The sequence below is a fragment of the Bufo bufo genome, chromosome 4 (genome assembly GCF_905171765.1).
Source record: "Bufo bufo chromosome 4, aBufBuf1.1, whole genome shotgun sequence".
NCBI classification, from domain to species: Eukaryota; Metazoa; Chordata; class Amphibia; order Anura; family Bufonidae; genus Bufo; species Bufo bufo.
The window spans coordinates 310505592-310649770 of NC_053392.1; positions in this window are offsets into that span (position 1 = coordinate 310505592).

The window sequence follows — 144179 nt, forward strand, 5'->3', positions numbered from 1 at the left end:
AGCCCTAACAGGGTGTGAATTAACACCCAGGAGAAAAGGTGACTTTTTATTGTTTATGGACTTTCCTTGTGTGTGAACAAACACCAAGCCACCTGCGTTTTGTGATACACCTTATCTGCATTTTGTTACACACTAATGTATAAATAAACACCGCTGTTTGATTCAAGAACTGTGTACTTTGCCTCTAAACTGCATCCGTTAATCCTAACTACCAGAGCGAATCCCCACAATTTATATGCGGTGTAGCGGGATTAGCTCACGGGACCGCCGTCTCCTGGGATAGACGGGCGCTATAGGCACATAAAACACAGTCCAGTCCAAGCAAGTATGGTGCAACTGGCCTCAGCCAGTTTTATTGACTTTTGCAGAAAAATAATTAAACAAAACAGTTCAAAACAAATGAAATACCTGGCCGTCTGGCCACTACTTCTAGACAGGCAGTAGTCCCTAACTACATGAAACTGAGCCTTGTGCCCAGCTCCATCAACAAAACACACTGTTGTTTTTACTCACACAACAGGGTTCTTCCCAGGAGCAGAGAGATCAGCTAGTGAGCTGTTTGCCCTTTTATAGCACACTCAGGTTCCAAGGTGATTAGCCACAGTTACCCTGAATATCTGGAGTGGCTAATTGGAGCAGGGACCCACCCAACTCTCCCTGCTCCAAGCAGCCAGGCCCTTCTAACCAGGTTTTTTAACAAAACCCTTGCAAAGAGAAAACCTAGTTTTCCTTGCTGTCAATTCCCTGGCTGCTTTTTAGAACGTATAGGACAGGAACCTAGGTGAAATGTAGACTCCTTCTACCACTTTCCCCCTGGTCCTGTCACATATCCTCCCCCCCTGTTTCGACCTTGGGGTAGGAACACTCTGTGCCCTTAAACAGTACATCCTGGACAGGGCATCTGCATTTCCAAGCTGACGCCCGGGCCTATGTTCAACTGTAAAACTATAATCTTGAAGAGACATGAACCATCGGGTCACTCGCCTGTTTTTCTCACGGTTTTGGCACATCCATTTAAGGGGGGCATGGTCAGTTACCAGTTTGAATGTTCTCCCTACCAAATAATACCTGAGAGCTTCTATGGCCCACTTAACTGCCAAACACTCCTTTTCTACAATGGAGTATTTCTTTTCATGTTCATTTAACTTTTTACTCAGGTATACTACAGGATGCTCTTCCCCAGCCCTTACTTGCGACAACACAGCCCCTATACCAACATCCGAGGCATCTGTTTGCACAATGAAGTCCTTTTTAAAATCTGGTGTGACTAACACTGGGTGGGCACATAGAGCCTGCTTCAGGTTCTGAAAGGCCTGTTCCGCTTCCATGGTCCATTTGACCATGGTTGAATCCTTCCTTTTTGTAAGGTCTGTTAAAGGGCTAGCAATGCTGGCAAAATTTTCAATAAAACGCCTATAATAACCAGTTAAACCTAGGAATGCTCTGACTTGTTTTTTGTTCAAAGGCCTTGGCCAGCTCTGTATGGCTTCCACTTTGTTTATTTGAGGTTTTATAACTCCTCGTCCAATCATGTACCCCAAGTACTTTGCCTCTTCTTGCCCAATGGCACATTTTTTTGGATTCGCTGTTAACCCTGCTTCCCTAATAGAATTCAGGACGGCTTCTACCCTGGGTAGATGACTTTCCCAATCCGTGCTATGGATTATCACATCATCTAAATAGGCAGCTGCATATCTACGATGTGGTCTTAAAATTTTGTCCATCATTCTCTGAAATGTGGCCGGGGCCCCATGCAAACCAAAGGGAAGGACTACATACTGAAAATGGCCATCAGGGACACTAAAAGCATTTTTTTCTTTGGCCCCCTCAGTCAACGGTACTTGCCAGTAACCTTTTGTAAGATCTAATGTGGTAAAGAACCTAGCATTACCAAGCCTATCAATCAGCTCATCCACTCGAGGCATTGGGTAAGCATCAAACTTTGAGACAGTGTTCAGTTTCCTGAAGTCATTACAGAAACGTATGGTGCCATCAGGTTTGGGAACCAAGACTATAGGACTAGACCAGTCACTATGGGACTCCTCTATAACCCCTAACTGAAGCATTGTTTGGACTTCTTGGGAGACAGCTTTACGTCTAGCCTCAGGTATTCTATAAGGCTTTTGGTTGACTCTGACCCCTGGTTCGGTTACAATATCATGTTTAATTATATCTGTTCGACCAGGTAGCTCAGAAAATACATCTTTATTTTTCTGTACAAACTCCTTTGCCTCTTGGGTTTGAGATCCCGACAAAGTGTTTGCAATTTTTACCTCTGGTATCTCAACGCTACATTCCTTTTTCCCACTGCTGTAAACTGCTAACACCTCTCGGTCCTTCCAGGGTTTGATTAGGTTCACATGATAAATTTGGTAGGGCTTACGTCTACCTGGTTGGTGAACCCGGTAATTCACCTCTCCGACCTTCTCAACTATTTCATAAGGTCCTTGCCATTTGGCCAAAAATTTACTTTCTACTGTGGGGACAAGGATTAATACCCTATCCCCAGGGTTGAAGTTTCTTACTTTAGCCGACCTGTTGTAAACCCGGGACGGGCTCTCCTGGGCCTGCAGCAAGTGTTCTTTTACAATGGGCATTACTTTTCCAATCCTTTCCTACATTTGGGACAAGTGTTCAATCACACTTTTGTAGGGTGTAGCCTCACTCTCCCAGGTCTCTTTGGCAATATCCAAAAGACCCCGAGGGTGCCGACCATACACTAGCTCGAACGGAGAAAATCCGGTAGACGCTTGAGGCACCTCCCGTACAGAAAACATAAGATATGGTAAAAGACAATCCCAGTCTTTCCCATCCTGTGCCACCACTTTTCTGAGCATCCCTTTTAAGGTTTTGTTGAACCTTTCAACTAATCCATCCGTTTGGGGGTGATAAACTGAGGTACGCAAGTGAGTTATTTTCAACAGTTTACACAACTCTTTTGTAACCTTTGACATAAAGGGCGTCCCCTGGTCAGTGAGTACTTCTTTAGGTATGCCCACTCTAGTAAACATCTGGAACAACTTGGCTATCACTTTTGCAGAGGTTTTCCTTAGAGGTATTGCTTCAGGATAGCGGGTAGCATAATCAAGGACAACCAAAATGTATTGGTGACCTCTGGCAGACTTAACAAGAGGTCCCACCAAATCCATTGCAATCCTCTCAAAGGGAGTTTCAATAATCGGGAGTGGTACTAACGGACTCCTAAAGGTCGCTACCGGGTTGTGTAATTGACACTCTGGGCATGAATCACAGTATTCTTTTATCTCTTTATGTACCCCGGGCCAATAAAACCTCTGCAAAATCCGGTATTTGGTTTTTTCATAAGCCAAGTGCCCTCCTAGCACATGTGAATGGGCTAGATCCATCACCTTTTGGCGATGCGATTTTGGGACCACAAGTTGCTCCACAACTTGTCCATTTTGCTCATCAACTCTATATAAGAGTTCATTCTCTATAGAAAAATGGGGAAATATTTTCTCTACCCCAGTATCTTGAGGTACCCCATTGACTACTTTCACACTTTGCCATGCGTGGGGTATCACCTGCAAGCACTGCTAAGCGAAAATTCTCGGTTTCACTCTGGGTCACCCCTACTGTTTGCACATTTTCAGTCTCAGCCAGGGGAATGGGATCTACAGCAGACCCACTTAAACACTTATCAAGCATATTCCACATTTTCCAAAACAGAGGAAAATTACACCCCACAATGACAGTATGCAACAGACTGTTTACAACCCCCACTTCATGGGTTACTTTCCCGCACAGGGTTTCAAAAGAGACTATAGCAGTGGGGTACTCTTTTGTATCCCCATGTATGCAGATGACCCCAATCTGCCTCTTTTGCAGCTTCCTAGTATCCACCAGGCTGCCATGCACAAGAGTCACTAGACTACCAGAGTCCAACAGAGCTTGAACTGAGTGTCCTTCAATCACCAAGCTGCAAGTTTGTCGCTCCATATCTGGGGTCGGCAAGGCAGAGTAGGCAGGTCCCGCAAACAATGACCTCCTCCGCCCACTGTCACACTCCATAGGCTCATCAGCCAAAGGACAGTTGGCAGCCACGTGGCCCAGTCCTTGACATCGCCAGCAAACAATGTTTTTGAACGCCCAAGGTTGTCTAAGGCTAACTGGCTTAAGAGGTCTGGCTAATAGGTCAGTCTCAGTTCCTACTTTACGGCCCTCCCTCGCCCCCTTTAGATTAGGAACAGTCTTACCGCGATCAGTAGACTTCTGGCTCCCTGGGGCCGGCCAAGTAGGAGAGAGGTCTCCTCGGTGTTCAGATACCGCTCCACTAGGACGACGAGCTGATCCACATCCCTGGGGTCCGCTTGTCCCACACAGCGCTGTAGCCGAACTGGTAGAGCACGAACAAACCGGTCCAGGACCACTCTTTCCACCACCTGAGTGGCTGTAGATACCTCTGGCTGTAGCCATTTTTTAGCCAGGTGAAAAAGATCATACATTTGCGACCTCGCTGGTTTATCCAATTGGAAAGTCCAGTTGTGCACTCGCTGGGCTCTGACCGCAGATGTTACACCCAAGCGAGCGAGAATTTCTGCTTTCAGTTTTGGGTACTGTCTGGCATCCTGCTCACTCAAATCATAGTAGGCTTTCTGTGGCTCCCAACTCAGAAATGGAGCAAGGGTGTCTACCCACTGTTTGGCTGGGAGTTTCTCTCTTTCAGCGGCTCTTTCAAAAATGGTGAGGTAGGTCTCCACATCATCCCCTGCTACCATTTTTTGAAGGGAAGCTTGCACTCTCCTCCCCACAGAGATGGATACCTCCTGGACATGGGGCCTTTCAGCCAGCACCGCTATCTGCTCCACCAGACTTTTATTACGCGATTGCTGTTCTCTGAAACCAGCTTGCGTAGTCTCCATGAACAACCGATTGGTTTCCTGCTGGTTAGCATTCGCCTTTTGGAGCTGTACGTTAGCCTGGATCAGCTGTTTCAGCACTTCCTCCATATCTGCACTGTTTGTTTTTTTCAGAACAGCAGACTTAACCCAGGACATAAAACTTGCTGGATTTTTGTGCCAGCGCAGCCTCCACCATATGTAGCGGGATTAGCTCACGGGACCGCCGTCTCCTGGGATAGACGGGCGCTATAGGCACATAAAACACAGTCCAGTCCAAGCAAGTATGGTGCAACTGGCCTCAGCCAGTTTTATTGACTTTTGCAGAAAAATAATTAAACAAAACAGTTCAAAACAAATAAAATACCTGGCCGTCTGGCCACTACTTCTAGACACGCAGTAGTCCCTAACTACATGAAACTGAGCCTTGTGCCCAGCTCCATCAACAAAACACACTGTTGTTTTTACTCACACAGCAGGGTTCTTCCCAGGAGCAGAGAGATCAGCTAGTGAGCTGTTTGCCCTTTTATAGAACACTCAGGTTCCAAGGTGATTAGCCACAGTTACTGTACCCTGAATATCTGGAGTGGCTAATTGGAGCAGGGACCCACCCAACTCTCCCTGCTCCAAGCAGCCAGGCCCTTCTAACCAGGTTTTTTAACAAAACCCTTGCAAAGAGAAAACCTAGTTTTCCTTGCTGTCAATTCCCTGGCTGCTTTTTAGAACGTATAGGACAGGAACCTAGGTGAAATGTAGACTCCTTCTACCACTTTCCCCCTGGTCCTGTCACAGCGGTAAAATCTTTAGTGATATATTTCGTTCGAAAAACAAAATTTAGTCAGCCTTCACTGTTGCCGTTACATGTGATAAAAACTTTAGTGACGCTTTTTGGTCGGAAAAACTAAATTTATTCAGCGTTCAACGCTGTTGTTATATGCGGTAAAATCTTTAGTGACGTATTTCGATTGAAAAACTAAATTTATTCAGCGTTCAGCGCTGTAGTTATATGCGGTAAAATCTCCATGATGTCTCCATGATAAATCTACACACTTTCAAAATAACCCATCAGCGGGGCAAATAGATGCCGGATGACCGGGACGCTCCATTACCTTCCCGGGAGCTGCTGAGACGTTTGTATAGTGCGGGGGTAATCCGAAGACCCTCTCCATCTCCGTGCACCACAGGATGTCCTTCTTCCCATCGACGATGACTAGGAACTTGTGATGTTTTGCCTGACGAAAAGACTGGTAGTTATAGTTTCAATCTTGATGAACTTCGCGACTCTTCCGGGCTCCAAGCTATCTTGAAGCTTTGTCTTCTCATTGTCTGTATCTACTAGAGGCCTATTCATGCCAGACAGGTTCCCCCAGAAGTATCTGGCTCGATGAGCAGCCGGATCAGCACTTGCATCAATCTGGACAGGATTTGGCTCCACGTGAAGAGAAATTGTTTTTGGAATGCTTTCTCCATCGCAACTACGTCGTTGAATAAACAGAAGACTGGCGGATTCTCTCCTGTCTTAGGCAACACTTAATTTTTATTATTAAATTGAACCAAAACTTGATTAAAATTATAAGAAAGTAAACTAAAATTTGCCAATATATTATCCAACTCTTCAAGGGAAATTCACGGACAATCAATTTGCCAAGCCTTTTGTATTATTAAATCGTCTTTTAAGCAGCACATTATAAAGTTGAGAAATTTTAACCTTCTGCTCTGTCCAGTATTCACGATAAATGAATAGACCAAGCGGCCACTCTGTGGCCTTCTCATGCTGCTGCCACCTCTGCAATCTCTCGTCGTCATGCCACTCTGTTGCCTCCTCATGCTGTGGCCTCTTCATGCTGCTGCCTCCTCCACACTATGTCACCTTGCCACTCTGTGGCCTCCTGATGCAGCTGCCACCTCCACACCATGTCACCTTGCCATTCTGTGGCCTCCTGATGCTGTTGCCTCATCAACACTATGTCACCTTGCAACTCTGTGGTCTCCTGCTGCTGCAGCCACCTTCAGACTCTGTCATTGTGCCACTCGGTGGCCTTCTCCTGATACTGCTGCTGCCGCCACCTCCAGACTCTGTCATTGTGCCACTCTGTGGCCTCCTCATGCTGCCGCCACCTCCAGGCTCTGCCATTGTACCACTCTGTGGCCTTCTCATGCTGCTGCCACCTCCAGACTCTGTCATTGTGCCACTCGGTGGCCTTCTCCTGATGATGCTGCTACTGCTGCTGCTGCCACCTCCAGACTGTCATTGTGCCACTTGGTGGCCTCCTTATACTGCTGCCACCTCCATACTCGGTCATTGTGCCACTCGGTGGCCTCCTTATACTGTTTCCACCTCCATACTCTGTCATTGTGCCACTCGGTGGCCTCCTCCTGATGCTGCTGCTGCCACCACCTCCAGCCTCTGTCATTGTGCCACTCTGTGGCCTCCTCATGCTTCTGCCACCTCCAGACTCTGTCATTGTGCCACTCTGTGGCCTCCTCATGCTGTCGTCACCTCCAGACTCTGTCATTGTGCCACTCTGTGGCCTCCTCATGCTTCCGCCACCTCCAGACTCTGTCATTGTGCCACTCTGTGGCCTCCTCATGCTGCCGCCACCTCCAGACTCTGTCATTGTGTCACTCTGTGGCCTCCTCATGCTTCCGCCACCTCCAGACTCTGTCATTGTGCCACTCTGTGGCCTCCTCATGCTTCCGCCACCTCCAGACTCTGTCATTGTGCCACTCTGTGGCCTCCTCATGCTTCCGCCACCTCCAGACTCTGTCATTGTGCCACTCTGTGGCCTCCTCATGCTGTGGCCTCTTCATGCTACTGCCTCCTCCACACCATGTCACCTTGCCATTCTGTGGCCTCCTCATGCTGTTGCCACAACAACACTATGTCACCTTGCCACTCTGTGGTCTCCTGCTGCTGCTGCCACCTTCAGACTCTGTCATTGTGCCACTCTGTGGCCTCCTCATGCTTCCGCCACCTCCAGACTCTGTCATTGTGCCACTCTGTGTCCTCCTCATGCTGCCGCCACCTCCAGACTCTGTCATTGTGCCACTCTGTGGCCTCCTCATGCTTCCGCCACCTCCAGACTCTGTCATTGTGCCACTTGGTGGCCTTCTCCTGATGCTGCTACCGCCACTTCCAGACTCTGTCATTGTGCCACTCTGTGACTTCCTCATACTGCTGCCACCTCCACACTCTGTCATTGTGCCACTCGGTGGCCTCCTCATACTGCTGCAAACTCCAGACTATCATTGTGCCACTCTGTGGTCTCCTCATTCTGACACCACCTCCAGACTTTGTCATTGTGCCTATGTGGCCTCCTGATGCTGCTGCCACCTCCACACTCTCTCATTGGGCCTCTATGTTGTCTACTCATGATGTTCCCACCCTCCCCACTTCATGACTGGGCCACTATTTTGCCTTTCGGCCTGGCTGACATCATCATTTGTTTGACCCTTCTTCTGATCTGTCAGAAGGAAGGAAAAATGAGACGCACAACGGATCCTGTCTGTGCAGCAGCTATAAGGCCTGTATGGCCTTTGATTTGGTAGGTAAAAGCAGGAGTAGGTACAAAACACAAAAGACATGCAAATATTCCATTCACGTGTCATCTCTGTTTTAAAACCACTCCTGTTTTTTTTTTTGCATTAGCAATACTGGATTATTGAGCAAATGCTGATCGAGTGAAGGTGTATGCTCCACAGACAGGATGCGTTTTTTGTGGGTTATTTGTCAACACAAACTTACTGCTGACACCCTCTCCACTCTGTTGAGGGGGCTCTACTTGTATAAGCGTTTAATAGAACAGGTTCTGTTTACATCTATGTGGAATCATCTGGCGACGGTGTAAAAGGAGTGCGCTTCTTCTTGACGCTAACATCGACCTGTAAGGCTAAGTTCATACTTGATTTATTTTGTCGGTTTTGGCCCCGTGACTGCCCAAATAAATGAAGTTTGTAGTAATTCTAAGAGCGACGCCTGTCATCTGCATGTTATACTGACTCACAGTATTATTTCACTATCACAGCACACTCCCTATGTGTGTTACTGCAAGGCACAGTGTTCTACACCTCTATAAAGGCTCTCTGCAGCCCAGAAATAGCCATTTTTACCATGATTTGCCGCGAATAAATTTGGATCGAAGCAAATCTTTTCGGAAAATTCGGTGAACCGGCCGAATCAAATTTTTTTGAAATTCGCTCATCTCTAATTGTGACCAATCTTTCAAAAATATTAATAAAAAAAATATAAAAAATAGTTCTGTAAATATTACTGTTGATAAGGCACTTTTCAATTTGGAATTTTAAACTTAGTAGTAAAAATAAATATTTGTAATGATCACCCATATGGTATTCAAATTTCTATAATACTGGTATGACCTAACCTACCTGCTGTGCTTTAAGCAGATGGCAGCCACTGATGACAATTACTGAGAGTTAGCACTGTTAGCTCTGGCAGTCTGTTCCAGCAAAGGAGCAGATTAACTGAGTTATCATATGTTGCTGGGCACTACCAGAACGCCATTCTCTATAATGGTATCTGCCTATGCCAGATACATTAACTCCTGTGTCAGAACAGACTACCATATTTACCTAATGGAGATGTGAACAAAGCCTAAGTAGTAGGGCCATATTTACAAGGTACATGAGGGCACTTGTCTAGGGAGTCAGGAAGGGGGGAAACACTTCAAGGTGAAAATAAATGATTAATGGTCATTCTTTCAACTTAGTGTGGCTTCTCATATCTCTGATTCTCTAAATCACTAAATTTGTTTTTTGTACCAACAAGTCAGGAACCTTGACCCTCACACTGCTTACCTACAACTAATGTAGTCCCTTTTGAAATGCAGTGTAATGGTCAAATTCTCTGACTTGGTGCTGCAGTTAATAAAAGTAAGTGATAAGGAGACATCAGAGCTGTCAGATGCAGAAAAAGGTGAAGCCAGTATATGACCCATATCTAAGTTGCCAGCTAGTAGAAAGGATTTCTCTGCCTGACACACAGCAGCTCATTCTATAATATATACCGTATTTTTCGCTTTATAAGATGCAACTGATGATAAGACGCACCTAGACGCACCTTTTTGAGGAGGAAAATAAGAAAAAATATATTTTGAACCAAAAGGTGTGCTTTTGGTGGGTTTTGAACTAATGGTGGTCTGTGGATGATGCACTGTTATGGGGGGACCTGTGGATGACGCACTGTTATGGGGGACCTGTGGATGACACTCTGTTATGGGGGATCTGTGGATGATACACTGTTATGGGGGACCTGTGGATGACACTGTTATGGGGGGACCTGTGGATGATGCACTGTTTTGGGGGGACCTGTGGATAACACTGTTATGGGGGGACCTGTGGATGACGCACTGTTATGGGGACCTGTGGATGACGCCCTGTTTGGGGGGACCTGTGGATGACACTGTTATGGGGGGACCTGTGGATGACGCACTGTTTTGGGGGGACCTGTGAATGACACTGTTATGGGGGGACCTGTGGATGACGCACTGTTATGGGGGATCTGTGGATGATGCACTGTTATGAGAGGGATGTGTGGATGATACACTACTACGGGGCATGTGTGGATGAGACACATATAGCATCTTATGTAATGGGGGTCACTATTCACAATGGGACAATATACTGTGACACATATGATGCTGGTCACAGTATCATATGTGTCACAGTATATTGTCCCTGTGCGAATAGTGACCCCCATTACACCACAGGGGACACAGTAGACTTTATATGTAAAATCTTTTAATGGCTCTGCTTTCTTCTATAACAGTACTCACTATAAAAGCAGCAGTCCGGCCAGCATGTGACGTCACTCACTCAGTCAGTCATGCTCCTGCCAGCTTAATTAATGAAGTGGGAGGAGCATTACTGAGTGAGTGACGTCACGCGCCGGCTGGACCGCTGCTTTCATAGTGAGTACTGTTATAGAAGAAATCAGAGTGTAATGAAGCAGTTTTCATATGTAAAGTCTATAATCTTCAAGCAGTGTCTGTGCTTTAAACTAGAGCAATTCTCTGTAGCAGTGCAACTCACTATGAAAGCGGCAGGCAGGGCGGCAGCGTAACCTTGCGATGCTCACTCCTTTATGAATGAAGTGGGAGGAGCGTGAATGAGTAAGAATCGCGAGGTTACGCTGCCGCCCTGCCTGCCACTTTCATAGTGAGTTGTACTATTACAGAGAATTGCCCTAGTTTAAAGCAGAGACTCTGCTTGAAGATTATAGACTTTACATATGAAAATTGCTGTGAGCGGGGCCCGATGTATTACAGTACAGTGACTGCATCGGGCTCCGCCGCGAGTGTTGCCAGCCTCTGTCCCCTCCTTCCACCCCTCTGATACATCGCAGGCCGCAATGTATCAGCGTCACCAAAGTAAACATGGCAGTGTTCGCTTTATAAGACGCACTTCCATTTCCATCTTATAAAGCGAAAAATACGGTATACACTGAGACCAAAGTAGTAAAGTAGTAAAGCTCTACAGTAGAGATGAGCGCAGAGAGAACCTAGTCTAAAAATGTGTGTTCCTCAAAAATATATATGTGTTTTCTTAAGTGGTACTCTTTCTCAGTATATAAAGCCCCTAGTATTCCAGGTATGTGTACTCAATGCTAGAGATGGCCTTGCGGTTCACCCGGCGGTCAGTTCGCGGCGAACTTTACACATTTGCAGTTCGCCGAACATGTGAAAATATGGCGATATTCGCCAGCACCATATTTTTTTACATTGGGAGAACTTTGACCCATGACACATCCATCAGGTGGTACAGGACAGCCAATTGAGACATTTCAGCACATGGACATACCCCCTACCTTATAAATAGACCTGATCTGGCCACCATTTTACATTCTGTCTTTTGTCAGTGTAGGGAGAGGTTGCTGTGTGGAGCAGTGACAGACTGTTAGAGTGTTAATAGTGACACAAATCGCTAGCTAATAGGTCCACAAAAGTCCTTTTAAGGACTGGTTGTCACGGCTCAGGGTGGGGAAAACCCTCAGCCGTGCGTTGTCAATAATAAAGGGTAGCTGATGGGCCAGGACAGGAAACAGGGAGCAGGTCACCTCCTATAACGTCCCTAAATCTGACCCTGACTCCTAGCTGTATGAGCCAACCTTGATGGTAGGAGGGCTCATACTCCGGAACCTAAGGTCCCTACTAGCCCTCAGGATAGCCCTGGAACTAAGAGCAGGGTAAGACGACCTGTTCCTCCTAGGCAAGGATGAACAGGAGTCTCACTGGCCAAGCTGCAAGGAATGGGGAACACATACAGCAGATGGCAGTGGCAGGTAGTGAAACTGGTACAACACCTACCTGCCACAGAGACACAGACTGGAACCCATGCAGAAGTGCTAATGTTCACACCAAACACAAAAGGACACAGGAACCCAGAAACCATAAGCTGCAATAAACATAGAGACACCACTAGACATATAGTAAGATAAGAACATCTATGTCTAAACATAACATGACCACAAGGGTGGCCCTTACTGGACAGATGGTATATGAGACCAGGAGGATGACTCCAGCTTACAGCAAGGCTGGAGTACCCCTCAGCTACTGGCATCCAGCAGGAGCTAAATAGCCCAAGTAGCCACACCCACACACGACACACCCAGTGTTCACTAACTAGGAAGGGAATTAACCCTTCCAACACCAGGCAAGGAAAAAAGGCACTTAAAGGGGAAGTGTGCACACAAACATCACACTCCACCTGTTACCGCCGGCAACGGCATGCAAGGCAACCATGTCCTGGGAAACAGCCACAAGGCCGAGACACTGCCACCACATGCACACAACACTACACGTTGCCACGGGCAACCGCAAGTGAAGGAAAGTGTCACAAAACACACCATAGGCCGTGACACCGGTATAGGTGTGCTATTGATTGGTGTGCAGTATATAGGAGTGTAATAAACTTATAATATACTTTCTAATATAGAAAGCATAATATAGTGGATTTGTATAGTGCAGCATTGTGACTGGTGATCGGTTCTGCAGCGATACTACAACTACAAAGAATGACAAACGCAATTAGAAAAAAGTATTAGAACTGGTGTGATAGACCAGTGGCCCCCAAAACGACATATTGAAGCGGGATGTTATCTAAAAATATACTACTCAAATAGTGTATTTGGGTGCTGCAGAAATTTAACTGCTTTCACTGCGTTACCTCTGCTACACACAGTGAGAAAATTTAAAGGAAAACATATTTATAACTGGTGTGATAGACCAGTGGCCCCCAAAACAACATATAGAAGCTATATGGCCACATTCAGCGGCAAGTGAATGTATCTCTGGCACACAGTGTTGGTGCTAAGATACATCTGACCACAGACACGTGGTCTAGCAAACACGGGCAGGGAAGTTATATAACTTTCACTGCCCACTGGGTGAACCTTCTGAAGGCTGTCAAGCATGTAACCCGTGGCACCCCGTGTGGATTTGGTTTTACCGCCACGGATTGCATGCAGGCCTGCCTCTTCTTCTCATCCTCCTACTCCATCCTCCCTCTCTTCCTTGGCTGACTCCTCCTTTTCTGCTGCTACCGTCTCTTCCGCTGCGCCGGCCAAGATCCCCAGAACCTATTCGACATGCCAAGTGAGACGTTGCCATGTCTGTTGTGCCTGGAAGCCAAGAGCCACACTGGTCCTGCACTCCTTTCAGCTTTGCGTTCACAGGCAGATCAGTGGCTAACACGGCTTAATTTGACAGTTGGTAAAGTGGTGTGCGACAACGGTGCCAATCTGCTGAGCACGTTGAAACAGGGCAAAATGACCCACGTGCCGTGCATGGCACACGTCCTTAACTTGGTCATCCAGTGATTCGTTGTAAAATACCCCGGGGTCCAGGACGTCTTGCGGCAGGCCAGGAAAATCTCGAGCCATTTCAGAAGCTCTTACACGGCCATGGCTCGCCTTGCTGACATTCAGCGGCGACACAACCTGCCTGTCAGATGTCTTGATTGTGACTGCCCGACGCGATGGAACTCAACCTTGTATATGCTCAATAGGCTGCTCCAGCAGAAAGGTGCAGTTAACGACTACCGGTACGAACTCTGCGGCAGGACAGGTTCTGGGGAGCTTGGTTTTTTTTCACTGCGCCAGCGGCTGCTCATGCGCAACGCATGCAGACTTCTGCGGCCATTTGATGAGATCACCAAACTGGTCAGTCGGAGCCAGGGCGCCATCAGTGACATCATACCTTTTTCCTTCTTTCTGGAGTGTGCATTGCGTCGTGTCATTGATCAAGCCGTCGAGGAGCAGGAGCAGGAAGATGAGGAAGTCGCAATGCTGGATGATTTCCCAGGGGGAGCTACTCCATCTGAGACAAGTCAACAACAGCAGTCATAAGAGGAGTCAGAGGAAGATGGTGCCGGGGAGGAGGAGGAGGAGGAGCAAGAAGAGCATGCTTTAAACCTTTCTAGGATCCCTAATGTTGTCCGTGGATGGGGGGAGGAGAACGAGGACGACATTATCCTGGATGAGGATCAGGAGCCAGGCCACTACACCGCTTCCAGTTTAGTGAAAATGGGGGCCTTCATGTTCCAGTGTTTTAAGAGGGACCCCCGTATAAAAAGCATCAAGGGCAAGGACCAGTACTGGGTGGCAACGTACTTAGACCCCCGGTAAAAACAAAAAATGGCAGAAATGTTACCACCATCACAGAGGGCTGTCAGAATGCAGCACTTCCAGGCCTTGCTTAGAGAAATGCTCGATTCTGCTTTTTTGGGCGCTGTCAGATGAATTTCCACTCTCAGAGAAACAGTTACCAATCCAACTGTGCCTGCAAGAAGAGGGCGGTTTGAAGATGTGTTGGTCACTTCTGATATGAGAACATTCTTCCAGCCGACCCATCGACAGCTGTCCTCCGGATCCAGCCCCAGTGTCCAACTACATCGGTTTAATGGCCGATTTGGACGCTCTGAAAAGTGATGAACCCCTGAACTACTGGGTGGGCAGGCTTGACCTCTGGCCAGAGCTTGCACAATTTGCAATGGAACTGTTGGCCTGCCCCTCGTCAAGTGTCTTGTCCGAAAGGACATTCAGGGTAGCAGGGGGGATCGTGACTGATAAGGGCCCTTGCCTAGCTCACGACAGTGTTGACTACCTCACATTTCTAAAAATGAATGAGGCATGGATCTCGGAGGAATTCAACACATAGTAGACCAGGTTTGATTCAAATTCCTCATGACAGCCCATATCCGCCACCACCCATAACAATTTATGGTCCCTGTCTTCGGTAAATACAGCGGCATAAAAGGCCTTTTATGTCTGTTAAATGCCTAATTTTTAGGGCCTGTAAAGGCCGACACTTGCTTCAGTATCCTGTGAATGCCTAATGTAACACCAGCCACAGAATACAAATGTGTTTGCTGTCAGGTGAACGCCTGTCGGCTGATTTCTGGGGCCTGTAAAGGCCGACACTTACTTCAGTATCCTGTGAATGCCTAATGTACCACCAGTGACAGAATACTAATTTATTTGCTGTCAGGGGAAAGCCTGTTGGCTAATTTTTGGGGCCTGTAATGGCCGACACGTACTTCTGTATCCTGTGAATGCCTAATGTACCACCAGCCACAGAATACAAATTTATGTGCTGTCAGGGGAACCATGTCGGCTAATTTTTGTGGCCTGTAATGGCCGACACTTACTTCTGTATCCTGTGAATGCCTAATTTTTCATACTAGAATTGAAAATCAATGGGTCTGTAAACGTTCCTCTCAATTGTGGAACGGATGCGGACACATTTTACAGACGTGTGAATGGACCCTATATGTATTTGACATGTATTTACCGGCTACTGTCAGTTCTGGCTGATTTAGGCTGATCTATTACACTAAAACCGAGCAATATTATACACGTTATAACTGTATAAACGATTTATATAACTTATTAGAAAAAATATATAAAAATGATGGCAACTTTTCCAAAAGTAGGATTATCTCCTGCACCCCCTTCATGGTCTGGCGTTGCCTCTCCTCCATGGCCTTCAAGCGCTCTTGAATGGCCCGCATATCCTGGCAGTGCTCCCTTTGCATTTTGGCTAATTTTGCCTTCAATGTCTTCATTCCTGTTTGAAAAAATATATATGAACATTATTTGCAACTCTTATTAAACCTTTAAACCTTTATTTTGTGGAGTTTTAAATTTTAGTATAAAAAGGTGTCCACCTGAAGGGTTATTTGGTATGATATTTTTAGATAGCTGGTTGTTACAGATGCGGCCAGACCAAATATTTTTCCTTATTTTTTAGTTATTTCTATTTTAGACAATAAAAGCATTGTTGAACCAAAAACAATTCTTATTTTACTTTCTCCATATTTTGAGAGCCATATTATTATTTTTATTTGGCTATTATCTAATGGTAGGGTCTCATTTTTTGCAGAATGAACTGACCGATTGTTACTATTTTGGGGGGAATATGCCCCTTTTGAAAGCTTGGTGTTGCACTTTTAGTGATGTTAGGTTGAATAAATTAATATTTTCTTTAAATTATTATTATTTTTTTATGTTTAAAGTGTTCACCGGAGGGGTTAAATCATCAGATATTTTTATTGAGACGGTCAATATGTACACGGCGGTACAAAATATGTCTGTTTTTTTTATTTTAATTGAAAGTCTTTATACACATTAACGATTTAAATCTCAATACGTTACGTTAGTTAGTGATATTGACGATATTTATATAGTTTATTAGTTAGTGATATTTCAGTACAGTATAATTCTATTTTATTTATTAGTTATTGATAGTTCTATTAAGTTTAATATTATTTATTTGTTAAGTTAATGGTTTTAATGTAGATTAAAGAGTTATTGCCCTGTGTTCTTTTTTTGTATTACTATAGTGTATGTTGTCACCTTAATCTTTATGTACGTGTTATGGATACATAATCATAATGCTATGTGCGCATATTTACCCTCCTTGCGGGGGCTGGTGATCACCTCCTCTTCCTCTGAGTCCTGAGATGGGGTGGTGCTGGAGGGTGATCACCTCCTTCACTTCTCCCACATCTGGTGGGGGTTGCTCAATAGGCTGGAAGGGTCCGGCCTCCTCCTCCTCTTCCGCCTCTACCTCCACTACCTCCACTGATCGCCTTCTCCGAATGGAGGGAATAGGAACTTCTGTGATCACAGAATGTTCAGATTTTCTATAAACAACTCCAAAATCTTAAGAACATTTGATATAAAGAAGTTCCAATATGGAGAGATCTATATATAATTGCAGTGGCTGCCAGCTTTATGACGCATAACTCAATAAAAAAATTAACAGTATGAAAAAAGACATCCCCTCCTCAGTTTGTCATAGGATGATCTACTTCTCTACACCAGAGTCGGCTAGTTCTAAATCCCATCACTAACACAATAGAACAAAGGGAAAAATAAACCAACACATTTATTGGGAGTCTCAGAGCAGAGTTAACCCTTATTGCGTTTATGGATTCACACCATGCTACTTTTTTTTTTTAAACCAAATTTTATTCATTTAGTTTGACAAACATCAGTTGTGGATACAATATACATACATCCAATGTTTACAATATCATTTTTCATAGGTACATTGACAGATGGCACAATTAAATATCAATCGGAGGATGTCGCATCACAGTGACAATCTAAAATTAATGTAACTGACATAGTAGCTGTAACATATTCAAAATCCCTCCCCTCCCCCCTAGCCTCAAGAAGGTCAAATTATTATCCATCACTAACGCTCTTCTGATTCCCCAAGATTCCTCGGCAACTGACACTAAACTAGGGTCATTAGAGGTCCTACTGTTCCAGCTTACCCAAAGAACCCTTCATCTGTTCCAGTAAATACCAACACCATGCTACTTTAATGGGGAATAGGAAAGATGTGGGCTTTAAACTCAACCAAAAATTCATGGTTTGTAGTTCCCTCTAAACCAAATAGGTCAGAGTGGGGGTCTCCATAGTCCTGGGTCCATAGCCCGTAGCAAGGAGGCTAGGCCTCAGGCTTCTACTGCAGACCCAGTGATGGTTCAGTCCGTCACTTGTCTGGCACAAAGCCAACACATCACATCACCCAAAGAACATCATCCCCACAGTGAAACATGGTGGTGGCAGCATCATGCTGTGGGGATGTTTTTCAGCAGCCGGGACTGGTAAACTGGTCAGAGCTGAGGGAAAGATGGACAGGGATATTCTTGAGCAAAACCTGTCCCACTCTGTGCATGATCTGAGGCTAGGACTGAGGTTCACCTTCCAGCAGGACAATGACCCCATACACACTGCTACAGCAACACTTGAGTGGTTTAAGGGTAAACATAAAAAATGTGTTGGAATGGCCTAGTCACAGCCCAGATCTCAATCCAATAGAAAATATGTGGTCAGGCTTAAAGATTGCTGTTCACAAGCACAAACCATCTAATTGGAAGGAGCAGAATCAATATTGCAAGGAGTAATGGGCAAAAACGCCTGTGGTAAGATGTAGCAACTGCTCATAGAGACTTATCCAAAGCGACTTGGAGCTGTGATTGCCGCAAAAGGTGGCTCTACTAAGTATTGACTTTAGGGGGTGAATAGTTATGCACATTGACCTTTTCTGTTATTTTGTCCTATTAGTTGTATGCTTTACAATTAACCAATTTAAAAGAAGGTCTAAGTTGTGGGCATGTTCTACAAATTACATGATGGAAATCCTCAAACAATCTATGTTAATTCCAGGGGGTGAGTCAACAAAAAAAAAGAATGAAGTCAAGGGGGGTGAATGAATACTTTTGCTTAGCACTGTATACATTACAGAGTGTTGGCAAAACATACAAAAGTTATTTACGTATGTACCTGGGCATTTTTCGTCCCAGATTCTTTTAATGGAACGTGGCTGCCTTCGCTTCATGTCTGACCATTTCTTTATAATGGCCAGATAGTGGTGTTTGCGACCCATTTGGCGCCACATTTCGTAGGCCAACTCCCGCACTATCCTCTGTTTCTCGGCGTGGGACCGGGTGCAGTCGTAGCCCCTACCCAACATCCGCTGCAAGAGAAAAATGCAAGCATATAATCCCCATTTTTAACAATAATAGTATTGAAAATAATTTACTCAAGTAAACTGCTAAAAGTATTTAATGCTTTGAGGTGGAAATATTAGATTTAGGCTGCCTGCACCACCAGTATTTGCTGGTTCATTTAGAGTTACCCAGGGTGCACCCCGGGGAGACAAACCAGCTGTACACCCCATACCGTACCGTCACTTCGCTAGACAGGTACATCTCTGCTTAGCTGGACAGTATCTGAAAGCTCAGACCCCACCCACATACAGTCATAATACAATCCCATCTTCTAACCGTAACAGTAAGGCCGAATGCACACGGGCGATTTTTTCTAAACAACAGAACATACAAACCCATCCTGCAGAGTGGACAAGCGCACGGCGTCATTGGTTGCTATGTCGACGTGCGCTTCCAGGCCACCACCGCTGTACTGTGATACACTTGTATGATCTATACAAGTGTATTACTGTACAGTGGTGGCGGCAAGAAGCGCACAGCGTTATAGCGAGTTAGCATTAGCAACCAATAACGCCGTGCGCTCGGCCACTCTGCAGGGTAACCTAACATAGTGGGTGTGATGTCACAGGAATACTTAGTGCAAAAATCAATAATATCTAGTGAGACCTTATAAAATGTGAAGTTTGGTGCACTTAAGAAAAATTAGAATCGCAGAAGGTCGCACTGGCGATTTTTTTTATAACACTCTTTATACATAAAAAGCTATTGTTCAGACATGCAGGTGAAATGTAATCAAATACACTACTTTAATGTAAGATTACTTACAGTCACCAGGAGTTCTTCCTCTTCCTCGTTGAACTTCGCTCCAACCATCGCATCCATCTATTTGCTAGTTGGTGTAAACCAGTTGCTGTAGGCCACGCCTTTAGAACGCATGTGCTCTTGTGGTTAATATTTTGCCGAAATTTCGCAGATGAAAAAATAATGCTTGTAGATCGCAGATTCGCTTAATACTTCTGGTATGTCAGTGTCCATGTTGTGGGACTATGTGTGCGCATTTACTAAGTATTTTGTGGCTGCAAATATGACCTGGAGGTTTCTCATGTTCGCATGCCATTAAAATTAATGGGACCCAATTTGAGCGAGTTCGAGCGATCGCGTTCGCGAACCGTCCCATCAGATGTTCATCCATCACTACTCAATACTTTATACCAGGTGATGCCCCTCTAGGTTTCTGGGAAACATATTCAAATTAGCTTTCCTAAACCCATCTGAGGCCAGCAGATGTTAGACATCATAATTTGCATATATATTTTCCAGAAACCCAGAGGGGTATCATCGGGCCTACAATACTACACATACTCGGCATATAGGGGTCCTCCATAATGAGAAAGAGTACCACTTAGGCTACTTTCACACCTGCGTTCAGGTGTCCACTCGTGAGCTCCGTTTGAAGGGGCTCACAAGCGGCCCTGAACGCATCCGTACTGCCCTAATGCATTCTGATAGGATGCGGATCTGCTCAGAATGCATCAGTCTGGCAGCGTTCAGCCTCCGCTCCGCTCAGCAAGCGGACACCCGAACGCTGCTTGCAGCGTTCGGGTGTCCGCCTGCCTATGCGGAGGCAAACGGATCCGTCCAGACTTACAATGTAAGTCAATGGGGACGGATCCGTTTGAAGATGACACAATATGGCTCAATTTTCAAACGGATCCGTCCCCATTGACTTTCAATGTAAAGTCTGGACGGATCCGTCTGAACTACTTTCACACTTAGAAATTTTTCTAAACTATAATGCAGACGGATCCGTTCTGAACGGATCCAAACGTCTGCATTATAGGAGCGGATCCGTCTGAGCAGACACCAGACGGATCCACTCTGAACGCAAGTGTGAAAGTAGCCTAAGACAACACATATATGTTGTTGATAAATACACATTTGAGTAATAGTCTTTTCTCTCTCTATCTCTTTCTCCCAAGTTTGCTCGTCCTTACTTCTCAGTATGAGGCCATAGAATAAAGGTTGCCATAACCTAGAAGGAATTAGGGATAATTCAGATAAGTAATGTTAGACTAGTTTTTGCTCCAGCCTGTGATCATGGACACATTTTTATATGGACTACTTACAGATGATGCTTGTGTCCTGTGTTTTTTTTTTTCAGACCCACTCACTTGAATTAACCCCTTAGTGACCACCCATACGTGTTTTTACGGCGGTCACTAAGGGGCCTTAGGCTGGGCCGCCGCGTTTTTACGGCGGCCCAGTCTAAGCGCTGCACGGCTCCCCCGTGCAGCAGGGAGCGCGGACCTGGCTCTCACATGAGAGCCGGGTCTCTGCTCTAACAGCCCGGACCGGCAGGAGTGCCGATCCGGGCTGTTTAACCCTTTACATGCCGAGCGCAATGGCGCCCGCTGCATGTAAAGTGGTGACAGAGGGAGCGGACTCCCTCTGTCTCCCATCAGCACCTGAGAAAAAATGCGATCGTGGGGTGCTGATGTGTTGGGAAGCTTACCTTGCTTCCGATCAGGGCCCCGAGCCTGTCTTCCGTTACCTCCAGCAGGCTGTGCCTCTCTGGTGCAGCCTGCTGGTCAATGTTTGAATAGCATTGCTATTGAAATGCAATGCATTATAGAGATAATGCATTACATTTTAAAAGCAATCAAAATACTGTATATTATAGTCCCCTTGTGGGACTATTAAGTAGTAAAAAAAATAGAAAAAAAATACACATTTATTAAATTCAAAAAATTCCATAAAATAAAAAAATATGCTTTTTTTTCCATTGAAAATACACTTTTCAATGAAAAAAATTGCAAAAAGAAAATATCCCCCATATGTTTGGTATTGCCGCGTCCATAACGACCGGGACTACATAAATATTACATAAATTAACGCCGTAAAAAAAAAAAAAAAAAAAAATATGAATTTCGAATTTATTCTTAGTTTCCACCGAAAAAAACGTAATAACAAGCGATCAAAAAGCGGCATTTACTCCAAAATCATACCAATGAAAAATACAAGTCTTCTTTCAAAAATGAAGCCCTCACACAATTCCATATAAAAAAAGAAAAAAGTTATGGGTCTTGTGAAGTGGCAATGCAAAATCATTTTTTTGGTTAATAAAAGGGGTTTTATTGCAAAAAAAGTAGTAAAACGTAAACAAAATTATAAGTATTTAGTATCACTGTAATCGTACTGACCCAGAGAATAAAGATATTATGTTATTTGTACCGAAAAATTAACGCCATAAAATTTATAATGTAAAAACTCAGTTTTTCCCCATCTCCCTCCCAGAAAGAGTTAATAAAAGTTAATCAGAAACTTATGTGTACCCCAAAATGGCACCATTAAAAACTACAACTTGTCCCGTAAAAAACAAGCCCTCATAAAGCTATATAGACGAAAAAATAAAAAAGTTATAGCTCTTGGAACGAGACCATGAAAAAAAGAATAAAAACGCTTGGTCATAAAGGCCCAAACAGGCTTGGTCACTAAGGGGTTAATCAATCTCAAAGGAAAATCAGAGCTTGATGGTGCATGTTCTGATTATTCCAAATGTAGCATTCACCAACCATGCCTTCAGACTTGTGCCTTTTGTTCATATTTTAATGGCAGCTGTGTAAAGTATATTTAGATGAGATGATTTTAACCTCACAGTCAAAATTACATTAAAATAGCCTATCACAGTAAACCAAGTGTGTTTTCAAGTGTCAAAATCATTTTATGTACTGTAGCTAGTTGTATACCCTCAAGTCAATAGACTGCTTTAGCCTAATAGGAGGTGTGACTACTTGTTATTCTATATATATTTTTTCATTAAATAATAAATTTTTAATCAGCACAGTGGAACTTCTTTATTCTGTTCCCATTAGCAAGGAATTTGAAGAGGATATTACACTTTTTCATATACATATGTTTTACTCTAGTTATTCATTTACACTCAAGCCGCAGCATTGCAAATTAGTATATTAGCAGAGTCAACCTTTACTAGAATAAGCTAAATATTATAAAGAACATTTTATACCTCAATAATTATAGTAAAGAGCATACTGTTCAAATATTATCTCCCTTTACATAAATTTTTTTGCACCCAATGGGGTTTATTTACTAAAGACTGGAATTTCAAATGCATAGTGAAAAATCTGTCCTAGTAAGATGTGGCTAACACAATATATGTGCTCACACAATACATCAGCCACCTCTATTTGTTTAGAAGGGTAGCCCATAAATTTTGCTTTTGTGTTTTATATTTATTGCGTTCTCCATGTGGTATACTATAAATAATAACTTTATTTTAGAATTATAGCAACAAATAACAAATGTATACAATTTTATGTTTTACTACTGTTGAGCAATAAAAACAAATGTTTAAATAAATCAGTTTTTTTTGTTGCTGCATATGAAATGCCATAGCTTTTTTATTTTCTGATTCACGTAACTTTATGAGGGCTTACTTTTGAGTTGTAGGCACCATTTTGGGGAACATATGACTTGTTCATTCACTTTTATACTATTTTTTGGGAGGGGGCATTAACAAAAATATTATTGCACTATTATAATTCAATCAAACTAAGATTGATATGAAATTATATCACTTTTATTGTTACTTTATTGTTAATACTGTAGATAACTTATGGGAGGAGTTGTTATTTGGTCTCTGTTTCTTTTCACCAATATTAACTACGGTAGCTTGAAAACAGACACCAACTGAAATCAAATACTGCTTAATTGGCTGATATATAGAATGAAATATTGAAGTGCAATTATTGCAATAGTGAGGATTGGGCTTTGAGGAACAATAAACTGCGGTTACATTGCTCAATAAAACAATTAATGCAATTTGATCAAAGATTTGTCTCGTCTTGTAAACCATGGGGTAATTAACTTTAACAATGTCATTGCATTTCATTTATTGTGTTAGACTGAATAAAACCCTCGTTCACTGCTGTATGGAAGTAGGTTTTACTTATAAATTGTCTAGACTACAGAATGTAAGAAAAGCAATGTTAGAGGGAAGAGGACAGAAAAGCAGATTTTGTAGTAAATAAAAATTAGGAAATTGTGACAGTGAAAATAAATTTAACAAACTCCTTAATTTTTAAGCCAAATTTGCAAAATTACACCAGCCAATTGATTAGTGTACTGAGAGTATCTTGGCCAAAATATTGTCTCATAATTTGTGACTTCTCACTTTTCAGACCACTTTTCAAAACTGACGAGGAAAGTGCTGTGGCTTACCGGAGGGTGTGTGTGTGTGTGTGTGGGGGGGGGGGGGGGGGTAAAGTGGAGGGGGTGGGGGGCGACTGGATCCTGCAGCACAATATATATACACCAGAAACAGAATTTTAGAATTTCTGGCACACAGACTTCCTGGAGATGCACATACCAAATGTATAAGGAGACCTGTGCCTCTTAATAAATCTGCATTCTGCGTCAACAAACTATATACTAGGAATGCCATTTGAAATGCACAAAACATCGATTAGCAAAATAGGGACCATGGTATAGTAATTTTCCAACTTTGGTCTATACGACTACTTGAATCAATTTTCCCATTGTTTATTCATTACTGTTAATCAGCCTACCAAGCAAAAGAAAATGTAATGTTTCATATGTGTAAAAATAATCAACTTATTTTTGTGTTAGCAGACCAAACATGGATTGAGATATTTTAATCAATGCTTCTAACATGTTGGCACTGATTTATCATGCCTTCACTCCAGAATGCTGGCTTCGAAAAGTTCCGCAATGGGGCTTTTGTGACTTTTTAAGGTCACTTGACCAAAAATGTTACAACTTTTTGCATTATTATAGCACTCACTCCAGTTTTGAAATATGGCTGGAAAAATTGGGTGTGATAACCTATGTTAATGAGTTTCACTCTAGATTTCTCTTTAAAAGTCACAAAAAAAGTTGCTGTCTCACTCCAGTAGGAGTATCGAGTAGGAAACTGGAGTAGCTTTTGTAGTCAAAAGTGTTAGGTTTAAGGATGAGACAAATTTATTAAACAAGCAACATTTAATAAATGTGGTATAATGTCTGCCAACACAGACAAAAAAATCTAAACTAACTATACAGACATGTAGAGCGGCGCCCAGGGATCCCCCTTCACTTACTATTATCCCTGGGCGCCGCTCCGTTCGCCCGGTATAGCCTCCGGTATCTTCACATGTTGGACTCCACCCAGTGGAACCTGCCGGCGTCTCCTTCTCCCATGCTGTAGCGCTGGCCAATCGTAGCGAACAGCTCATAGCCTGAGAGGTTTTTTTTCCTCTCAGGCTATGAGCTGAGCGCAGCGATTGGCCAGCGCTACAGCATGGGAGAAAGATACGCCGGCACGTTCCACTGGGTGGAGCCTAACATATGAAGATACCGGAGGCTATACCGGGCGAACGGAGCGGCGCCCAGGTATAACAGTAAGTGCAGGGAGATCCCTGGGCGCCGCTCTACATGTCTGTATAGTTAGTTTCGATTTTTTTATCTAGTGAATGGTCCTCTTTAAGCAAAACTGACTTCAAATTAAATTCCCCCATTTTAAATTCCCCTATGTCTTAGACATCATATTTTTACTAAAGGTGCATTGCTATCTTCTAATGTTATGGTATGTCTCTAGATCATATCATACCATTAGGATTAAAGGAGGTTCAACCACTGGAACCTCCGCTGATCATAGCATTGAAGAGACTCCGTTTTAATTCTGTAGAGAGACACTTCTGTTGGTCAAGGAACCACAGCATATCACCGTTTATGTGAATACATAGCAGGCAGTTGGGGACTTCTCTGTGCAGGAAACAACTGTGAAGTACGTGCACTTAGAGGAAATGTGTCATCAGAACAGGACCTATTGTTCAAATCACGTTATATTTTACCTATTTTTAAGAATTTTTGTTTTTTTTAATTTTCCATGTCAATATCTATATTTAAACAAATAACACACAATCCTGCAGTTCTCGCACTGGCCACTAACACAAATTATAGGCACCATTTCTTGGTCTGGACAGATCACTTTACTGCAGTTAGCTGCTTATCTATACACACATGTGATATCATTACAGCAGGATTAAAATGACAGAGAAGAGGATCCACCATTCACAATAGGTGGTTGTCGGAGCTTATCTATTGTTTCCTTGTACAATGACCTCTGCACAGGTCACAGAGCATGCCTAGAAAACTCCATAGATGTCAATAAGGTCCCCTACAGTCCATTGTGTCTATGGACCATGGGGCAGCCATAAAGCAATTTTCTTAATGCTTTCTAAATGCTGTTAGGAACAGATCAGGCAAGATGGCCACCCCCTCATCATGTTCCAGAAAAAGAATACCATAAATAGTTTTGTAATTAGAAAATGAAAAGATATTAGAAAAAAGGTTATGTGTTAACATCTTGTTTTAACTGGCAGAAAAAAATGATGACACATTTCCTTTAACTAAGTGACTATATTGTTCTAAGGATGGGTAGGGACTTCTGGTAATTGTCTCCTCCCCACAGATTAGGAAGTGTTGGCATATCCTAGCATTGCCCTATCATAAAAAATGATTGGAAAACCATTTAAGTTAAAATAGATATTTCAGAAACAACCATATGAGCAAAAATGTGTGTGTGGGATGAGTCCTCAATGTTGGACGTTTTTACAAATTTTCTTTCTGAATTCAAAATAAAGGTTATTGCACAAGTTATTACTTTAGATCCTGTTCATTCAGTTATAGCCTTTGCAGAATGGGAGTCAAAGTGAATATGTTATTTACTGGCGAACTTTGCTTCTTTGTGACTTCCACTTCCTTTATCAGTAAGCTATAGAGAAAGCTGCCCTATGGTTATCCATTTCATGAGCTAAGCTATAGCTATGACCATGTAAAAAATATTAGCTACGAGGCCACTCGCACAACTTTGCCTCTGAGCAATATAAATGACAGCCTAGAAAGGCGTGCTGATGGCGTAGTAGCAATGAAATATCTATGACTAATAGTTTGGCAAACTTGTTCTTCGACTTATTTCTGTAGCGTGTTTATATTGTTCGATTCAGAAATTATTTTGAAACCCTTTTTCTATTTGTGTATAAAATTGAAAGAAATACAGACTTTTTTAAAAAGTAATGTACAGCTTAATGTTCGCCTCAGTAAGAAAGCCTATAATGAGCTAATTTTATACTGCATTAATAGAACCAACTGTAGCAGGCACCTGTGTTTTTTACAGATATTTTTTTTTCCAGATGTAATGTTTCAGTTTTGTAATCATTTATATATTAGATTTTCAGGATAAAATTCCTAATGGAGTCGCAGGCCCCTGTATGCCATTTCCACAATGGGTAGCATTTTATAATTAAACAATTTGTTTTTGCACAGGAGCCAGCCATTACTTTCTGCTAGGCAGCTGTTAAAGTTATATTTTTTCCAGGTCTCATTTGAAAGACCTTTTGCACTCTATCCTGTTAAATATTGGATTAGCACAAAATATTCAACTCAATGCAGCAGATTAGAATGTTGTATAATTCCACTGTGTGTAGGTTTGCAACATTTAGTCTTTTCTTTAAATTAAACATTCATGGCATATTTAGGAAGTGCCTGCATTTGGAAAACAACAATAAAACTCAGACCTCCATGGAGGTCATTTGCAGAGGACAAATATAATAGGACAAAATTAATGTATTCAGGGCTTTTTCTCAATGCAGTAAGAGGAAAATCATAGAAATGAACATAAAAGTTTCTTTTTCATCCACAGTAATTGCCACTACCAGGTCTCTTCTGAAAATCACATTTACTCTATCTCATATCTATCTATCTATCTATCTATCTATCTATCTATCTATCTATCTATCTATCTATCTATCTATCTATCTATCTATCTATCTATCTATCTATCTATCTATCTATCCCACTTACCACAAAGCTGATCATATTGGATCTATATGGAGACTACTAATTCCTGAAGTGGTGAGATATTTGGTTGGAAATTGCTAATTTTAGGTGCTGCCTCTTTTTAAAGCAATATGTAAAGTATTTTTTTCCCCATGCTTTTTTCCCCGTGGTTTTCTGTGCTGATATCTCTGTTTTCAGGGTACTGTATATTCACATGTGAGAATTGTTGTAGAAACGATTGTTCCAGGGGCGTAGCTATAGGGGGTGCAGAGGTAGCAGTCGCGACTGGGCCCAGGAGCCTGAAGCGGCCCAAAGACCCTTGTGCTGCATAAGAAGACACCAGCATTATTAAAAGTGCATGCTGGTCAAGTTACACCTCTGGCTGGAAGGAAGGGGTTAGGTCAAGAATTTGGCATGGGGGGGGGGGGGTGCTGGTTTGTGCTTCCCTGCCCCTGGCCAAAAAGGGGGGGGGCCCAAGCTGAACTCTTGCACTAGGGCCCATGAGCCTTTAGCTACGAACCTGGATTGTTCTATACATTAGAATAGGATTTGCAAAAAGTAATGCATTTGTTGCAGAAATTTTTTTATTCACAATAACAGATATAGCAAGTGGCATGTTAACCACTGCAGGACATTTGCGTAGAAAGCTGAATGCTCATATGGTGCTTGTAATTGTAACGTCTGTATAGCTAGGAATTTCAGTTGCAGAAATCTCTACCATGCATACATATCTCATTAGGCTACCTGCACACGTTGCAGATTACACATGGTTTTCTGTGCTGATTCTCGTGCGGAAAAACTGCAGTGCAATACAGTACCAGCAAAGTATATGAAATTAGACCAATCTCATGTACACTTTGCTTTCTTCTTCCATGCGGAAATTATGGCATGTTAATTCTTTGTGCAATGCAAGGGTAAAATCTGCGGCAAAACCACATCAAATACGCACCAAAAACTGCAAGTAACACATGAAATGCACAGAAATCTGTGTGGATTTTTTCCTTGTTAATCTGCAGCAATGTGTGGGTAGCCTTATAGTGTTAACAACCTTATTGAAGGTTTGTTTTATACAGTGCAATAATAGGGTCTGCACAGAAATGCATAAACCTTCAACTCTACCTCTATATGCCTATGATTTCAAAGGCATACTTTGTAGTATGTTCTATATGGAGCTTTTCCCTCCTTGAAAGGATGTGCTGCAATACAGACCATGTACTGCCTGCGTAGGGCCGAAAAATTACCCCTTCGGGTACTTTCACACTTGCGTTAAATTTTTCCGGTATTGAGTTCCGTCCTAGGGGCTCAATACCGGAAAAAATCTGATCAGTTTTATCCTAATACATTCTGAATGGAGAGCAATCCGTTCAGTATGCATCAGAATGTCTTCAGTTCAGTCACTGTAGGGTTTTTGGACGGAGAAAATACCACAACATGCCGGATCCAGCATTATTTTACATTGAAATGCATTAATGCTGGATACGGCCCCAAGTGCATGCGCAGACCTTTAAAAATGTGAAAAAGATAAATACCGGATCCGTTTTTCCGGATGACAACCGGAGAGACGGATCCGGTATTGCAATGCATTTGTGAGATGGAACCGCATCCGGATCCATCTACAAATGGTATCCGTTTGCATACAGATTGCCGGATCGACAACGAAACTGCCTGCCAGAATCCAGCAAAGCAAGTGTGAAAGTACCCTTACTTTACTTTTAGTCTTTCTATGATTTTTTCATTCCTTGTATTCCAATTGTTGTACAGTATATATGGCAATGTTATTTGCTTTTCCTGGGTGCATATCAATAACTAATAATAAATTGTAACCAACATTTTATGGATCAGACTGCATTTTTAAAAAAATTTATTCTCTTTTTATTATAAGAAAAAGAATGAGTATAACAATAAAACAAGGACATACAAAAATTAGCGTGTACAATACCCATACAATCTTCGGGAGAATATTAAGGCAAAACAGTCATATCCAAGAGGAGCACAAGATTTTAGTAAAGTCTCTAGAATCACCTGTTTATGAAAAGTCTCTCTAAGCAATTCAGAGGAAAATATATCATCATTTTAATCACCCCCAAGAACCGCAGGGGCATCTCTGAGTTAGATAGTGTCCATCATAAATAAAAAATATAAACATGAACAATTCACATAAACCAAGAGCCTACGGCAATCTAACTGTGAAGAAAGGAGGAGGACGCAGGCGGTGCTGGGCTCCTTCACAGGGGGGGGCGTGGCTGTGCACGAAGAAGGTCAGTACAGCCCTTGGGCACCTTACCAGGCTCATTTACATATCTCTAAAATAATTTTTTAAACACAATAAAAGGACACCGCTTTATGGGACATGTATATTGCAGACATGGTAGCGGCGATCTAGCTGTGCATGTCCGCAGCTCTATAAGCTAAAACGAGGTGACAGAATCCCTTTAATGTAGTATTTGTCATATAGTTTTGTTGTCATATACTTTTGTTAATATTATTAAGGGTAGGTGGGTAAGTCTCAGCCCTCCCTGCCTACTTAACTCTGCAAATCTCTCCTTTGGCTGCCACACCTTGAGATATCCTATTCTATTATTATTTCCCCATCCATCCAATTCCTCCATTCTGTTGACTTGGTTCATTTTCATTTTTCTGCATATCTAGGAAAGAGGCAGAAGTATCTCTCCATTTAGTTGGAATAAGTAGTTTTGCTGCAGCTATCATCTGTGTAGGCAGATCATGTTTAGAGGGTTTGAAGGCCTGGAGAGGCAACCACAAGAGGACCAATTCCGCGGTTAATGTGATAGAGGTGGAGCAAATAGAGTTTATATTACTCTCAATATCTTTCCAGTATTTGGTAATATTTGGACAAGTCCACCATTTATGGAGCATAATGTCCCTTTCTCCATTGCATTTCCAACATTTGTCACTAGGTGACAAGCCGAAGGAGAAAAGAAAAACTGGTGTTTTGTACCATCTGGTGATAGTTTTGTATGAATTTTCCTGGAAGCGAATGCATCTAGAGAATCCACAAGCATTAGCTATTATATATAGTGCATCAGCCTCTGTGAAGCTCCTCTCCAGCTCCCTCTCCCATTGCATTAAATAATAGGGTTTGGTAGATGCTTGGTTATTCAGCAAGTTAGTATAGATCATAGATATCGTTTTTTTAGGCGGTTCTGGAAGTAGCGTAAGATTTTCCAACCAGGATGGCTTTGGGAGGGGTGTTGACATCTGTCTACGGAATCTTTCACAGGTATGTATATAATCTAGGCAGTTGATTCACTTTTTTGATGGCTTCTGGTAATGACAGAATGGTATCAAATTTAATTCCCTCTACTATTTTCATATTGCCCAACTTGTGCCACCAACTCGTCACCTTCAACAACCCACAGTGAAAAAAATTATGTATGATACTTATAGGTGCTAATTTGGAGACATTACCTCCAGAATGTGGCAATATATTAGTGTGAAGGCAAACTTTGATCATCCCCTTGGTCATGTCACTCAGCACAATCTGTGAGCTGGGTACTGGGTGTCTCAACCAATGGAGATGGTGTAAATAACGACCCATCAGACTTCGTTCTATATCTAGATATGGGGTGTCAAGGTTAGCATTGGCCAGTGACGACCATCTTACCAAGTGAATAGCTTTATGGTAAAGAGCCAAGTCAGGGAGAGAAATTCCTCCATTTCTTTTTTTTGGGGTAAGTAACGAGTATGCTTGCCTAGGTCTTCTTCCTCTCCACAATAAGGAGATGAAAAGGCTTCTAAATTGAGAGAAGTAGATGGAAGGTACATATATCGGTAATGATGACATTACATACAGGATTTGTGGAAGGACATAAGTGGACAATAATAATTTTCTACCAAACCATGACATGAATGGGACATTGATATTGTTTAGATAAGACTAAATCTTTGACATGAAAGGGGTATAATTTAAGCTAAACAGGTGTGTTGGATCTGCAGGTATTTGGAGGCCTAAGTATTTTAAGGCCGTGGATGGCCACTTGAAGGGTGAGAGGGACTCAAGGTCAGTTAGGAGGTGTGGAGCTAGGGATATGTTCAATGCTTCGGACTTAGTGAAGTTAATTTTAAAATTGGAAGCACTTCTGTATTGTCCCACAATCTTCATGATCACCGGAAAGGCCTCTACTGGGTTTGAAACTAGTAGCAAGAGCTCATCTGCGAAAGCAGCTGTTTTATGCATGTATTGGCCTATGGAAAACCCTGTATCTCCTCCGTCTGTCTAATCTTAAGTAAGAGCATCTCTATACATAATATAAATAAAGAGTGTAAAAGGGGGCACCCCTGCCTAGCCCCATTCTTGCAAGTGTGTAGAAAAAAGATTGCTAATAACCCCAACAGCCGGTTGTTGAAAGGAAGGGGTAAGAGTTAGGCTAAGTTCACACGAACGTGTGTGACCCGTGGCCGTATTGCGGCCCGCAAATCGCAGGCCGCAAAACACGGCCACAGTTCCGTGTGAATTCCGCATCACGGATGCGGACCCATTCACTTCAATGGGTCCGCTAATCGGGAATCGCGGAACGGCCGCACGGGATGGGACCCCTCGGAAGCACTACGGAGTGCCTCCTGGGGTTACGTCCCATTGTTCCGTTCCGCAAAAAGATAGAACAAGTCCTATCTTTTCGCGGAACGGCCGGATCGCGGACCCATTAAAGTGAATGGGTCTGCGATCCGATGCGGCTGACCTACGGCCGGCGAACAAGCATTGCGGCCCGCTATTTGCGGACCGCTTCACAGGCACGGGTCACACACGTTCGTGTGAACCCGGCCTTAGCGGGGGGCGCCAAGGTGCGATCAAGCTATAGTAGTGTGGTGATGAGTCCCACACTAGTTGATAAGAGTGATTGCCATTACTGTCATAAAGTTAAAATTAAAATTAAAATTAAATTAAATACAGAAGACAAAAGATATATTGATATCAAATTAAAATCCAATTGAAAATTGGAAAAGGAGTCTCAGTTAGAAACTTACTTCACTAGGGAGGGAGGTATAGGATAAGCACATAACACCTATACCTTCTCCTCCCCCGCCGAGGTCGCTTATCAGGTGGTCAGACTTTACTTCCACGTCCCCAAAGAATAGTAGCCAGGGTTTCAAAGGTGGAGAAGTCCTTTCTTTATTTAAAAAGAGCTCAACGCGTTTCGGGGTAGAGTCCCCTTTATCAAGAGCAAAATAAAATATGTTTTTTATTTTGCTCTTGATAAAGGGGACTCTACCCCGAAACGTGATGAGCTCTTTTTAAATAAAGAAAGGACTTCTCCACCTTTGAAACCCTGGCTACTATTCTTTGGGGACGTGGAAGTAAAGTCTGACCACCTGATAAGCGACCTCGGCGGGGGAGGAGAAGGTATAGGTGTTATGTGCTTATCCTATACCTCCCTCCCTAGTGAAGTAAGTTTCTAACTGAGACTCCTTTTCCAATTTTCAATTGGATTTTAATTTGATATCAATATATCTTTTGTCTTCTGTATTTAATTAAATTTTAATTTTAATCTTAACTATGACAGTAATGGCAATCACTCTTATCAACTAGTGTGGGACTCATCACCACACTACTATAGCTTGATCGCACCTTGTCACCCCCCGCTAACTCTTACCCCTTCCTTTCAACAACACGCTGTTGGGGTTATTAGCAATCCTTTTTCCACACACTTGCAACCTTAGCAGTGTATTCCTGTACACTGCCCAATTTAGGGTGCAGCCTCGGAATACGGTCATTCATCACACCCCTCTTTTTCCTGCTATCCACTTAATATCTCCCTTGGCGCTCCTCAATCCATATTGCTCATTTTGCTCTTTTTTTCTCTCCTTGACCACTAGTCCCATTCTTAATAGGGAACTCCTCTGAAAGAGAGCCATTTACCAAGACTTGTACTGTGGGCTGAGAGTATAGTGAGAGTACAGCTGCGATAAACTGTTGGGAGAAGTTAAGTTTCAGCATAGTTTCAGTCATAAATTCCCAACTTACTCTGTCAAAGGCCTTCTCGGTGTCAGTGCCGAGAAGCATAAGATGTGATTTCTTCTGCTTCGCAGGGGGTAGTATATGTACCATCCTCCATACGTTATGTTTGCCTTCTCTTCCTGGCACGAATCCCACCTGTTCCGGGTCTATAAGTTTATGCAGAAGAGGGGCTATTTTGTGTGCTAGTAATTTTGACCACCATTTAAGGTCACAGTTTAGTAGTGATATTGGTCTATAGCTCCCACAATCTTCTGGATCCTTGCCTTCGTTATGGAGGATTGTGATATGTTTTTTATAGTATACAATTGGTAGCCCATCTGGGCCTGGACTTTTTCCTGATGGGATAGAGCTAAGCACTTTTTCCAGTTCTGGAAGTGTGAAGGGTGTTGTGTCCTTCCTGTTCTGTAGGGGTTAAGTTGGGGGACTTGATAGAGTGTAGGAAGGAGGTAATTGTTGGTGTTTGTGGTTCATTGTGTTCGCTGCCGATGGTCTCAGATGTTGTTGAAAGGTCATATATTTTGGCATAATAGGTCTGAAAAGCCTTTGCTATGGCTGTGGTGGTGCTGAGCCTGTGGGAGTCAGTGTTTTGATAGCAGACACAAAGGTTTTCGCTCTCCTCTTTTTTATAAGATGGGACATTATTTTATTCCCTTTATCACAGTGGACGTATAATTAATATTTTAAGAGTTGCAAGGATTTAGCGGCTTTGATATTGAGTAGGTCTTTTACTTTTTGTCTAAGTAAGGTTAATGTAGTTAGATAAGTTTCTGATTCTGAGTCTTTATGGAGTTTCTCCAATGTCTGAATCTGGGCCATAAGGGAGTTGAGCTCCATTGTACGTTGCTTTTTAATATGAGTACCCAGCGCTATTAGTTCTCCTCTAATGTATGCTTTATGTGCCTCCTGGGTCATAAGCCTCGAGACTTCTGGGCTAACGTTGAGACGAAAATATTCATCTAGTTTCGTGCCCAGATTTTGCACATGTGTCAGGGATTCCAATAGAGTGTTATTAAGTCTCCATGACCATGCTGTGAGTGGCTGACATTTAAGGGATAAGGACATCAGAACTGGAGCGTGCTCTGAAATGACTATAGTTCCTATGTCTACTTTCCTCATGGACTGTATGTGAGGCTCTGACAAAAAGAGATAATCTGTACAGTGATGTGTTTTATGTACAGTGGAGAAATATGTATAATCCTTCTCAGAGGGATGTGTGAGCCTCCACAAATCAAACAAGTGGGCATTTGTCTTTTAGAAAATCTATCCTTTCCACTCCCCATCAGGTCCATTGAGACATTAAGATCTCCGCCTACTATGGGGGGAGTGGAACCAGTGTGTGTAAGCCGTTGAGGGAAGTTTTGGAATGTAATTGTGGCGAAAGTGTGTCTCCTGCCTGCCAGAGTACAATATCTGCATTTTGTTTGTATAGTAAGCTGAGCACCTGTCTATGTTTTTGTGGGGAATTCAAACCATTTATGTTGCGAGACCAGATATGCAATTCAGAAATTATACATCTGTGTGTTACAGAATGGTATAGTGTCACCACAGGCTCTGAAAAACATTAACAAATATACATAGAAACAACTTTCAAATATTCTGCATTGTATTATTGATGATGTGATAAATACATACAGTATGTCCGTCTCCCAGGGCAAGCACCCCGGACGAGCCCCAACACTTGATGTTGATTTAGGCCCAAGGAGCGCTGGCCTGGGGAGACAGCCCACACCTGGCGGGGTGGGGTGGGGGGAGAACCATTATCGGCATGAAAGAAAACTGCCTTTTCAAAAGTGTATCACAGGTGTGTCTCGTGACCAGGTGTGTATTGAGGTAAATAATGTATAACAAGCTATTATAAGAACAAATCAATCTAAAGGTAGCCCAAATAACTAATTTGGAGCTGTAAATCAGTGCAATCCTTATAATAAGAGGAATGCATGGCGACCACCCAATGCTAATAGCGCATCATGGGGTGGCCACGCTGGATGCATGAGTACAAACGGTAACACCTCAAAGGATATATGAGTTGGAGTTTTCAAGTCTCTCTGTATCCCTTGTAGCAATACAGACTATTTTCTTCCAAAGGGTTCTGAGAGTCAGGTAACGGTTTCATCATGTTGGATCTTTTTGACCTTTGGTGACTTGAATTTTCGGACCACTTGCCAAGATAGTGCTTTAGGGAGGTCTGGCAGCTGTGAATCCGCTGGTAATGGTAGCCATGAGGGTACTTCCACTGGACTAATGGCCAATTTTTCCCATGCTTCTGCCAGGTCTTGTGGTGTTCTGATGATGATTTGGTGACCATCTTTAGCTGTAGCTAACCTGAAGGGGAATAGCCACCTCACTGGGAGCTTATGTGACCTGAGGTTATCTGTTATTGGCTTTTACGGTGTGCCGCTTGGCTCGGGTGCTTGGGGCTAAGTCCTGAAATATTTGAATTGTAGCACCATTGTATGTCATATCTCTTTTGTCCCTGGCAGCTTGTAACAAGGCCGCTGTATCTAGGTAGTTTAGCAGACCACAGGTGACGTCTCTTAGAGGCCCTCCGGATGGTGCGCGTGACCTCAGAGCTCTATGGGCCCTTTCCACTACTATTGAGGAAGATTTCTCACCTCCTACCAAGGAGGCAAAGTGGTAGACCCTCGGCAGTAACCTCTTCCGGTATGTCCCTTATACAAATGTTTTCCTCCTGCTTCTATTCTCCTGGTCTTCTATTTGCAAAAGCGCTGCATTTAAATGTGATTGATAAGAATGCAATAAAGATTGTACAGACTCACTGTGTTGGAAGATAGCCGCCTGTGTTTCCTCTAGCACTTCCACTCTATTGCCGATTTGTTTAATGTCGGTCTTGATGTCTGCAATGTCTCTTTGTAGTGGAGGCTTGTATTAAACTTTTTTGAGGAAGGATCTGGAGAGAGGAAGGTCCTCAGTGTCTCCAGCGCACTCTGACATGGCACATGAGGTCTCACCGTCTGAATCCTCCTGAGCAGTGGCAGATCTGGCGCTTCCCGGCACCATCTTGCTTCTGCACGCCGGTGAAGTTCCTCGCCTCTTAAGAAATCTCAGCTCTAGGTGTGCCTTGTTTGGTCTCTGACCATTCCCGAGCAGTTTTCACCATGTTGCTGAAGTGTGGGCTCGTTATTCTGGAATAGGCAGCAGCTTCAGTTAGGAGCTCTGCAATTAGGCATCTATCACAACTTGTGGCTAGCTCTGCCCCCCAGACTGCAGTTTTTTTCAGGGAAGTTTCTAAAATTTGCCACAATTATGCTGAGAACATCTTTTTTCTTTCTGCATTTTCTTCCTGCAGGCACCACAAGGGTAAGATTAAGAGATGACTGCGTACAGAATTATTCCTAAATTCACTGAATTCTGTGTCAAGTCCATCTTTGGTAAGCACCTCCTAACTGTGATTGGGTGCTTGAATTTAATATGGTAATTAATAAATAGATGAAAAAATTCACTTTAGCCCAGTTCGAATATATATGGGATTAAGGCTACTTTCAAATCAGCGTCTTTTATTAAGGTTTGGAGATCCGGCACAGAGTCTCAAAACCTGAATAAAATGCTTCCGTTTCATTTAATGCATCCATTTTCTTAGGATCCGGTTGTATTAAATAGAAACTGATTCGGCATTAAACTCATTGTCAATTGGTGCCGGAGAGTTTTTTTTTTTTTTTTACAGACACAAACCGAATCTGGCATGAAATTCAATGCATCCTGATCTAGTTTGTTCTGTTTTGTCCCCATTGGCAATGAATGGGGACAAAATGGAAGCGTTTTGCCCCAGTTTTGAAATCCTCTGCTGGATCTCAAAACCGGTATGCAAAATGAAAAATGTGACAGTAGCCTTACATTGTTTTTATATTCACTATCAGAAATTTTGCTGAATGAAAATATATAGCAAATTAGCTAGCTCCAAACTTAAAGGGGTTATCCCATGAATTAAAAAATAAATAATATTTGGAGTAATTCAGACCATTATTTGAACTATATCAATGCTAAAAATGCTGTTCAGCAGTGTACATATTCATCCTGTTTGTTTTTTGCTTAACACTTTACATTTTACAGGTGGGCACCACCTTGTCCTGTATGACCATCAAGTAGATGCCTGTCCTAGGCTCCTGCTAACCCCTTTCTCTAATACACAAAAAATAATCCCTCACACACAGAGACAGTCTCAGAGATTGCACTAAGTAATAATACTATGGTATGTAATGCCTCTCCTCCACCTGGTGCACATGTTAGGACATGGAGCAAAGAACTCTTGGAACGAGGGATCACCCACAATGCCACGCATGCAGCCAAACAGCAGACAGCCAGCCCCTGTTATCTCACAGCCCTATAAATAGCCTCAGCCATCTTGGATTCAGCCATTTTCCAGTGTACTTAGTGCAAGGAGAGACTTCAGCAGGTGCTAGGGACAATGCTAGGAAAGACTTTAAAACTTTTACTTTGCTGAATAGAAGTTCAGGGAAAGATTATTAAAAGTGTAGGGAAAGCATAGGGAGGAATTATTCCACACTATGAAAGCAGAACAGGGTCCAATAGTCGAGTGCACAGCCTGGGTAATAGGAACAATCCTATTACACATTGCTGCACTGACTGGAGATCTAAATTGCCATTATACTGCTGCTTTCAGGTTTGCAATAGATGATACCTCTGTAATTCCAGAAAACCGCTCTTTTAATTGGGGTGCAAGTAGCAATTCACAGGGTGTATTACTAGAAAATATTCTTATTAGCCCTTGCGGGGTGCAGTTATATGTTCTAAAGCCTTTTTTGGTGTGTATAAGTGGGAAAACAAAGGGCTTATTTTAGTAGACATTGTGTGGTGAAGTGAGAAAATTACAGCCCTTTTTGGGGTGTATTAGTGGCAAAAAAAAAGCATTATTTGCCGTTCAGCCGTGCAGTTATATGATCTACAGCTTTTTTGGCCGTTCAGCGGTGCAGTTATATGTTCTAAAGCTTTTTTGCCGTCTATTAGTGGGATAAAAGGGCTTATTAGCCATTGTGTGGTGAAGTGAGAAAATTACAGCCCTTTTTGGCATGTATTAGTGGCAAAAAAAAAAGTATTATTTGATGTTCAAAGGTGCAGCTATATGTTCTAAAGCCTTTTTTTTGGCGTGTATTAGTGGCAAAAAAAGCATCATTTGCCCTTCAGCGGTGCAGTTATATGTTCTAAAGCCTTTTTTGTTGTGTATTAGTAGGAAAAAAGGGCTTATTAGCCATTGTGTGGTGAAGTGAGAAAATTACAGCCCTTTTTGGCATGTATTAGTGGCAAAAAAAAGTATTATTTGCTGTTCAGAGATGTAGTTATATGTTCTAAAGCCTTCTTTGGTGTGTATTAGTGGCAGTTGTGTGGTGAAGTGACAAAATTACAGCCTATTTTGGGGTGTATTAATTTCCTTTTATTTACTTATTTGATCTAACAATATGTCAGACAGAGAAGTGACAGGCCCTGCACAGGTGAGAGGCAGAGGCCTAAATGTTTCTGGTGCAGGCACAGGTTGCAGCAGAGTAAGGGGGTGTGGCAGAAGGGGTCACTTCCAGAGGCCTGAGCAACCAGTGTCAGCTAGCAGTCGTGTCTTGACCAGCAACCCAGAAGTTCTTGAATGGTTGACTTGGTCATCCACTTCGTCCCAACTGACATCAGACACCCCCAGCCAAGAGTTGGTGGGTTCGTCAGACAACACCCTTAGTTGGCATGGCCCGGGAGCAGGTCCTGTGCACTCACCTGTCCTCAACCTGACTCTGTCCTTTTCTGTTCCCTCAGCCAGAGAAGTATTATATGCTGTTGGCTCAGGTCTACTATACAGTGAGGACAAGCTACTAGAGGACAGTCAGCAGCTAATGCCCATCCAAGATCTGAAGGAGACGTCCGCTGCTTCCTCCTGTAGGTGGGCAAGTAGTGATGAGGAGAGTGGTGTGGGAGCTGGTGTTGCGAGCAGTCAGGCTCCTGGTTCAGAGACGGTTGAGGAGGACATAAGTGACGTGCATACAGAACTCGATGATGATGTAGCTGATCGCAATTGGGAGTCGGGTGATGAAGGGGCTTGATCATCATCAGGAGAAGAGGGTGACAGCTTGCGCATGAGGCAGCGGCGGAGCCAGCAAGCATGGCTGGGAGTCATCAGGGTGGTAGCAGTGGGAGGTCGGGAGCAAAACATGCCACCAGACTTCACAGGAGCCTACCTGCCCAGAAAGTAGTGGTGCAGGGGTTCACGGAGGCAGCGGCGGTAGCAGTCAGTCAGTGCATAGTGTTGGGGTTAAAATCACCTACTCGGCGGTGTGGCAGTTTTTTGTTAAGCCACCGGAGGAGGTGAACATGGCCATTTGCCGAATCTGTAGGCAGAAGATGAAGCATGGCCAGGGTGCCAATGTTGGCACCACGGCCCTGCGTCAACATATGCAGCATCACCATAAAGTGGCCTGGGATATCCATGGCTCTGATGTGGTGGTCTACTCTCCCGCAGCAACCGCTGCATCACCCAGTGGCACGCACTCGATTTAAGGCAGTCAAGGCTCCACCACCTCAGCCGAAGGAAGCTGTCTGTCCTTCGCATTAGCTACTGGTCCTGATGCTGCTGCTTCTTGCCCTCCTACTCCGCATCAGTCATTCCATCAGCAATCGATCACCGAAGCAATTTCCAAGAGACAACAGTATGCGTGCACTCATTCAACGGCGCAGAAGCTGAACGTGCTCCTGTCCAAGTTGCTGGTGCAGCAGTCCTTCCCTTTCCAAGTTGTGGACTCTGCACCATTCAGAGAACTAATGGCTTGTGCCGAGCCGAGGTGGAGAGTCCCAAGCTGTCATTTCTTTGCCAAAAAGGCAGTAACAGCCCTGCACAAATATGTAGAACAGAAGGTGGACCTTAAGCCTATTGGTGTCTGCCTAAGTGCATGGCAGCGCCGACATGTGGAGCTGTAACTACGGTCAAGGACAATACATGTCCTTTATGGCCTACTGGGTAAATGTGGTTCCTGCCCAGCCAAACCAGTAACTTGGCCAGGTGACGCCACTTCGGCCTCCACGTTCTTATGCTGTTGGTCCTGCGACATTGTCTGCCTCTGCCTCCTCATCCTCCACCGTGTCCTCAACCTCCACTGCAGGGAAAATTCACAGTGCTCCTCCAGCATACCACATGTGCAGGGCATGGCGGTGTCATGCTGTTCTACACCACGTTTGCCTGGGTGAACGGAGTCACACAGGGGAGGAACTGCTCCGTGTCCTTCATCAAGAAATCGCATCCTGGCTTTCTCCGTGATAGCTCAAAATCTGAACCATGGTGACCGACAATGGGAAGAACATGATTGTTCTTTGGTGCTGCGTCAAGGAGGGCGCACATGTTCAATCTGGTTGTCAAGAAGTTTCTGAAGTATTCCACCCATCTGCAATGCATCTTAAAAATGGCCAGTAAACTTTGCACGCACTTCAGCCACTTGTACACCCCCAAGCACACCCTCCTTGAGCTGCAGCGGCAGAATGAGGTCCCCCACACAGGCTGATATGCGATGTTTCCACCAGTTGGAATTCCACCTTCCAAATGTTTGACCGACTATACGAACAGAGAAAGGCCATAAATGATTTCTTGATGATCCAAGTGGACAAGAGTAATCCCCTGTGTAACTCTGATGTCAGCCAATGACAGCTCATGCGTGACACCTGCCATTTGCTAAGGTCCTTTGAGGATGCCACGTTATTTATCAGGACTACAGGATGAACAACGTCATTCCACTGATTTATATCCTGGAACAGATGCTGGTAAATCTGGCTGGTCAGGGGACTGGAGATGTGGCGCCTACATCTCAAGGCCATATGAGCCCTGTGGGGGCTGAACTGGAGGAAGAGGACATTGGAGCACAAGCAATGTGTAGAAAAATGGGTGGTTTTTCAACACAGGTGACAGGAGAGGAGGAGGAGGAGCAGTTGCAGCCGGAAAAGCAAGAGGGAGATGAAGACGAGGCAGATGACCCAGGCACACTGTTGCAGTATGCAGTGGAGATGGAGGCAGGGAGTCCCTCCTAGTCACTTGCGCAAATGGCCCGCTGCATGCTTACTTGCTTGGGTAGTGACAGCCGAATTGTGACCATTCAGCAGAGGGATGACATCTGGATCTCCAAGCCAGTAGTGTGGCATCAGGGCGGGTGTTTAGTGTGGCGGGGGCCATAGTTACCCCAAGAATAACTCCTGTCCACCCAAAATGTGGAGAGTCTGACCTTTGTCAAGATGAATCAGGTGTGAATTAGTGATGAGCGGCAGGGGCAATATTCGAATTCGCGATATTTCGCAAATATTTTGTAGAATATTCATCATATTTTCATGAATTCGCAAATTCAAGATTATATTCTTGATTGCAAAAATCGGCAATGTATTATTTGCGTAATGCGCGCAAAATATCGGCGTGGGGTAGGCAACTTTTCTATTGGTTGCTAGGGATGTTGCTAAGTTGTGACAAAGCTTTCTCATTGGCCCACAAGCTAGAAGAAGGGAGGGATGATCACCTGAAATGTACTGTGTTAAAAAAAAATAATAATAATATTCGTCATTGCGAATATATAGCACTATATTCTAAATATTCGCGAATTCTCGAAGTGCCGATATTCAGCCAGGATTTCCTCCCACCAATACCTGATTTATCAGATTAGATCATTCACGCTGCCTCACCCAAACCTTGACAAAAGAGACCGGTTTCTTCTGGCTACCTGCCTCATCTGCTATTCTGATGCTGCCACCCCCCTGATGCCACACATCTGATGCCAAGTGCTCCTTCTTACACCCACCATGGTCAGCCAGTACTGTTATTGCCACCCTCCTCCCCACTCTGTCACCGTGTCACTCTGTAGTCTCCTGATGCTGCTGCCCCCTCACCACTCAGGTCTCCTCATGCTGCTGCTGCTGCCACTCCACCCTATGTCACCTTGCAACTCTGTGGTCTCCTCATGCTGATGCTAAATCAACACTATGTCACTGGGTCACTCTGTGGCCCTCTCATGCTGCTGCCGCCTCTACACTATGTCACCTTGCCACTCTGTGGTCTCCTCATGCTGCTGCCAACTCACAACTCTCTCTCTCTGGGCCACTCTGTGGTCTCCTCATGCAGCTGCCACCTCCACATTCTGTCATTGTGACACTCTGTGGCCTCCTCATGCTTCTGCTGCCACCTCCACACTTTGTCACCTTGCCACTCTGTGATCTCCTCATGCTGCTGCTAAATAAACACTGTGCCACTGGGCTACTCTGTGGCCTCCTAATGCTGCTGCTACCACCTCCACACTATTTCACCTTGCCAGTCTGTGGCCTCCTGATGCTGCTGCTTCCAACTCCACACTATGTCACCTTGCTACTATGTGGTCTCCTTATGCTGCTGCTAAATCATCACCACGTCACTGGGCCACTATGTGACATCCTCATGCTGCTGCTGCTGCCACCTCTACGCTATGTTACCTTGCAACTCTGTGGCCTCTTCCTGCTGCTGCCACCTCCACACTATGTCACCCTTGCCACTCTGTGTCCTCCTCATGTTGCTGCTGCCACCTCAACACTATGTCACCTTGCAACTCTGTGGCCTCCTCATGCTGCTACTAAATCAAGACTATGTCACTGGGTCATTGTGCCACTCTGTGGCATCCTCATGCTGCTGCCACCTCCACACTACTTCACCTCTCCACTCTGTGGTCTCCTCATGCTGCTGCCAACTCGCAACTATGTCTATGGGAACCTCTGTGGTCTCCTCATGCTTCTGCCACCTCCACATTTTGTCATTGTGCCACTCTGTGGCCTCCTCATGCTGCTGCTTCCACCTCCACACTATGTCACCTTGCCACTCTGTGGTCTCTTCATGCTGCTGCTAAATCACCCCTATGTCACTGGGCCACTCTGTGGCCTCCTAATGCATCTGCCACCTCCACATTCTGTCATTGTGTAACTCTGTGGCCTCCTCATGCTGCTGTTGCCACCTCCACACTATGTCACCTTGCCACTCTGTGGCCTCCTCATGCTGCTGCTAGCTCAACACTATGTCACTGGGCCACTGTGTGGTCTCCTCATGCTGCTGCCACCTCCACATTATGTCACTGGGCCACTATTTGGCTTTCTCATGCTGCTGCCACCTCAACACTCTGTAAATGGGCCACTCTGTGGTCTCCTCATGCTGCTGCTGCTAAGGATGTAGCAGGCTTAACACACATGCTTTATGAGACATGTTATCTAAACTAAATGCAACTAAATGCGTTAAGCAATTGCTTTTCAATGGCTTTTGTTTCAAAATAACGCGATCAGTTAAGAAATTTGAGTTAAGAATGTGTGAGTTACCCCTGCTACATCTGTACCTCCCCACTATGTAACTGGGCCACTCTGTGGACTTCTCAAGCTGTTCTCCCACCCTCCCAACTCCATGACTGGGCCACTATTTTGCCTTTTTGGCCTGGTTGACATCATCATTTATTCGACCCTTCTTCTGATCTGTCAGAAGGAAGGAAAAATGAGATGCACAACGGATCCTGTCTGTGTAGCAGCTGTAAGGCCTGTATGGTCTTATTAGAATTGACTTATGATTTGGTAGCCAAAAGCAGGAGTGGGTACAAAACACAGAAGACATGCAAATATTCCATTCATAAGTCATCTCTGTTTTGGATCCACTCCTGGTTTTTTTTTGGGGCTATAGCAATACTGATGGATTACTGACCAAATGCTGACTGAGTGAAGGCGGATGCTCAACAAACAGGATCTGTTTTTTGGGGGGTTATTGTTCTGACGGATCATAGGAAGGGCAAAATAATCAGTGACGTCAACACAAACTTACTGCTGACACCCTCTCCACTCTGTCAGGGGGGCTCTACTTGTATAAGCGTTTGTTGGCTACTGGTATTACAGTGATTGGCTGGCCAGAACGAGTCATCGAGTGCTTGGCTCAGTCTTAGTCAGGGAGAGCTGAGCATAGGAAGGGAAAGACAGTGTAGGGAGTGTTATTGCAAGATTTTATTACAAAAACTTCTCAGAGACCCAAATGTCCTTTTAAGGACTATTGTGTGTGACAGCAGCAATATATGTTTGTAGCGCATCTTGCGCTAAATAGCGTCTAATAGGCCGCTGCGGACAGTTAAATTATCCACGCCACATATCCTGTGTAAAGTGTGCGCATCCCTAAAATATCAGTGGCATCCAGTGTAATTTTTCATTAGACAGTGTCCGCTACTGACAGTGAGATTAGCTGCACCACATCTCCAGTGCAAAGTGTGCGCATCTAAAAAATATCTGTAACATCCAGTGTACTTTTTCAATAGACGGTGTCCGCTGCGGACAGTGACATTACCAGTGCCACATCTCCAGTGTAAAGTGTGTGCAATCCAAAAAAATATCCATGACGTCCAGTGTACTTTTTCAATAGACTGTATCTGCTGCGGACAGTGAGATTAGCTGAGTCACATCTCTTGTGTAAAGTGTGCGCATCCCTAAAATATCAGTGACATCCAGTGTACTTTTTCTGTAGATGGTGTCCGCTGCGGACAGTTAAATTATCCGTGCCACATCTCCTGTATAAAGTGTGTGCATTCCTAAAATATCAGTGACATCCAGTGTACTTTTTCTGTAGACGGTGTCCGCTGCGGACAGTTAAATTATTCACGTAACAAAAAAGTGTGCGCATCCATAAAATATCAGTGACTTGAGATGGCCTTGCGGTTTGCCCGGCGGTCAGTTCGCGGCGAACTTTGCGTGTTCGCAATGCGCCGAACATATGGCGATATTCGCACCCGCCATATTCTTTTATATTGTGAAGAACATTGACCCATGACACATTCATCAGGTGGTACAGGACAGCCAATTGAAAAGTTTCAGCACATGGACACGCACCCTACCATATAAATAGACCTGATCTGGCCGCCATTTTACATTCTGTCTTTTGTCAGTGTAGGGAGAGGTTGCTGTGTGGAGCAGGGACAGACTGTTAGGGACACAAATCACTTGCTAATAGGTACACAAAAGTTCTTTTTGTGCAGTACAGAAGGGTGTAATACACTTATAAAATACTTTCTAACATAGAAAGCATATTATAGTGGATTTGTATTGTGCAGCAGTGGTGGTGACTGGTGAGCGGCTCTGCAGCGATACTGCAGCTACACAGAGTGACAAACCCAATTACAAAAAAATATTATAACTGGTGTGATATACCAGTGGCCCCCCAAAACGACTGATTAAAGCGGGATGTTATATACCAATATACACACAGTGACAAACGGTACTGGAAAAAATAATTATAACTGGTGTGATATACCAGTTGCCCCCAAAAACAGCTGATAGAAGCAGGGTGTAATATACCAATATACTTTCTTTATAGTGTATTTGGGTACTGCAGCAATTGTTTGCTGTTTTGCTGCGTTTCCTCTGCTACACACAGTGACAAACGGTACTGGAAAAATCAATTATAACTGGTGTGATATACCAGTGGCCCCCCAAAACGACTGATTGAAGCGGGATGTTATATATCAATATACTTTCTTTATAGTGTATTTGTGTACTGCAGCATTTCTTTGCTGTTTTGCTGCGTTCCCTCTGCTACACACAGTGACAAACAGTACTGGAAAAAATTATTATAACTGGTGTGATATACCAGTTGCCCCCAAAAACAGCTGATAGAAGCAGGGTGTTATATGCCAATATACTTTCTTTATAGTATATTTGGGTACTGCAGCATTTGTTTGCTGTTTAGCTGCGTTCCCTCTGGTACACACAGTGACAAACGGTACTGGAAAAAATTATTAGAACTGGTGTGATATACCAGTCGCCCCCCAAAAACAGCTGGTAGAAGCGGGGTGTTATATACCTTCTTCCACAAATACTGCGCTTCTATAGCGACTTTTGTCACAGGGTCATTTAAAAAATGACAGGCAGAGAAAGAGGCAGGCCCTTCCGCAGGCGTGGTAGGGGTCAGGCATGAGCACCAGGCCAGAGCGTAAGTGGGAAGTTGCAGAAGGTGCGTGCAATTACGTCAAAGGACGCACCAGACTTGGTTAAGTGGCTTACTCAGCCTTCCACTTCTGCACCATCCTCATCCTCTCTATCTGCACCGTCTTCACTCTCTGCTGTGTCCACCCCCAAAGACACCACCACTAACACTATATCCCCTCCACTGGAGTCACAGGAATTATTTTCCGATCCATTACAAGACATTTCCGATGTGTAGCCATTCTTGGCATCGGATCAGGAAGAGGAGGTAGCAACGGCCGCCACTCAGCAGTCTGACGACAGTACCCAGATCAGCCCAAGCAGGTTGGCCCCTGCTGTTGCTACTTACTCTGAGATCTCTAATGTTAGTGGTGGGGAAGGTGACGTCAATGATGACGTGTCGATGGACATCACATGAGTGCCCACAAGAGAGGAAAAGGAGGGGAGTTCAGAGGGAGAGACGTAACAGCAGATAGGGAGGAGAAGCAGGCAGAACTTACATTGCACAAGAGGCAAAAAGCAAACTGCAAATGTATCAGGAGCGAGCCATCTACCATGCACGGTCACATCTGGCGCTCCCAGGACGCCAGCACATGGCTCCGCAGTGTGGGCTTTTTTTAACGTGTCCGCTGCTGACAATAGTGTTGCCATCTGCAGCCTTTGCTGTCAATGCATAAGCCAAACACTTACCTAGGGATGACTGCCTTGAGAAGGCACCTGGCCTCCCATCACTGTGCCCAGTGGGAGCAACACCGTCAGCACCAAGTTAACAACAGGAGTCTGAAGAGGAGTCAGAGGAGGATGGTGCCGGGGCGGAGGAGGAGCAAGAAGAGCATGGAGAACGAGGACGACATTATCCTGGATGATGAGCAGGAGCCAGGCCACTCCACCGCTTCCATTTTAGTGCAAATGGGGGCCTTCGTGCTCCAGTGTTTCTAACTTTTCTAAAAATGAATGAGGCATGGATCTCGGAGGAATTCAATACATGTGACGAGTCGACCATGTTTGATTGAAATTCCTCATGACAGCCCACAAAGATCCGTCACCACCCAGAACAAATCATGTTTCCTGTCTTAGGTAAATACAGCAGCATAAAATGCCTTTTAAGTCCGTTGAATGCCTAATTCTTGGGGTCTGTACTGGCCGACAGTTAAATTTTTATCATATGACCTCCTAATGTACCTCCAGCCACAGAATCCAAAGTTCTTTGCTGTCAGGTGAACGCCTATTGGCTAATTTTTGGGGCCTGTACTGGCCTACCGTATCCTGTGAACGCCTAATATACCTCCAGCCACAGAACCCCAAATTCTTTGCTGTCAGGTGAATGCTTATTGGCAAATTTTTGGGGCCTGTACTGGCCGACAGTTACATATTTATCCTATGACCGCCTAATGTACCTCCAGCCACAGAATCCAAAGTTCTTTGCTGTCAGGTTAACGCCTATTGACTAATTTTTGGGGCCTGTACTGGAGTGGCAAGTTCTCACAACAATAATTAGTGCACCAATCAAAAAAAAATCGCATCATTAGGGATTTTCGCAATGGCGCTTTTTTTAAACACTCGATCTGCATATACAGCGATTGTTATAACATGCATGTGAAATGTAATCAAATACACTGCTTTAATGTCAAATTACTTACAGTGATCAGAAATTCTTCCTCAAAGTCGCAAAAATTGTTGCCAACCATCTTTTCTGATCGCATCCAACTTTGGTCTGGTGGAAACCCAGTTGCTGTAGTAGGCCGCGCATATTTTGCGCATGCGCATAGGCGATAATTACATTGCCGATATTTCACATTGAAAAAAATAATAAATGAAGATTGCAAATTCGAATAATACATCTGGTATGACACTGACATTAGCTGAGTGTCGATGGACGTCACATGAGTGCCCACAAGAGAGGAAGAGGAGGGGAGTTCAGAGGGAGACGGAACAGCAGATAGGGAGGAGAAGCAGGCAGAACTTACATTGCACAAGAGGCAAAAAGCAAACTGCAAATGTATCAGGAGCGAGCCATCTACCATGCACGGTCACATCTGGCGCTCCCGGGACGCCAGCACATGGCTCCACAGTGTGGGCTTTTTTTAACATGTCCGCTGCTGACAATAGTGTTGCCATCTGCAGCCTTTGCTGTCAATGCATAAGCCAAACACTTACCTAGGGACGACTGCCTTAAGAAGGCACCTGGCCTCCCATCACTGTGCCCAGTGGGAGCAACACCGTCAGCACCCACAAAACCACACTCCTGGCGCTCCACGTCCTGCCTCTTCTCCTTCTCCTCTCTCCTCCCAATTTTCCTCCACTCCACCTTCCACCGTGTTGTCCTCACGATTATCTGGCAAAAAGCAGGCTTCCGTGGCCCAAATGTTCGAGCGTAAAAAGATGATGACGCCGGATAACCGTCTTGCCCAACGGTTGACCGCTGGCTTGTCGGAAATGCTAGCCCGCCAACTACTGTCATATAAACTGGTGGACTCGGAGGCCTTTAGAAAATTTGTGGCCATTGGAACACCGCAATGGAAGGTCCCAAGAAGGAAATATTTCTCCCAGAAGGGCATCCCAATGCTATATGGCCACGTTCAGCGGGAAGTGAATGTATCTCTGGTACACAGTGTCGGTGCCAAGATACATCTGACCACAGACAAGTGGTCTAGCAAACACGGGCAGGGAAGGTACATAACTTTTACTGCCCACTGGGTGAACCTTCTGATGGCCGTCAAGCATGCAACCTGTGGCACCCGTGTAGATTTGGTGCTACTGCCACGGATTGCATGCAGGCCTGCCTTTTCTCCTCCTCCTACTCCATCCTCCCTCTCCTCCTTTGCTGACTCCTCCTTTTCCACTGCTACCGTCTCTTCCGCTGCGCCCCCCAAGATCCCCAGAACCTTTTCGACTTGCCAGGTGAGACGTTGCCATGCTGTGCTGCGTCTGTTGTGCCTGGAAGCCAAGAGCCACACGGGTCCTGCACTCCTTTCAGCTTTGCGTTCACAGGCAGATCAGGGGCTAACCCCGCTCAAGGGGCAGGAGCTGGAAGATGAGGAAGTCACAATGCTGGATTAATTCCCAGGGGGACTACTCCATCTGAGACAAGTTAACAACAGGAGTCTGAAGAGGAGTCAGAGGAGGATGGTGCCGGGACGGAGGAGGAGCAAGAAGAGCATGGAGAACGAGGACAACATTATCCTGGATGATGAGCAGGAGCCAGGCCACTCCACCGCTTCCATTTTAGTGCAAATGGGGGCCTTCGTGCTCCAGTGTTTCTAACTTTTCTAAAAATGAATGAGGCATGGATCTCGGAGGAATTCAATACATGTGACGAGTCGACCATGTTTGATTGAAATTCCTCATGACAGCCCACAAAGATCCGTCACCACCCAGAACAAATCATGTTTCCTGTCTTAGGTAAATACAGCAGCATAAAATGCCTTTTACGTCCGTTGAATGCCTAATTCTTGGGGTCTGTACTGGCCGACAGTTACATTTTTATCCTATGACCGCCTAATGTACCTCCAGCCACAGAATCCAAAGTTCTTTGCTGTCAGGTGAATGCCTATTGGCTAATTTTTGGGGCCTGTACTGGCCGAAAGTTACATATGTATCCTGTGAACGCCTAATGTACCTCCAGCCACAGAATCCAAAGTTCTTTGCTGTCAGGTGAACGCCTATTGGCTAATTTTTGGGGCCTGTACTGGAGTGTCAAGTTCTCACAACAATACTTAGTGCACCAATCAAAAAATAAATCGCATCATTAGGGATTTTCGCAATGGCGCTTTTTCGATCTGCATATACAGCGATTGTTATAACATGCATGTGAAATGTAATCAAATACACTGCTTTAATGTCAAATTACTTACAGTGATCAGAAATTCTTCCTCAAAGTCGCAAAAATTGTTGCCAACCATCTTTTCTGATCGCATCCAACTTTGGTCTGGTGGAAACCCAGTTGCTGTAGTAGGCCGCGCATATTTTGCGCATAGGCGATAATTACATTGCCGATATTTCACATTGAAAAAAATAATGAATGAAGATTGCAAATTCGAATAAAACATCTGGAATGACACTGACATTAGCTGCGCCACATCTCCAGTTTAAAGTGTGCGCATCCAAAAAATATCTGTGACATCCAGTGTATTTTTTCTTAATAAATGGTGTCCGCTCCGGACAGTGACATTACCAGTGCCACATCTCCAGTGTAAAGTGTGCGCATCCAAAAAACATCCATGACATCCAGTGTACTTTTTCAATAGACGGTATCTGCTGCGGACAGTGAGATTAGCTGCGCCACAAATCCAGTGTAAAGTGTGAGCATCCCTAAAATATCAGTGAAATCCAGTGTACTTTTTCCGTAGACGTGTCCGCTGCGGATAGTTAAATTATCTGTGCCACATCTCCTGTGTAAAGTGCGTGCATCCCTAAAATATCAGTGACATCCAGTGTACTTTTTTCGTAGACGGTGTCTGCTGCGGACAGTTAAATTATCCGTGCCACATCTCCAATTTAAAGTGTGCACATCCCAAAAATATCTGTGACATCCAGTGTATTTTGTCAATAAATGGTGTCCATTACGGACAGTGAGATTAGCTGCGCCACATCTCCAGTGTAAAGTGTGCGCATCCAAAAAATATCTGTGACATCCAGTGTACTTTTATAATAGACGGTGTGCGCTTAGGACAGTGACATTAGCTGCGCCACATCTCCAGTGTAGACGCTTTGGACAGTGACATTACCGGTGGTACCTCTCCTTTATAACGTTTCCTCATCCCAAATACCTGTGACATTCCCTGTAATTTTGTATTTGCCGCTGGTGACAGCATTGACATTATCTTCGAGATATCTCCTGTGTGACGTTTCCACATCTTAAATACCTTTTTAAATTTTTTTGTGCATACACTTCAAAATCCTATGCTACTGTACATGTGACATACTTTCAAGTATATATCACATTTAAAATGAAGAAGCCGAGCAGTAAGGGACGGGGAAGTGGCCATGATGCTGATGGTGCACACAGAGGCCATTTCCCTGGGTGCTTTGAAACTGTGCCTGCTGCCATTGCAAAACGGTGCAGTACCAGAAGATCCTTGTTGAAAAATTGCTCCAAAAATTTCCATCTGACAACGCTGGCAGCAGAGTACGTATTTCCTTGGCCAACCGAGAAAGGGAGACAAGGTGAACACATAGCAGTTCCAACAGAGGCAGGGCAACACTCTCCAAAGCCTGGGACAGTTTCATGACACCCAGCACCCTCACCCTGATGCGTGGTCTAGTGAGTTTGGAAGATGGTGAAGGAGTACATAGCAGCGTCCTCAATGATCCCTCAGTGCCTTACAACTACTGGGTGTCCAAGCTGGACACGTGGCACAAACTGGCGCTTTACGCCTTGGAGGTGCTGGCCTGCCCTGCCATCAGCGTTTTGTCTGAGTGTGTATTTAGTGTTGCTGGTGGCATTATAACAGATAAGCGTATCCGCCTGTCAACTGAAAATGCTGACAGGTTGACTCTTATAAAAATGAACAAGGCCTGGATTGACCATGACTTCTCTACTCCCCCAGAGGTAAGCGGCTGAATATAAAGGTACTTTAAATGTGGCTTTTATAGTGTATGGAATACACTGTATCCCCATGCACCCCTTCCACCACAAACAAGGGTTATATGGTTGAATCTTCCTTTTCTCATCATCCTCCTCCTCTTCCATCATATCAACATGCTTATTCGTCACATATAATGCCCTCGCATATATGCCTTTCACATATAATGTTTTACAGGGTCAGCTCACCTGTAGGCCCTCGCATATAATGTTTTAGAGGGTCAGCTCACCAGAAGGCCCTCGCCTACAATCTTTTACAGGGTCAGCTCACGAGCAGGCTCTCATCTACAATCTTTTATAGGGTCAGCTCACCTGCAGGCCCTCACCTAATTATACCTAATAGGTCATTTGCACACATGCTGCCTTGCTTGGATGTGGTAGCCGTAGCTGTTTCTCAGGCTCCCTCTCCGGAATCAAACCCTGATTCCCCATTACCTATGGCCACCGTGGTTCGCTCTGAAAATAACATCTAAAGTTGATAGGGCAGACATCCAAATGGATCGTCGCCGTCACGGGGACGTGCAATCTGGTCCAAGTTATCTAGAGTCACCACAGTGGCAGCAGGCCCTTCCCCAAATGTTTTTGATGGTTACCAGCAGGCCCCCCCCAACTGCGCTCACTGCAGGCTCAGCTTGGGGCAGAGGCGGTCCGGCCCCCCCCCTTCCCGAGTTCTCACTGGCTCTGTGCGATTCCTAGTACCCAACCTGGCTGCGCGCTCCCTCAGCTCGTGCACCTGCACAGCTTCACACAATGGGCCAATGAGCATTAGGAGTGTGCAAAGATCCTGCTGCTGATTGGCCCAGTGTTTTGCTGGCAGGCAGCAGGCGCGCACCCAGCTTGGAAGAAGTTGAGAGTGACTTGTGCTGCCTGCCTCGCCAGCCAAACAGTAATCCCGCAGCCAGTCCGGACCTGTGCCACTGCCAGTCCACCCACACAGTAAGACTGCCCCAGCCTCCAGTCATTATCTTTCCAACCCTAACCCAGATCATTAAGTTTCACTGGCGTAATTAGAAATGACTGGGCCCCACAGGAAATTTTTGAACGGGCCCCACAGCAAATTTTTGAATGGGCCCCCCAGTTGTTAAGGAACCTCTGACCGACCCTTGACTTCTTCCCTAATATAGTCCAATTATCGTCCAATAGACAATAGACAGTGTTAAAATATCACATTACAGTATACATATATTTCCATGACTTGTCTATTGGACAATAATTGGACTGTATTAGGGAAGAAATCAAGGGTCTCTGCCGGTCAGGGGTGGGGGGGCCCATTAAAAAATTTGCTGTGGGGCCCAGTCATTTCTAATTACGCCAGTGTCCCTAACGTTTTCAGTAAGTCATGTATACATTTCTTTATTAGAAAATGGTAGTGTGGCAGAGGAGGAGCCAGGGCAGGAGGTGGGATTTGCCAGGGTAGTGGGTGGGGTTAGGGGGCCTAATTCAGATTCTTGCTATGGGGCCCAATGATTTCTATGTACACCGCTGAGCCAGACATCCTCCCTATGCTGTTCCCGAACCATTTCAGTGGTGTTTCCATCAAATTCTGACCTTTTCCTATGAACAAAGAACCCTCCCCTCTTCAGAACAGGGGTGCCAGGTTTAATGCTGGGGTTCTCCCATTGACTTCCATTATACTCGGGTGCTTGGTAGAGCACCCGAGCACTATGGTGCTCGATCAACACTAGCGAGCATGCTTGGCCGAACACTAGTTCGGCTCGAGCATCGCGATGCTCAGCACACCGCGATGTGCTCGGGCGCGATGCTCGAGACTCCTACCCGCATGTTTGTTGGCTGCTGTGCAGCTGATAAACGTGCAGGTAAGTACTGCCATTCACTGTAATGCTGTAGCCACGTTGGCTGCTGGCATTACAGTGATTGGCTGGCCGTAACGCTTAATCGGGTGCTATATAGTACCCGATGACACGTGTTAGTATTAGTCAGGGAAAGCTGGAGAGCAGAAGGGAGAGATAGTGTAGTGATTGAAATAGCAATATTTTAGTTTTTATACTTGTTATAGACCCAAAAGTCCTATTAAGGACTATTGTGTGTGGCAGCAATATATATTTTTAGTGCAACGTGTACTAAATCGCTAAAACTTGTTAGAGACCCAAAAGTCCTTTTAAGGACTATAGTTGTAGCTGGCCGCAATATATATTTTTAGCGCAACCTGCGCTAAATAGTTTGCAATTGTTTGGCTGATGCAGACAGCGACATTATCTGTGCTACATCTCCTGTCTAACTTGTCCACAGCCTAAAAATATCCGTGACACCCAGTGTACTTTATCCGTAGACGGTGTCCGCTGCGGACAGTTACATTACGTGCACTACATCTCCAGTATTACGTTTGTGTATCCGAAATATCTGTGACATTTAGTGAAATTTTTTTGGAAATTACCTGCGCTACATCTCCAGTATAATGTTAGCGCATCTGAAATATCAGTGACATTCAGTGTAATTCTTTTCGCTGTTGGTGACAGCGACATTATCTGCGCTACATCTCCTGTGTAACGTGTGCGCAGCTTAAAAATATCTGTGACTTCCAGGGTACTTATTCCGTAGACGGTGTCCACTGTGGACAGTTACATTACCTGCGCTACATCTCCTGTATAAAGTTTGCGTATCCGAAATATCAGTGACATTCAGTAAAAAATTTTTGCTGCTGGTGGCAGCAACATTACCTGCGCTACATTTCCTGTATAACGTTTGCCCATCCGAAATATCAGTGACATTAATTCAGTGTAATTTTTTATTAGCCGCTGGTGACAGCGACATTACTTGCGCTATACATCCTGTTTAACGTATGCGCATCCTAAATATCAGTGACATTCATTCAGTGTAATTTTCAATTAGGCGGTGGTGACAGCGACATTACTTGCGCTATACCTCCTGTTTAACGTGTGCGCATCCTAAATATCAGTGACATTCATACAGTGTAATTTTTTATTAGGCGGTGGTGACAGCGACATTACTTGCGCTATACCTCCTGTTTAACGTGTGCGCATCCTAAATATTAGTGACATTTAGTGTCATTTTCTATTAGGCGGTGGTGACAGCGACATTACTTGGGCTATACCTCCTGTTTAACGTGTGCGCATCCTAAATATCAGTGACATTCATTCAGTGTAATTTTCTTTTAGGCGGTGGTGACAGCGACATTACTTGCGCTATACCTCCTGTTTAATGTGTGCGCATCCTAAATATCAGTGACATTCATTCAGTGTAATTTTCAATTAGGCAGTGGTGACAGCGACATTACTTGCCCTATACCTCCTGTTTAACGTGTGCGCATCCTAAATATCAGTGACATTCATTCAGTGTCATTTTTTTATTAGGCGGTGGTGACAGCGACATTACTTGCGCTATACCTCCTGTTTAACGTGTGCGCATCCTAAATATTAGTGACATTTACTGTAATTTTCTATTAGGCGGTGGTGACAGCGACATTACTTGCGCTATACCTCCTGTTTAACGTATGCGCATCCTAAATATCAGTGACATTCATTCAGTGTCATTTTTTATTAGGCGGTGGTAACAGCGACATTACTTGCGTTATACCTCCTGTTTAATCTGTGCGCATCCTAAATATCAGTGATATTCATTCAGTGTAATTTTTTATTAGGCAGTGGTGACAGCGACATTACTTGCGCTATACCTCCTGTTTAACGCGTGCGCATCCTAAAAATATCTGTGACATTCTGTGTAATTTATTTGCGCATACAATTACAAAACCTGCGCTACTGTACGTGTGACATACTTGCAAGCATATATACCATTTATTGTGCGCAGGGCGAGCAGTAAGAGACGTGGAAGTGGCCATGCTGCTGATGGTACACGCAGAGGCTGTCACCCTGGGCGCGGTGAAACTGTGCCTGCTGCCAGAGCACAAGAAACACAATCATCCACGATACCTAGCTTCATGTCCCAGTTTGCACGGCGGCGCAGGACACCACTCTCGAAGTCAGACCAGTGCGAACAGGTGGTCGGTTGGATTGTAGCAGATAATGCTTCCAGTCGGTTAAGCACCACCCGTCTTCCACAAAGTCCAGTCTCAGTAGCCAAGAGTCTTGTCAAAAGAATCCTCACTCTGATACTCCTTCCACCTACCATGGAGAGTCTTGGTAAACAAGTGATCCCACACTCGGATATTCCGAGGAGCTGTTTTCATCTCCATTCCTTAATTTGGGCCTCTCGCCAAACCCGCTTGAAGAGGGACATGAGGAGATCTTGTGCCCTGATTCCAAAACTCTGGAGCATCCACAGTCAGAAGAAGATGACGGTGGGGAATGGCAATTAGTGTTTCACAAGGTGGATGATGATAATGAGACATAGTTGCCAATAAGTCAACTGCAATTAGTGTCTCAAGAGGTTCATGATGAGGATGAGACACAGTTGTCAATAACTGAGGTTGTTGTTAGGTCAACAAGTCAGAAGGATGACCAGAGTGAGGAAGTGGCATCTGCGGGTCACACCACTGCCTCCTCTTTCCCTGTGTTACGTGCTGGCCAATCCCCTGTCCAAGATGCAGGCCTGCATGGCTTCCGCCATGCACCTGTACCTTCAAAAGCACCATCAGCTAGCACATCCACTTCTGTGTCCCAGTGCAGTGTACAGATGTCTATACCCCAGGCCTTTGAACGAAAGCGCAAATACCCAGCGACCCAACCACAGACCATAGCACTAAATGTGCAGCTTTCCAAATTGGTGTCCCTGGAAATGTTGCAATTTAGGCTTCTGGACACAGGCTGTCCTCAGTCTGATGGTGGCGGCTGTGCCATGGTACTCTGTACCCAGCCACCAATATTTTTCACGGTATGCAGTCCCAGCCTTACACCAGCATGTGCCCCGTAACATCACCCGTGCCCTGATCAACGCAGATATTGGGAAGGTCCACTTAACGACTGACACATGGACAAGTACATTTCCCTGACGGCACACTGGGTGAACGTTGTGGAGGCCGGGAGCGAGTCATTCCCTGGGATGGCACAGGTGCTACCGACGCCAAGGATTGCGGGCCCTACTTCCATCAGGTGCGGCAATGTAGTGAAGATATTAAAAGACGTGCGGCACTCACCAGAGTTGCAAATGTGTATCTTCTTTATTGTTCCTTCATCGGAAAAAGTTACAAGCGGGATGCAGGAGCGGACACTTTGTTGCAGATGGTAGCGGCTACGGCAGTTTAGCGCGTACTCTCATGCTTCTTCGGGCCGCTGCTACTTCCATCAGGGTTTCCGTCACCACCTCCTCCTAAACTTCCACCTCTGAATTATCATCTTGCAGCACCAGTCAGACATCAGTCAGTAGCTGGAAGAAGTGTAGCACTGAAGTGCGGAAGTGGCAACAGGCCGTGCTTAAACTGATCTGCTTAGGTGACAAACAGCACACTGCCGCAGAGCTGTGGCAGGAGATAAGGGAACAGACTGAGCTGTGGCTCTCCCCACTCAACCTAGAACCAGGCATGGTTGTGTATGATAAAGGCCGTAACTTGGTGGCGGCTTTTGAGCTCGGCAAGCTCACACACATACCATGCCTATCCAACATGTTCAACCTAGTGTTCAGCGGTTTCTCAAAACCTACCCCAATTAGCCTGAGCTACTGGTGAAGGTGCGCCGTGTGTGTGCCCATTTCCGCAAGTCATCGACAGCTTCCGCGGGTCTGGCAATGTTGCTGCGGCGCTTGCAATTGCCAGCTCACAGACTGTTGTGTGACGTGCGCACATGCTGGAACTCCACGTTCCACATTTTGGCCAGGTTTGTGAGCAGCAGAGGGCAAAAGTGGAATACCAGCTGCAACACGGTCGTCGCCTTTCCAGTCAGCTTCTGCTCTTCACAATGGACGAGTGAGCTTTGATGTCTGACCTCTGTGAGGTTTCAAGAAACTTTGAGGAATCAACATAGATGGTGAGCGTCCATAATGCTATTATCAGCGTAACCATCCCACTTCTGTGTCTACTCAAACGCTCGTTGCTCACAATTAAGGCGGACGCTTTGCATGTGGAAATGGAGGAAGAAAGTACACAGGGTGATAGCCAGACCACCCTCAATTCGTCTTCTTAGCGAGAATTGAATGATGATGATGAGGAGGAGCTGGAGACGGTTGCCTCTGCTACAGAGGGTAGTACCCATGGAAGTTTTATTCCATCTGTTCAGCGTGGATGCGTAGAAGAGGAAGAGGATGAGGAGATTGAGAGTCATCCTCCTGATGAGGATAGCGAAGTCTTGTCTGTTGGAACTCTGGCACGGATGGCTGACTTTATGTTAGGCTGCCTTTCCCATGACCCTCGCGTTGTATGCATTTTGGCCAACACCGATTACTGGTTGTTCACCCTTCTTGACCCCTGCTACAAAGAGAACTTCTCATCTCTCATTCCTGTGGTGGAGAGGACGAGCAAAACGGTGCAATACCAGAAGGTCCGTGTGGAAAAATTGGTCAAAATATTTCCAGCTGACAACGCTGGCAGCAGAGTACAGAGTTCCTTGGCCAACCAAGGAAGGGAGATGAGGGCAACACTCTCTAAGGCCTGGGACAGTTTTATGACACCCCGCCAGCACCCTTAACCTGATGCGCGGCCTAGTGTCACAAGGAGGGAAAAATTTAGAAAGATGGTGAAGGAGTACGTAGCAGACCATGTCAGCCTCCTCAGTGATCCCTTTGTGCCTTACAACTAGTGTTGATCACGAATATTCGAATTTCGAATTTTTATTGCGAATATAGGTACTTCGAAAATTCGCGAATATTTTGAATAGTTATATATATTCGTAATTTCGAATATTCTTTTTTTTTTTTTGATTTTTTTGATTTTTTGTTTTTGATTGATTTTTTTTTATCAGTACACATGATCCCTCACTGCTTCTAGCTTGTGGGCCAATAAGTAGGCTGCAATATACTTGACTTTAGGAGTAGTAGTGTTTGCGAATTTTGCTCTATATTAGTTTTTTTTTTAATATTCGCTATATTGCTAAATATTCTTGTTTTAGGATATTACGAATATTCGAAAAAACAAAGTTATAGCAATATAGAGAATATGCGAAAAAAATTGAAAATAGAGCAATTTAGCTAATATAGTGCTATAATCTTCTTTGTCTAATAGTTGTAAGTTGAAAAATTTGCAATAAAAAATTCGAATCCGAAAATTCGAATTCCAAAAATTTGCATATTACACAACCATTACCTTTCCGAATTTTTGAGGAAATATCGCGAATTCGAATATGACCCCTGCCGCTCATCACTACTTACAACAATTGGGTGTCCAAGCTGGACACATGGCAGGAACTGGCGCTTTACGCCTTGGAGGTGCTTGCCTGCTCCGCCACCAGCATTTTGTCAGAGCGTGTATTTAGTGCTGCTGGGGGCATAATAACTAATAAGCGCATCCGCCTGTCAACTGAAAATGCTGACCGGTTGACTCTTATCAAAATGAACAAGGCTTGGATTGCCCCTGACTTCTCTACTTCACCAGAGTAAAGTGGCTGAACATAAAGGTAGAGATGGCCTTGCGGTTCGCCTGGCAGTCATTTCGCGGCAAACTTGGCTCGTTCGCGATTCGCCGAACATGTGAACATATGGCAATGTTCGCATGCTCCATATTCTTTTGCATTGCGCTGAACTTTGACACATCCATCAGGTGGGACAGGAAAGCTAATTGAGAAGTTTCAGCACATGGACACACACCTACCCTATAACAGAACCCGATCTGGCAGCCATTTTACATTCTGTGTTTTACCAGTGTAGGGAGAGGTTGCTTTGTGGAGCAGGGACAGACTGTTAGTGACACCAAACGCTAGCTAATAGGTCCACAAAAGTTCTTTTAAGGACTAGTATAGGTGTGCTATCGATATGTGTGATATACTGAGGAGTGTGATATACTTATAATATACTTTCTAACTTAGAAAGTATATTATAGTGCATTTGTATTGTGCAGCAGTTGTGTGCAGTTCTGCTGCGATACCACAGATATATAGGGGGACAAACGCTATTGGAATAACTAATTGCAACTGATGTGATATACCTGTTGCCCTATCATAACTGATTGAGGGGTGTAATATACCTATAATATTCTTTGTAACATATAAAGTATATTATAGTGCATTTGTATTATGCAGCAGTTGTGTGCGGTTCTGCTGCGATACCGCAGGTATATAGAGGGACAAGCGTTATTTGAACAACTATTTGCAATGGGTGTGATATACCTGTTGCCCCCAAAGAAATTATTGAGGGGAATGATATATCTGCTTCCACAAAATACTGATTAAGGGGTTTGATATACCTGATTACACAAAATATTGATTAAGGGGTGCGAGATACCTGCCTCCACCAAATTTTGATTCAGGGGTTCTATATACCTGTTCTCACAAAATACTGATTGAGGGGTGGGATTTACCTGCTTCTGCAAAATACTGATTAAGGGGTTCTATATACCTCCTTCCACAAAATACTGATTGAGGGGTGCAATATAACTGCTTCCACCAAATATTGATTGAGGCCTGTGATATACCTTCTTCCATAAATACTGCTCTTCTCTAGGGACTTTAGCACAGGGTAATTTTGAAAATGACAGACAGAGGAAGAGGCAGGCCGTTCCGCAGGGGTGGTAGGGGTCGGGCAGGTGCACCAGGCCAGAGCCTAAGTTTGAAGCTGGAGAATGTCCGTGCGATTACGTCAAACGACGCAGCAGAGTTGGTTGAGTGGCTCACTCAGCCTTCCACTTCTGCACCCTCCTCATCCTCTGTATCTGCACCCTCCTCAATCTCTGCTGTGTGCACCCCCAAAGACACCACCACCATAGCCCCTCCACTCTAGTCAGAGGAATTATTTTCCCATCCATTCCCAGACCTTACCGATGTGCAGCCATTCTTGGCATCGGATGAGGAAGAGGAGGTAACAACGGTCTCCACCCAGCGGTCTGACGACAGTACCCAGATCAGCCCAAGAAAAGTGGTCCCTGCTGTTGCTGCCTACTCCGAGATCTGTAACGTCTGCCCATAATTTTACCATCCATACACAGGGAAATCTTACAGGATCAGGGATTACTACACTATACATCTAATGTGATATACCTGATTAAATGCCCTTGCGGTTTTCTATACATAGAAGAGACCATGCAGACCATTAGAAACCGGATTTGTAAGTCAACAATTTGCAAGAAAAATCTACTGCTACCGATACCCTTCCACTTTGAGAATTACAGGCATTCTATTTCACAGTTAAAATACCAGGTGATAGAGCAGGTTTGCCCTCAACGGAGAGGAGGTGATATAAAAAAACTTTTATTAAGGAGGGAAGCATTCTGGACCAACACTTTAGATACACTGCAGCTCAGAGGTCTAAATAGGGATTATGAAGTTATGGCGTTTTAAGGTTCTTTTATGGATTTAATATTTACTGTGATGTATTTTCTTCACAGGCCGCAACATTACGATAATGGAATGATGTTTCAATATGAAATTAGAGTTCAGGTGAAATGATTTGGTCATGTGATGTTTCACGCCAGGTTGAATTTATTCAATTGATTGGTCATTTGATGATGTCATAAGCATGTGATGTGATTGGATACCTATAAAATAGAATGTATTGTCATTAGTGATATTGCTGAGGAAGGCTATATGTGCCAAAATGCGTTCCGTTAGAGGACTATTTTTTGATAACAAAGATATAAGATTCAAGCATGCAAGGCAGCTGGGAATATTTGATTTGGATTTCGTGGTGGGGATCCCTTCCCTTTCCCGTGCAGCCGAGACAGGACCGTGAGCTGTTGATTTAGATTACTGTAGACGTCTGATTTGTGACAGCCCGACGAGCTGGAACTCCACCTTGTATATGCTTGATAGGCTGCTCCAGCAGCAAAGTGCCGTTAACGACTACTTGTACAAACTCTGCAGCAGGATAGGTTCTGGGGAGATTGGTTTCTTTCCACCGCGCCAGTGGCTGCTCATGCGCGCCAGACTTTTGCGACCATTTGATGAGATCACCAAACTGGTTAGTCGCAGCCAGGGCACCATCAGTGACATTGTACCTTATGCCTTCTATCTGGAGCGTGCATTGCGTCGTGTCATTGATCAAGCCATCGAGATGCAGGAGCTGGAAGATGAGGAAGTCGCAATGCTAAATGAATTCCCAGGGGGGGCTACTCCATCTGAGACAAGTCAGCAGGAGTCTGAAGAGGAATCAGAGAAGGATGGTGGATGGGGGGGGGGGAGGAGGAGCAAGAAGATCAGGCTTTGAGGGGGACTTTAAACTTTTCGGGGATCCCTGGTGTTGTCCATTGCTGGGGGGGGGACCGAGGACGACATTTTCCGGGGTTATGAGCAGGAGCCAGGGCGCTCCACCGCTTCCAATTTAGTGAAAATGGGGGCCTTCATGCTCAAGTGTTTGAAGAGGGATCCCCGTATAAAAAAACATAAAGGGCAAGAACCAGTACTGGGTAGCAACGTATTTAGACCCCCGGTATAAACACAAAATGGCTGACATGTTGTCAGCATCTCAGAGGGCTGTCAGAATGCAGCATTTTCAGGCCTTGCTGCGAGAGACTCTGCATTCTGCTGTTGCGGGTGCTGGCAGAGGAATTTCCACCCACAGCGAAACAGGTGCGGGTACCAATCCTACTGCGCCTGCAAGAAGAGGGTTTGAAGATGTGTTGATCACTTCGGATATGAGATCATTCTTGCAGCCTACTGGGTCTGCAGGCTTGACCTGTGGCCAGAGCTGGCACAATTTGCCATGGAACTCTTGGCTTGCCCCTCGTCCAGTGTCCTGTCCAAAAGAACGTTCAGCGCAGCAGGGGGGATCATGACCAATAAGCGCACTCGCCTCGCTCACGACAGTGTGGACTACCTCACATTTCTAAGAATAAATGAAGCATGGATCTCAGAGGAATTCAAGACCTGTGAAGACCACGTGTAATTGAATTTCCTCATGCCAGGAAATGGTCCTTGTCTTATGTATATATAGTGGCATAAAAGGCGTTTTCTGTCAGGTGAATGCCTAATTTTTGGGGCCTCTACTCTAGTGGCCTACAGTAAAAATTTTATCCAGTGACCGTCTAATGTACCTCCAGACACATCATCACTAGTTATTTTCTGTCAGGTAAATGCCTAATGTTTGGGGCCTGTATTGGCCTACAGTAACATTTTTATCCGGTGACCGCCTATTGTACCTCCAGCCACATCATCACAAGTTATTTTCTGTCAGGTAAATGCCTAATTTTTGGGGCCTGTACTGGCCTAGAGTAAAATTGTTTTCCACTGACCGTCTAATATACCTCCAGCCACATAATCTCTTGTTCTTTTCTGTCAGGTGAATGCCAAATTTTTGGGGACTCTACTCCAGTGGCCTACAGTAAAAATTTTATCCAGTGACCGTCTAATGTACCTCCAGACACATCATCACTAGTTATTTTCTGTCAGGTAAATGCCTAATGTTTGGGGCCTGTATTGGCCTACAGTAACATTTTTAGCCGGTGACCGCCTATTGTACCTCCAGCCACATCATCACAAGTTATTTTCTGTCAGGTGAATGCCTAATTTTTGGGGCCTGTACTGGCCTAGAGTAAAATTGTTTTCCACTGACCGTCTAATATACCTCCAGCCACATAATCTCTTGTTCTTTTCTGTCAGGTAAATGCCTAATGTTTGGGGCCTGTATTGGCCTACAGTAACATTTTTAGCCGGTGACCGCCTATTGTACCTCCAGCCACATCATCACAAGTTATTTTCTGTCAGGTGAATGCCTAATATTTGGGGCCTGTACTGGCCTAGAGTAAAATTGTTTTCCACTGACCGTCTAATATACCTCCAGCCACATAATCACTTGTTCTTTTCTGTTAGGTGAATGCCCAAATTTTGGGGCCTGTACTCCCGTGGCCTAAAATAATTTTTTTCTAGGCTCTAGCAGGGCACATCTTTAAGATTTTCACTTTAAGACGCAAAAAAATGGACCCTGATTAAAATACATATTTTTTGTGGGAATTTTTGCCATTGATCTCCCTGTACATGTTGTGGGACTATTTGTGCACTTCTAGTAAGTATTTGGTGTTTACAAATATGACCTGTAGGTTTTTCAGGTTTGCCTGCCATTAAAGTGAATGGGGCCGGCCGTGAACGCACGGTTCGCGAACATTTGATCGTGAACGTGCATTTGCGAAACGTCCCGGCCGATGTTCGTCCATTACTACATAAAGGCACTCTAAATGTACCTTTTATGGAGTATTGAATACACTGCATTCCCATGCACCCTTTCCACCAATAAAAAGGGTATATGGTTCAATCTCCCTTTTCTCGTCCTCCTCCTCCATCATATCAACATTCTTATTAGGCTGCCCTCGCTCCTAATGTTTTAGACGGTCAGCTCAGCAGCGGGCCCTCACCCATAATGTTTTATAGGGTCACCAGCAGGCTCTCACCCATAATGTTTTTGAGGGTCACCAGCAGGCCTTCAACCATAATGTTTTAGAGGGTCAGCTCAGCAGCAGACCCTCGCCCATAATGTTTTAGATGGTCAGGTTGGTAGCAGGCCCTTGCCGATAATGTTTTAGATGGTCAGCTTTGCAGCAGGCCCTCGCCCACAACATTTTTTAGATGGTCGGCTCGGCAGCAGGCCCTCGCCCATAATGTTTTAGATGGTGAGTTCGGCAGCAGGCCCTAGCCCACAAACTATTTTATATGGTTAGCTCGGCAGCAGGCGCTCGACCACAATTTTTTTTATATGGTCAGCTCAGCAGCAGGCCCTCGCCCACAAACTTTTTTAGATGGTCAGCTCGGCAGCAGGCCCTTGTCCACAAATTTTTTTAGATGGTCAGCCCGGCAGCAGGCCCTCGCCCATAATGTTTTAGATGGTCAGCTCGGCAGCAGGCCCTCGCCCATAATGTTTTAGATGGTCAGCTCGGCAGCAGACCCTCATCCCTAAATTTTTAGATGGTCAGCTTGGCAGAAGGCCCTTGTCCACAAATTTTTTTAGATGGTCAGCTTGGCAGCAGGCCCTCGCCCACAAAACTTTTTAGATGGTCAGCTAGGCAGAAGGCCCTCGCCCACAACATTTTTTAGATGGTCAGCTCGGCAGTAGGCCCTCGCCCACAAATTTTTTTAGATGGTCAGCTCGGCAGCAGGCCCTCGCCCATAATGTTTTAGATGGTCAGCTCAGCAGCAGACCCTCACACCTAATGTTTTAGATGGTTAGATCAGTAGCAGGCCCTCACCCCTAATGTGTATGATGCACCCCCTTTATGATGCCCTCCTTTAAAAGGTGTATTGGAGTGCCGGTTGCTTGTAATTTTTGGCAGCCCTTTCCCTTAGTGCATAGGTTTTAAGAGTGTAGGAGTCCCACTACCTGAACAATTGTACCACAGTGTGAATGAGGCCCTCCTTTATGTTATATACAGGTTGTATCGGAGTGCCTCTTCCTTGAAATTTTTAGCAGCACTTGCACTTTATATGCAAGTAAATATACAGGAAAGAATGTTTCCTAACAATTTTTCCTCTAAAATAGATTTTCTCTTTGGTTTGGTGCGTATTGCCGCTTTTATGAATGGAGAAGGGCGCTCCAAGGACTATGTCATCCTTGATTGGTTAGGAGGTATATTAGAGAAGGAAGGTGGATAGGAGTAATGTGGTCATGTGTTAAGTGACGGAGAGGGAGTAGAATGAATGAAATTGGTTGTCAAGTGATACGTGTGGTCTAACATCGCCATAGAAGCTTACGTACTGATGTATGGTAGATCAATGTGAAATGTCCCTGTTTTATGTATTTTTTATGGATTTACAATTTTTATGTATTTGATATGGTATTGATGGATATGTATTTATATTACTGGATGTTTTGATTATGTAATTTTATAATGAATTGGATCATGTGTGAGTGGGTGGGTGGGTGTGAACCAACCTGACCCTTTATAAGACCGCCCTGGAAGGGGCGGGATGAATACCCCTGACGAAGCTCGACTGAGCGAAACCCGGGTCGGGTGATTGATCCATTGTACATTGCTCATTTATACTTGTACATTGTGAGTATAATAAAACCATTTTTTACTCCAATTTGCATGACGGTACTTCACTATTGGCTGCAATTTTTGGTGTTCCATAGAAGCTTGGAAGGGAGAGGAGGAAAGGCTTCAATTGGTCTGTTTGCTTTCCCATGTCCGCGATTATTTGACTGGCTTCGAATGTGGATTTCCTGTGACTTCTGAGGCAGCGTGGTCCAACATAACAGGGGATCAAGCAAACTTATAGTCAGTAATAGAGCCAAAGTTAAGGCAGAAGTTGTACGAATCCATGAAACCGGTCTGAGGTCAGGGCTGGCAGCAGAGGGTCAGTACAGTAATCCGGGAAACAGAGATGGCCTGGCAGCCATGCTTACTTAGAGAATGGCAGCAGGAAGTGGGTGTGGTCTGTTGGGTAAGGAGAGCTAGCAGCCACTGCTGTAGTAACTACCATCACCTGCCCTCCATGCTTTCCAACTCTGCTCAAATGTTGCCCAGGTGGCTCAAGATTGGAGGCGCTAAGTCTTATCTATGTAGCTACAATTGAGGACATGCAGCATGGGAGCTAGTTTTTCCTGGGGAGGAGAACTTCTCAAGTGTCAGACCAGGATGAGTAACTGTAATCTGCACCTGTATAAAAGTGCAATACAAGCATGGGTGTAGCTATAATTCAAAGGGCACCATTACAAAATAGGATGGGGTAAAATTAAAACAGCAACATAAGTAGCAATAATTAAAGGTATGAATAACAGCACCATATATCAGAAAACCCACATTATAGCAAAAAGCCACTATATTGATATTCCCCACAAAAAGGTCTTCTTGTACCCAATTTCCCTCTCTAACCTCTTGTCCCCATAGTAAATGCTATGGCTGCTGTGGCTATAGTTACACCCCTCAATATACTGTAAGAAATATTGACTTGAGAACACTGGCTTCATCAATGCACCATGTTTTGTGCCATTGAAAGCTGATTAGGAAGGAAAAATAACATGTCATATATGTCTTTGAGAGCTAAAAAATAAATTCTCTTTGCCCTCAAAGATTAAATTATGCAATTTCTAGTTTACAGGGCCTATATTATCAGATTTCCTTTTCTTAGAGCTTATATACTTTAGAGCTTATATCTACTATTATGTGTATATATTTTTGGTGGAGGGTTAATACCATTATTAATCAATTTTAAGCTTCTAATGTTGCCTTTTTATTCGCAGTTTATTTTAATCCTTTTAAGTCTTTAATGCAGTTTCAACACTGTCAGCCAGTATTTAAAGCAAGTATTCCAATGTTTTTTCCAAAGCTTTCCTACTCAATCCTATGCATTCACTTTTATTTCTACAATTCTTGTGATCTTACAAGACACAAAATTGATGTAGAACATCTGAAAATACCCACTTTAGTTAAGTATCTTCATTTGCTTGTGCACTGAATCTAATGGTCCCTTTACACGGGATGACGATCTAACAGATTGTCAGGAAGGAAGCATTCCTTACCAACAATCTGCTGATCACTAGCGGAGTCCAATACATTTACATACACCGATCTCCAGAGTATGGAGAGGAGCGATTGTTAATGCCATCGCTCTTCCCCATACTGTCTCATTGTTTCCTGGCAGCAGATCGTGTTTACACAGCACAATCTACCACTGGAAAACAATGATCTTTTGTACTGCACAAAAGATACAGCTACCTGATGAATGAGCATTTTGCAATTGGTGGTGCATTTACACCACAAGATCATCGCTAACCAGCTGTTAAACGATGATCGTTTCAATTATTGGCCTGTGTAAAGGGCCCATAAGAAGCTAAGGGTCGTAATAGATTGACTAGCAGAGATTTAACAAGTCATTTGCATTCAATTACACAAAATAATTTCTAAATATTATTTGCTGTGCTCAATTTTTCGATTATTCCACGTTCACCCCCTAGAACATTTACACTGCTAAAGACTGGTAGATTTCTAGTTAGATGAAAAAATGTGGTACTAGTGTTGAGTGAATCAAAGCCAAATGAATTGACTTTGATCCAAATTTCATGAAAAATTTGATTTGCCACAAAGCCGAATTTCCTTGTGCCTTGTGGTAACAAATCAATTTCCCCTGAAATGGCTGGGGAAAAAAAACATACTCACCTCATCCATTTGAATACGAAGAAGCTGCCGCGGTCATCTTGATTGAAGATACAGCGCAAAATCTTGTATGCGGTGATATATGATGTCACCATGCTGGCCAGCGTGATGATGTCATAAAGTCACCACGCAAAATTTCACGTGGTGTCTTCAATGAAGATCACCGCAGTGGCCTCTACGTGATCAAATGGATAAGGTGAGTATTTTTTTTTTTACCATATTAAGCCCTGAAAGCCCTTAATGTTCATCTCAGATGTCGTGATCAGCCATGAACTTGGCATCTCAGGGGTTTAATGACAGTGAGCGCCACGAACGCCGTTCCCCATCATTGTGCCCACTACATACAAAGAAATGTGCTTTGTGATGGAGTAATTTGTCATAAAGCTAAATTCTTTGTGAAATTTGGTGAAGCAGCCAAATCAAATTTTTGTAAACGTTGCTCCACACTAGTGGTAACAACTAATGATAAACTATCAGTAAGGCAGAGGTGTCCAATCCATGGAATACAAGCAATTTATTGTTTGTGGTTCAATTGCTGCACACTATTACATATGATGATAATTTCTGCCATTCAAGCAATCATGTAAAATTTGTCTAATAGTCCTTAAGCATTCTTTTGGTAGTGACACAGTATGGACACCTAAAGCCTGTGCTAATAACAGGCTTAGAAGATACTATCTGTAAAATAGCATTACATATGGTTGGTTTATCTACAAGCTCCAGTGTAAATGGTTCTATTAGATTTTAGGGCCTTACCCCCGCCATAAAATTAAGAAATTTATATTTATAAATTCAGATAGTTATTTACTATTATAATGATGGCTGTGTGTTGTATAGCATTTGTTCCAATGTAATTCATACATACTGTAATAGCACATTGGCAATACTTTGCACTTTTCCGTGTAAAAGTTGGAGGAAAGAAAAGCATTGTTATACTCTTTGCATTTATTAAACAGAAATGCTCAATTTCAAATTGTAAATGTTTGCTAACCAGAAAAATGTTGAGAGCAAGCTTGCAGGGCACTGAACAATTTTCATACAGATTTACAAATGAAAGACTAGTTATTTTTTTACGTTATAGCTTGACCTTCAAACAGTTTTCACTCTTCCATTTAAAAAAAGAAAATATTCATTTACTTTGAACCATTTTGTCAATGTATCTTTTTCTCTAAAAGCAGGTTGCCATTACAACGTACAAAAGAATAGTTTTTTTTATACTCCTGATGAATTGGCTCTAGATTGTGCACTAAAATAGTTCAGAAAGATGTATTTTTAGGCAGACTTTTACACATTCTATAGAGTTTTGCTGATAAGTTCTCTTCTTCTTGCAGAGAAAGAGAGAAAGAGAGAGAAAGAGAAAGATCCACAACTTTTCAGAGTGATTGATCCAGAACTTTTCAGGGTGATTGTAGAAATTTTGATTCTAGTCAAATTAATTCAGGTCAGAATCTAATCCGACCCAAAACGCGTTTCCAGACATTTGTTCATCGCTAGTAACTTACAATGCTCAGTTAAATGTGTCATAGAATATCTAAATAAACATTAACACTTAACGCCCAATAAATAGTACCACAATAGTGCCCAGATAAACACAGTCATGCACAATATATATGCACTACTCACAAAACGTTAGGGATATTTGGCTGTCGGGTGAAATTTATGGAAAACGTAAAAAGTTCACTCTACAGTGATTGTTGAAGGACAGCCCTTAGGTCGTTGAGGATCTGTGGTACAGAGTTACAAGCCTCTACACAGCAAAATATCCTATAGGTTTTCAATGGTATTCAGGTCTGGAGAAAGTGCAAGCCACTCTATTTGAGGTACCCCAGTCTCCAGTAGCCGTTCCCTATTGATGCTACCTAGATGGGCTGACGCATTGTCATCCATGAAGATGAAATTAGGCCTGTGTTGTTCATGCAGAGGCACAACGACTGGCTTAATTATGTTATTCAAGTAGCATGAGCTTGTCAATGTACCATTCCCAAAGTGTAGGGCAGTTCTGTATTGACTAGACACACCTGCCCACACTGTAACACTACCATTACCAAAGGCTTATCTGGTGACAACAGTGGCTGATGCATAGCGCTCTCCTTGATGTCTCCAACATCATTGGCCATCATTTCTGCTCAGCATGAATCGTCCAGCGTAGATGCTGCCTGGCCCATGCAAGGCGATGATGCCTGTGGTCAGGTAACCTTGCAGGTCATCTAGCACGCAGACCCCACTGATGTAAATGGTTTTGAATGGTCTGACGTGACATTTGGGTGCCTCTCATCTCCCATAAATGTGCCTGGAGTTGTGTGGCATTCATCATCTGGTTCCGCAGGGCATTGTTCAGAATTAAGTGGTCATCAGTGTGGGATGTGGCAAAAGGACCTCCACTTCTATGCCTTTCTGTGACTCCTCTAGTCTCTCTGTATCTCTGTTGCAACCTGCTGATGACACTATGTGACACTCTAAGCTTAGTGGCCACTTCCGTCTGAGAACAACCTACTTGAAGCCAGTAAGGTACTGTTGATCAATTGTTAGGTGTCGTCTTGGTCTCATGATGGCAAGACGACACCTAACAGCAAGACGACACATGAACAGCATGATGACGAGGACTGTTTAAATTCTAATTTTAATTGTACCTGGAAATTTATTGGGTGATTCATGGATCAAACACCTGTTGTGAATTTTGGCGTTAAGCTCCTTGTTAGAGAACAGAAAGTTGTGCAAAAAGTACTGAAACAATGAACAGGTAGACATGTGCATTCAAAAGCTTAGAGACGGTCACATTAAGTTCACATGTATAAGTAAATTTTAGGTTCATAATGAAATTTCACCAACAAGCCAAATATCCCAAACTTTTTGTGAGATATATATATATATATATATATATATATATATATATATATAGATCCATGAAAAAGGTCTGGCAGCACTCCGTTGTATCTTTAGAGGTGCAGGGTGCCCGCGGTAATCCCTCGATTCAGGACGGTAAATAGATAACGAAAGTCCGCAGCACTCCTTAAAAGATAAAATGTGCTCTTTATTCACACATGTCAAGTGACAACGTTTCGGTTCTCTCACAGAACCTTTCTCAAGTCAGGTGAAACATAAAGTGCAATAGTGGCAGTATAAATACATAGTAAGGTTGTTACCAATTAATTAATTAACCAATACAAAAGCGTGCACTCCCCTTTATAGGGATGTTACAATTCATAGATTTACACCACATATCAAAGTGAATAGGGACTACAAGACGTCCAAACATATATGCTATAACATTATAGCTGTGATATTGATTACAAACATTCCATAGTCATAGTGCATGTAAGAAAGTGCATGGTGCATTAAAACCAAACATACAACTGTACCTTGCTGGGGGATTATGGAGTAAACCAGGAGGATGGCGTCTTAGCTCGCGGAGATACACGCTGGTTCTGCGTGTTTGTGCCTCGCCACTGTGCATGTGTCAACCCTTACCCCTCCTATTAGGCGGTACATAACTGCTGTACGTCACCAAGGGCGGAGACCAAATCACTGCACCGTCTGGTATCAATGCAGCGTCGGCACGCTCAGCGCGCATCACGTGCACGCGAGCCTGTCGTCACTGCTACCAACAATGCTTCACTTGCCTTTTCCACCATTTTACATAAGGGCATTCTTTTGGGCAATGTATATGTCTGTCAACCTCCTTGTTTCCCCCACTTTCTATACAACCAATCTCCAGACCAGCAGGGCAAATTGCTAATTATTCGCTTAAATCATACAACAATACATAAAATCACATTGTGGCATAATTAATCCGTGTAACTTCCACTGGATCCACCTAATACAGCATTCTGGACACATAGAGACATGAGCAATAGAGGAAGGGGCACTAACCCGCCATCCCCCCAGTTACCCTAAACTCAACATTTAGACCTTTAGGTTTCAATGAATCTAAACGAAAAATCCATCTGAGCTCATTTTTCTTTAGTATAGTTAACCTATCACCCCCTCTTTCTAACGGTTTTACATGATCTAAAATCATGAATCTCAACTCATTTTCTTTATGATTTTTTTCCACAAAGTGTTTTGACACCGGCAAGTCTTTTCTTTTGTTTCTAATAGATTGTCTGTGATTGTTTAACCTGGTTTTCAGGTCACATGTAGTTTCCCCTACATAAAGCATATGGCATGGACACCAAAGTACATATATTACCCATGCTGAATCGCATGTAAGGTAATATTTGATATTAAAAGTTTCTCCTATGTCCGGATGCGTGAATACCGATCCCTTGTGCATCAGTTTACAATTCACACATCCCAAACATGGGAAACACCCTGTATGCCTCGTTTTCAAAAATGTTTGCCTCAACTGGCCTTTTTCAGGCAATCTTGAATGCACCACTTTATCTCTAACATTCCCTGCTCTTTTATACGCCATCATAGGAGGGTCTCTAAAGGCCGCTATTGTAGGGTGGCCACTACTCAGTAGCCCCCAATGCCGCCTCACTATACGTTCTATACTTGGACTCAACTCATTGTAAGATGGCACAAAAGGTAACCTTTCACTTGCCTGCTTCTGCTTTGTAACTAACAGTTCATCTCTAGACATTTTTCTTACTTTGTCAGCATGTCTTTTGACCAAATTTCTAGGATAGCCTCTGCTCACAAATGACTGCTCCATGTTTCCTAGAGCCTGATTCATATTATCCTCCTTGTCCACTATCCTCCTCACTCTAAGCATTTGACTGAATGGTAGAGAATTTACCATCCTCCTTGGATGTCCACTTTCAAAATGCAATAATGTGTTCTTATCAGTTGGCTTGATATTCAAATCCATATGTATTTGTTCATCCTCTATGTATACCTGGGTAGCTAAATACTGCACCCTCTCTTCTGATGCTGTTAATGTAAATTGGATCTCCTTACCAATGGAGTTCAAAAATACATGAAAGTCCATCAGTGCCTCTATGGTGCCTGTCCATATGAGGAAAATATCATCTATGTATCTCCACCACGTCAAAACCTGGTTGAAGTGGGGAGATACATAGACAAGACGCTCCTCAAATGACCGTACAAATATATTTGCATAGGTGGGCGCGGCGTTGGATCCCATCGCCGCACCCACCATCTGCAAATAGAACTGTCCCTGGAACACAAAGTAATTGTTCCTAAGTGATAGCTCTAATAGTGTCAAAATGAACTGACGGGTTGGAGAGGGAAAATCCGAGCCCTGTAGCATCCCCGCCACCGCCAGCAAGCCATTTTCATGATTGATCGAAGTGTATAGTAATACAATATCAAAAGATGCCAGAATCGCCCCTTTCGGGATTCGTATCCCTCTAATTTTGCTAATGAAGTCTCCAGTGTCCCTAATATACGATTTTGCACCTATGGCATATTCTCTCAATATTTTATCCAGAAAGATATTAATATTTGAGAAAATAGAATTCCTGCCTGATATTATAGGCCGTCCCGGGGGTCTATCAGCCTTTTGTGTATCTTGGGTTATGTATATATAGTTGGGGTAACTGGAGACTTCACTACCAAAAACTCTTTAAGTTGTTTGTTTATAATACCCTTTTTCTCTATTTTCTCAAATATTAATATCTTTCTGGATAAAATATTGAGAGAATATGCCTTAGGTGCAAAATCGTATATTAGGGACACTGGAGACTTCATTAGCAAAATTAGAGGGATACGGTGACCTGCAAAGAAACGCATGCAGCCATCATTGCGTTGCATAAAAATGGCTTTACAGGCAAGGATATTGTGGCTACTAAGATTTCACCTCAATCAACAATTTATAGGATCATCAAGAACTTCAAGGAAAGAGGTTCATATCTTGTTAAGAGGGCTTCAGGGCGTCCAAGAAAGTCCAGCAAGCGCCAGCATCGTCTCCTAAAGAGGATTCAGCTGTGGGATCGGAGTGCCACCAGTGCAGAGCTTGCTCAGGAATGGCAGCAGGCAGGTGTGAGCGCATCTGCACGCACAGTGAGGCAAAGACTTTTGGAAGATGGCCTGGTGTCAAGAAGGCCAGCAAAGAAGCCACTTCTCTCCAAAAAAAAATATCAGGGACAGATTGATCTTCTGCAGAAAGTATGGTGAATGGACTGCTGAGGACTGGGGCAAAGTCATATTCTCCGATGAAGCCTCTATCCGATTGTTTGGGGCATCTGGAAGAAAAGGTGAGCGCTACCATCAGTCCTGTGTCATGCCAACAGTAAAGGATCCTGAGACCATTCATGTGTGGGGTTGCTTCTCATCCAAGGGAGTGGGCTCACTCACAATTTTGCCCAAAAATACAGCCATGAATAAAGAATGGTACCAAAACACCCTCCAACAGCAACTTCTTCCAACAATCCAACAACAGTTTGGTGAAGAGCAATGCATTTTCCAGCACGATGGAGCACCGTGCCAAAAGGCAAAAGTGGCTCGGGGACCAAAGCATTGACATTTTGGGTCCATGGCCTGGAAACTCCCCAGATCTTAATCCCATTGAGAACTTGTGGTCAATCCTCAAGAGGCGGGTGGACAAGCAAAAACCCACTAATTCTGACAAACTCCAAGAAGTGATTATGAAAGAATGGTTTGCTATCAGTCAGGAATTGGCCCAGAAGTTGATTGAGAGCATGCCCAGTTGAATTGCAGAGGTCCTGAAAAAGAAGGGCCAACACTGCAAATACTGACTCTTTGCATAATTGTCATGTAATTGTCAATAAAAGCCTTTGAAACGTATGTAGTGCGTGTAATTATATTTCACTGCATCACAGAAACAACTGAAACAAAGATCTAAAAGCAGATTAGCAGCAAACTTTGTGAAAACTAATATTCTTGTCATTCTCAAAACTTTTGGCCACGACTATACAGTTCTGACACAGTAAAGGGAGTTGTATGGGGAAGCAGGTATTTTCCTCCCAATGTGTGCTGCCGGACCGATTATCGGCCAGGTCGGGTCAAACACCGGACTGGGTCTCATGTGCCGGTCCAGGTTTTGGCAACACCTAGATGCCTTTAAAAGACAGCTGGGTTCAGCAGAAAAGATCTTTGTATTGGGATCTGTGGCTTGTGCCGGGCTTGGAGGGCTGAGACCAGTGTGAGGGGAAACAGGCTGCCTAAAGCCTGTTCATGGACTCTTTGAGGCAGAACTGCCAGCAGGGGGTGAACTAACACCAAAACCACAAGGTGACTTTTTGTGTTGAATGTGACTTTTTGTTTATGAACTTGCCAATAGTGTAAATAAACACTGAACTGTTTGACTTAAGAACTGGTTGGTGCCTCTATACCAGGGGTGCACAACCTTTTTTGGTCTGAGGGCCGCATTGTCACATTGCTCTATTTCAAGGGGCCGCAATGTACACAGGCCGATGTAAAGTGACTGGGGAGGCATGATCGCTATCACAATCATTCCTCCTTCATTTAGTAACATTAACTATCAGTAGCACATCCCTGATCACACAGAGAGATGTGCAGCACGATTATGCCGCCAGTTATCATGAGTGAGTGTCCCTATGAAGACGTGTTTCCAGTAATTGACCTGAATATCTCGCTGCTGACCCTGGAAAAATACTAACAGTGGCCCCATTTTGTAGTCGGCTGCAAATTGATGGGAGTCTGGGTCAGCAACAGGGGCAGACATACCGCCTGTGCAGCCGGTTCAGCTGCACAGGGGCCCAGCGTGGGAGGGGGCCCTCCACAGGACGCACAGACAGCTGATTCTAATGGTGAAGCAGAGAGCCGCCCGCTCCCATCTTCACCATTGATAACTCCATCCAGCATGTAGAAGGGGCCCCCATGGCAATCTACAGCTCACTGTCTTGAGTCTGAGGACGTGCTGTGCCATCCACAGCTCTGAGCAGCAGGGCCTGGGCGGCCTGTCCTGAGCTGTATCTGTGATCGCCCTGCCTCCTTACAGCCGAGTCCTGCTGTGTGGGGGGCACTGGGGCAGCCATGAATAGTTTAAAATGAGCTCTGCCAGGTCTGTGCTGAGCCACTTCACGGTGTTGGTAGCTCCAACCCCGTCTAGTGATGACGGTAGCTCCGCCCCATCTAGTGATGATGGTAGCCCCGCCCCCATCTAGTGATTACGGTAGCCCCGCCCCCATCTAGTGATGACGTTAGCTCCGCCCCATCTAGTGATGGTGGTAGCCCCCATCGGTAGCTTCACCCACATCTGGTCCTCTCCTAGCTTTTCAGCACCTCGCAGTTGGTGCTTAATGTGTGAGGCCTGCAGCAAACCAACAACTCAGGAGAAAGTGAGTAAGGACTGGAGGTGGCCCCTGTGCCCACTGTTCCTGCCAGACACCGAACTTGACACTTGGTATGTTATTTTTTTTAGTTAATGGGTAAGACGGAGGTTCAGCTTCCAGCAGGACAATGACCCCAAACACACTGCTGAAGCAATGTGCGTGCATTTACTAAGTATTTTGTGGCTGCAAATACGACCTGGAGGTTTCTCATGTTCGCATGCCATTAAAATGAATAGGAACCGCCCTGATTCTGTAGTTTACAGAAATGTCCCATATGTGGTCGTAAACTGCTGTATGGCCACATAGCAGGGCGTAGAAGGAAAGGAACGCCATATGGTTTTTGGAAGGCAGTTTTTGCTGGACTGGTTTTTTGACACCATGTCCCATTTGAAGCCCCCCCTGATGCACCCCTAGAGTAGAAACTCCAAAAAGTGACCCCATTTAAGAAACTACACCCCTCAAGGTATTCAAAACTGATTTTACAAACATTGTTAACACTTTAAGTGTTCCACAAGAGTTGATGGCAAATGGAGATGGAATTTCAGAATTTCTATTTTTTGTTACTTTGCCTCACAAAAAGTGTAATATAGAGCAACCAAAAATCATATGTACCCTAAAATAGTACCAACAAAACTGCCACCTTATCCCGTAGTTTCCAAAATGGGGTCACTTTTTTGGAGTTTCTACTCTAGGGGTGCATCTGGGGGCTTCAAATGGGACATGGTGTCTAAAAACCAATCCAGCAAAATCTGACGTTCCTTTCCTTCTGCGCCCTGCTGTGTGCACGTACAGCAGTTCATGACCACATATGCTTTGTTACTGGAAAAAAATTATTAAAATGGAAAATCTTCCAAAAAAGTGAAATTCTGAAATTTTATCTCAATTTTCCAAATAAAATCAGTTTTGAATACTTTGAGGGGTGTATTTTCTTAGATGTGGTCACTTTTATGGAATTTCTACTCTAGGGGTGCATCAGGGGTTCTTCAAATGGGACATGGTGTGAAAAAAAAGCCATCAAAATCTGCCTTCCAGAAACCATATGGCATTCCTTTCCTTGTGCGCCCTGCCGTTTGGTCATACAGCAGTTTACGACCACATATGGGGTGTTTCTGTAAGCTACAGAATCAGGGCAATAAATATAGCTTTTTGTTTGGCTGTTAACCCTTGCTTTGTTACTGGAAGAAATGGATTAAAATGGAAAATTTGCCAAAAACTCTTGTGGAACACCTAAAGGGTTAACACAGTTTGTAAAATCAGTTTTGAATACCTTGAGGGGTGTAGTTTCCAAAATGGGGTCATTTTTGGGTGGTTTCTATTATGTAAGCTTCCCAAAGTTACTTCAGACCTGAACTGGTCCTTAAAAAGTGGGTTTTGGAAAATTTCGGAAAAATTTTAAGATTTGCTTCTAAACTTCTAAGCCTTGTAACGTCCCCAAAAAATAAAAAGGCATTCCCAAAATGATCTAAACATGAAGTAGACATATGGGGAATGTAAAGTAATATCTATTTTTGGAGGTATTACTATGTATTATAGAAGTAGAGAAATTGAAACTTGGAAATTTGCAAATTTTTCTAAATTGTTGGTAAATTTGGTATTTTTTTAATAAATAAAAAAGATTTTTTTTTTTTTACTCCATTTTACCAGTGTCATGAAGTACAATATGTGACAAAAAAGCAATCTCAGAATGGCCTGGATAAGTAAAAGTGTTTTGAAGTTATTCACACATAAAGTGACACTGGTCAGATTTGCAAAAAAATGGCCTGGTCCTTAAGGTGAAAATGAGCTCTATCCATAAGGGTTTAATAGGGTTAATTCTGGTGCAGAAACCCTTTAAAAATACAGGTTGCACTCAGAACAGGCCTTGCCATGGTCGACCAAAATAGTTGAGTGCACATGCTTAGCATCATATCCAGAGGTTGTCTTTTCAAAATAGACGTATGAATATTGCTGCAGAGGTTAAATATAGGTTTAAAATGTATTAACGCAATAGGTCTGAAATGTTTAGACAAAGTCTAGGTGCAATCCCATTATTTAAATTGCTCCATTGTTTTAGCATATCAAGGCCAACTAGATTTGTCCTTAGCTCACATTATGTGTGGAGTAAGTTAAAATAACATTAGTTCCTGTAGCTACCAAAATAAGACCTTTCCCATGGAGTGTTACCATATGGCAATTAATAATTCTGTTAAAAATTCTAGTTGTGTCAAAAATGCTAAATGCACACTAGGAGCCATGAAATTGTAACTTTTTACCCTTGCAGTCACATTGATATTGGAGCAAATCTGCTATTAACCTCAATTTTGGATTGAGAAGATCAAAAGGAAAATTATTCTGGTTTTTGCTTGGCAGAAAATAGCTGGTATGGACCATCAATGTCTGCTTCCCTTTACATAAATGACAATGATTCGTGAAACTTTTTAATGAAAACATCATGTTCCAGTGATGTTTGCCTTACAAAGCATTTTCCAGTGTTAAAATTTTAATGAAACTCTCGAAGTCTTTTATTGTTTTTCTTTGAAGTAATATTGCTGAACAGACCAAGGACACATGTTGAAGTTATGAGAGACATTATATTACTCTTCCCTTAAAGGCTTTCTCCCCTTAATTTCTTTGATTTGTTTTAAGTAGCATCTTAGAAATCTGTCCTCTCAGATGTATAGATAGCTCTAAATGGTGTAAAAGTTTGCACTCATTGACAACAAACTAGGTCACATACCTACAGAATGAAAAAGGTCAATTAGGGTTTATCTGAATTTGATATGAGGACTCACATACATTCACGTAGAACTACTTCCAATTATTCTGCGCCACTTATTGTGCTTGAAATAAAAATGAAAACTTGAGAGATTTAAATCACTTGTTCGGGAATGCAAGATTTTGTAGCATAATGACCCAATTTATTAGCTAAATAGAAGAAAATAAATCCATTAGCTGGGAACAGAAAAGTTATTCATGGTGAAAACTTCACACTCGCCTTTGTTTTCCCTTTTCTAGTTATTATGCAATTGGGGGCAAACAAAGGCCTAGCTGATGTGTTTGTATTATACCTTAAATTACATTGCTTGCAGAGATTGAGTGGATGGGAGGAAAGAAATAGAGATTTTTCATTATTCAGAGACAGAAGAACTGACAGGAAAACCGAGAGAAATGGAGCCTGTCAGTCCATCTCAAAGTCTGCCTGGGGCTTGCAAAAAAGCATACAAACAGTGAAAGCATTCAGCTAGGAACACAAAGGGCAACCTGAGCATTGTTTTCTTATTTCACTCGTATAATATAAATGGGAAGGTTCACAAAGGGCACTTCTTTCCGATCTCATAACTATTCTCCTTTTTAGCTTCAGAGTAACCTTCATGTTTTTCTGACATTGCGTATAGTATTTGTAATGATGACAGAATTGCTGATGGGATAGGGTTCTATAATGATAAAAAAGGCTCTTTATTAACACCGATAACAGATGACATCTGATTTCATATGACCTTGGTTTTAGTGCTTAAAATAAACGTCTAAATAAATTACAGTACTCTACTAAAATGTACAACCTCACTTTCCTTTCACCACTTACAGTACTGGGTAAGGAGATATGCAAAACACTTTCCATTTAGGAGTAAACAGTACATAAGAGAACTGTCTGAAATATCAATGAATCAAGGCTTTATACAGTGTATTGCAAAAGTATTCACCCCTTGACTTTTTTGTATTTTGGTACATTACAGCCTTAAGTTCAATGTTTTGTTAATCTGAATTTTATGTGATGGATCAGAACACAATAGTCTAAGTTAGTGAAGTAAAATGAGAAAAATATATAAATAAAACTATTGTTTAGAAATAGAAAACAGAAAATTGGCATGTGCGTATATGTATTCACCCCCTTTGTTAGGAAGCCCATAAAAAGCTCTGGTGCAACCAATTACCTTCAGAAGTCAAATAATTAGTAAAATGATGTCACCTGTGTGCAATCTAAGTATCACATGATCTGTCATTACATATACACACCTTTTTTGAAAGGCCCCAGAGACTGCAACACCTAAGCAAGTCAGGGTTAGGTTATAAAAAAATATCCAAATCTTTGATGATCCCCAGGAGCACCATCAAATCTATCATAACCAAATGGAAAGAACATGGCACAACAGCAAACCTGCCAAGAGATGGCCGCCTACCAAAACTCACGGACTGAGCAAGGAGGGCATTAATCAGAGAGGCAGCACATAGACCTAAGGTAACCCTGGAGGAGCTGCAGAGACTGGAGTATCTGTACATAGGACGACAATAAGCCGTACGCTCCATAGAGTTGGGCTTTATGGCAGAGTGGCCAGAAGAAAGCCATTACTTTCAGCTAAAAACAAAAAGGCACGTTGTGAGTTTGCAAAAAGCATGTGAGAGACTCCCAAAATGTATGTAGGAAGGTGCTCTGGTCTGATGAGACTAAAATTTAACTTTTTGGCCTTCAAAGAAAACGCTATGTCTGACGCAAACCCAACACATCACATCACCCAAAGAACACCATCCCCACAGTGAGACATGGTGGTGGCAGCATCATGCTGTGGGGATGTTTTTCAGCAGCCGGGACTGGGAAACTGGTCAGAGTTGAGGGAAAGATGGATGGTGCTAAATACAGGGATATTCTTGAGCAAAACCTGTACCACTCTGTGCATGATTTGAGGCTAGGACGGAGGTTTACCTTCCAGCAGGACAATGACCCCAAACACACTGCTAAAGCAACATTTGAGTGGTTTAAGGGGAAACATGTAAATGTGTTGGAATGGCCTAGTCAAAGATCAGATCTGAATCCAATAGAAAATCTGTGGTCAGACTTAAAGATTGCTGTTCACAAGCACAAACCATCCAACTTGAAGGAGCTGGAGCAGTTTTGCAAGGAGGAATGGGCAACAATTCAAGTGGTAAGATATGGCAAGCTCATAGAGACTTATCCAAAGTGACTTGGAGCTGTGATTGCCGCAAAAGGTGGCTCTACAAAGTATTGACTTTAGGTGGGTGAATCCACATTGACTTTTTCTGTTATTTTGTCCTATTTGTTGTTTGCTTCACAAAAAAAAATAAAAAAATCTTCAAGGTTGTGGGCATTTTCTGTAAATTAAATGATACCAATCCTCAAGCAATCCATGTTAATTCCAGGTTGTGAGGCACCAAAATATGAGGGGGGTGAATACTTTTGCAAGGCACTGTATATCAGGGATAAGAAGTAACCTTATGGTGTACATTACCATTTCATTTTTCTGAAAAAGCTACTGCCCCTGGCCACACATGCTTATCAGTGGTAGCCATTCATACACTGCTCAAAAAAATAAAGGGAACACAAAAATAACACATCCTAGATCTGAATTAATTAAATATTCTTCCGCTCTCTCAGGTTAATAGAATCGCATTGATTAAAATGATTCTGTTGCCCTGGATATTGTACACGGTTAGTTCTTGCCCTGCCTGGATCGAAGACAGTGTCTTTAATTTGATCGATCGATTGATTAACGATCTGATATGGGGCAGGAAAAGGGTCTGCATTAAGTTGCAATATTTACGATTAGCTGGAAGTGACGGTGGTCTTGGCCTCCCTCACTTCCAAAGTTATTATCTATGCGCACAGCTACAGTGGTGTATCAACACGGGGGATGGGCTACTAATATCCCATATTTTAGGACAACACCCACAGCCCACATGTAATATATTCAGTTTATTGGAATCCGGTTTCCTGGAGCGCGTGGACTATTTCTGTCCAATTGGCTCAGCGCTACAGAAGGTTTGGAACAAAATTAAGGAACTTATCCAGGCCCCCCATGTTTTGGAGTTCACCCCGCTATGGGATAATCCCTCGCTAACGGAATTTTTGGCCCTTAACGAAAATGATTATTGGACTCGAAGAGGCATTACGTTAGTTTCACACATATGCACAAAAGGGAAAGTTAAACCAATAGGGCAAATGTTTCAACAGACACCAAACACGGCATTAGAACACTATAGATATTTGCAACTAAAACACGCACTAGCATGCACGTTTAAAAAAGCATCTTTGATAATTGGCACCTCGCGATTTCTATCATTTTGCTATAGTTCATTAGGAAATAAAGTTAGGGTTGCACTAATCTATAGGAGATTAATAGAGGAACTTAGCACGATCACTAAATTTAAAAGCGTAGACAAATGGAAGGCGGATATAGGGGAATGCAACCCTGTACAATGGCAGGAAATATATCAAAATATTAAGAAGGCCTCCCTTTCAAGACAACACTGCTTGACCCAATTTAAAATAATACACCGGTTATATGTCACTCCGAGTCATCTAACTAAAATGTATGGTAATGAGGGAAAAGAATTCCGTTGTTTGAAATGCTCTTTTGTAGCTGCAGGGTACGTGCACATGCTATGGGGATGCCCAGTAATTAAGAACTTTTGGGAGATTATATTTTGGGAATTAGCGGAATCAATTGGGAACGCTCCTCCCCTAACTATTCAAGTAGCTGTGCTTGGACTCCTTCCACCTGAATATAAAAATAAAACCACCAAGAGTTCGCAGGTCCATTGGTTGAAGGGACTCCTATTGGCCAAGGTAATAATTCTTAGACATTGGGTGAAGGATAGACCACCCACAATACACGAATGGCAAAGGCTAATGATAAGAGTAACAGATTTTGAATGTATGAAACGTCGTGGCGAGAAATAAATAATGGAAACAGGGATATGGCCGCGAAGAAATGACTAAAATAGAGGTATCACCGGGCTGGAACTGATGATCTACCATCTCTTTAGAAATAATTTATCATATAAGGATCTGGGACACACACACACACAAAAAAGAGGGCGTGATGCGCCCCCCGCCCCTTGAGGCAGTCGTACCAGGCCAGGTACAGCGGGGGGGATGGGTGGGTGGTTGGAAGGGGATGGTTTTGTTTTGTTATGGGTGACAGAAAGTTGGCGATAATTTCGAGGCGCTCTTGGTTTTGATATTTGTTGGGCTATATATGCGTGCCTCAACATCATGGGTAATATTGTACAAATGTACCTGTTGTGTCCATTCTCTGTGATCAGATACTTTTTTATATTGTTATGTCGCAAGAAAATCAATAAAGATATTATCAAAAAAATAAATAAAATATTCTTCTGAAATACTTTGATCTTTACATAGTTGAATGTGCTGACAACAAAATCACACAAAAATTAAAAATGTAAATCAAATTTTTCAACCCATGGAGGTCTGGATTTGGAGTCACACTCAAAATGAAAGTGGAAAAACACACTACAGGCTGATCCAACTTTGATGTAATGTCCTTAAAACAAGTCAAAATGAGGCTCAGTAGTGTGTGTGGCCTCCACGTGCCTGTATGACCTCCCTACAATGCCTGTGCATGCTCCTGATGCGGTGGCAGACGGTCTCCTGAGGGATCTCCTCCCAGACCTGGACTAAAGCATCTGCCAACTCCTGGACAGTCTGTGGTGCAACAGTCTGTTGGTGGATAGAGCGAGACATGATGTCCCAGATGTGCTCAATTGGATTCAGGTCTGGGGAACGGGCAGGCCAGTCCATAGCATCAATGCCTTTGTCTTGCAGGAACTGCTGACACACTCCAGCCACATGAGGTCTAGCATTGTCTTGCATTAGGAGGAACCCAGGGCCAACCGCACCAGCATATGGTCTCACAAGGGGTCTGAGGATCTCATCTCGGTACCTAATGGCACTTGGATTAGTAGAACTACAGGTAACAGCACTCCGCTAGTCAATTGCACAAAGATATAAGCAAACACTGAAAAAATAACTGCTTGGTGGCCATACTTACTGCAAATGCAGCTAGAAGCTCTTTGCGAATATAATTGATCAAAAATATTTCGGGCCCATCTACCGGTCGTCAAGGTCGCTTCTAATCAGATGGGTCCTACTCTAACATGCCTCTCCTGGGCTTACAGCCTACAATCTGGGCAAAGTAGTACCAAGCTGCATCCTACGCATGCCTCTCCCAGGCTGTGAGCCTGCAGTATGGGCTGGGTAGAATGCAGCTGTACAAGCTAACTGATTTAAAAGCACATGGTAAATGGGCTGGTGGTGCACGGTTCAATCTCACCACCAGGGGGAGCCACTCCCCTAGTGGCAGTGACAATGGGGAAAAAATAAACGAACCAGCACCTCCACAATAAGTGAATATGAGAACGCAGGTGCACGCTACCTTGGCTAAAACACACTTGGATTAGTAGAACTACAGGTAACAGCACTCCGCTAGTCAATTGCACAAAGATATAAGCAAACACTGAAAAAATAACTGCTTGGTGGCCATACTTACTGCAAATGCAGATAGAAGCTCTTTGCAAATATAATTGATCAAAAATATTTCGGGCCCATCTACGGGTCGTCAAGGTCGCTTCTAATCAGATGGGTCCTACTCTAACATGCCTCTCCTGGGCTTACAGCCTACAATCTGGGCAAAGTAGTACCAAGCTGCATCCTACGCATGCCTTTCCCAGGCTGTGAGCCTGCAGTATGGGCTGGGTACCTAATGGCAGTCAGGCTACCTCTGGCGAGCACATGGAGGGCTGTGCGGCCCTCCAAAGAAATGCCACCCCACACCATTACTGACCCAATGCCAAACCGGTCATTCTGGAGGATGTTGCAGGCAGCAGAACGTTCTCCATGGCGTCTCCAGACTCTGTCACGTCTGTCACATGTGCTTAGTGTGAACCTGCTTTCATCTGTGAAGAGCACAGGGCGCCAGTGGCGAATTTGCCAATCTTGGTGTTCTCTGCAAATGCCAAACGTCCTGCATGGTGTTGGGCTGTAAGCACAATCCCCACCTGTGGACGTCGGGCCCTCATATCACCCTCATGGAGTCTGTTTCTGACCGTTTGAGCAGACACATGCACATTTGTGGCCTGCTGGAGGTCATTTTGCAGGGCTCTGGCAGTGCTCCTCCTGTTCCTCCTTGCACAAAGGCGGAGGTAGCAGTCCTGCTGCTGGGTTGTTGCCCTCCTACGGCCTCCTCCACGTCTCCTGATGTACTGGCCTGTCTCCTGGTAGCGCCTCCATGCTCTGGACACTACGCTGACAGACACAGCAAACCTTCTTGCCACAGCTCGCATTGATGTGCCATCCTGGATAAGCTGCACTATCTGAGCCACTTGTGTGGGTTGTAGACTCCGTCTCATGCTACCACTAGAGTGAAAGCACCGCCAGCATTCAAAAGTGACCAAAGCATCAGCCAGGAAGCATAGGAACTGAGAAGTGGACTGTGGTCACCACCTGCAGAACCACTCCTTTATTGGGGGTGTCTTGCTAATTGCCTATAATTTCCACCTGTTGTCTATCCCATTTGCACAACAGCATGTGAAATTGATTGTCACTCAGTGTTGCTTCCTAAGTGGACAGTTTGATTCACAGAAGTGTGATTGACTTGGAGTTACATTGTGTTGTTTAAGTGTTCCCTTTATTTTTTTGAGCAGTGTATAATTAAAGGGTTTGGTCAGTTTTCCTATATTGATGACTTATCCTCAGTATTGTTTGCTTTCAAGTTCAAATAAAAGTCGATGATGTGAGATGCTGTTGATACCGTCTGCATTTATCCATATATTCCGGCCGTTGGATCCAGCTCCATTGGTGAGGCTGTTGCATCTACTAGGATACATCAACAAGGACCGAGTGGTGCTGCTTCTACATTTTGTTTATTATCCTCAGTATAGGTCATCATTATCAGATTGGCTGAGGTCCGGCGAAAGGTAGTGCTGGTCTCTTCACTGTTTACCTGTTTGCTGTTAACAGCAGCAGTGAGCAGGTGTAATTGCAGCTCCTTCGTCCCCATTCATATCAAAGGGAAGGAGCAGTTACAGTCCATGTGCTCCTTTCAATTGAAGTGAATGGGGACAGAGGAGGTACAATTACACCTGCTCGCCGTTGTGATGGTAACAGCGAGCAGGTAAAAAGTGAAGAGAAGGCAGCGCTAGTAAATCTCTGTATTTTCAAATAGCTAATAGGCGGGGGTCTGACTCCCCAATCTGATATTGATGACCAATCCATCAATATAGAAAACTAGCCAACCGCTTCAATTGTTAATTTTTTATTTTAGCTAGAATTCAAACCATCTTGTGGTATCTGGACTATTACATCAAAAATAATACATTTTAATGACACTATGGAAAAATAATATGATATGATGTATACTGTGAAACGTCTTTGAAAGAACCACCCAAATCTAAAAGAACATGGTAAATATGCAAAATATATGCAGGGACCTGAAATTTGACACAGGAAATCTGGTATAAATAAAGGAGTACTCTTTAAAAAAAGTAGAGGCACATTTATTAAGACCAGGGTTTTAGACGCCAATCTTAATAAGCCTCTGCACTGATGGTGGATCGCCAAAGTTATGTAGAGGCGCCTGCCTCTACATAACTTCAGCGAATCCACTGCCTAAACCAGACATAGAAAATGATGAATTAGACGGGCCTGCTGGCCTTCCCCGCCCACACCACGCCCCCCCTCTTTTAGACCTGGCGTAAGCGGGGAAGAAGTCTCAGATTCTGCAGCAACATGGTGTATATCTGTTCCTAAATGATTCCCGTAGTCTTTTGGAGAGATTTGACTGTATGCAACTTGTTGAGCCAAGTAAATGCCCTTTTACACTGGCAGATTATCTGTACAATTATTAGGAGTAAACATTCATTATGAACGCTTGTTACCAATAATTGACCCATGTAAAGATGACACAGATCACCCAATGAATCAAACATTCATCGGAGGAAAGCATAAACACAGCACTCAAAATCATTATTTCTGGGAAGCAGATCATCCTGTGTAAACAGGGGACTGCTTCTTAGATTCAATGAATCTATATGGGACTTATCCCCTTACAGAGCAGATGATTGCTGCATGTAAATTCAGCTCTCATCTCCTCTGATGAGCAGGCAATTATCGGGAAAAACAGGTTTGAATTCCTGATAATTCCTTTGTCAGTTATCCAGGGTAAAAAGGTCTTAAGTGCCCCTGAAAATGATCTCAAGTTGATATGAAATGATTTCTACTAACTGTATGGGAGTGGGGGGCATCTGACATAAAAAGCTGTACTTCTACACTAATGGTAGTTAAAAAAAAACTTTTCTCATACAGTAATGTTGCTTTTTGTATTTGTTGTAATGTTTTGTAAAGATCAAAAATAAATCAATTCATCAACTTTATTAGTGTTAATATATTTGTGCTTTTTCTATTTCTATATATTTTTTTAAAATCACAGACATAACAGGCAGTGTCTTGAGGCAGACCTGGGAGCCTTCACAAGTACCCAGTCTGCCATAATGACTAGAGATGAAGTTATCAAAAATTGGCTGCTTCACCAAAGCTCAGAAAGAAATTCGATTCGTTATGAATTACTTTGTCATAAATCAAATTTCATTGTATGTAGCATGTGCAATGACAGGGAACGGTGCTCGTGGAGAGACCGCTGCAGCCATCATGATTGAAGGTAAACTCAACAACTCTCGCGCACGCTAACGTGATGACGGCACAGGTCAGCTCGTGCAAGATTTGGCACATTTTATTCAATAAAGATGGCCACGATAGCCTCTCTGTGAGCAAATCTATAAGTGAGTATGTAATTTTTTGTTTTTTACTTCAATTTCAGTAAAAATTTATTCGTTACCATGAAGCACAAGGAAATTTGGCTTCATGATGAATCAAATTTTTTCAGAAATTCGTATCAAAGTCCACTTTGTTAACTTTGATTCGCTCACCATAATAACCATTTGTAATCTAGCGATTTTGCTGGAGGGGCTAGACATAACCCTCCCTGTGTCTAAACTCTAAAAAGTAGTTAAATGACCTGGATCAGAGTATTTTCCAATCCACGTCCAGCCATGATGGAGTGGGCTCAGTTTGTGAGCCTGCTCCATGTATCTCTAACACCCAGTTATGTCATTTTGTGTTAAGGGGTTAATAAATGAGTGTATACATTGTTTTTCAAAAGGTGACCAATGACAGTAGCTGACTAGTCATGGTATGAATAATATCCTAACCAGACAGATCTGGTGTTGTGATGCTTGTTCTTGGAAATGAAATCATTTTTAGCACTAATTTTAAGAGACGTTCAATTCAAAATGTTATATCGACCTTCGATTAGAAAGAATAAGCAGTAAGAGTTTGGTCACCATGTTTTATTTCTGTACAAAGATCTTGGTATTTTTATATTAGAAGTAGAATTTAATAATATACATAGAAAAACTGCAGAGTCAAGGCATAAAAAAATTTGTAGGATTTGCTTTCTCAGAACATATTGATATATCTACCTGATGATACAGTCATTTGCCATAGCACAGCTCTAATATAGTGGATCGATTTTGGTTTAATACCACAAGACATGACATTTATGGTGACTTTTTTTATCCAGTTGTTCAATAAACTGAGATCTGTTATATTGCATTTTCAACATACCACTCATAAAGCATCTTTATGTACAGAATAGCTCTCTGCTTGACACTTCTGTACATTAATGTCCTATAAAACAAGAACTTCAATAAGAAGCAAATAAAAATGCATTTTTCTTCCTTTTCACAGATTTATACCATTTCACTTGTTAAAATGCAAGAAATTATGATCTTCAAACACTTTACTCACACAAAATACAACAGGTAATTGGTTTTTATATCAGCATTTTATTACCGCAGCCAATGTTTTTCCACTCAAGAAATTTATCAGTCTTCATGAGACTGTTTCCCTCGAAGGATTAATGAAATTTTACATTTGCCATGGCTGATCTTGGGCCGTAAGGAGCTATGAATTATCTTGAAAACTGCAATATGACATATTAGTGCATGAGTTACTTGATGTATAATACTGCAAAGGACAGAAATATAGGTATGTGACTTACAGTTCATTGGTGTGCACTCAAAGGCAATAAATCTTTGGATACTCTGGGAAAGGAATACTGCTTTACCAGTGATGACTCTTAACGGATTAAATATTTAAAGGAAGACTGTCTTACAAATAAATCTTTCTTCCTCAGGAGCATTAACCTTTTATTACTGGCGTGCAAGTTACAAATTGAAAATATAAAGAGAAAATCTACATCATTACCTTCAAATATCAATTATTGTGCAAATGTTGAAGACAACAGCAAAGATGCTTAAAGGGTATCTGACAGCAGATTTTTACCTATGAAACTAGTTGACATGTTGCATGTGCACTGTGTTAGTTCATATGTGCCCATATTGATGCATCCTGGATGACACTAATAGTGCTGGACTGTGATTGGCACTAATGAAGTGGGGCTATTGCTATCACTGCTATGGGGGGGGGGGGGCACCGTGATTGTCACTTTTATGGGGGTCATATTGGTTGTCGCTATTATGAGGGACACTGTGGCTAACATTTATAATGAGCGCTATGGCAGTGAATTGCTGTGGGGAGCAGTGGCTGGCACTGATGTAAATTATCTCCTTCTTAAGATATATAGAAGGTGTCCTATAGATCCGAAGAAGGGTGTTTCTCCAAAATGCGAAACAATTGGACTTACTGTACATTTCATTTCATTTTATTGAACCAATGAACATGGGTGATTAATCTTTTTGTCCAAGTTTTCTACATCTACTGCATGTTCTGATATCCTGACACCCACTGGATTCTTATAACAATGAAAGGTGAGCACCTTTTCTTGACAAGTAACTTTATTGTTACTCTGCCTTATTCTCCCGTTTATGTCACTTTAATAGAACTTTAGATGTTAATATGGGTGGTATGGATTAGATTTATTGACAGAGTTTATTTTTAAAATTCAACGCATTTCTGCTTTGAATTGATTCTTAAAACTAAACAAGTATGATGTCAGATGACTTTAATGCCATAAATCATTTGCATCATCATTTGCTTCGCTCAACACTAAAAAGCACATTGGTAAAGTACAAGGTGGTTTTATATACTGTTTAAAAAATGTCAGATTTTGAGTTAGACCACTCTTTACTGCTAACTTTTCTGGAATTTGGCATTTTATCTGTTATTGCAGCACACACAACTGGTGATTGGCCACTCCTGTCCATTACCATCTGTTGGCTACAAATTAGTAAAAGAAAAATTGTCTATCAGCATGAGATTGTGTTGTCTTAAATTGAAGCAACTGTACACTATAACTTGATATCGGCTGACAAGCTGCTTACTGCTACATTTACAGGTTTACTGCAGATATTTTAAACATCAATGGAACCTAATTGAGTAAAACTGTCTAAAGGAAAAACTTACCTTGCTATCCTTAGCAGCCAATCACATTGTAATTTACATTTCTCCAAAGCACTTTAATAAATTTAGTCTGAAATGTGATTGGTTGCTATGGCCAGCAAGACTGGACATTTTTGATGAGCTGCAAATTTTTTTTTAATGGTCTCTGCTGTTATAAGCTAACCAAAATACTGATAATGATGATATTAACAATGACAATCATAATAATTATAATTAGGCTTGAGTGAATCGAGCTTCGGATCATAGATCCGAAGTTGATTCACTCAAAAACTTTATTTGAAATGCTGTTTCCGTACAGCATTAAAATGTGTTGGCTCCGTGGAGGAAAACTTTGTTTTGCTAGAAGTTGCTAGAAGTTGCGTGAGACTTCGGTATTCCTAACTGCTTATTTAAAACATTTTAAAATAAGAATCTGAAGTGGGCTTTGGTACCGAGGTACCAGCCAGTACCGAACCCAACTTTGAATTCCTAGTTGGAAATGTTTTTGTCTTGCACAAACTCGGGCGAGATGAAGTTTTCCTCCATGGAGCCAACACATTTTAATGCTGTAATGAAAACAGCATTTCAAACAAGGTTTTTGAACAAATCAACTTCAGATCTATGATCCAAATCTTGATTCACTCAAGCCTAATTAAAATACTTTGTTAATAATAATAATAATTACATGTTAGACTTATGTCAGTAGTTTGCATTAGTATATGTAAGACGAAATTAGGAGTGGAACTTAAAAAGAGAAAAAGTATAATGGAGAGTTCTGCATCTCTTCGATATTCTAGATTAACTCCTGGCTTTGACTTTTAAAGAGGACCTTTCACCTGTTTTACTTAAACATCGCCCCTACGCCCTGCTGCGCCCGCCTGAAGTTCTCGCACTCAGTTTGTAAATACTGAGCATCGAAACAGGGACGAGGAGATGCCAGGGTTTCTCTATGGGCGTCTCCTTCTCCCTGGCTGTGCCGCGATCCAATCACATCGGAGAGCGTCACAGCCAGGGAGGAAGTCTATTCCACGGATTCACAGTTCTTACAGTAAAGAAACTTTGATACTTATGGAGACTGAACATTTTCTTCTCCACTCAGAGGCAGTGCCCCCTTGTCTTTTAAGGGCATTTTACTTGGAACTGTTTTTCACCATATTTTTTGGAAGGGTCATTTATATACCGTATTTTTCACCCCATAAGACACATTCCCCCCCCCCCCCAAAAAAAGTGGGGGGAAAATGTCCCTGCATCTTATGGAGTGAATACTAATGAGCGCTTCCATTATGGAAGTGCTCATTAGTACTGGAGGACCAGAAAGGGATGAAGGCTCTGTACTCACCACTTCCTGGTCCTTTGCAGTTGGCTGTGCAGTGGCTGCACACAGCGTGAGGGTGCTCTGTGACCTCACGCTGTGTGCGCCAGTTCACAGCACAGCCGGAGGAAGGATGAAGACAGAGCTCGGCCGGTGAGGAGCGGCGTCCGGGAGCAGGAGAGGTAAGTGGTTTATTTATTTTATCTGGCACGAGGCTGGGGGCTGATCTGAGGCAATGGGGGTGATGAGATGCATAAAGGATGATAATGGGGGCTGATGAGAGGCATAAGGGATGATAATGGGGGCTGATGAGAGGCATAAGGGCTGATGAGAGGCATAAAGGCTGATAATGGGGGCTGATGAGAGGCATAAGGGGCTGATAATGGGGGCTGATGAAAGGTATAAGGGCTGATAATGGGGCTCATGAGAGGCATAAGGGATGATAATGGGGGCTGATGAGAGGCATAAGGGCTGATGAGAGGCATAAGGGATGATAATGGGGGCTGATGAGAGGCATAAGGGCTGATAATGGGGGGCTGATGAGATGCATAAGGGCTGATTATGGGGGCTGATGAGAAGCATAAGGTATGATTATGGGGGCTGATAAGAAGCATATGAGCTGATATGGGGGCTGATGAGAGGCATAGGGGCTGATATGGGGGCTGATGAGAGGCATGGGGCTGATCAGAGGCATGGGGGCTGATTAGAGGCATCGGGGCTGATATTGGGGCTGATGAGAGGCATGGGGCTGATGAGAGGCATGGGGGCTGATATGGGGGCTGATTAGAGGCATCGGGGCTGATATGGGGCTGATGAGAGACATTATTGTCCTCCTTTAAAACCTAGATGCGTCTTATGGGCCGGTGCATTTTATAGGGTGAAAAATATGGTATTTGTAGAAGTTAATCATATCCCCCCTTAGACGTCTCTTCTCAAGACTAAATAAATGTAATTATTTTAATATTTCTTCATAACTAAGATTCTCCATGCCCCTTATCAGTTTAGTCGCTCTCCTTTGTACTTTTTCCAGTTACAAAGCATCCTTTCTATGGACTGGTGCCCAGAACTGAACTGCATATTCCAGACAAGGCCGCACCAAAGCTTTGCAAAGTGGTAGTATTACATCCCTGTCCCTAGAGTCCATGCCTCGTTTAACGCATGACAGTATCCTGGTAGCCTTAGAAGCAGCTGGTTGACATTGTATGCTGTTATTTAATCTACTATCTACAAGGACACCCAAATCCTTCTCTATAAGTGACTCTCCCAGTGTTACACCGCCTAGGATGTACCAGTACCTAGAGAATCTTTAACAATTATAAACAAGGGCACAGAAATCACTGAACTGAGCTCTTTCAGAACTATTGGGTGTAATCCATCTGGACACAGAGTTTTGTTCACATTTACCTTATTAACTTAGCTTGGACCATACTTACAGTTAGCCAATTGAGTATATTACCCGAACAGCCTGGCACCACCAATATCAGCCACTTTCTCTACTTTTGTATATGCAGAGCTTAAAGACCCATTTAGTAACTTTAGTGCCTTTTCCTTATCTTAGTGACTTTACCCCCCTTTATCGTTATTTAGGGGACCTACCTGCTCAGACCTTGGTTTTTGGCATTTATATATTTAAAGATTTTTGGGGGGATTTGTTTGCCACCAGCTGTTCAATTTGTATTTTTTTGCAGATTTTATCTCCTTTTACAGATTTTATCAAACCCTTTGTAAAACTTCAAAGGGCTACAGCTGACCACTCAGATTTGTATTTTTTAAATGGCTTTTTTTTGTCATTATTGCCCTTTTTACAGTAGCTGTAAGCCATGAGGGGTGTGTGTGTGTGTGTGTGTGTTAATTTTAACTGTTTATACTTGTTACCTAAAGGAATAATTTTTTTGTGCAATTACTCAATGTGGATTTAAAGCTCTCCCATTTATCCTCATATTATTATGTGACAGTAGCCTGCTCCCAGTCTATGCCCTGAAAATGCTGCCCTTGGCCCAGGGGAAAATTGGCCTTTTTTTAATTCAGAGCGAAACGTGCATCGGGGGTGCGCTCACAGCTGACTGAAGGTTTGATCCTGTATTGTACCATTTCCCAGGTATTTTCTGTCCCTCTTCCCTTGCATCTGCCTGCAAGCTTCATATCCACAGATGTTTTCCTTTCTGGTACCTTATGTGGATTTTTGCACACAAGGCATAATGGATTATGAGATTATGCCCCAGGAGATTATTGGTATACTTTGTTTTTTCTCTTTGTCCTTGTGTTGAGCAAGATTAGATTTTTGGGATCTTACACCTTGTTAGTTAGCAGGTGAGCTACTTCTCGCAGCACTACCTGCATTGCTGCTTTTCTTTTTTAGATATTTGTTTTTGAATCATGTGTTGTAATTATTTTGTCCATTATTAATTACCTAATAAAGTTTCATATTTTTCGTAGTGTTCCCTACGTTTTTTTTGGTGTTTTAAGAGAAACGTCATGCTGCACTGTATCTGACCTGGCTTTTAATCCTAACATAGCCAAACAGGGCACACTTACTAGGGCGTTCCAGCTCAGGACTAGTCTCCATGGCTCTTTTCCCTCTCCCCCTTCTTCCTACATTAACCCAACTACTGACCCGATAGTCCTTATCTTGTTCTCCTTCACCCACCTCAATTTCACTGACCCCAGTCAGTGCCTGCACAGTGAGGTCTAAGCCTCTCTCCAGGTCTGCAATGCCCCTAAGTATTGCAAGCTGCCAATTTAGATTCAAGATCTGGGCTTCCAAATATGCAATATGCTTGCATCTAGTGCAAATATATTCACCCTCAAATGGCTCTTCAAGGCATGCGTACATTGCACAAGATGCACACTTAGTAGCATTGTCCATGGAGCACATGTTTAAATGGGGATGAACAGTAAAGAAGAAAACAGTAAATATGAGTTTAGATTTAGACCCTGTCTGCTGTAATAGGTGAACTTGTTAGAATTAAGCAAACAATACACCAGGAAAATCTATAAAACCTTAGTTTCTTGCTCCTTGTCTTAATCTCTGGTTCTTTAAACTCCACTTATTCAGAAGCCCACTTAGTATAGCAAGCCCAGAAGAGCAATCTCAGACCGAGTCCAGCAATGCAATTAATAATACCTGGGAGCACAAACCAATCCCCTTAACCAGGTACTTAACAGAAAAAAAAATGGTTTTAAACAATGCCAGTACCACAATGCAAGTACTTAACATGACTACACAGAAAAGAGGAAATGGCCTGAGATATGTTATTTTGCACCAAATGTGTACTATAATTTTGGCATAAAATTCTCAAAGTAAGCCAACCAATAGATGGTATACAAATGTGTCTATCTATACATCAAAATTATCATCCAGCCTGAGTCATCTATAGGCTTAATAAGTATGCCCCATTGTCTTAAGGAGATCAAAGGTAAACCAAGTTTATCTTATGTGTATGAGCGGTTATTGGGGTTGTCCCATAAAGACAATCAATGTCCACATACCATATTAGGACTAGTGTTGAGCGCAAATATTTGTATCGTGAATTTCGATTGCAAATATCGCCACTTCGAAAATTCGCGAACATTTAGAATATAGTGCTATATATTCGTATTCGTGAATAGTGTTAAATATTCTAATCGTTAATGTATCGCAAATTTATCACGAATATATTACATTGCCGATTTTCGCAATCAAGTAAACAATGACTGGAGATCACGAATTCTTGAATTTGCGAATTTATGGCGAATATTCGGCCAAAAATTAGTGAAATATTTGAATATTGCCTATGCTGCTCATCACTAACTAGGACATGTGGACATCATGAAGGATAAACTCTCACTTGTGATTTCCTCTATAAGCTACAGAGCTGAGAGAGATGCCAACTTTGCCTGTTCTCACACAGACAGACTCAGGATGTCCAAACATTTCATGGATGACTATTCATCTCAACATCTGCCATGCAATACTACAATTCCAATTCAGCAAGACAGCTTTGGCATTCCCTGCACCTGACAGTGGCTGACATATTAATGGGTTTTCTGAGTGTTTTATACTGATGATGTATCCTCAGAATAGATCATCAGTTTCTGATCGGTGAGGGTCTGACTCCCAGCATCCTCGCCAATAAGCTGTGACCACTGTGTCCTCCTCATAGTTTACCAGTTTATAGGACTGAGCTGTACCTAGACCATTTGGCCAAAGCAGGGTAAGGTGCTGCTCCCCCTGGAGTGTTGTGGCATTTTCAAGTAGCTGATTGGTGGGGGTGCTAGGAGTCAGATCCATACCTATCCCAAGGATAGATCATCAGTATAAAACACTGAAAACCCCTTTAATGATACTAACCATATAATTGTGGGAGTACACTGATATTACTATACAAATTTCAATTATACTTTGTGCAAAAGTTACAAGAAAATATTTTCTTTTCTCATTTGTTATGATTCAACATGTTATTCAATGAATATTCTGTATGCGTGATATATAAAAAGATGCCCTAGAAGACATCAAAGAACACATGACAACAAAGCTTAATTGCATATGCTTTGAATGCAATTATAAATACTGTTAATGGCAGCATCTCCATTGACTGTGAAATGAATGAGATCAATATGAAATAAACTTGTGTTAGTGGAGAAAAAAAGATGCTTTGAAATCATAAAACATTTCCTTTCTCATAAAATTATTGTACTTTATATTTAGGCAGCGGTTTGATCATTGATGCAGCAAATAAGATAAGCCCAATGGTACTTGCTGATTGAGTCATTAAACTGGTTAATACAGTGTAATTTATATGGGCTTAATCAAATGTATTACCTCTGACAACAATGCAAATGTTCAGAATGCTAAGTAAGTTTTGTAGGGACTGAACATAATTAACTCCTCCAACCTTGTCTGAAAATGCTTACTGGTCATTTTAGAAATTGCAATTTATTTAACAATATGTAAATGTTCTATATTCCGTGCCAATTATATATTCGTATCTATTTCAGAGTTCATGAAAAAGCCAAATAACTACTAAAGAATGCCATCTATTTCCAGGACATGTTTTCTACTTTGCAGGGAGAAAATGTTTTTAATTGATGTAAAAAAGTGTCCACATGTTCCTATTGTAGGTGCCAATTATTGGTACAAATATGCTTTAAAGACGTAAGGGTCTGTTGACCTGGATCGGCTACAAGCAGTTTACTCTGTGTTCATCCAATGCAAGTTAATGGCTGTAGCAGAGATTATTCATTTCTGTCACGTCCATTCCTATAACAGTTACAGCAAAGATAGTGCATTGTCTTCTTTAATTTCTGATGACCCAGGTGTTCCAGGGAGGGAATTCAGTGGATCTGGGCTTACACAGTTTACCAAGCACAGTGCTGATGACCCAGGTGTCCCAGAGAGGGGATCCAGTGGATCTAGGCTTACACAGAAAGTGTACATACAGCCATGTGAAAAACAAAGCACACACTCTTTGAATTCTATGATTCTATGGTTTTACATATCAAAACATAAGTCAAATCTGGTCTTTTGAAGGTGCTAATCTTAGGTAAATACAATGTCAGATGAACATCAACACACAACAGATTCCATTGTTTCATTATTCAATAAAAATGAAGCCACGATGAAAAAGCCATGTGTGAAAAAATTACTACACCCCATGAATAGAGTTGAGCGGCCACATGGATGTTCGGGTTCGGCAGGCCGAACTTGTAAAAAAAGTTCGGTTCGGGACCCGATACATGACCCGACTTGACCCCCGAACCCGACATTGAAGTCAATGGGGACCCTGAACTTTTGGGCCACTAAGAGTCTCTAAAATAGTCCTGGCAAGGGCTAGAGGGCAGCAAAATGAACAAAATGTGCATAAGAGCATGGCAATTGTTCTGCCAAACAATGTGGATAGGGAAATGACTTAAAATAACATAAAATACAGAAAAATAAAAAAATAAAATCTGGATCTATGAGTAGGAGGTTAAGGAGGCGGTGGATGGGTGGATGTGGCCGGTGTAGGTTACGTGGCGGTGTAGGTGGAAGCGGCGGTGAAGGAGAATAGGTAGCCAACACAGATTTGTGTTGTTTTTAATTTTTACATTTGGGTATCCCCAAAATATTGGGACATATAACAAAATAAAACAAAGAATAAGTGCACTTGAGTACAAGAAAGGATGGTTGAGGCTGGTATAATGTCTATTCTGAACAAGGTACGGACAAGTCCTGTGGGATCCATGCCTGGTTCATTTTAATAAAAGTAAGCTTGTCCACATTGGCTGTGGCCTGTGATAATGCTCTCTGCCGTGCTAAACACACGTTCACACTATACCCATGGCTGCAGGGCAGGTCAGCAACCTCCAAGGCTGACAAAGCTTTTCCAACATTTGGGCCATGCTAACCCTGCCTTCTCAGGTGCTGGCGGTGCCCCAGCTGTGTTGGCGACCTCTTGCTCCTCCTCTGCCTTCGCCTTGTGCTTCACTGTGCCCCCGCTGTCAGGTGGGAATGTCATCAGCAGCGTGCGCTTGTAGTCGCGCATCTTCTGATCAGTAACAGATGTTTTTACTAAATTTAGTTCCCTGTCAGCAATGCCAGAGGCAGGGGTTCATTCACGGCAAAGGGGGTTCATGTCACCCAGCAATAGAACAGAGGATTTTGAGAGAACGAGGCCCATGTCACCCAGGCACAGCAGGGGTTCATTCACGGCAAAGGGGGTTCATGTCCCCCAGAATAGAACAGACGATTTTGATAGATTTAGGCCCATGTCAACCAGGCACAGCAGGGTTCATTCACGGCAAAAGGGGGTTCATGTCACCCAGCAATAGAACAGATGATTTTGAGAGATTTAGGCCCCTGTCACCCAGGACAGCAGGGGTTCATTCACGGCAAAAGGGGATTCATGTCACCAGCAATAGAACAGACGATTTTGAGAGATTTAGGCCCCTGTCACCCAGGCACAGCAGGGGATCATTCACGGGAAAAGGGGTTCATGTCACCAGCAATAGAACAGACGATTTTGATAGATTTAGGCCCCATGTCAACCAGCCACAGCAGGGGTTCATTCACAGCAAAAGGGGGTTCATGTCACCCAGCAATGAACAGACGTTTTTGAGAGATTTAGGCACTGTCACCCAGGCACAGCAGGGGTTCATTCACGGCAAAAGGGGTTCATGTCACCCAGCAATAGAACAGATGATTTTGAGAGATTTAGGCCCCTGTCACCCAGGCACAGCAGGGGTTCATTGACGGCAAAGGGATTCATGTCACCCAGCAATAGACACCGATGATTTTGATAGCTTTAAGCCCATGTCAACCAGGCAAAGCAGGGGTTCATTCACGGCAAAAAGGGGGTTCATGTCATCCAGCAATACAACAGAGGATTTGGAGAGATTAGGCCCCTGTCACCCAGGCACAGCAGAAGTTCATTAATAGCAAAAGGGGGTTCATGTCATCTAGCAATAGAACAGACGATTTTGAGAGATTTAGGCCCCTGTCACCCAGGCACAGCAGGGGTTTATTCACAGCAAAAGGGGGTTCATGTCACCCAGCAATAAACAGACGATTTTGAGAGATTTTAGCCCCTGTCACCAGGCACAGCAGGGGTTTTTAGTATACGCCAAAAATGGTAAATGTCACCCGGACATTGAAAATAAGAATTTGTTCAATTTATGGGCACTAAAATTAAAGAAATTTTTGCATTAAAAGGTCTCTAAATAGTCCTTGAAAATGGCTAGAGGGCAGTAAAATGTGCTAAGAGCAGTGGCAACTGCTCTGTGCAAACAAATGTGGCTAGGGAATACTAAAATACAATAACAATTATTAACCTGCAACTCAGAGAAGGAGGTGGATATGGAGTCGAGGTTGAGGAGGGCGGTGAATATGGGGTTGTAGTGGAGGCAGCAATAGAGGAGGAGGCGGCAGCCAACAATGTTTATTTTTATTGGGGTAGGTAGCCCCCAAAATATTGGGACAAATAAAAAATAAATAAAACAAAGAATCATTGCACTTGACTTGAGTACAAGAATGTATGTTTGATGGTGGTATAAATGTCTATTCTGCACAAGGTACAGACAGTCTTGTGGGATCCAAGCCTGGTTCATTTTAATGAACGTGAGCCTGTCCACGTTGGCTGTGGACATGACGCCTCCTGCCGTGCTAAATACACGTTCAGAGAGTACACTGGCTGCAGGGCAGGCCAGCACCTCTAAGACATACAGGGCAAGCTCTGGCCATGGGGACAATTTGGAGACCCAGAAGTTGAATGGGGCAGAACCATCAGTCAGTACGTGTAGGCGTGTGCACAGGTACTGTTCCACCATGTTGTTCAAATGCTGCCTCCTGCTAACAAGCTCCATATCAGCAGTTGGGGCCGGTTGTTGAGGCGAGGTGACAAAGCTTTTCCACATGTTGGCCTTGGTAACCCTGCCTTCTGAGGTGCTGGCCCTGACACAGCTGTGTTGGCGACCTCTTCCACCTCCCCTGCCTTCACCTTGTGCTTCCACTTGTCTCCCGCCGTCAGTCAGTAATGCTCTCAGGAACGTGTCTACCAGCGTGCGCCTGTAGTCGCGCATCTTCCGATCACGCTCCAGTGAGGGAATTAAGGACGGCACATTGTCTTTGTAACGGGGATCCAGCAGGATGGCCACCCAGTAGTCAGCACATGTTAAAATGTGGACAACTCTGCTGTCGTTGCGCAGGCACTGCAGCATGTAGTCGCTCATGTGTGCCAGGCTGCCCAGAGGTAAGGACAAGCTGTCCTCTGTGGGAGGCGTATCGCCTGCATCCTCCGTATCCCCCAAGCCACGCACCAGTGATGGGCCCGAGCTGCTTTGGATGCTACCCCGCTGGGAACATGCTTCATCCCCATCCTCCTCCTCCTCCTCCTCCTCCTCATCCTCCTCGTCCTCCAGTAGTGGGCCCGGCTGGCCAAATTGTACCTGCCCTCTGCTGTTGCAAAAATCCTCTTTCTGAGCCACTTCTAAAAGACTGGCCTGAAAGTGTTAGAGATGACCCCTCTTCCTCCTCCTCGTCCTGGTCCACATCCTCTTCCATCATCGCCCTAAGTGTTTTCTCAAGGAGACATAGAAGTGGTATTGTAAGGCTGATAACGGCGTCATTGCCACTGGCCATGTTGGTGGAGTACTCGAAACAGCGCAACAGGGCACACAGGTCTCGCATTGAGGCCCAGTCATTGGTGGTGAAGTGGTGCTGTTCCGCAGTGCGACTCACCCGTGCGTGCTGCAGCTAAAACTCCACTATGGCCTGCTGGTGGGCACGTCGCATATGAGGCGGTGAGCGGGAAGGCCTAAATTACGCTGAGGAGCAGACAGCCGAGCGGCGGCAGGATGAGAACGCCGGAAGCGCGCACAGACGGCCCGCACTTTACGCAGCAGCTCTGACATGTCGGGGTAGTTGTGAATGAATTTATGCACCACCAAATTCAGCACATGCGCCAGGCAAGGGATGTGCGTCAAACCGGCTAGCCCCAGAGCTGCAACGAGATTTCGCCCATTATCGCACACCACCATGCCGGGCTTGAGGCTCACAGGCAGCAACCACTCGTCGGTCTGTTGGCCTGTCCCCCAAACACATCAGTTTCAGAACGGCCTGGCTGTGCTGAAGTTGGTGGTGAAGGTCTGTCGCTGACCAGATGAGGAGGTGGTAGAAGAGGAGGAGGAAGCCGAGTAGGAAGAGGAGGCAACAGGAGGCAAAGAATGATGCCCTGCGATCCTTGGCGGCAGAAGGATGTGCACCAAACAGCTCACCGTCTGGGGCCCAGCTGCCACTACATTTACCCAGTGTGCAGTTAGGGAGATATAGCGTCCCTGGCCGTGCTTACTGGTCCACGTATCTGTGGTTAGGTGGACCTTGCCACAGATGGCGTTGCTCAGTGCACACTTGATTTTATCTGATACTTGGTTGTGCAGGGAGGGCACGGCTCTCCTGGAGAAGTAGTGGCGGCTGGGAACGATGTACTGTGGGACAGCAAGCGACACGAGCTGTTTGAAGCTGTCCGTCTCCACCAGCCTGAATGACAGCATTTCAAAGGCCAGTAGTTTAGAAATACTGGCATTCAGGGCCAGGGATCGAGGGTGGCTAGGTGGGAATTTACGCTTTCTCTCAAAGGTTTGTGAGATGGAGAGCTGAACACTTCCGTGTGACATGGTGCAGATGCTTGGTGACGGAGGTGGTGTTGTTGGTGGCACATCCTCTGTTTGCTGGGCGGCAGGTGACAACGTTCCTCCAGAGGCGGAGAAAGAGGCCGAGGCAGCAGCAGAAGAGCGAGCAGGAGGGGCCTGAGCCCTTTCTTGGTTTTGAAGGTGCTTACTCCACTGCAGCCTGTGTCTCACATGTAGATGCCTGGTCATGCAGGTTGTGCTAAGGTTCAGAACGTTAATGCCTCGCTTCAGGCTCTGATGGCACAGCGTGCAAACCACTCGGGTCTTGTCGTCAGCACATTGTGTGAAGAAGTGCCATGCCAGGGAACTCCTTGATGCTGCCTTTGGTGTGCTCGGTACCTGGTGGCGGTGGCCAATAGCAGGCGAACTGTTTCGGCGGCGGCTGCTCTGCTTTTGCACCCTGCTCCCGCTTTTGCTACGCTGTTGGCTCGGTCTCACCACTGCCTCTTCCTCCGAACTCTGAAAGCCAGTGGCATGACCTTCATTCCATGTGGGGTCTTGGACCTCATCGTCCCCTGCATCATCTTCCACCCACTCTTCCTCCCTGGCCTCCTTTTCAGTCTGCACACTGCAGAAAGACGACGCACTTGGCACCTGTGTTTCGTCATCATCAGAGACGTGCTGAGGTTGTATTCCTATGTCCTCATCAGGAAACATAAGTGGTTGTGCGTCACTGCATTCTATGTCTTCCACCCCTGGGGAAGGGCTAGGTGGATGTCCTTGGGAAACCCTGGCAGCAGAGTCTTCAAACACCATAAGAGACTGCTGCATGACTTGAGGCTCAGACAGGTTCCCCGATATGCATGGGGTGATGTGACAGACTGATGGGCATGGGTTTCAGGCGCCACCTGTGCGCTTTCTGCAGAAGACTGGGTGGGAGATAATGTGAACGTGCTGGATCCACTGTCGGCCACCCAATTGACTAGCGCCTGTACTTGCTCAGGCCTTACCATCCTTAGAACGGCATTAGGCCCGACCAAATATCGCTGTAGATTCTGGCGGCTACTGGGACCTGAGGTAGTAGGTTCAGTAGGACGTGTAGCTGTGGCAGAACGGTCACGTCCTCTCCCAGCACCAGAGGCTCCACCACCACGACCATGACCGCGTCCCTTATTAGATGTTTGCCTCATAGATGGCGTTCACAAAGCAAAGTAAAAATTGGTTAGGTATGTTAAAAATAATTAACCGCCAATATAAACCCTGATGTAGGGTATTGCACTCAAATTTTTTTTTAAACTCTATATGACAGCGGTATTTGTGGCCTAAATGTGACTGTATTCGATGTACGTTAAATCCAAAATGATCAGTATATGAACACACGGTTTATTTCAACCGCAGTAAACAAATGGCCGTATTTGTGGCCAAAATGTGACTGTATTCTATGTATGTTAAATTCAAAATGAGCAGTATATGAACACACGGTTTATTTAAACCGCAGTAAACGAATGGCCGTATTTGTGGCCTAAATGTGACTGTATTCTATGCACGTGTAATCAAAGATGACCAGTATATGAACACATGGTTTATTTAAACCGCAGTAAACGAATGGCCGTATTTGTGGCCTAAATGTTACTGTATTCTATGTATGTTAAATTCAAAATGAGCTGTATATGAACACACAGTTTATTTAACCACTTAAGGACCACAGGTTTATACCCCCCTAGTGACCAGGCCCTTTTTTACAAATCGGCACTTCACAACTTTAGCGGTTTATTGCTCGGTCATGCAACTTACCACCCAAATGAATTTTACCTCCTTTTCTTCTCACTAATAGAGCTTTCATTTGGTGGTATTTCATTGCTGCTGACATTTTTACTTTTTTTGTTATTAATCGAAATTTTACGATTTTTTTGCAAAAAAATGACATTTTTCACTTTCAGTTTTAAAATTTTGCAAAAAAAACCACATCCATATATAAATTTTTCTCTAAATTTATTGTTCTACATGTCTTTGATAAAAAAAAAATGTTTGGGTAAAGAAAAAATGGTTTGGGTAAAAGTTATAGCGTTTACAAACTATGGTACAAAAATGTGAATTTCCGCTTTTTGAAGCAGCTCTGACTTTCTGAGCACCTGTCATGTTTCCTGAGGTTCTACAATGGCCAGACATTACAAACACCCAACAAATGACCCCATTTCGGAAAGTAGACACCCTAAGGTATTCGCTGATGGGCATAGTAAGTTCATAGAACTTTTTATTTTTTGTCACAAGTTAGCGGAAAATGATGATTTTTTTTCTTACAAAGTCTCATATTCCACTAACTTGTGACAAAAAATAAAAATTTCCATGAACTCACTATGCCCATCACGAAATACCTTGGGGGGTCTTCTTTCCAAAATGGGGTCACTTGTGGGGTAGTTATACTGCCCTGGCATTCTAGGGGCCCTAATGTGTGGTAAGTAGTTTGAAATCAAAATCTGTAAAAAATGGCCGGTTAAATCCGAAAGGTGCTCTTTGGAATGTGGACCCCTTTGCCCACCTTGGCTGCAAAAAAGTGTCACACATGTGGTATTGCCGTACTCAGGAGAAGTTGGGCAATGTGTTTTGGGGTGTCATTTTACATTACCCATGCTGGGTGAGAGAAATATCTTAGTCAAATGCCAACTTTGTATAAAAAAAATGGGAAAAGTTGTCTTTTGCCAAGATATTTATCTCACCCAGCATGGGTATATGTAAAATGACACCCCAAAACACATTGCCCAACTTCTCCTGAGTACGGCAATACCACATGTGTGACACTTTTTTGCAGCCTAGGTGGGCAAAGGGGCCCGCATTCCAAATTGCACCTTTCGGATTTCACCGGCCATTTTTTACAGATTTTGATTTCAAACTACTTACCATACATTAGGGCCCCTAGAATGCCAGGGCTGTATAAATACCCCACAAGTGACCCCATTTTGGAAAGAAGACACCCCAAGATATTTCGTGATGGGCATAGTGAGTTTATGGAAGTTTTTATTTTTTGTCACAAGTTAGTGGAATATGAGACTTTGTAAGAAAAAAAAAATCATCATTTTCCACTAACTTGTGACAAAAAATTAAAAATTCTAGGAACTCGCCATGCCCCTCACGGAATACCTTGGGGTGTCTTCTTTCCAAAATGGGGTCACTTGTGGGGTAGGTATACTGCCCTGGCATTCATGTGTGGTAAGTAGTTTGAAATCAAAATCTGTAAAAAATGACCTGTAAAATCCTAAAGGTACTCATTGGAATTTGGGCCCCTTTGCCCACCTAGGCTGCAAAAAAGTGTCACACATGTGGTATCGCCGTACTCAGGAGAAGTTGGGCAATGTGTTTTGGGGTGTCATTTTACATATACCCATGCTGGGTGAGATAAATATCTCGGCAAAAGACAACTTTTCCCATTTTTTTTATACAAAGTTGGCATTTGACCGAGATATTTCTCTCACCCAGCATGGGTATATGTAAAATGACACCCCAAAACACATTCCCCAACTTCTCCTGAGTACGGCGATACCACATGTGTGACACTTTTTTGCAGCCTAGATGCGCAAAGGGGCCCACATTCCTTTTAGGAGGGCATTTTTAGACATTTGGATCCCAGACTTCTTCTCACTCTTTAGTTCCCCTAAAATGCCAGGGCAGTATAAATACCCCACATGTGACCCCATTTTGGAAAGAAGACACCCCAAGGTATTCAATGAGGGGCATGGCGAGTTCATAGAAATTATTTTTTTTTGCCACAAGTTAGTGGAAATTGATTTTTTTTTTGTTTTTTTCTCACAAAGTCTCCCTTTCCGATAACTTGGGACAAAAATTTCAATCTTTCATGGACTCAATATGCCCCTCACGGAATAACTTGGGGTGTCTTCTTTCCAAAATGGGGTCATTTGTGGGGTGTTTGTACTGCTCTGGCATTTGAGGGTCTCCGCAATCATTACATGTATGGCAAGCATTAGGAGTTTCTGCTATTCTCCTTATATTGAGCATACGGGTAATGAAAAAATTAACGGCACAGATTTCTTCATTCGCATCGATCAATGTGGATGAAAAAATCTCTGCCAAAAAAAAAAAAGGAGGGTAAAGGTGTCTGCCAGGACATAGGAGCTCCGCCCAACATCCATACCCACTTAGCTCGTATGCCCTGGCAAACTCGATTTCTCCATTCACATCAATCGATGTGGATGAATAAATCATTGCCGGGATTTATTTATTTTTATATACAAAGTGTTTGCCAAAGTATATGAACACCGCCGCCTCCTCAGCTCATATGCCTCGGCAAACGTATCTTTTACTGCAGAGGAGAAATCTCGTCTTGCAGCGCCGCATACACTGACTTTTGTGTATTCTGACAGCAGCGCAATGCTTCTGTCAGAATGCACATCAGTGCTGCAGCTAGTCGATCGGTTGGTCCACCTGGAAGGTAAAAAAAGCAAAACAAAAAAGAAAAAACCAGGCCGCAACGCAATAAATTTCTTAACTTTATAATAACTTTTGAACAGAACATATAAACTTTTGAACTGAACGTTAACGTTTTTGCTTACCGGTGATTTTTATTTTTATTTTTTTACCTTTATAGGACAAACCTCTCCTTCCCCATGGGACAATGTGCAAAGCGCAAATCGCCCAAAGATGTGGTGAAGTACATTATGCACTTTATCCCAGGTGAAAGGAGAGGTTTGCAGCAGCTGTGAGTGTAAGGGCCCTAATAGCCCTATGTGCCTGTCCTGTGAGATGCAATCCCTATGCTAAGTGTACCTGTGTGTGGTACTTCCGGAAACACTCTCCAAAGCATAAGGCAGGGTAGTCAGGGCAGTCAGGGCAGAAATAGCGGGTGTCACGCCTTATTCCACTCCTGCTACAGACACAACATCTTTTTCGGGGTGACGGTTGGGTTGAGGTACCAGGAACGACACTGGGGAAATGTCGCTCGTGTAGACGGCTAACTACACTGGTGGATGGGGCCACGGAACCTCCTGGATGCAGGAGGTTCGCAATGATCTCTTCCTGAAATTTGAGGAATGATCCCGTTCTCCCAGCCTTACTGTAGAGAACAAAACTATTGTACATCGCCAATTGAATCAAATATACAGACACCTTCTGAGAGGGGCTTTTCAATGACACTGGTTGCCCGTTCAATTTGTATTGTCGTGTCTGCGTGAATGGAGGAGAGCATGTAAACGTCACGCTTGTCTCTCCATTTCACCGCAAGCAGTTCTTGGTTACACAAGGCAGCCCTCTCCCCCCTTGCAAGACGGGTGGTAACGAGCCGTTGGGGGAAGCCCCGGCGACTAGGTCGCACGGTGCCACAGCAGCCAATCTGTTCTAGGAACAAATGCCTGAAAAGGGGCACACTTGTGTAAAAATTGTCCACATAAAGATGGTACCCCTTGCCAAATAAGGTTGACACCAAGTCCCAGACTGTCTTCCCACTGCTCCCCAGGTAGTCAGGGCAACCGACCGGCTCCAAGGTCTGATCTTTTCCCTCATAGATCCGAAATTTGTGGGTATAGCCTGTGGCCCTTTCACAGAGCTTATACAATTTGACCCCATACCGGGCGCGCTTGCTTGGGATGTATTGTTTGAAGCCAAGGCGCCCGGTAAAATGTATTATGGACTCGTCTACGCAGATGTTTTGCTCAGGGGTATATAAATCTGCAAATTTCTGGTTGAAGTGGTCTATGAGGGGCCGAATTTTGTGGAGCCGGTCAAAAGCTGGGTGGCATCTGGGACGGGAGGTGCTGTTGTCGCTAAAGTGCAGGAAACGCAGGATAGTCTCAAAACGTGCCCTGGACATAGCAGCAGAGAACATGGGCATGTTATGAATCGGGTTCGTGGACCAATATGACCGCAATTCATGCTTTTTGGTTAGACCCATGTTCAGGAGAAGGCCCAGAAAATGTTTTAATTCGGAAACTTGGACTGGTTTCCACTGGAAAGGCTGGGCATAATAGCTTCCCGGGTTGGCGGCTATAAATTGAGTGGCATACCGATTTGTTTCTGCCACAAGTCCAAGAGCTCCGCAGTCAAGAACAGCTCAAAAAATCCCAGGGCCGAACCGATCTGAGCTGTCTCAACCTGAACTCCAGACTGGGCGGTGAAAGGGGGAACTACAGGTGCGGCTGAAGTTGGGGACTGCCAATCAGGGTTTGCCAGCACCTCAGGGACTCTAGGGGCTCTACGGGCCTGTCTTTGCGGTGGCTGCGACGGGGTGACTACTGCACATGCCACCGTACCAGCTTCAACTGCCCTTCTGGTGCTCGCCACTTCACCATGTTGTACGGCAGTGCTGGTACTAGGTCCAGGGAGGGCTGCGCTGCTGGTGTATGCTTCACCACGTAATCCGACAGCGCCAGCCCCACTCTGCTGCTCTTGAAGCGGATCCTGCGCAACCTGTGGTCTAGCGACACGGGGCCGGGTACGCCTGGTGCTATCAGGGACCTCAACCTCCTCGTCCGAACTTTGGGTCAGACTGCCACTGCTTTCTACAGGTTCATATTCTGACCCGCTAGATTCGTCAGATGAGGGTTCCCATTCCTCATCCGACTGGGTCAGAATCCTGTAGGCCTCTTCAGAAGAATACCCCCTGTTTGACATTTGGACTACTAAATTTAGGGGTATTCCCTGAGACTACCCAAGAAAAAAAGCAAGCCTGTCTTACAAAGGGGAGGCTAGCGAAGTACCGGAGGCCGCTGCAATTGATAAAAAAATATCAAAACAGATTTTTTTATCGCCGCAGCGCTTGTAAAGTGATTGTGCAGTGATCAAAAAATATATAATTTTTTGTCACTGCGGCGGGGCGGGCGTGGGTGAACGCACGTGTGGGCGACCGATAAGGCCTGATCGGACAAACACTGCGTTTTGGGTGGAGGGCGAGCTAAGGTGACACTAATACAATTATAGATCTGACTGTGATCAGTTTTGATCACTTACAGATACTATAAAAGTACAAATGCTGATTAGCGATACGCTAATCAGCGAATAAGTGACTGCGGTGCGGTGGGCTGGGCGCTAAACAATTGCTAAACTACCTAACCAAGGGACCTAAACTATCCTAAAACCTAACAGTCAATACCAGTGAAAAAAAAAGTGTCAGTTTACACTGATCACTTTTTTCCTTTCACTAGGTGATTGACAGGGGCGATCAAGGGGTGATCAAGGGGTTAATTGGGGTGATGGGGGTGATCTGGGGCTAAGTGAAGTGTTTGGTGCTACTCACTGTGATGTCTGCTCCTCTGCTGGAACCAACCGACGAAAAGGACCAGCAGAGGAGCAGAGAAGCCATTTAACACATCATATTTACAAATATAATGTGTTAACTGGCTTCTGATTTGATTTTTTAAAAATCATCAGCTTGCCAGCCACGATCATTGGCTGGCAAGCTGATGACGTGACCCCCCTCTAACTTTTGCCGGCCCGCGATGCGCATGCGCGGGCCGGCTTTGAGCGAAATCTCGCGTCTCGCGAGATGACGCGTATATGCGTGACTCTGCGCAGAGCTGCCGCCTCCGACACGCAATCCTGCGTTAGGCGGTCCGGAGGCGGTTAAAGTGAAATACCATCTTGTTCATAGTATATATTTGTATAGTTTTGGATTTTACACCTGGAATATGGAAATCATTTCTGTTCTCTCAGTAGTTTTCCATTTGACAGAACAGAACCATTTACAATTTTAATGTTTACATTATTATATTTATTCTCATTTCATTTTTGGAATTTCTTCATTGTTTGTATTGTTTTCATGGAATATAATACGAGTCCCAAATCTTTGGTTTTATATTTTTGTTTTTCCTCCCAGTGTTCCAATAGCCATAACTATTTTAATTTTCAATTCATATAGCCATATGAAGGCTTATTTTTTCGGTGAAGGGGGGGGAGGGTAAGTTGTACTATTGGAGCACCTTTCACCATTTACCTTTGGAAAATGGGGGGAAAAAATTCTTTGTGGGGTTCAATTGAAAAAAATACTATTCCACCAAGATTTTTTTGGTTTTTACATGACAGTGTACTGTGCGCTAAGAATTAAGTATCCTTATTCTGCAGGTTAATACAAATACGGCAATACCAAACTTGTATATTTTTTTGTTTTACTACTTTTTTAAAAATAAACACCTTACAAAAAAAAAATCACCATATTTTTTGCATTACCATTTTCACACAGCCAAAACTTTTTTATATTTTGGCCTACAGAGCTGTGTAGTTACATAGTTAATACGGTTTAAAAAATATATAAGTCCATAAAGTTCAGGGATAGGTGGGGACTAGAAATCCCAGAGAAGAAGTGGGACCACGTCTGGAGGTAGTTCATTCCACATATTCACAGTTCTTATAGTAAAGAAGCTTTGATGCTTCTGGAGACTGAACTTTTTCTTTTCCAGTTGGAGGCAGTGAGTGCTCCCTTGTCTTTTGAGGGCATTTTACATGGAAAAGAGTTTCAGCACATTTTTTGTATGGCCCATTTATATATTTGTATAGGTTAATCATGACTAAATAAATATAATTATTTTAATCTTTCTTTATAACTAAGACCCTCCATGCCACTTATCAGTTTAGCTTCTCTTTTTTGTATTTTTTCCAGTTCCAAAGCATCCTTTCTATGGACTGGTGCCTAGAACTGAACTGCATATTCCAGATGAGGTCACACCAACGTTTTGTAAAGTGGTAGTATTACATCCCTGTCCCGCGAATTCATGTCTCGCTTAATATATGACAATATCCTGGTATCCTTAGAAGCAGCTGATTGACATTGTATGCTGCTATTTAATGTACGATCTACAAGGACACCCTAACGCTTCTTTACAAGTGACTCTCCCAGTGTTACATCCCCTAGGACAGTGATGGCTAACCTCCAGCACTCCAGTTGTGGTGAAACTACGACTCCCAGCATGCTCTATTCATTTCTGTGGAGTTCCGAGAACAGCCAATCAAGTGTACATCTTGGGAGTTGTAGTTTTACCACAGCTGGAGTGCCGGAGGTTATCCATCACGGCCCTAGGACATATGATGCATCGAAATTATTACTACCAAGATGCATAACTTTACATTTAGCCACATTGAACCTCATTTGCCAGGTTGATGCCCAAGTCAGCTTGTATTGTATAGACATCTTCTTTAGACTGCACAGTACCACATAGCTTGGTGTCATCTGCAAAAATAGAAATGGTGCTATTAATCCCATCCTCGATATCATTAATAAATAAATAAATAATAGGGGACACAACACTGTACCACTTATAACCTGGGACCATGCTGAATAGGAATCATTGAACAAAATTCTCTGGACACAGTTCTTCAGACAGTTTTCAGAGCTATATGAGGCTTTGTTTTTTACCAGATGAAATTTACATTTCATTGGTACCATTTTGTGGTGCGTACGACTTTTTGATCACTATTATTCAATTTTTGGGGGAGGAAAAGCTGACAAAAAACTGTTTTTAAAAACAATTTCCATTACGACGATCAGCATACAGGAAATTTTTATTAATATTTTAATAGTTCAGACATTTTCAGATGTGGCTATACCTAATATGTTTGTTTTTGTTTATATATTTTTATATGTAAAATTGGGGTGGGGTAATTTAAACTTTAAAACTTTTAACCCCCTTAGGGGTTTACAACCTGGGATCTTTTGACCTCTTGTCCTATTCACCCTAATAGAGATCTATTAGGGTGAACAGCATTTTGATGGGCTCCTTGCTGACTTGTGCACAGCGCAGCAAGGAGGTTACCACGGGAAGCTTAAAAAGCTTCCAGGCTGCCATGGTAACCAATTCGAGCCTCACAATTTCACTGTGGGGGCTCTGGTCGGAAGGCAGGGGGAGCCGTATCCCTCTGCCTTACCACATATATTCTGCGATTGGTGTTGATTGCTGAAGTATGGGGTGGGCTCACTGCAGCAACTCGCTTCATACATTCCCTCAGCCACAATGATGTACAGGTATACCTGATTTATAGCGATTCGTAACAAATTAATAATATACTTTGCTCATCTCTATGTATATTATTACTCTTATGTATATATGTATCTGTATATATTTTACTGCTAAATATCTCCAATGCCAATAAAATCCAGTGCCAAGTAACATAAAGAACTGGCGGTAATAGAAAATTTTAATAGTAATGACAACAAATTTGATAATAAATAAGTGCAGATTTTTTCAACATTATTAAATGATTTATAGAGCACAAAAAGTGTTTTCTTTTGTGTTGCAAAAGTGAATAAGTGTCAAAGGTTTGTAGACACAATAGTTGCTAAAGAAGTTTATCAAGCTGTAGAAGAAGTGGTGATGGCAGAAATACTTTTGTTTTTGACCCCAATGCTTCTGCTTTCATTGAATGAGAAACTTGAACAGTTTTAAAAGACTGTTACTCAATACGCCTCCTTTCAAAATGTCATTCCTGAAGCTTTTTTATTTATATTATATATTTTTTCCTTTGGAATATAATAACAGCATTCAACTCGTCTTCCTACTAACATATATGCTTGCTCACAACTCACAAAAAGTCAGTAGATTATAAGTTCTTTTTAGAATTACAGTTTGTGGACTTTTCTGCCAGACAATGCATTCTTCAGCTCAGTTTAGAAGTATATTTAAAGACACTTTGCTAAGTAATTGCTACCCCCTTGAAAATAATCAAAAAGTGATACATCAATGTCAAGAAGAGTGTTTTTAAGCATTGCAGAATGTTGACCTTGCTTTCATTTCCTTACCTGATGCTCTAGCTATGACAAGATGAGAGATAAAATGCATAAACAGTATGTAAATATACTTTAGTCGGCTGCAGTTTCTTCATTTCTTGCAAGGTAAAAAACTAAAAGTGCTAAAAAATAAATAAGAACAAATTTGTCAAGTTAATGAAATTCAATGATATTTTATTTTTGGTGGATACTACAGTCTTAACAAAATGATGCAGAGACTAAAAGGGGTTGTCTTGTTAAAGATGTTGGCAGAGGAATCCTCTGAATGGGACTAAAGCCCTGAGCTGTGTCTAAGGCTACTTTCACACTTGCGGTAACCTTTTCAAGCAGGCTGTTCCAGAGGGGGAACAGCCAGCCGGATCCGTACTACCACAAGTCCACCGTGCTGGCGGAAGTCCGCTCTGGCCCCATTAACTATAATGGGGACGGGCCGAAAGTCCGGCTACAGCACGGCAAACAAGCCGGACAAAAACTGCAGCATGTTATAGTTGTATTCCGGTTGCATCTTGGAATGTTTGGAATGTTTGGTGGACTTGCGGAAGCACAGATCCGGCAGGCTGTTCCCCAGCCAGAGCAGCCTGCTGGAAAAGGCTACCACAAGTGTGACAGTAGCCTAAGGATACCCCATTGTTTAACCCCCTCTGCCACAGTTTTATGGATATTGTTTTTATGGAGTTCCCTATGCAATAAAACGGATGTTACTGTACTTTCATTCTTCAGGTCAGTACAATTATGATGATACCAATTTGTATCATTTTTCTTGAATTTTAATACTGAAAAAAAATAAAAACCTTGAAAGATAGTTTTTCTTTTCATAGCCATAGTACAGAGATGTGTGAAGGCTATTTTTTTGTAGTGTGATCTGTACTTTTTATTGATACCATTTTGGTATGTGTAAGTGTTCATAGAATTTTTGTGGGACGTGAAGTGAGCAAAAAGCATCAAATCGGCCATTTGACTTTTTTGCTGTTTTGGCATTCACGCCGTTTTCACATGCAGTGATGCCCATTATATATGTATATATATATATATATATATATGCACACACATATGTAATTGTTTATCTATTTTTATATCTTTTTTTTTATAGTTCCCCTATCAGATTGCTCCTCTCATAGACCCCAATTCATTAGCAATAGGGTCTATGAGACTTACACTATGTTCCTATGGAGCCCTGCGGAGCTAGGGGGAACTGTTGGCACCCCAGAGCGCACACTTCTGGGTTTTTGTGCTCCCAGATGTCGTGGTCATTTCACCATGGCAATTGAGGGGTTAAATGTATGCTATCGAATTCTAATTCTTGTTTCTAACAGCAGGCAACCAGCAACTATGGAGCCCACTGCTCTCACGAGTGAGCACCATCTTTAACCACCTCAGCCCCCAGTGCTTAAACACCCTGAAAGACCAGGCCACTTTTTACACTTCTGACCTACACTACTTTCACCGTTTATTGCTCGGTCATGCAACTTACCACCCAAATGAATTTTACCTCCTTTTCTTCTCACTAATAGAGCTTTCATTTGGTGGTATTTCATTGCTGCTGACATTTTTACTTTTTTTGTTATTAATCGAAATTTAACGATTTTTTTGCAAAAAAATGACATTTTTCACTTTCAGTTGTAAAATTTTGCAAAAAAAACGACATCCATATATAAATTTTGCTCTAAATTTATTGTTCTACATGTCTTTGATAAAAAAAAAAATGTTTGGGTAAAAAAAAAAATGATTTGGGTAAAAGTTATAGCGTTTACAAACTATGGTACAAAAATGTGAATTTCCGCTTTTTGAAGCAGCTCTGACTTTCTGAGCACCTGTCATGTTTCCTGAGGTTCTACAATGCCCAGACAGTACAAACACCCCACAAATGACCCCATTTCGGAAAGTACACACCCTAAGGTATTCGCTGATGGGCATAGTGAGTTCATAGAACTTTTTCTTTTTTGTCACAAGTTAGTGGAAAATGATGATTTTTTATTTTTTTTTCCTTTTCTTACAAAGTCTCATATTCCACTAACTTGTGACAAAAAATAAAAACTTCTATGAACTCACTATGCCCATCACGAAATACCTTGGGGTCTCTTCTTTCCAAAATGGGGTCACTTGTGGGGTGGTTATACTGCCCTGGCATTCTAGGGGCCCAAATGTGTGGTAAGGAGTTTGAAATCAAATTCTGTAAAAAATGACCTGTGAAATCCGAAAGGTGCTCTTTGGAATATGGGCCCCTTTGCCCACCTAGGCTGCAAAAAAGTGTCACACATCTGGTATCTCCGTACTCAGGAGAAGGTGGGGAATGTGTTTTGGGGTGTCATTTTATATATACCCATGCTGGGTGAGAGAAATATCTTGGTCAAATGCCAACTTTGTATAAAAAAAATTGGAAAAGTTGTCTTTTGCCAAGATATTTCTCTCACCCAGCATGGGTATATGTAAAATGACACCCCAAAACACATTCCCCAACTTCTCCTGAGTACGGAGATACCAGATGTGTGACACTTTTTTGCAGCCTAGGTGGGCAAAGGGGCCCATATTCCAAAGAGCACCTTTCGGATTTCACAGGTCATTTTTTACAGAATTTGATTTCAAACTCCTTACCACACATTTGGGCCCCTAGAATGCCAGGGCAGTATAACTACCCCACAAGTGACCCCATTTTGGAAAGAAGACACCCCAAGGTATTCCGTGAGGGGCATGGCAAGTTCCTAGAATTTTTTATTTTTTGTCACAAGTTAGTGGAAAATGATGATTTTTTTTTTATTTATTTTTTTCATACAAAGTCTCATATTCCACTAACTTGTGACAAAAAATAAAAACTTCCATGAACTCACTATGCCCATCAGCGAATACCTTGGGGTCTCTTCTTTCCAAAATGGGGTCACTTGTGGGGTAGTTATACTGCCCTGGCATTCTAGGGGCCCAAATGTGTGGTAATGTCGTTCCGCTAACTTGGGACAAAAATTTCAATCTTTCATGGACTCAATATGCCCCTCACGGAATACCTGGGGGTGTCTTCTTTCCGAAATGGGGTCACATGTGGGGTATTTATACTGCCCTGGCATTCTAGGGGCCCTAAAGCGTGAGAAGAAGTCTGGAATATAAATGTCTAAAAATTTGTGATGGCATGGTGAGTTCATGTGAGATTTTATTTTTTGACACAAGTTAGTGGAATATGAGACTTTGCAAGAAAAAAAAAAAATAATTCCGCTAACTTGGGCCAAAAAAATGTCTGAATGGAGCCTTACAGAGGGGTGATCAATGACAGGGGGGTGATCAATGACAGGGGGGTGATCAGGGAGTCTATATGGGGTGATAACCACAGTCATTGATCACGCCCGTGTAAGGCTTCATTCAGACGTCCGGATGCGTTTTGCGGATCCGATCCATCTATCAGTGGATCCGTAAAAATCATGCGGACATCTGAATGGAGCTCTACAGGGGGGTAATCAATGACAGGGGGGTGATCAGGGAGTCTATATGGGGTGATCACCACAGTCATTGATCATGCCCCTGTAAGGCTTCATTCAGACGTCCGGATGCGTTTTGCGGATCCGATCCATCTATCAGTGGATCCGTAAAAATCATGCAGACGTCTGAATGGAGCTTTACAGGGGGGTAATCAATGACAGGGGGGTGATCAGGGAGTCTATATGGGGTGATCACCACAGTCATTGATCACGCCCCTGTAAGGCTTCATTCAGACGTCCGGATGCGTTTTGCGGATCCGATCCATCTATCAGTGCATCCGTAAAAATCATGCGGACATCTGAATGGAGCTTTACAGGGGGTTGATCAATGACAGGGGGGTGATCAGGGAGTCTATATGGGGTGATCACCACAGTCATTGATCACGCCCCTGTAAGGCTTCATTCAGACGTCCGGATGCGTTTTGCGGATCCGATCCATCTATCAGTGCATCCGTAAAAATCATGCGGACATCTGAATGGAGCTTTACAGGGGGTTGATCAATGACAGGGGTGTAATCAATGACAGGGGGGTGATCAGGGAGTCTATATGGGGTGATAACCACAGTCATTGATCACGCCCCTGTAAGGCTTCATTCAGACATCCGTATGCGTTTTGCGGATCCGATCCATCTATCAGTGCATCCGTAAAAATCATGCGGACATCTGAATGGAGCTTTACAGGGGGGTGATCAATGACAGGGGTGTAATCAATGACAGGGGGGTGATCAGGGAGTCTATATGGGGTGATAACCACAGTCATTGATCATGCCCCTGTAAGGCTTCATTCAGACGTCCGTATGCGTTTTGCGGATCCGATCCATCTATCAGTGCATCCGTAAAAATCATGCGGACATCTGAATGGAGCTTTACAGGGGGGTGATCAATGACAGGGGTGTAATCAATGACAGGGGGGTGATCAGGGAGTCTATATGGGGTGATCACCACAGTCATTGATCACGCCCCTGTAAGGCTTCATTCAGACGTCCGGATGCGTTTTGCGGATCCGATCCATCTATCAGTGGATCCGTAAAAATCATGCGGACATCTGAATGGAGCTTTACAGGGGGGTGATCAATGACAGGGGGGGTAATCAATGACAGGGGGGTGATCAGGGAGTCTATATGGGGTGATCAGGGGTGATCAGGGGCTAATAAGGGGTTAATAAGTGACGGGGGGGGGTGTAGTGTAGTGTAGTGGTGCTTGGTGCTACTTTACTGAGCTACCTGTGTCCTCTGGTGGTCGATCCAAACAAAGGGGACCACCAGAGGACCAGGTAGCAGGTATATTAGACGCTGTTATCAAAACAGCGTCTAATATACCTGTTAGGGGTTAAAAAAAACACATCTCAGGCCTGCCAGCGAACGATCGCCGCTGGCAGGCTGGAGATCAACTCTCTTACCTTCCGTTCCTGTGAGCGCGCGCGCCTGTGTGCGCGCGTTCACAGGAAATCTCGCGTCTCGCGAGAGGACGCGCCGGCGCGTCCAGGAGGAATAAATCAACCACCTCCAGGACGCGTCTGTGTGTACAGCGGTCCGGAGGTGGTTAAAGACCTGCCCTGCGCTGTACATTTATGGTACTGTGCAGGCAGGGGTTTAGTATCGACACTGTTTTACACTTGCGAGCCCTCATTTACATATGAATAAAACTCAGTTTTTGCCCCTGGTGAACATCCAAACAAAAAGACAAAGGTACCATTTGACTGATCTATAGTTATGCTACAGTGCTATGTAAGTGGTCTATAAGGGCAAATTGTGGTGACAGACTCCCTTTAACAACTAAAAACAGACAAAACACTGAAATAAGCTTTCAAAGCAGCAGAAGAAGGCAGGCAAGTGAACACACTCCAAGCAAAGCTTCATTACATGCATATAAACAAGCAGTTCTCATCTTCAAGTCTGCACTCACCTCTTCAAAACATTACTTCTTCACTACTCTATTTTCACTGTCCACAATGTTTAATACTTTAAGCTCCCTGCTCCGTCTTCCGATGGCCCCTCCTACACACATCATGTCAGCAGAAGAAAAGCCAAATATTTCAAGCAAAAAATTTACATCAGAGAATGTTTCAACTAACAGTCCATGCAGTGACAAAACCTACTTCACTATTATCACTGAAAAAAATACTCTCCAAATCATACCTTACCACCTATGTTTATCCTGGCCCTAACCCATCTCTTCAATCTATTACTAACCACTGATGGCTTCCTTTCTTCTTTTTTTTATTCCATCATGCACCCTTTCCTTGACATTTTTTCTTTATGCAGCTATAGCCCCCTTGCAAAACTCATATAAAAACATGTACACCTAGAACTATCCTCACACCTCTCATCTTAGTCACTTTTTGACCAGCTGTAATCCTGCTTCTGACCCCATCATTCCACTGATACCGCCCTAAACAAAGTCACCAATGATCCACTAGTTACCAATGCTAAATGTGAATTCTATGTGCCTTTCCTTCTAGACTTGTCCTCTGCCTTTGATAGAGTGGACCACTATATTATGTACCAACATCTCTCATCCCTTGGTATTAGAAATGTTGCCCTCTTGGTTCTCCTCATACCTCATTAACGTTCAATGCTATCTCAAATATCACATCCTCACCATGACCTCTCTTTATAGGCATCACTCAAGGCTCTGTCCTGGGATCCTTACTATTCTCCATTTATAGCTTGGACCTTGGGAAGCTCATAGAGTCCTTTCAAAACCACATCCATACTAATGACACACTCTCTCAGATGACACTTCCCTGCTATCTAGAATCCTAGTGTGTTTATTAGCTATATCTTTTTTCCTCTCTTCCTCCTTTTTAAAACCCAATGTGGAGAAAACCTACTTCAGAATTTCTCTCCCATGTCACTCAGACCCCCACCAGACCAAATAAATGACATTAACAGCTCCACACTTTCTCTAGTCTCAGAAGTCCACTGCCTTGGGATAGCGTTTTATTCTCCCATGTCCTTGAAGCCACACATCCAAGCCCTTACCGCCTCCTGCTACCTTCAACTCAAAACCATCTGCTTCTTACTTAACCTTGAGTCAACTAAAATGCTAGTATATGCCATTGTGTGATCTCCCATCTAATACTCTTGTACCCCTCAAATCCATCCTCAACTCAGCTGCTGGTTTAATCTATCTCTCCCCTCGTTTCTTATCCACTTCTCTCCCCTTTGCCTATATTTTCACTTGCTCGCTACTTACCAGCAAATTCAATTCAAAATGCTAAGAATAACATACAAGACCATTCACAATCTGTTCCCTAATTACTTTTCTGACCTACCCCACAATACAATACAATATGCAATCTCCGATCCTCACAAGACCTCCTTCTTTTCTCTCCTCACACAGTTATCTACAAAATTTCTACTGTGTATCTCCCATACTCTTGAACACAGTAGTCTAGCACATCAGACTCTGCCCTAACATGCATTCCAAAACTTCAAAAGCAATCTGAAAACGTACCTCTTCAGGAAAGCATGCAACATAACCCTGCTGCCACCACACAGCCAGATGAGCAGCTATTCCCTCACCTACTGTCTCTTACCTCCTTCCCTTATACATTGTAAACCCCCTATAGGCAGGTTACCCTACTCCTCTGTACCAGTTGGTTAATAACCTCATGCTTATTGTACTTTCTTTATTTTATATTTTTGTATGTAAACCCCTGTATACCCCTTTGTAGAAGAAAAGTTCCCTGGAATTAATGGCTCTTAAAAAAAGCTCAGATACTCAATATTGTGACATCATTGTATTATGCAGCAATAAAGATACTTATCATACTGTGACATCAGCAGAATAAAACAGGAATAAGGATAAACAACAAAGTGACATTATGCGAATAGAACACAATTTATAAATAAATGAAAAGTATACTGTGTACTATAACTTCTTCAACCTATGAATGAAGACACAGTGGGGGTCATTCACTATGCCTCTGTATACCAAAAACTGGGAGTAAATTTCAATCTAGGATCACAGCCGGCCAGAGGATGTGCTAATTTTATGACAAGGCTCAGGCCTTATTATTAATTAAACACATCCTCCGACAGTGCTGGGGATATAAAAAAGATGAATAATCACAAAATTACTCAATAGAATTATTTATGGAAACAGTAAATTTTGCAATATCACCATAATTAGTGCACTTGTAAAGAAAACCGCAGCACTCTCCAGCCTTGAATTTCCAAAGGTGAACAAACCTTTGGAAATTCAAGGCTGGAGAGTGCTGCGGTTTTCTTTACAAGTGCATCTATATCTGGGGGAGTTCAGGACTGACTCCCGACACGGCTGGCACCACCACATTAAGGAACGGTATTTACCTTTTTTCCGTTGTGCTGCTACACTTTGTTTTTTTCAGACATAATTAGTGCAGAGTCTACAAATAAAGATTACCTCTATTAATACACCAGCAAAATAGAACAGTCTAGATATAAGGCATACTTTATGCTGACCTCAAACCATTAAAACAGAGTCTATTATGATACAATCACAACTGAATACGCAGAAGTGTAGTAATGATAAATGACATTAGAGAAAAGCCTAAGAATAAGAAATATGTTATTTTGACATCACCACTAGGGATAAGCGAATCGACTTCAGATGAAACATCTGAAGTTGATTCACATAAAACTTCGTTCCAAGTGGTATCTTGGAACCGAGCCCAAGTTCTGGAAATGTTTTTTTTTTTACAGTACAAATTAATTTATGAAGTTATTGCACGAAGTCTCACAAGACTTTGCGAAACAATAACTTCGGCTCATCAGAGCCAATACATTCTAATACTGTACAGAGCTCCTGCTCCGTACAGTATTAGAACGAAGTGTTATGCAAATCCGAAGTCGATTCGCTCACCCCTAATCACAATAACCAACAGTTATAGCGCTGTCCTATATTGTGGTGAGTACACTCACTCCCATATGGGAGGCATGCAGCATGAATTGCCCTTAACCCCTGCAGATGCCAGGGATCAGCCAAAACATGTTGGGGGCAGTGTTTATAAAATTTTAATCTGTCATCCTGCTGAAAGTCTCCCAAATAGGAGTGTCACGGTACCTTCTGTGACAGAGGTTAGAAGATCGGAGAGGTGCACGTGAGGTTAACTGACAGTCTCTTGATTCTCAGTATTGTGGTTTGGTAATGACCACACCTCTTGTCAGGTGCAGCCCGTGGTCATTACTGCATTCCCTTCACTTCGTTTGGTCTCACACTTCATACCATGTGGTTGATATTCTCTGCTTGGATTTGGAAGAGTTGGTGTGTGGATCTTACCTGTGTTCCTGCTCATCCATTTTCTATAAGATAAGTTGTACTGCTCTTTGTATTTGGTTGTTTCTCCTGTGCTTGTTGTTACTTGGCCTCAGGGAGACGCTGGTTCGTTGACCTGGGAAGGAACCAGTAGTCTCATTCCCTGCCACTAACTGGGGCATTTCAGGGCTCCTAGGGTTTAGGTTCCGGCATATGCATTTTCCCACCTTCAGGGTCTATACATACTGTCAGGAGTTAGGGCCAGGTTTAGGGGCTTCCTAGAAGGTGACCTTTTCCCTCTCCCTAGCTTTGATGCCTAGTTCTGTGTCCCTCCCCTGTATTCATGAAAAGGAGTCAATGTATTGACCACAGTATAGGACAGAGGTCTAGGGATAGATAGGTTCTGTGCACTATTTATATCCTGTCACGCTTCGGTGTGAGAGGGATACATTACACCGAGCATAAGAGGGAAGAGGGAAACTGGGAATCAGGCCTGAGAACTAGGGAAGGAAGAAGGACACCTCCTAGTAAAACCCTAGCCAAGATCCTGACTGACTACCAGTATGAACAGACGCAAGAGGTAGGTGTGTTCATACACATGAATACCTAGAGTCCTATCTAGCCCTATAGGACCCTGGTACTAATGGCAGGGACGAGACTACCTGTTCCTCCAAATGGAAGGAGAAACAGGAGTCTCCTACAGGCCTAGTACAAACAATAGGAAAAAGCAACACACAGAACCCAAACAAAATACAAGAAGGGAAACGAAAGACTTAACTTCAAAGGAGCTATGGAAGCACCAGGAACTCCGCTGAGATCAAGACACCAGCAATCCACAACTGAAACTGAAGCTGAAGCTATAAACCGCACATCATAGTGGGAGGAGCAACTATAAATAAGGAAGATTAAACTACCACATTGGCAACATCTGAGGCAAGGGGTGTGTCCATACCAGAAACAACATAGACGCCTATTGATCCACAGGGAAAACCTGTCTGATCAGATCAAACCACGTATTGCCAGTCCCATCGATCTCCTGCCACTTCCGTGACATATTTATACTAGTAAATATGAGCAGCATGGCCATTGAGGTATATGGGTCTGTGAAAACCACTAACACAACATGGATAGCATCCATGTTTGGTCTGTTTTCACTGACCACTGGTAGGAGATGCTCTGGAAATTAATTGTCAGTTGAGCAGTGTTTATGGAATATGGATGACAAAAAAAGAACACGTGGATGGACATCAGACACAGAAATTTAAACAAAGCCGAGCTGATCGACGATCACAATCATTCAGGATTTTTTTCCCGCCACATTTCTTCCTCGAATACGATGGGTCCCCACTATCCTTCCAGTTTTTAATAATGTGTTGGACAGTTCTTAATAACCCAATTTTAGTAGTTTCGGCAATCTCCTTAGATGTTTTGTCTGCTTGATGTATGCCAATGATTTGAACCTTCTCAAACAAACTAACATCTTTTCCACGACTACGAGATGTGTCTTTCGACATGGTTGTTTAAGAAATGAGAAGCAACTCATTGCACCAGTTGGGATTAAATAACTTGTTGCCAACTGAAAGATAATTGCCCATGCAGTAATTATCCAATAGGAGGCTCATAACTATTTGCTTAGTTAAATCCAGGTGGCGACTTTTTTTTGGGAAAGGCAGTGTATATATATATATATATATATATATATATATATATATTATTCTTTAATTCATTATATAAAATGTATTATATTCCTGATTAATTATCCATATACTTACCATTACCATGTCCGCTGAGGATACCAATGAAATACCTGGGACTCCAGGTTCAGTCATAGTGTAAGAAGAAATCCTACAGTCCATGATTACTGTATATTCCTGCGTATAAGACTACTTTTTAACACATGAAAATCTTCTCAAAAGTCGGGGGTCGTCTTATACACCGGGTATGGCGGGCGCTGCAGTGCCGGGACGCCCGAATTATCAACAGAGAGAGCCCGGGCTATTGCCTTGTATCCCCAGCAGCAGAGAGCTGCGATGTAACCCGCGGCATATGCCCCCCCGCGCTGTACCTTGTATACCGCCCCCTGCTCTGTACCTTGTATGCCTCCCCCCTGCTCTGTACCTTGTATGCTCCTTGTACCGCCATCCTCCCGGCCGCTCGCATCTCGCTCCTACGCATGTGCGAGATTTCATGCGGCGAGCGTGGATACACGGGATCCTCACGGCCGCTCGCATCGCGCCCCTGCGCATGTGCGAGATCTCCGTGCGGCGTATCTAAGTGCGGCGCAGATGTGCATATGTGAATGTGAATATGAAGAATAACATAACAAAAACATGTTCAGGGTATAGGTGGCACATGTTTAGGGTCTGGGAGGCAGGGAGGGAGGACAAGGAAGGTGGTGGGATGCAGGGATGGTGGTGATACCATGGGATGGCGGTGGTACCTAGGGATGGTGGTGGGATGCAGGGATGGCAGTGGTATCTAGGGATGGTGGTGGGATGCAGGGATAGTGGTGGGATGCAGGGATGGCAGTGGTACCCAGGGATGGTGGTGGGATTCAGGGATGGCAGAGGTACCCATGGATGGTGGTGGGATGCAGTAATGTACTGCTGTGTGTTGAAAAAGGGGTAGTCCTATACGGCGAGTATATCCCAAACTCTATATTTTCAGTGTAAAAGTTGGGGGTCGTCTTATACGCCCAGTCGTCTTATACGCCGGCATAGATAATTCACTGACAAAATCTGTTCAATGTCCGGTCAATTCCGCCATATCTTCATTACAAGAGGCGATTGCACAATCTGTAGCCATGGCTATCACCAATGCCCAAACCATGCAATCTGCTAAAGACCCTGCTACCCCTTCCGACCAATTTTGGTCTACGGAGGAATCCACTTCCCGTTTAGCGGAAGGTATAAATAGGGGTAAAGCCGCTCAGAAAAGGAGCTTTCTTAACGATCCCACGCCTATGAAATTGCAAAAATTACATACAAAAAGGGATCAGGATACTACTAAAGATTTTTCAAAAAGCACAATTACCGATGCTAAAGCAGTCAATATTGAACCCTCCGCCCCTGAGGTTGTCAACATGTAGTGGGCTTCTAAAGCTTTGAGAGTTAAGCCAGACTCATATAATTCTTTCCCATTTTTTTTTTTTTTTTTTCATAGAATGTGTCGGCAGATAAGAGCCATTTGGCCCATCTAGTCTGCCCAATATAATGAATACTATGAATAGCCCTTGGCCCTATCTTATATGAAGGATGGCCTTATGCCTATCCCATGCATGCTTAAACTCCTTTACTGTATTTGCAGCTACCACTTCTGCAGGAAGGCTATTCCATGCATCCACTACTCTCTCAGTAAAGTAATACTTCCTGATATTACTTTTAAACCTTTGCCCCTCTAATTTAAAACTATGTCCTCTTGTAGCAGTTTTTCTTCTTTTAAATATTCTCTCCTCTTTTACCTTGTTGATTCCCTTTATGTATTTAAAAGTTTCTATCATATCCCCTCTGTCTCGTCTTTCTTCCAAGCTATACATGTTAAGGTCCTTTAATCTTTCCTGGTAAGTTTTATCCTGCAATCCATGTACTAGTTTAGTAGCTCTTCTCTGAACTCTTTCCAAAGTATCGATATACTTATGGAGATATGGTCTCCAGTACAGCGCACAATACTCCAAATGAAGTCTCACTAGTGCTCTGTAGAGCGGCATGAGCACCTCCCTCTTTCTACTGTTAATGCCTCTCCCTATACACCCAAGCATTCTGCTAGCATTTCCTGCTGCTCTATGACATTGTCTGCCTACCTTTAATTCTTCTGAAATAATGACCCCTAAATCCCTTTCCTCAGATACTGAGGTTAGGACTGTATCACTGATTTTATATTCTGCTCTTGGGTTTTTACACCCCAGGTGCATTATCTTGCACTTATCAACATTAAATTTTAGTTGCCAGATTTTTGACCATTTCTCTAGTTTTCCTAAATCCTTTTCCATTTGGTGTATCCCTCCAGGAACATCAACCTTGTTACAAATCTTTGTGTCATCAGCAAAAAGACACACCTTACCATCGAGGCCTTCTGCAATTTCGCTGATAAAGATATTAAACAATATGGGTCCCAGAACAGATCCCTGAGGTACCCCACTGGTAACAAGACCATGGTCTGAATATACTCCATTGACTACAACCCTCTGTTGTCTGTCCCTCAGCCACTGCCTAATCCATTCAACAATATGGGAGTCCAAGCACAAAGACTGCAATTTATTGATAAGCCTTCTATGTGGGACAGTATCAAATGCCTTAGTAAAGTCTAGATAAGCGATGTCTACTGCACCTCCGCCATCTATTATTTTAGTCACCCAATCAAAAAAATCAATAAGATTAGTTTGATATGATCTCCCTGAAGTAAACCCATGCTGTTTTTCATCTTTCAATCCATCGGATTTTAGATGTTCCACAATCCTCTCCTTAAGTATGGTTTCCATTAATTTCCCCACTACAGTACTAGGATTGATAATATGTCCCTGTATGAGGACGTTTCTGATGAGGGAGACAAAATTTTGGGTGAAGAGGAAAGTTCTTCATCCCTTATCTTGGATGGGTCTGGTACCCCTTTCTTTGACCCTGGGATGATCAAACATCCTCGGTCAGGTGAGTGGGTACCTCAACCTCAAGTATCCAAATTTGTTTCATTATGGCTTAAAAAACCATTAGACAAGACAGCTAGAAGTAAGCTGCTTTCTGAAAGTCCTAGGCCCACGCTCCCGCACAAAATTGCAGATACTCCTGAAATAGATCCAACTCTTATAAACTTTTTGTCCAAATCTGGCAAAAATCCAAAAAAAGGAGACGATCGTTCTTTTAGACCGATCCAGGACATACTGTTGGACGTAGTCGGTCCACTAACAAAAATTTTAGATTTGACTGAACAAGCCTCTACCTCTGGAGTTCCAGTGGACCTATCGGTCCTGAAGGGTTGGGACCAGAGGGCAGTATGTTTAGTGGGCAACACCAATGCATCCATTTGCATGGAAAGGAAGAGATCTATCCTCATGCGGCTAGACACCTGGCCGCTTCAGACAATACCCAATCCTCAGAAGGTTTACACTTTGGAGATCCCTTTGTGAAGGACATAAGTAAATACGTAGGGCTTTTCATCCCTAGGTTTTGTGGCAGCCTGCAAGACCTGCGCTCGTGCCAAAGTCCCTCATTCACGGCCATCGGGTTCTCTCCTCCCGTTACCCATTCCTTTCCGTCCTTGGACGCATCTGTCCATGGACTTCATCACGGACCTGCCTCGTTCCTCGGGGAAGACTGTGACTCTGGTGGTAGTGGACCGTTTTAGCAAAATGGCACATTTCATTCCCTTTCCCGGGTTACCCAATGCTAAGATGCTGGCACAAGCGTTTTGCATGGCATTCCTTCAGACATCGTTTCTGATAGGGGCACGCAATTTGTTTCCAGATTCTGGAAGGCCTTCTGTTCTCGCTTGGGGGTTCGGTTGTCGTTCTCTTCTGCTTTCCACCCGCAGTCGAATGGTCAGACCGAACAAGTCAATCAGAATCTGGAGACATATCTGACTGTTTTGTGACGGAGAATCAGTAGGATTGGTATTCTTTTTTGTCCCTTGCTGAGTTTGCTTTAAATAACCGTCGCCAGGAGTCCTCTGATAAGTCACCATTTTTTCGTGCATATGGGTTTCATCCGCAGTTTGGGACATTCTCTGGAGAGGGGTTTACCTGATGAGGAGAGATTTTCCTCGTCTTTGTCATTTATTTGGCAAAAGATTCAGGGTAATCTGAAGAGGATGAGTGAGAGATATAAGCGTGTGGCGGATAAGAGACGTGTGCCTGGTCCGGACCTGAATGTTGGTGATCTGGTGTGGTTGTCTACAAAGAATATCAAACTGAAGGTTCCCTCCTGGAAGTTGGGTCCTAAGTTTATTGGGCCTTACAAGATCTTGTCCGTCATCAATCCCGTTGCCTTCCGTCTTGATCTTCCTCAGACTTGGAAGATCCATAATGTTTTTCACAAGTCCCTATTAAAACCTTATGTCCAACCCACTGTACCCTCCTCTTTGCCTCCTCCTCTGATTATTGTTGATGGTAATCTTGAATTTCAGGTCTCTAGGATTGTGGATTCTCGCATTATCCGCGGTTCTCTTCAGTACCTCATTCATTGGGAGGGTTATGGTCCTGAGGAGAGGATGTGGGTCCCAGTGGCGGACATTAAGGCCACACGTCTCATCAGGGCTTTCCATAGGTCTCATCCTGAGAAGGTAGGCTCTGAGTGTCCGGAGTCCACCCGTAGAGGGAGGGGTAGTGTCACAGCCAGTTCTGTGAGAAGATCTGGCTGACATTCTTCTCTCCCTCTTGTATGATGTTCTTTGTTTTGGTTTCACTTGCTCATCTCCTTTCCTTCTGCCAGGTGTCACTTATTTCGACTAATCGTCTTACTTTATAATCCCTCCCATACTGCCTCACTTTGCGGTTTATACTACTTCCTGGATGAGGTGTTCACTGTTGGAGGTTGCTTCTGCTGTTTGTTCAGATAAGTCATTTACTTTATTGTGTTTCCTTGCTGGCTTGATTCTAGGTGACCCTGACTCCGTCTGTATTAAGTGCAGGGAGCCGGTGGTCGTGTCCCCTCACTATTATAGGGTTTTCAGGTGTCACACAGTATTAGGTACGCGGGCATGCAATCGTCTACCATACAGACCCTTGGATGTGCAAAGCAGTCAGGGAGAGCTCTTAGGGTTTTATGGTTCAATTTGTTTTTATTGAAAACCATATACATTTGAAAACATGCAGTATGAGCTAGTTACATTTGAGTATATGCATTATGTGGGCATTACAATAGTACATATCAAGTCAGCACATAGAAAAAAGAGTCATCAAACATCAATATTAGATGGATGAAGTAGAACAGGGGGAGACAAGACAAGGGATCCAGGGGGAAGGGTAAGGAGGGAGGGGGGGAAATGAGATTGAACTGGCAATCTATACAAGATATGACTGCAGTCAGACTGGACAGAATATTTTAAGTGGTAGATCCTGAGGACAACCAACCCGAGAAACCTGCTGATGCACGGAACTGATACCAGGCCTCCCATTGTTTAGAGTGAGCGACTCCAAGACCTTGATCTTCGGCTCCCAGCTCCTCTAGACGTGCTAGAGAATCCAAAGCATTAACCCAAGTGATCCTAAGGGGACTATCTGGTGATCTCCAGGCTCTGGGAATTATTTGACGCATTGCTATAACAAAAAATCTAAGAATGCCCTTCTTGACTATCTTAATTCTGCCCGGGTAAACTGAAAGGAGAGCTATCTGGGGCGACATAGGGATATGGATTTTGTACAAATATTCGTGTAGCTTGAAGATGTCATTCCATAGTGTTGCTACTCCCGTACACTCCCACCAGATGTGTAGCATAGTGCCTCTATCTTTCGAACACCTCCAACACGTGTCTGGCACCGAAGGATAAAACTGGTTAAGTTTAACCGGGGTCCTATACCATCTAGACCAAATCTTATAATTAAGTTCCTGAATCTTGCAGGAAATTGAAGATTTATGGGTGAAAAGGAGAGATCTCTTCCATTGATCAGGTGTGAGAGGGTATCCCAACTCAGATTCCCATGATAGCATAATTTTCTTAGTTGGGGGAGGGAACTCTTCTGTGTCATCCCCGATCTCTCCCGAGTTCAGAATGGCATATATAAGAGATATAGAATGGCCAGGAGCAGAAGAAGCTAGGCATAGTTTCTCAAAATCAGTCACTGAGGATTGAAGTTGCATACCGGGTGCCAGAGATCCAGTGAAACTGCGTAATTGTAGGTAGTGAAACCATCGCCCTGGTGAGTCAGGTATAATATGGCCTAGGTCTTTAAGATCTTTCAACCCTCTAACTGAGTATATATCTTTGACTCTAATCTGGGGTCTAGATTGTAAGCTGAGGGCTGGTAGAGCTAACAGTGCGGCTGGCATCAACGGATGACCAGATATGTTTGTGAGAGGGCCAGGGATCGTAACCAATCGGGTCGTAGAGGCGAACCTGGTCCAAATGTGTACTAGATAGAAGATAGAAAAGGTGATAACCTTTGAATAGGCATTTGGGTCAGTGTACTTGTCGGATACCAGAAAACGCCTGGGATAAGACCAGGGGCTAGAGTGTGTTCTAATTCAACCCAAAGTTTTCCCTCAAGATATGGGTAAGGTCAATCACGCAGTTGGCGACCGCTGCTCTGTAGTATGATAGGTAGTTAGGCAAACCTGTGCCTCGTGTTCCTTGGACTTGATCATAGATTGTAGCACAACCTCGCTTTGGATCTACCCATATAAAGCGAGAGTGAGTTTCCTTAAACGTGTAAAGTAAGAGGCTGGCATCCGACAGGGATTGTCTGAATAAATAAAGAAGTCTGGGTAGAACGTCCATTTTTAAGGTGTTATTCTGCCAAACCATGAAACATTTAAAGCTGACCAAGCTTGTAAGTTATTTTTCAATGGTGTGGAGTATAGGGAGGAAGTTGAGTTTGAACAGGTGGGAAGTGTCAGAAGAGATGTAAGTTCCCAGGTGCTTAAGCTACTTGAGGCCCATTAAAAGCGAATGTATCTCTGAGTGCAGTGACATCTCGAGAAGAGAGAGATATTTAAAAGTTCAGACTTTGGACATTGACCTTGAAGTTGGATAACTTCCAAAAATCTGAATTCCTTTAGTACTGAGGGAAGGCCGATTCTAGGGTTTGTTAAGTACATCAAGAGATCGTCTGCAAACAGTGATAGTTTATGTTCTATATTGCCAATGTGAAGGCCTCTAATTGCGTCATTGGCTCTCAAGGCATTCGCTAGAGATTCCATAACAAGAATATAAAGAAACGAAGAGAGAGGACATCCCTGCCGTGTTCCATTTGAGATAGGGAAGGAATCCGACAGGACACCATTGACACGAACCGCGCGGTAAGCTCTTAGGGTTTTATAGGGCTCACCTATAAGCTCCTTAGTTTGGATCAAGCCAGTTGCTCATTTATTTATATGTTCCAGCTATCTGCTAACTTCTCCGTGACAGTTCGGGTTCGACGATTTCGGCCGAACTTGAAAAAAAGTTCAGGTTCGGGACCCGAACTTGACCCAAACCCGAACCCCATTGAAGTCAATGGGGACCCGAACTTTTGGGCACTTAAAATGCTCTAAAATAGTCCTGGAAAGGGCTAGGAGGGCTGCAAAAGGCATCAAAATGTGCTTAAGAGCATGGCAGCTGTTCTGCAAACAAATGTGGATAGGGAAATTACTTAAAATAACATAAAATACAGAAAAATAAAAAATTAAAATCTGGATCTAGGAGTAGGAGGTCGAGAGGCGGTGGATGGGTGGATGTGGCGTGTAGGTTGACGTGGCGGTGTAGGTGGAAGCGGTGGTGAAGGAGGAATAGGTAGCCAACACTGATTTGTGTTAATTTTTATTTTTAAATTGGGGTATCCCCCAAAATATTGGGACATATAACAAATAAAACAAAGAATAAGTGCACTTGAGTACACGAATAGATGGTTTAGGCTGGTATAAAATGTCTATTCTGCACAAGGTACGGACAAGTCCTGTGGGATCCATGCCTGGTTCATTTTAATAAACTTAAGCTATGCTATCCGCCTCATGCCCAGCCACCACTGCATTTACCCAGTGTGCTGTTATGGGAGATATAACGGCCCTGACCGTGCTTACTAGTCCACGTATCCGAAGTCAGGTGCATGTTGCCACAGATGGCGTTGCAGGGGCGTACATAGAAATCACTGGGCCCATAGCAAAAATCTGAATTGGGCCCCTAACCCGCCCACTACCACCATGGCCCCTCCCCACTTCCTGCCCTGGCTCCTCCATGCCACACCCCATTAAATAAATTTATACATGACTACTGAAACTGTTAGGGATAAACATTTTTTATTTTATTATTAACCAACTTTGTTGCAGTAACGTATATAAAATGTACATGTATTTGTACCCCTTTAACTCCTTAAAACTTAACTCTTTAAACTCCTTAACTCTTTAAACCCCTTTAACTCCTTGCTGCTGATGCTGAGTGTGCACATATGCGCATGTGTTTGTGTGTGTGTGTGCGGGGGGCGGGGTGGGGTGGTTTGGCTGGTTGGTGAAATATCATTTGGTGGCTATGTGCACACTCAGCATTAGCAGCAAGGAGTTAGAGGGGTTAATATCCAACCCCTAATGCCCTCCAAAATGCCCGGGGGAGGGGGGTTGTTAGGAAAGAGTAGGTGTAGGAGGAAAGCACACTGTCCTCTATGAGCCCCCCCAACCCCTAATGCCCCCCAAAATTCTCAGGACAGTGTGCTTTCTTCCTACTTCTCCCCCATAGGCATTTTGGGGCTCATAGAGGACAACAGGATTCACTGGAGTAGGATTGAAGCATGTCCCACCCTGTCCTGGCTGTCCCCCTCACTCCCCACCCCTCCTCTCTCTTGCTGCCTGGCCTGTCAGGTCAAATCTGAGTATCTGACATTATCAGGGCCGGCCTTAGGTGTCCAGGCGCCCTGTGCGAGCTAACCTTGTGGCGCCCCCCCCCCCCCAAAAAAAAACAAAAACACTGCTTGTTCCTGGCATCATGGCATAGGCTGGCTGACTATCCAACCAAGTAGTTACCAGCCCACACACCCCAAAGGCCGGTGTAATGTCATACTTCCCTACTTCGTGAGATTTCCCTACCCTCGTCACTTCCGGTCGCACCGGACATGACGTGAGGAGGTGTGCAGCGCCACGCAGGCGCACAACGTCAGGTTAGGGAAGTTTCACAGCAGAGTGCGCATGCGCCAGGAGTCTCGCCGGCGGTTAGGGTAGGGAAAAACTATGGGCCAGTGCGCAGGCGCAGTGATCGGATGGATGTTCTCAGCTGAACACCGGCCGACACTGCGCATGCACCGGGAGCCTCACCAGCGGTTAGGGAAGGGAAAAATTACGTACGGGCCAGTGCTTTTTCCCTACCCTAACCGCTGGTGAGGCTCCCAGCGCATGCGCAGTGTCGGCCGGTGTCCTGCTGAGAACATCCATCCGATCACCGCACCTGTGCACTGGCCCATAATTTTTCCCTACCCTAACCGCCGGCGAGGCTCCCAGCGCATGCGCACTCTGCTGTGAAATTTCCCTAACCCATCGTTGTGCGCAGTGCACGCCCCCAATATAATAAACATTGGTGGCACAGTGCGCCCCCCCCAACACCCCAGTATAATAAACATTGGTGGCACATCACATGATCCATCACCATGGTAATGGGTCATGTGATGAGCTCAGTGACGTCACCACAGGTCCTGAAGAAAGACCGGCAGCTACGCGATCAACTGGAGGAGGTGAGTTAATTTTTTAAAATTATTTTTTAACCCTCATTGGCACTTCCCACTGAGCCACCAATGTTCTTATACTGGGGGGGGGGCGCACTGTGCCACCAACGTTTCTTATACTAGGGGGGGCGCACTGAGCCACCAATTATGTTTCTTATACTGGGGTGTTTGGGGGGGCACTGTGCCACCAACGTTTCTTATACTAGGGGGGGGGCGCACTGAGCCACCAATTATGTTTCTATACTGGGGTGTTTGGGGGGGCGCACTGTGCCACCAACATTTCTTATACTAGGGGGGCGCAGTGAGCCACCAATTATGTTTCTTATACTGGGGTGTTTGGGGGGGCACTGTGCCACCAACGTTTCTTATACTAGGGGGGGGGCGCACTGAGCCACCAATTATGTTTCTTATACTGGGGTGTTTGGGGGGGGGCACTGTGCCACCAACGTTTCTTATACTAGGGGGGGCGCACTGAGCCACCAATTATGTTTCTTATACTGGGGTGTTTAGGGGAGGGGGCACTGTGCCACCAACGTTTCTTATACAAATACAGGAGGCGGGTGCCGGAATCAAATAGCCGGCACCCGACCTCTGTGACAGTGTCACAACCAGACAGTTGAGAAGCTCTGACAGGAGCTTTCCAGATCCTCCTCCTTGAGTTTCTTGGTAGGTTAAGTTTCCTCATCTCGTTAGTCTATCTCAGCTGTCATGCAGTTGGACTGATTGCTGCCCTTTAAGTTCCTCCCCAGAATGCAGTAGTGTGCGGCTTATACAACTTCCTGGAGTGTGTGTGCATGCTGTTCCTAGTTCTCAGTCCACAGTCCCCAGTCGTCTGCAAGATAAGTTCTGTTTATGTATTTATAATTTTCTGTTTTCTGGATCCAGGTGACCCTGACTCCCTCCGTGTCTGTGTAGGGAGCCGCTGGTCGTGTCCCCTCACTATTGTAGGGTCATCAGGTGTAAGATAGTCGAGGTACGTGGATATGCGCCCATCCACCTTTGGTGTGGTCGCATAGGCTGAGCAATAAGGGAGAGCGGCAGGTCTCTTGACAGGGGTCTCCCCTTTTGTTCCTTAGTTGTGGATCCAGTGAGTCATTTGTTCATATTGTATTGTCTTGTTTCCTGTACACCATCCGTGACATTATAAGCCGCCAAAACCGTCTCAAGCATGGATCCGGTTTTCACTTTTGGCTGAGCGCTTCCAGGGTCTTTCATTGGAGGTAGCTGATCTCCGTAAGACTTTTTCTCAGTTTCAAGTGACCGGTTCGCTTGCGTTCATGGAGTTTGTTCTGAGCCTAAGATCTCACTCCCGGATACGTTCTCCGGGGGTAGTGAGTATTTTGTGCGTTTTAGAGAGGCTTGCAAACTCCATTTTCGCCTTCTTCCCCATTCCTCTGGTGATGAAGAACGGAGGGTGGGGATCATTATATCGCTGCTCAGGGGTAACGCTCAATCCTGGGCTTTTCGCTGCGGAGGGGCACGGCCCCTCCGTTCAGTGGATGAATTCTTTTTAGCCCTGGGTCAGATATATGATGATCCGGATCGTATTGCTCTGGCTGAGTCTAGACTACGTCTGTTATGCCACGGTAAACAATCCGCAGAGATATACTGCTCAGAATTTCGGAGATGGGCAGCTGATACTGGTTGGAATGATGCTGCACTCTGAAGTCAATTTTGCCATGGTCTTTCAGAGAGATTGAAAGATGCATTTGCCTTTCATGAGAGACCCTACCCTCCTTGGATTCTGCTATTGTCTCAGGCGTTCGTATTGACAGGCGTCTTTAGAGAGAGAGGAGAGATCTCTCCTTCTGTCATACTCAGTCCGGGACAGGCAGCGGTTCTTTCTGTGCGCAGGGGTCTCAGTCGCTGTCAGTCCCTTCTGAGCAGGAGCCCATGCAGAAGGGGTTGATTGCCTCTGACAATAGAAGATTCAGCCCGCATGGGAGGGTTGTTTTTGTTGTGGGGGTATAAATCATTTGGCAAATGTTTCGTCCCTCTAGGAGATTCAGGCAGTTTTCTGGGAGTAATAAAGAAACAAAAAGGAAAAATCATTTTAAAATGTTCCGTCTGTTACTATTGGCAGGGTTGAGGCGGAAATTGAAGGTTTTTCCGTTTGCTTGTAGTTCCCGTTTTGTCCTGCCTGCTAGGGTGCGCTCGAGAGCAAAAGCATTTTTTGTGAGATTTTTGTGGATAGTGGAGCAGCTGTCAATCTCATGATAATCGAATTTGCAATAACTCATTTTTTTCCAGGTATGCACTTTGGAAGGGATATTCCTGTTTTTGCTATTGATTCCGCTCCACTTTCTCAGAAATCATTAAAGGGCATAGTTCACAATATCGTTTAATTGTGAGTGATGCTCATGTTGAGGATGTGTCATGTTTCGTCCTTAGCGGTTTGCCTACTCCTCTAGTGTTGGGGCTACCCTGGCTCACTAAACATAACCCCCCATTGATTGGCAAGCGAGGCAAATAAATGGTTGGAGTGACTTTGCAGAGAGAATTGCCTCATGACATCTGTTTCTGAGGTTTCTACTAAGACTGTACCACCTTTCCTCTCTGAATTTTCGGATGTCTTCTCTGAGAGTGGAGTTCAGGATTTGCCTCCGCACAGGGAGTACGATTGCCCTATATAATCTCATCCCAGGCGCCAAGCTGCCTAAATCTTGTTTATACAATCTTTCCCAACCTGAGAGGGTTGCTATGCGTGCTTATATCTCTGAGAGTCTGAGAAAAGGACACATACGACCCTCGAAGTCACCTGTTGCCGCTGGTTTTTTCTTGTTAAGAAAAAAGATGGTTCTTTAAGACCTTGTCTGGATTTCAGGGAGCTGAACAGTATCACTATTCGTGACCCTTATCCGCTTCCTCTGATCCCGGACCTGTTTAACCAGGTTGTTGGGGCTAAAGTCTTTTCCAAATTAGACCTAAGAGGGGCATACAACCTGGTCAGGGTCAGAGAAGGAGACGAATGGAAGACGGCTTTCAATACCCCTGAGGGCCATTTTGAGAATTTGGTTATGCCTTTTGGTTTGATGAATGCCCCAGACGTTTTTCAGCATTTCGTGAACAGCATTTTTTATCATTTAATGGGAAAATTTGTATTAGTGTATTTGGATGACATTTTGATTTTTTCTCCTGATTTCAAGACTCATAAGGAAACATTTACGTCAGGTCTTGCTCATTCTGCGGGAGAATAAATTATACGCGAAACTGGAAAAATGTGTGTTTGCGGTTCCAGAAATTCAATTTTCTGGGGTTTCTTCTCTCCGCTTCTGGTTTTCGCATGGACCCCGAGAAGGTCCGCGCTGTGCTTGAGTGGGAGCTTCCTGAGATCAGAAGGCGCTGATGCGTTTTTTGGGCTTTGCCAATTATTACAGGAAATTTATTTTGAATTATTCCTCTGTTGTTAAACCACTCACTGATATGACCAGAAAGGGGGTAGATTTTTCTTCCTGGTCGGTAGAGGCGCGTAAGGCCTTTTCTAATATCAAGGAGAGTTTGCTTCCGCTCCATCCTGGTACAACCTGATATTTCGTTACCCTTCATAGTTGAGGTTGATGCTTCTGAGGTAGGGGTGGGTGCGGTCTTGTCTCAGGGTTCCTCTCCTGCCAAATGGCAACCGTGTGCCTTTTTCTCAAAGAAACTCTCCTCCGCAGAGAGAAATTATGATGTGGGAGATAGGGAATTGTTGGCCATCAAGTTGGCTTTTGAGAATGGCGCCATTGGCTAGAGGGAGCCAGACACCCTATTACCGTGTTTACTGACCATAAAAATCTGGCCTACTTGGAGTCAGCCAAGCGTCTGAATCCGAGACAGGCCAGATGGTCTTTGTTCTTTTCAAGGTTTAATTTTGTTGTCACGTTCCGCCCTGGGGTTAAGAATGTGAAGGCAGATGCCCTGTCACGTTGTTTTCCGGGAGGTGGGAATTTTGAAGACCCGGGTCCCATTTTTGGCTGAAGGTGTGGTGGTCTCTGCTCTTTTTCCTGAATTGGAGGCAGAGGTGCAGGCAGCCCAGTCAGAGGCTCCTGATCTTTGTCCTCCTGGGAGGTTGTTTGTGCCTCTCGCTTTGAGACACAAGATTTTTAAGGAACACCACGATACGGTCCTTGCTAGGCACCCGGGGGCAAGAGCCACACTGGATCTCATCGCTCGGAGATTCTGGTGGCCTGCGCTTAGTAAGTCGGTTGAGGGTTTTGTGGCAGCTTGCGAGACTTGCGCTCGTGCCAAAGTCCCTCATTCATGGCCATCAGGTCCTCTCCTTCCCTTACCCATTCCTTCCCATCCTTGGACACATCTTTCCATGGACTTCATAACGGACTTGGCATTTATTGACCACATTGTCAAATTGCATGGTATTCCTTCAGACATAGTCTCTGATAGGGGCACGCAGTTTGTTTCCAGATTCTGGAAGGCTTTCTGTTCTCGCTTGGGGTTCGGTTGTCATTCTCTTCTGCTTTCCACCCGCAGTCGAATGGCCAGACAGAGCGCGTCAATCAGAATCTGGAGACATATCTGCGCTGTTTTGTGGCGGAGAATCAGGAGGATTGGTGTTCTTTTTTGTCCCTTGCTGAGTTTGCTTTAAATAACCGTCGTCAGGAGTCCTCTGATAAGTCACCATTTTTTGGTGCATATGGGTTTCATCCGCAGTTTGGGACTTTCTCGGGAGAGGGGTCTTCTGGTTTACCTGATGAGGACAGATTCTCCTCGTCTTTGTCATCTATTTGGCAAAAGATTCAGGATAATCTAAAGAGCATGAGTGAGAGATATAAGCGTGTGGCAGATAAGAGACGTGTGCCTGGTCCGGCCCGAATGTTGGTGATCTGGTGTGGTTGTCTACCAAGAATATCAAATTGAAGGTTCCCTCCTGGAAGTGGGTCCTAGGTTTATTGGGCCTTACAAGATCCTGTCTGTCATCAATCCTGTTGCCTACCGTCTTGATCTTCCTCAGACTTGGAAGATCCATAATGTTTTTCATAAGTCCTTATTGAAACCTTATGTTCAACCTATTGTACCCTCGCCTTTGCCTCCTCCTCCGATTATGGTTGATGGAAATCTTGAATTTCAGGTCTCTAGGATTGTGGATTCTCGTCTTGTCCGCGGTTCCCTCCAGTACCTCGTTCATTGGGAGGGTTATGGTCCTGAGGAGAGGATGTGGGTCCCAGTGACGGACATTAAGGCCACTCGTCTCATCAGGGCTTTCCATAGGTCCCATCCTGAGAAGGTGGGCCCTGAGTGTCCGGAGTCCACTCGTAAAGGGAGGGGTACTGTCACAAACAGACAGTTGAGAAGCTCTGACAGGAGCTTTCCAGATCCTCCTCCTTGAGTTTCTTTGTTTTGGTTAAGTTCCTCATCTCGTTAGTCTATCTCAGCTGTCATGCAGTTGGACTGATTGCTGCCCTTTAAGTTCCTCCCCCGAACGCAGTAGTGTGCGGCTTATACAACTTCCTGGAGTGTGTGTGCATGCTGTTCCTAGTTCTCAGTCCACAGTCCCCAGTCGTCTGCAAGATAAGTTCTGGTTATGTATTTATGATTTTCTGTTTTCTGGATCCAGGTGACCCTGACTCCCTCCGTGTCTGTGTAGGGAGCCGCTGGTCGTGTCCCCTCACTATTGTAGGGTCATCAGGTGTAAGATAGTCGAGGTACGTGGATATGCGCCCATCCACCTTTGGGGTGGTCGCATAGGCTGAGCAATAAGGGAGAGCGGCAGGTCTCTTGCAGGGGTCTCCCTTTTGTTCCTTAGTTGTGGATCCAGTGAGTCATTGTTCATATTGTATTGTCTTGTTTCCTGTACACCATCCGTGACAGACAGGGAGCTGCGATCAGCGGCAGTTAATCCCTCAGGTACCGCACCTGAAGGGTTAACTCAACTGCAGCTGATCGCAGCTCCCTGTCACAGAGGTCGGGTGCCGGGCCGGCTATTTGATTCCGGCACCCGCCTCCTGTATTTGTATTCAGGTCAGTTTTCTTCATTGGTGGCGCAGTGGCCACAGCCCCTCCCCTCCTCCTCCTGTCTCTCTTCCTATTGGCAGCGGCGGGGGCAGCAGGCAGGTCAGACAGGGGAGGGGGAGATGGAGGGGGCGCCCCGAGGGAGAACACAAGTACAGCCTCGCCTGCCGCAGATTACATTGCGAGCTGTCGGCCGCCCAGCGCCCCTGTTACTATGGCGCCCTGTGCGGCCGCACAGCCCGCACACCCCAAAGGCCGGCCCTGGACATTATCATCGATCATACCTGGTCTCTGCTGAGTGCTGACTGAGTCTGTGCTCTCTCTCTCTCAGTCTCACTCGTCTCAGGCAGCCAGAGCCAGGCAGTGACACGGCAGCCTTCAGGCAGGAGTCAGGACGGACGAACGGTTCTTCAGGCCAGCCAGGGTGCTTCTTCCTTCTTCATCTCCTCAGGCACACTGGCGACGGCGATCCAATTCTCCCGCCTCCCTTGCGCACACTGCCACTGGCCAATCAGCAGCTGCCTCACAGAATTGCCTTGTGCTGATTGGCCAGGCTGGTTGCAGGCTGGTTTGATCCTGTCTGATTCCGCAGCAGACAGCAGTCAGGATCAGGTCAGGATCTGGTCAAACTCCGCTCGGCGCCGGGGGGGCTGAGAATAAAAGCAGCCGCATGGCGCTATAAGTGCATGATGTCATGAGTGGGCGGGGTCAAAAAGTATGGGCGGGGCCTTCTCTGCATTCCGGGCCCCCCAGTGCCGCGGGCCCCATAGCAATGGCGTGGTCTGCCTCTATGGGCGGTACGCCACTGGGCGTTGCGCAGTGCACACCTGATTTTGTCCCTTACTTGGTTGGGAAGGGAAGGGATGGCTTGCCTTGATAAGTAGTGGCGGCCAGGCACGACGTACTGTGGGACAGCCACCGCCATAAGGCCTTTAAAACTATCCGTCTCCACCAGACGGAATGACAGCATTTCAAAGGCAAGTAATTTAGAAATGCTGGCATTCAGGGCTAGGGATCGCAGGTGGGTAGGGGGGTACTTCCTCTTCCTCTTCAGCGTTTGGGATATGGAGAGCTGAACGCTTCCGTGTGACATTGTGGAGATGCTTGGTGACCCAGGTGTTGGTGTTGCTGGCAGATCCTCTGTTTGTGGGCTGCCAGGTGGCACTGTCACTCCAGAGGTGGATGAAGAGGCCGCGACTGCAGCAGAAGAGGAAGCAGGAGGAGCCAGAGACCTTTCTTGGTTTTTGAGTTGTCTACTTCACTGCAGCTCGTGCTTTGCACTTAAATGCCTGGTCATGCAGGTTGTGCTCAGGTTGAGAACGTTTATGCCTCGCTTCAGGCTCTGATTGCACTCGTGTCTTGTCGTCAGCACATTGTCTGAAGAACTGCCACGCCAGGAAACTCCTTGGAGCTGGCTTTTGTGTGCTGGGTCCCTTGCTGCGGTGGGCACTAGGAGGCGTACTGTCTAGAGGATGGCCGCTCCGCTTTTGCACCCTAGTAACATAGTATATAAGGCCGAAAAAAGACATTTGTCCATCCAGTTCGGCCTGTTATCCTGCAAGTTGATCCAGAGGAAGGCAAAAAAACCCTGTGAGGTAGAAGCCAATTTTCCTCACTTTAGGGGAATAAAAAATTCCTTCCCGACTCCAATCAGGCAATCAGAATAACTCCCTGGATCAACAATCCCTCTCTAGTAGCTATATCCTGTAATATTATTACACTCCAGAAATACATCCAGGCCCCTCTTGAATTCCTTTATTTTACTCACCATCACCACCTCCTCAGGCAGAGAGTTCCATAGTCTCACTGCTCTTACCGTAAAGAATCCTTTTCTATGTTTGTGTACAAACCTTCTTTCCTCCAGACGCAGAGGATGTCCCCTCGTCATAGTCACAGTCCTGGGGATAAATAGATGATGAGATAGATCTCTGTACTGACCCCTGATATATTTATACATAGTAATTAGATCTCCCCTCAGTCGTCTTTTTTCTAACGTGAATAACCCTAATTTTGATAATCTTTCAGGGTACTGTAGTTTCCCCATTCCAGTTATTACTTTAGTTGCCCTCCTCTGGACCCTCTCCAGCTCTGCTATGTCTGCCTTGTTCACTGGAGCCCAGAACTGTAGACAGTACTCCATGTGTGGTCTGACTAATGATTTGTAAAGTAGTAGGAATATGTTCTCATCACGGGCATCTATGCCCCTTTTGATGCAACCCATTATCTTATCTGCCTTGGCAGCAGCTGCCTGACACTGTTTTTTGCAGCTTAGTTTGCTGTTTATTAAAATTCCTAGATCCTTTTCCATGTCAGTGTTACCGAGTGTTTTACCATTTAGTGTGTACGGGTGACTTGCATTATTCCTACCCATGCGCATAACCCTGCTCCCTCTTCTGCTGTGCTGGTGGTTCTGTGCGACCACCGCCTCTTCCTCCGAACTACATCGGTCACTTGCATGACCTTGATTCCATGTGGGGTCGAGGACCTCATCGTCCTCCACATCATCTTCCACCTAGTCTTCACCCCTGACTTCCTTGTCGGTCTTCACACTTTCGAAAAGCCCCAGCAGTTGGCACCTGTGTTTCGTCATCATTCGAGAAGTGCTGCGGTGGTCCTCCCATGTACTCATCTTGAAAAATAAGTGGTTGGGCATCTGTGCACTCAATCTCTTCCACTTCTGGGGCAGGGCTAGGTGGATGACCCTGAGAAACCCTGCTAACTTGGGGCTCAGACTGCTTGGCTGATTTGCAAGGGGGTGAGGTGAAAGACTGATGGACATCGGCTGCAGGTGCCAACTGTGGTCTTTCAGCAGGAGACTGGGTGGGAGACAATGTAAAAGAACTGGAGCTACTGTCAGCAACCCAATCTACTATCGCCTGTACTTGTTCAGGCTTCACCATTCGTAGAGCAGCATTAGGCCCGACCAAATACAGCTGCAGGTTTTGTCGCCTACTCTCACCTGAGGAAGGGGTTTCACATGTGCTTGTAGCTGGCACAGATCGACCACGTCCTCTCCCTGCAATAGGAGCTCCACCAGCAGCACCACGACCTTGGCCACGTCCCTTATTTTACGCTCTCCTCATATTTTTTGAATTTAGGATCTTGCCCTAAATGGGTATTTAATTAATAGTAGAAAAGAACGACAGTATGTAAAGGGTGTATCTCACACGGCCTGAACCAGACTAGGCCTCAATCAAATATTTCTTTGCACAAAATGGCAGTATTTCAAATGGCTGTATTTCAAATGCCTAATTCAAACCCCTGTATGTAGAGGTGGTATCTCACAGGCCCTGAACCACTGTAGGCCTGCAGTAAATATATCTTTGCACAAAATGGCTGTATTTCAAATGGCTGTATTTTAAATGCCTAATTCAAACCCCTGTATGTGTAGGGGGGATCACACACGCCCTGAATCAGTGTAGGCCTGAAGTAAAGATTTATTTGCACAAAATGGCAGTATTTTAAATGGCTGTATTTCAAATGCCTAATCCAAACCCCTGTATGTAGAGGTGGTATCTCACAGACCCTGAACCAGTGTAGGCCTGAAGTAAATATATCTTTGCACATAAAGGCTGTATTTTAAATGCCTAATTCAAACCCCTTTATGTAGAGGTGGTATCTCACAGGCCCTGAACCAATGTAGGCCTGCAGTAAATAGATCTTTGCACAAAAAGGCTGTATTTCAAATGGCTGTATTTCAAATGCCTAATTCAAACCCCTGTATGTAGAGGTAGTATCTCAGAGGGCCTGAACCTCTGTAGGCCTGCAGTAAATATATCTTTGCACAAAATGGCTGCATTTCAAATGGCTGTATTTCAAATGCCTAATTCAAACCCCTGTATGTATAGGGGGGATCACACACGCCCTGAATCAGTGTAGGCCTGCAGTAAATATATCTTTGCACACAATGGCTGTATTTCAAATGCCTAATTCAAACCCCTGTATGTATAGGGGGGATCACACACGCCCTGAACCAGTGTAGGCCTGAAGTAAATATATCTTTGCACAAAAAGGCTATAATTCAAATGGCTGCATTTCAAATGCCTAATTCAAACCCCTGAATGTATAGGGGGATCACACAGGCCCTGAATCAGTGTAGGCCTGAAGTAAATATATCTTTGCACAAAAAGGCTGCATTTCAAATGGCTGTATTTCAAATGCCTGATTCAAACCCCTGTATGTATAGGGGGGATCACACACGCCCTGAATCAGTGTAGGCCTGAAGTAAATATATCTTTGCACAAAAAGGCTGTATTTCAAATGGCTGTATTTCAAATGGCTTTATTTCAAATGCCCAATTCAAACCCCTGTATGTAGAGGTGGTATCTCAGAGGGCCTGAACCTCTGTAGGCCTGAAGTAAATATATCTTTGCACAAAATGGCTGTATTTCAAATGCCTAATTCAAACCCCTGTATGTAGAGGTGATATCTCAGAGGGCCTGAACCTCTGTAGGCCTGAAGTAAATATATCTTTGCACAAAATGGCTGTATTTCAAATGGCTGTATTTCAAATGCCTAATTCAAACCCCTGTATGTATAGGGGGGATCACACACGCCCTGAATCAGTGTAGTCCTGAAGTAAATATATCTTTGCACAAAATGGCTGTATTTCAAATGGCTGTATTTCAAATGGCTTTATTTCAAATGCCCAATTCAAACCCCTGTATGTAGAGGTGGTATCTCAGAGGGCCTGAACCTCTGTAGGCCTGAAGTAAATATATCTTTGCACAAAATGGCTGTATTTCAAATGCCTAATTCAAACCCCTGTATGTAGAGGTGGTATCTCAGAGGGCCTGAACCTCTGTAGGCCTGAAGTAAATATATCTTAGCACAAAATGGCTGTGTTTCAAATGCCTGTATTTCAAATGCCTAATTCAAACCCCTGTATGTATAGGGGGGGATCACACACACCCTGAACCAGTGTAGGCCTGAAATAAATATATCTTTGCACAAAAAGGCTGAATTTCAAATGGCTATATTTCAAATGCCTAATTCAAACCCCTGTATGTAAAGGGGGTATCTCACAGGGCCTGAACCAGTGTAGGCCTGAAGTAAATATATCTTTGCACAAAAGGCTGTATTTCAAATGGCTGTATTTCAAATGGCTTTATTTCAAATGCCCAATTCAAACCCCTGTATGTAGAGGTGGTATCTCAGAGGGCCTGAACCTCTGTAGGCCTGCAGTAAATATATCTTTGCACAAAATGGCTGCATTTCAAATGGCTGTATTTCAAATGCCTAATTCAAACCCCTGTATGTATAGGGGGGATCACACACGCCCTGAATCAGTGTAGGCCTGCAGTAAATATATCTTTACACACAATGGCTGTATTTCAAATGCCTAATTCAAACCCCTGTATGTATAGGGGGGATCACACACGCCCTGAAC